Source organism: Notamacropus eugenii, chromosome 5, assembly GCF_028372415.1.
Source record: "Notamacropus eugenii isolate mMacEug1 chromosome 5, mMacEug1.pri_v2, whole genome shotgun sequence".
Lineage (NCBI taxonomy): Eukaryota > Metazoa > Chordata > Mammalia > Diprotodontia > Macropodidae > Notamacropus > Notamacropus eugenii.
In genome coordinates this window covers 91,489,211-91,609,037 of record NC_092876.1, presented here as the reverse complement: position 1 = coordinate 91,609,037, position 119,827 = coordinate 91,489,211, and the positions used below count along the sequence as shown (strand labels likewise).

Sequence of the window (119,827 nt, the reverse complement as noted above, 5' to 3'; positions counted from 1 at the left end):
CACACACATACACACACACACACACACACACACACACTTTTCTGTGATCTCACTCAATAAACTCCAGTAGCTCCTTTTCACCTCTAGAATCAAATATAACATCACCTCACTCATAACCATGCTTCCACCTTTCCACACTTCTTACACATTACATCACTTCATATACTCTTCAAACCAGGAACTTTGGTTTCTTTGATGTTCCTTGAACAAGACAATCCACCTCCAAAATCCTGGCATTTTCACTGGCTGTCCCACATGTCTGGAATTCTTTCCCACCCCATCTCTGTATCCTGACTTCCCTGACTTTCATTGAGTCCCAGTTAAAATTTCACCTTTCAAAGGAATCTTCTTCCAGTCCTACTTTATTCTAGTGCCTTTCTCTGCTAACTATTTAATATTTATCTTATATATAAATAGCATGTTGTCTTTCCCAAGCAGACTGTAAATTCCTAGTGGTCAAGGGCTGCCTTTTACCTTTCTTTGTATCCCCAACACTTAGCACAATGTCTGGCACGTAGTAGGCACTTAATAAATGCTTGTTGACTATTCCTTTTATGGTATTGCACTCAAAGATCTCTACTTTGTTTTGTCTGTATGCTCAGTTCTTAGAAATAGAGGTACGTAAATAGTAGGCATTTAACAATTGCTTAATCCCTAAATTGTTTCACTGTAGTCTTATTATCTTCTGTGATCCTTCATTTTGCTGGGGCAGCAACAGCTCTACTTGGAATCTTCAGGATTTCATTACGAAGCTCAGTACTTAAAATGTGCCAACAAAGTGCTGTTTGATGGCTACTCAACCCCCTCAATCAGACACTGACTCTCTAGTCTCCTCACATACAGAGTGATTATCCAACCTTGCCCTCCACCCATAGATCTGCTGACACTCGTTCGAATCAACTTAACTCCAAAGATACTTAATGACCCTCCCATCAATTGTCTGATTCATACACACACTAAATGACTGGTGGATTATGACCCACTGATTTATTTATAAGTAACACCTGACCCTGAATACTTGGAGAGCACTGAGGAATTATAGTTACCCTCCTCCAGAATGAAGAAAAAGAAATAACAAGATGCTCACCTAGTGTCAACAGTGTTGTTTTTTTTTCTTTCAATATTTGCATTAGGTATTATCTCCCCTCAGCACATTCTCTCTTTTCATATCCCTGAGATTCACCTGTGCATCTCTCTATAAGCACTACAGACTACAAAATAAGTATAAAATGGGCCAAAATAATTCAACCCACTTATCAGTATCTGAATTGGCCCTTTCCCCTCAAATATATCAATTAGGCTAGACCCATGGACCACCACAATGGCTGCAAAACTGTCAATTTCTTCAATGCTAATCCACCCAACTGCCTCATATTGGCAAAAATGCTGGTCATAAATATATAACTTCTCTAACTTCAACAGTGCCAACAGATAGACCTCACCTTGCCACTCATGCATCCATCCATTCAACAAACAGTTATTGAGTCCATACTCTTTGAGAGACTTTATTGGGAACTTTGAATCCAGAGGCCCAAAAATTGTTCTGGGATCTCCAGTCAAGGAGTTACCTGGTAGAGATGGAAAAATGGCAGAAGAGACCCTGAGGAAGATAAAAGAAAATAGAACTGAATTTATGAAGAAAACCTCTTTCTTCATAAAATCTTCCTGACTCTGAGTAAACAGTCTCTCATTCTGTCCCAAAGCCTTTTTCTCCTTCCTTTTTCTATAAAATTATTCATTTGCCTCTGAAAGGAGAGGAAGATGAGCTCTAAACTCAGATTCTGAATGATCTAGAGGAGAAGATTTTATACCAAGAGAGGTCTTAGATGTCAAGGTCTATATCGTTTAGTGTGTGGTAAGATGGTATGTTTGGGGGATCTCCTACATGGTCATGACTACTCAAGGAACTATTTTTCTAGGCAACTATCTCACCACACAGGATCCTCAGTTCCCTAGACATGTCATCTGCCAAAATATCTTGGAGAACAATTGCCACTGAGTCCCCCTCAATGCTTCTGTAATTCTGATACCTGAGACCACCAGAACCATAACCCAAGAATGGTGATTGATGAGTTCATAGAAACAAATTTCGAGCATTAAAGTGCCATAGAACTTACAGAACACTTTGTCCAATATATTTATTTTACAGACCAACAAACTAAGGCAAAGAAAGGAAGTGCTCTTCCAAAGGTCATATCAATAACAAAACATTTTTAAAATGAAATATTTTTAAAAGCCCTTCTTTCTTTTCTTACCTTCTTATATCTTACTTCCCTCTACATTCTCTGTGACCCCATGACACTGGTTCCTTTGCAGATCTTCACACAAAGCACTCCATTTCTTGACTACATTTTCACGAAGTGTCTTCCATGCCTGAAACTCTTTCTCTCCTCATCTCTGACTCCTGGATTCCTTTAAGTCTCAGCTAAACTTCTGCCTTCTGCAAGAAAATTTCCACTCCCCCTTCGTTTTAGTGCCTTCCTTCTAGATTGATCTCCAATTTATCATGATTTTTTTTTAATATATTTATTTGCATGTTGTCTACTCCATTAGATTATGAGCTTCTTGAGAGCAGGGACTGTTGGTGTTTTTCTTTGTATACCCAGCATTTAGTACAATGTCTGGCATATAATACTTGGTACTTAATGCTTGCTGACTTGACAAAATCATAAATCTCAAAGTTATAATTGACCTTAGTTCTATTTCCAATTGTACCTGAACAGGAACCCACTTTACAATGTTCCTATAATTTTGCTATATCCCCTATACCTTCTTGAAAAGTTCCAGTGAAGGGGAACACACTATCTCTTAGCACATCCCATTCATCTTTTGTGTATTTCTAATTTTTAAGTATTTTTCTTACATCAAGCTTAAATTGCCACCATGAAACATCTGTCCTTTTCTTCCAGTTCTGTTTTATAGCGATAAATATAACAAGTATAATTTCTCTTATGTATAATGAACCGTTCCTTAAGATAGAAAAAGTGACCAAATCCATGATAAGTCTCCTTTTCCCTAGGCTTAATATTCCCACTTCTTTAGCTGATACTCTCATAGCATGGTACTCAATGCTCTCACTGTATTATTTGTCCTTTTCTGGATCCTACCCAAAGCAATGCCTCAATTTCAAGCCAGTCCTTGTTTTGCTCTAAATCACCCTCTGTCTGCTACACTCTGCTGTCTTCTCATTCTAGTATTTCCAAGCCAGTAGTCCACAAAATGCATTTCTCTTTCTATGAAAAATTGGTACCTCAATATTTTACTGTAAAAATTTCCTTAATTCCAAAAAACCTAACTTAAAAATCTTCCTGTCCCTCTTTTTTACTTGTCCCTTTCTCCTCACAGCTGACTCAATCCTCTCTCTAGTTTCATCCTCCCTCCAGCATGGGTTCCCTCCTCTCCCTCCAAGCCAGCAACAACAACAACACTTATGATGACTAGCACATATACAGTGCATTAAAATTTGTAAAACACTTAACAGCCATTATCTTATTTGAGCTTCACAGCCGTCTCGTAAGACAAGTTCTACAGCTATTATTATCTTCATCTTATAGATGAAGAAACATGATAAGAGAAGTTAAGGAATGTGTCCATGACCATACAATTAGTTGGTGTCAAGGCAGGATTCACTACACAAAGACTAAGGAGACTAGAAGAATTATGGGAATTAATTAAATATTTTACCATTTGTGATGTTATTTGACTTGGGAATGACAGAACTACCTTCCTTCCTTTAAAATTGCAGACCTCACAGTTGGTAAAGCTGTCCAAGAATTTTTAAGTCTTTACTGAACAATTGCCTACACACATATATAAATGCGAGAAGTTGGCTTATTCATTGTATCCTCCTTATCCTCCAAGGAAAGATCTAAGTCAGTAATTTTGTGCCTAATCCTTAGGGTTTTTCAATTTTTGCCTTGGGGAGAGAATAGATCTATTTGATGTCTTGCAACTATAATAGAATCACAGAATTTGCTAGTTGGAAGGAAACTCAGCAGTGATCCAGTCCAACTCAGAGTCAAAAAGAGTCCTCACTATGCCATATATGATAAATAGCATCTGCCTAGAAACTTCCAAGGAAGGAGAACTCACAACTTCTCAAGGCAGCACATTCCTCTTTTAGATAATCTTGGTAGGAAGTTTCTGGATTAAGTTTAATTTTGCTTTTTTTTTCAATTTCCCCTCATTTTTCTTGCCTCTTCCCTCTAAGACCAAACAAAATGAGTCTCATCTTTCCTTTTTATGAATGTTCTCATGATATTTAAAGCCAGTTTTCTTGTCCGCCTCCCCCTTCCTGAATCTTCTCTTCTCCTGTCTAACTGTCCTCCATTCCTTTAAACAATTCTTATATGATGCAAACTCAAGGCCCTTCACCATTCTGGGCATGATTTTTCAGATATTGTCCACCTTGTTTAGAGAATTTCTATAGATTAGGAAGGGGACTAAAGACATAAGAGGGACTCAGTCCTCTGCTATGGAAGGGCTTGGGCATGCTTCCTGAAGTCAAATTCCAGATTCCAGATGTTCTCCATAGCCATTTCTATATATCTGGTCCCATTCTCTGAATACAACTGCTTTTGACCCAGGCAACTTCTTGGGGAAATTTATAACCCAGTATGTGAACTAGTAGTGTCTTACTAATTCAAAATTATTTTGTTCTAATTTCTAAAGGGATCTCAGACTGGTACAAGGGTGGGGAACCTAGGTCCTCTAGGCCACATGTGGCTTTCTAGGCCCTTGGCCTTTTGACTTAGTCTAAGTTTTACAGAACAAATCCTTTTATTAAGGGGATTTGTTCTGTGAAATTTGGATTCAGTCAAAGGACTGCACTTGAGGACCCTGAGGGCCACATGTGCCCTTGAGGTCACAGGTTCCCCACCCCTGGTCTGGTATTTGGAAATATATTGAATATAGGACAAATATGACTTGACCAGTTACGATACACAAGAAAATATGCAAATTGGGAGTGTTATAGAAATGTTGTAACCATTATTATCTTCTCACTCCTCACATTTGAATCTTTGACACTTTAAAATAAGAAGTTCATCTTAAGTATCTTTTGTGACCATATGTTTCCTATACTTGCTCTGACCTCGTTAATATTGCTTTCTAATAATTTTCTCTAGTCTGAATGCCTTCCTCCTCATTATTTCATCTCTTTTATAAGAAGAAAGTGATGGATACGAGAATTATATGAAATTACTGATGGTGAGACTTGTTTCATTTATAAATTGAAAATTGTGTCCTTTTTTTTCCACCAATTTTTCACCAATTTTTTTCAATATTTTGTGTGCTTAATTTCCAATGTACAAGAATAGAAATTCACTGATCCATGACCTGGTAAACTCTAAATTGAATGCCACTAGATAGAGATGTGTATCAGTATGGGATAATTTTACAGTTTACTGTGCATGGAGAACCAAGGGGAAATAAATAGCTTTCATGCATTGGAAAATATTGTGATCCCTATGAAAGTGATGAATGTGACCTGTGACATCTAGGGAAAAGGACCGCTTACATCAGCAAGTACAACTAATCATTTTGAACTTTCTTTAGAGAGTGTGCCATCAAGAGAAGTAAGTTTTGTAGTTTTCATCTTTTTCTTTTGAGAATGGAAAACTTCCACATTTAATGAAAACACAAAATTGCTGTGTTGTTGTTCAATCATTCAGTTACATCCAACTCTTCATAACCCTAGCACACCAGACCCTTCTATTCTCCACTATCTCCTGATAGTCATGTTTGTGACTTCCATGACACTATCTATCCATTTCATCCTCTGCCCTCCTCTTCTCCTTTTATTTTCAATCTTTCCCATGAATTCAATTACTGTCTCTATAATGATCACTCCAGATCTATCCTACCCCAAACTTTCTGCTGATTTGAAATCTCAAATCTCCAACTGCCTTTCTGATACATAGAATTGTAGATCCAGTGGAAACTTTAAACTTGACATGCCTAATACAGAAATTATCTTTTCCCTTAAATTCTCCTCTCCCCTCCCATGCATACCTTCCTTATTACTGTGGAGTCCAATATCATTCTCCAAGTCCCTCAAGCTCACAACCTTGAAGTCATCCTGCAGTCCTCACTATCTCTCAACCCTCCTCCTTGATTCTGTCTCCAAGTTCTGTCAGTTTTACCTTTCCCACATCTTTCAAATATACCAGTTTCCCTCCTCTGGCACTGTCACCACTCCAGTGTAAACCCTCATGTTTGAATTGTTGTAATAGCCTGCTGGTGGGTTTGTCTGCCTCAAGTGTCTCCCTACACCAATCTATGGTCTCCTACATTACATTGTAAGCTCCTTCAGGGTAGGAACTCTCATTTGCCTCTTTTTTTGCATCCCCAGAGCTTGACATAGTGTCTGCCAAATAGTAGGTGCTTAATTGTTTGTTAATCACATTTCATTGATTTTGAAAGCATCTACATCCCCTCATTACTTACAATGTAATGGAACTGAATTGTATTCATATGTTACAACTTATTCAGCCATTCCTCAATTAATGGTCATCCCTTTGGTTTTCTTTTCTCTTTTTTTTTTTTTGTTCCCCACAAAAAGAACTAATATTCTTGAATGAAAGGACCTTTTCCTCATTCTTTTATAATTTTGGATATAGGCCAGAGCACTGGGCAGTTGCTTTTTTCTGTATAATTCCCAGTTACTTTAAAGAGTGGTTATACTCATTGACAATATCAATGTGACAATTTTTCCATGGTTTCTCAAATATTTACTATTTTCTTTTTCTTTGGTCATTTTTCCTATTTTGACAGATATGAGGTAAAAACTCAAAATTCCTTTAATTTCAATTTTTCTAATTAGTACTGAATTTGAAATTTTTTGTTCATATGGCTAAATTTCTTCTTTTGAGAAATGTCTTCTCATATCCTCAGATCATTTATCAATTAGAGAATGTCATCTTTTTTTTATTTGAATGATTTCCTTATGTTGCTTAGAAATGAGACCTTTATCAGAAATTTGCTATGAAGTTGCTCCGCACTCTGATAATGTTTAATATAAAATTTTGGAATAATCTCTTTGTTCTCTCTGAAGCAAACTCAGAGAATGCCTCTTCCTATGTCAACAAAAGGCAGCCAGGGCTGACTTAACATTCCTTAAGAGACCTTTAACCTAAGACACTATCTTGAATAATGGGACGTTTTCCATATCTTAATATTTGTAGACATGTACTATGTTATGGCATGTTAATGTTAAAGAAAACACAGACATCTTAGGTCGTAATTTCTATTGAACTTTGTTTACCCTTTCCTGTGTCAGTTATCTGTTTAGGGCAGGAAGCCTGCCACTCACTAGTGGTGGGATTTCCTTCCTTGTCACGGAGACATATGTTTACCCAGCCTGGAATCGCAAGGCCTGACCAACATTACTTTGTTAATTGTCTTGTCTTACTAAATTTATGATTTGTTCAACTAGGAGAGTTCCTTTCTCACAGCAAAATGTATATAAGCCAGAAGATTTCTGCACTGGGTAGCCAGAACATTTCTGGCTCCATAATGCATTATGTTACTGTTTTCTTTAATAGGGAATTGATTAATTAATTAATTAAATCATAAAATGTATGCATTTAGCCTGTTGCCTTTTCTTTAACCAAGTTTTCAGGTCAACAACTCCCATAGGTAATTATTTCCTTCTTAATCTTAGCTTTATTAGATTTGTTTGTGCAATACATTTTTCATTTTATGTAATCAAAGTTATTTATTTTATCTTCTGTTATTCTCTCTATCCTTTGTTTGGTCATGATCTTTTCTCCTATCCACTCATCTTATAGGTAACTTTTTCCATGTTTCTCTAATTTGTTTATCATGTCATCTTTTAAAACTAGGTCATGCACCCCTTTGTAACTATTTTTTTCCTAATTATATAGGCCTCTTGTTATTTCTGTAAAGAGTCATTTGTAGCTGTAATTACATAAGTCTTGTATATATAGTGGAAGGTAAACTCCCAAGTACTTATATATTCTTTGGTCATTTAAAATGGTTTCTCTTTTTTTTTCCCTGCTGAGTTGTATGGTATTATGAAGTAATACTGATCATTTGTGTAGATTTACTTTACATCTTGAAAGTTTAAGGACTATTAATTATTTCAATCAATTTTTAATTGACTCTTTAGGATTTTTAAGGTACATAATCATAAAAATTTGTGTTTTTTTCTAAATTATTATGTCAAATAAAATTGATAACAGTTGAAATTCTTGTTTTACCTCTGAATTTATTAAGGAAGACTCTAGTTTGCATTACAAATAATAGAAGTGAAGGTGGCAGAGTAAAGTCGGGGATTTGTCTCCCAAATTCCCCTCTAAACAACTCTAAAATAATGCTTGAAAATGAATTCTGGAGCAGCAGAATCAATAAAAGGATGGGGTGAAAGAATTTTCAAGCCCAAGACAACTTAGAAGGTTGGCAGGAAAGGTCTGTCTCAGTGGCGTAAGAATGGAGTGCAGTGCAGGTTATGACCCAGCAAGGCAGCAAAAGGCCTTGGTGGTAACTAAGTCAGCAGCAGCCATTTCCAGATCTCTCAGGCCACATATGGTAAAGGCATCAGACAAACAATCAAAAGGAGATTTCAGGGGACCCTGTGCTAGCACTTAGTGCAGGACTCTGTTGTATTGTCCATACATAGTTCCAGATTACAGTCCCATGGCAAGGGCACTAGTACACTAAAATGGGCCACAGAGGTGTAAGGACCCAGTTCATAGATCCAGGATGGAAAATAGTGCTTCTAGATGATCACAGACCAGAGTACAGACCAGGAGAGAAGTGAACACACCTCTCCTTAGATCATACCACCTTGAAAAAACTGAAAACTTACAGACTCCCCACCCCCACACCAGAACTAACTCTAAAAAGAGCAACCCAAAAACCCTGAAGTTTGGGACAATATCTCCTGCACCCAAGTAGCAGAGCCCAACTTTAACATAAAGTTAAAATCAAGAAATAGACTGGAAAAAAATGAGCAAACAACAAAAAAAGAACCTGATCATAGAAAGCTACTATGGTGATAGGGAAGATCAAAACACAAACTCAGAAGAAGACAATAAAGTCAAAACTGCTATATCCAAAGCCTCAAAGTAAAATGTGAATAAATTTCAGGCCCAAAAATAATTCCTAAAAGAGTTCAAAAAGGATTGTTGGTACAAATAGAAGAATCAAATAATAGTATGCATAAATTATACACTCTATCTGCTGTACAATATGTACCTGTATGTGACCTATGTGTCCTGTGAACTGTGTAAATGTGCTATGAATCCTCATAGATCATCTGAATACAACTGAGGGTACTTTGAAAATAACTATTCTATGTCTAATTTGATCTGTCATTATAATGGACACCTAAAGATTGTACATATCTGCCCATTGCAATTTATGACTAAAAGTTTTGTGGTTTTGTGTTTTTTAATTGATGGGAGAATACAGCAGACTGAGGAAATGGCCTTCATTTGTCTAGAGAAGCATCAATAAAGAGAGGTATCAATGACTCTGTCCATCATTAGATTTATCAATAGAGGACCTGAATTACTGTAGTAAAAATCACATAGCTTTTTCTCACGTTTCTGTCAGCTCAAAACTTATATACAAAAGAAGAGAGGGGATTCCAAGGAGGAAAAGCCATGAGGAAGATGGACTTCCAAGGTAATGGTGACCATGGGAAACAGGATCCAACTGGATAAGTAAAATATTCTATTGACTAGTGAGGAGTTCCTGGACTAAAGTAGGAGTTATAAGAGCAATAGTATTATGACATCACATGTGAAATGCTATCATACTATAGCACCAGGAGCAGATAATATGATACAGACCAAGTATGTGATTGATGGAGAAAAGAGGGAGCTGAGTCTCCAGTCACTGTCAGCCTATCAATAAACATTTGTTAGGAACTTAGTAAAAGTCAGGTCCTATGTTAAGTACTGGTGGTATTTTGCTTCTGGTCAGTCATTTCCAGTCCTGTCCAGTTCTTCATGATACCTTTTTGGAATTTTCTTGGCAAAGATACTGGAGTAATTTGCCATTTCCTCCTCCATTTTATAGATGAGGAAACTGAGACAAACAGGGTTAAGTGACTTGCCTAGAGTCATACAGATAATAATTATTGGAGATTGGATTTGAAATCAGTTTTTCCTGACTTCAGGCCTGAAGATCTATCCACTGTGCCATTGGTCTTGCATCAGCTCTCTATTAGACATCTTAAACTGAATAGCCATCTTAAACCCAACATGTCCAAAACTGAACTCATTATTTTGCCACTTAAACCTACTTCTCTCCCTAATTTCTTTATTACTGTCAAGGATACCATAATCCCAGTCACCAGGCTGTAAACCTAGGGGGCATCCTTAATTCATTGCTTTCATATTCCATATTCAATATGTTGCCAAGGCCTATCCATTTTACTTTCATAATATCTCAAGTTTGTGCCTTCTCTACTCTGACACTACCACCCCCATGGCTCAGGCCTCCATCACTTCATAACTGAAATATTGAAATGGCTTACTCCTTGGTGTCCCTTCTTCAAGTCTCTCCCAGCTCTGATACATCCTCCACTCCACTGTCAAAGTGATTCTCTTCAAACACAGGTCTATATTATCCCTCTACTCAATAAACTATATATGTGTGTGTATGTGCATATACAGTGTGTATATGCACATATACATACATATATATTTATAGGGGATAGATAGAGACATTAAAAATGATTTGAACCTGAAATTAAGGAGTTTAATCTAATTGGAGAGTTAATATGCAACAAAATTGGGATAAATATAAGTGGTAAAAGGTGCTTCAAACATTATAGAAGAGTTTATAATATATAAAATATCATCTCTAGGAAGAAATATAAAATCCTATTTGGCGTTTATATCCCTTCATAACCTACCCCCTCTCTATCTTGCCAGTTTTCTTTTGCCTTGTATTTCTCACCACTATGCCACTTCAAATCCAGTGACACTAGTTTTCTTATTGTTCCTTGAATAAGACAATCCATCTCCAGATTCTGGACATTTTCGCTGGCTATTCTCCTTCATGGAATACTTCCTTTGCTCATCTCTGCCTCCTGGTTTCCCTGGCTTCCATAAAGTCCCAACTAAAATTCCATCTCTTATAGGAAGCCTTTCCAATTTCCCCTTTGTTCCCTCTGTTGATTATCTCCAGTTTATCCTATATAAAGCTTGTTTGTCCATGGTTATTTCTGTTTTCTCCTCCATTAGACTGACCTGCTTGAAAGCAGGAACTGTCCTTTGCCTTTCTTCGTATCCCTAGTGCTTAGCATATAATAAGTACTTAACAAATGTTTACCAACTGACACATTCTATCCATACTGTGCAAAACATCAGATTAATTTTCTTAAAGCAAATGTATGACCATATCACTCCTTGTTCAAATGCTGTCACTAAAAGTATTTCCTATAGGATAAAGTCCAAAAACTTTTCTCTGGAATTCTAGGATCTTCACAATCAGATTCCATCCTATCTTTCAACGTTATCAACCATTATTCCCCTTCACATACCACACATTCTAGTCAACCTATATTCTTACTATTCCTAGGATGTTTTCTCTATTTGCTCATATTTTTCCAGTGTTTGTAATTCTCTCCTCTCTCTATTTACTCTTCTGGTTACACTCTAATTGCCTTCTTCTAAAATCTATGGATTAAAATTGATTCAATAAGACTTTTATTCGGTACCTATTATGTTCAAGGTATATGTACCATTCATGTTTCAAGGGTTAGTTCCAAGAGTGTATCTGTCATGTAGAGGTGCAGAAATGTGCAGAGAAAAATACTTTGTTATTCCTCTGAACTCTTCTATAATGTTTGAAGCACCTTTTATCACTTACATTTAATTTTGTATTGAAGTTTTGTTGCATATTAACTCTCCAACTAGATTCAGTTCCTTAATTTCAGGTTCAAATCATTTTTTAATGTCTCTATCTCTCCCCAGTACTTACAAGTATGAGACCCAGACAATATGTTTCATCAAAATGTCAAATGAGAAATAAACAAAAGGATGAATGAATGAGCAAATGAATAAATGAATGATGAAGTAAGAAGTACTTTGGAGTCTTTTTCCTGTGCTCAGTTCCAACATTAACTCTTCTACCCTTCAATATTCTTTCCCTTCTTCCTTGCTCTGTCTTTCAGTTCACTCCTGTTTCCTCTCTTCTTTCTTCCATTGCAGGGAATTAAAGAAATGCTGAGTTGAAAAGAACCCCAAAGATTTTCTATTATAATGCTTACCTGACTAGAAGCCTCCTCTACAATATATATGAAAAAGAAACATATAACATCTATTCGAAGACCTCCAGCAAAAAAGAACTCGCAACTTCCATAGACAGTCCATTCCACTTTCAGTTGGTTTTGATCGTGTCCAACTCTTTGTAACGTCTTTTGAGGATTTTCTTGGTGAAAATTCTGGAGTGATTTACCATTTCTTTCTCCAACTCATTTTACAGATGAGGATACAGAGGTAAACAGGGTTAAGTGACTTACTCAGGGTCACACAACTAGTTAAGTGTCTGAGACCAAATTTAAACTCACATCTTCATAACTCCAAGTCCAGCACTCTACTGCTTCACCTAGCTGCCCTATATTCTACTTTGAAATATCTCTAAATTTTTAAGAAGATACAGCATTGTGCTATGGGAATTTAATGGATTTGGAGTCAGAAGACCTGAGTTCATATACTGATTCTGGAAAAGCTCCAAATTGCCTTGTCTGTAAAATGAGGAGTTTGGAATAAATTGTCTCTATGGATCCTTACAACTACAAACTTATTGACTTTACCCTTAAATTGAATCTAATGCCTCTAGGAACTTACATTCAGCACTTCTTTCTCTTTGTATTCATGACAAAGAATTGACCTGCACAGCCCTCTGTCACTCAAAACAAAGTCAAGTGCAAGTCATGTCATCATTTCTCTGATGGCATTGTCTTCTTCGTAAGGAAAGATGAACACAATTCTGTGAGTAGATGCAGCTAGCTGAATGGGGACCCAGTTAGCTGGGCAATTCAGCTCCTCCTCTCTTGTCTGCCTCCCCCTCCCTTTTCTTCTCCTCTCCAAAGGAAGGTAAATTTGGATGGCCAAAAGATGACCAGTTGACTTGGTTTTTATTGGCCAGATTCCTTTCTCTTCTCCTTTTTCCTTTCCTCTCCTCTCCTCTCCTCTCCTCTCCTCTCCTTTCCTTTCCTTTCCTATCTTTTCCTTTCCCAAAACCTTAAACTTACTGTACTCTAAAGCTGGGATGCCAATGGGTCCCTGCCTAAGGGTTCTTCTGGGTACTCCTAGCTTTAGAGTGATTATTCCTCCCAGTCTGATGTCTTTCTTTATCTTGGCCTCATTAAAGGGGCCATGCCCTGGCTACTGCTTAAACAGTCCTATTGAATGAATGGATGTTACCTCACCCTAAGTGAGTACCTGCAAAGACCTTGGCCTAAAGGGTCCAAGGTCTCCCAGTGCATCCTGGGTCATCTTCAGTTATCCTGATGAATATCTGCTCATTGGATTCAGATGGCTCTGGAGGAGAAGTGAGATTGGTGACCTGCACAGCCCTCCCACACTCAAAAAAAGGCAAGAACAAGTCATGTCATCATTTCTCTGATGGCATGATCTTCTTCGGCAACGAAAGATGAACACAATTCATGACAAAGGGAACAAGTTCTTTGTCCTCCTTCCTCTGTCCTCTCCATTCTCTGTTCCTTGTCATGATCTATTCATACTGAACCTTTTCCTTACCTATACTTTAACTCTCTGTTCTGGATCATCCTTTCTCCCTACTCTCTGCTACCCACCAAGAATAAAGGGTTTCTGATAAGAAAAAAACAAACAAACAAACAAACAAACTACATATATATATATATACACACATATATATATATACACATACATATATATACACACACACACACATATATATATATATATGTAAAGACGACCTAAACAGAAAACAAGGAAAGACAATTTATCTCATGAAGACATTTTTTCTTGGAGGAACACATTCTGCTTTCACACATTCTCCAAATCTCAAAGTAAGAACTATCCCTCTCTCCTCCAATCAATCATTATCTTCCAAAGCTTTTTCTCCTTTTGCTGAAAATGTTCTCTCTCTCCTCAACAGGGCTAAGTCCATTCCCTTCATAATTTAAAACCAAGACAGCCCTTTGGAGGCATGGTTATTGGTCCATTAACACAGGTCATTGGATGATATCTTAAAAGTTTCACCTTTTTTTCCCCATGACTCCTAGGAGTGCCTTTCCCCCAGATTGTGTTGCCCCAAGGTGCAGGGGTCTCAGCTCCCTGGAAAGCTACTCTCTGCTCATCTTATGTCCTCTGAATGGTGTGGGAAAACAGTAATTTCTGAAATGCCCTAAGGCTTCTTATTCATTCTTATCATCTAAGCTCACAGTCCAAAGTCATGATTAAAACATCAAAGGACTCTAATTTTTGGTTAGTACTTTTCCAAGTACCGAATCTAGATTTTTACTTTTTCATCAACTGGCATAAAATTAATACCTTTCTACCCATGGCAAAGTGTTATTAGCCCCCTTCATTTTTACTATTAATAGTCCTTACTTCTTCAGTGTCTGATGACTTTTTATCTTCTTTTCCCTGTGACCCAAATCTTTCATTCACCTTCCTGTTCCACAGTTTCAGTTTTCATCCCTCAAACCACTGATAAATACCACACTGAAACTACAAATGATCACCAATTATGGGAGAGAATTTAGATATTTTTCCATCTCTAGGACTGCTTGGTTTAGGAAATATTGGTCTAGTGGCTGTCTTTTAAGAGTCTGAACAGAGTCCTTGCCTATACCTAGACATTAATGCAGGGTGGTGGTCCCTAAGCCTCCTCCCCTAGGGTGGAGCTGGACAACACTAAACAGGATAAGAGGAGGGCTAAGCCATTGAATGAGATCACAAGAAGTCCCAAAGGAAGTGCAACCTCCAAGGTGCAAAATACTCTCAGTCTCTTCTAACTTTGTCTTTTTTTCAGTGAACTCCACCCTCTAAAACCATTGCTTGTGCCCCCTCTGAATATGTTCCATGACTTTCGTACTCCATGCAAACTGGGATTGCCATTGAGTTTCCATAAATTTATCTTGTTTAATTTAATTTTCCAAGATTTATTGGGTTCATTTGTTTTGTTTTGTTTTGTTTTATGGAACTGTCTAGCTTTCCCTGATCAAAGTTTGTATATTCTGGCTGTGACAAAAGTGCTAGGCAAGCCTTAAAAATTAAATATAAAAGTGATCATTGCCATTGTCATTAAATTAATACTGTCTGTCTCCATTCTTTACATTTTAGTCAAAATTCCATACTGGGATACCCTCATTCCTTCAGTTTCCTGGACTGTGAATGAGTTTTGACTATTTTTGTATGTTGAAATGTTTTATTTGAGATATTCTTGTTACACCTTTCTCCCCCCTCCCACCGCACTCCCCAGATTGCTAAAGGAGAAATTTTATGGAATTGGTATACTAATGTACTCAGCCCAAGGACAGCGTCCTCTTCCACTCATTCCCATTACCCTCCCTTCTCACCTCAGAAACACTTACTTTGAAAAGCATATAATTTATGAGGCATAAGAATTAAAAATGATAGTGCAACAGAAAAGCATTCATGTAATCAGTGTTTAACTCTATAAAATGAGTTGAGTTGAAAGGAATTGTACTCTTTTAACTGTGTTGGGGTGTTCAGAAACACTGTCTTCTCACAGATTACTTCCTTCTGAAGTGATTCCTAGTGAAGCCTGCCAGGGAAACACTAGACCATCCTTATCCCTCCACCAGTCCCTTGATTGAGGTTGCCCTACCCCAAGCTTCCAATACCTCTTGAGATTTATAGCTACACATAACTGTATATTCTGAGAGGATTTCACTTTGAGACCAAACCATTAAGAAATTCCAATCCTACCATACCCTCCCAGTGACTTTGAATCCTTGACTTCCATTATTTAAACTCCATTCTCTGTTGCTCCACTGCCTGCTCCCTTTTCCTCAGCCCTCTTCAATCCAATCCTCCTCCCCATTCCAGTTCCACTAAAGCTACTCACCCCTTTCACTGTATTCCTAGGGATGCCTGCTCCGTAGGTAGCACATCTGCTTTCATCTTAATTTTTTTTTCCTTTCCCACTCCTTTCCTGTTCTAGTATTGAGACTTTCTGATGACTTAGCTTCTCTGGCCATTCTTTCCAGCACTGATTATACTTTTAATCATACTCTAGAGTTACTGATTCAGATAGGAGAAGCTGGAATACTTCTTATTCTCCACCATCACATCCAGGTTCTTCCACTTCCATTACTCAGTCACCTCTATTCCTCTGAGGTTCACTCAATACTTATTCATCACCAATCTATGAATTGTTGTCTATTAATCTCCACAATATTTTCCTTCTTTCCTCAATGAGTTTAATGTCTGATTCACAGTCTTTCTTTATTCCCCAAATCTTGCCTTCATTCTGGGGGAAAGCAACATACATTTGGTACTTTCTCACAATCTTAAACTCCCATTTCATCAATTTGCTAATTTTACATAGGCTATACATCTACCCTAACTCAGCTACACAAAGATCTCCATATCCTTGATCTTGACATCACTCACAAACTTCAATGTTGATGAATTCTGAAATTCCCTAATCTTATGTCAGTCTGTTGTCATTCTACCCTGCCCTCTACCTTGAGATGTCAAATCCTGTTCTTCATCCTATGACATTTAAACCCTCATATCCTTAGATTTTCCCCAGGACATCACCTGGTTCCACTCCTCACCCTTCCATATCTTGACCCCTGGGCCAGGTTAAGTCTATACTATCTTCTTCTCTCTAGGCCTGTATTCCTTTATTCTACTATTGAACATGTCCTGCCAACCTTCAGCCTTGGATTATGATCACCATCTCCTGTCTTCACTCTTACTTCACTTGCTGCTAAATGAAGTTGGATAAATTCACCACATAGTGTTGACTGAATACACTACAGATTTATATTACATAATCTCAACTGGGCTTTTCAGGGCAAGGAAATCCTTTAACATCTCCCTACTAACAACAGGAGATTTTTCCACACTTTTTCATTCTTCTTCAAACCTTCCATGGCTCCCACTTCTTTACTTTCTCAGTAGAGCATCTTGCCTCATATTTTCCTGAAAAAAAAGAGCCCAATCAGCAAGAGTTCTTTCTGATCTTCTCCACAACATCTGACATCACTAAGATGCCCTCACTTCTATCTCTTCTTTTACCTATATCACATGAAGGTTGGACACCAAAAGTAGATGAGCAACCCTGAAAAGGCTCAGCAAACCCTCACACCAGAAGTGCTAGTTCTCCCTGATCATTAATGAAAGCTTTTTGACTAAATGACTGGCTGACCCAGACCATTCTAAGAAGTTTAGGAAACATTTTTTATTTATCTGTGTATTCATTAATTCACTCATTTATTTGTTGCTGAATCGCACAGATATTTCAATCTCAATCTTCTTTTGTTTAGAATTAATTTGATTTTTTGAAAAGTACAAATGATTTTAGAAAATCTCATTGTCTATAAGAAGTTCTATGAAAATAGGTTACCATTTCAGAACTTTCAGTCTTGGTTAGATTATATAAGCTTATCTGATTTTTTTTCTTCAAATAAAGGGGAAAAATCAGCTTCTACAAGAATATTTTTGTATGAGAACAAGAAACTTTTGTTAATTTTAATCCTAGAGCAAAATAATTAAAATTTTGATTTATTTTAAAAGTTGTAGATTTATCATCATCATCATACTAAGGTTAAATTTAATTTGCACATTGACTCATTTTATTTTTTAAATAGTATTTTGTTTTGCCCCAATTACATGTCAAGACATTTTTTAGCATTCATTTTTATAAGATTTTGAGTTCCAAATTTTTCTCCTTTCCTACCACCCTTCCTCTCTTCCAAAAATGGTAATTTGATATAAGTTATACATGTGCTATCATGTAAACTATATTGATCACAGTTGTGAAGACAAAATCAGATCAAAAGGAAAAAAATACTAAAAAGAATAAAGTAAGTGAAAATAGCATACTTTGATCTGAATCCAGAGTTCACCAGTTCTTTATGTGGATATATGGGGCAGCTTGGTGGTACAATGTATAGAGCACCAGAGCAGGAGTCAGGAGGACCTGAGTTCAAATCTCACCTCAGATACTTGACATTCACTAGCTGTGTGACCTTGGACAACTCTCTTAACCCCAATTGCCTCATCCTGGGTCATCTCTAGTCATCTGATGAATATCTGGTCACTGGATTCAGATGGCTTTGGAGGAGAAGTGAGGCTGATGACCTGCACCCTCCCTCACTCAAAACAAAGTCAAGTGCAAGTCATGTCATCATTTCTCTGATGGCATGGTCTTCTTCAGCAACAAAGGACGAACACACACACATGCGTATGTATATAGCATTTTCCTTCATGGGTCCTTTGTATTTTTCTTGGATCATTGTGTTGCGGAGAAGAGCTGAGTCATTCATAGCTGATCTTCACACAATGCTGCTGATATTGTGTACAGTGTTTGCCTGGTTCTGCTCATTTCACTTTGCATGAGTTGTATAAGCATTTGCAGGTTTTTTTCTGAAATTTACCTGTTCATTATTTCTAATTGCATTGTATCCCATTACATTCATGTATCACAACTTGTTCAGCTCTTCCTCAATTGATGGGTATCTCCTCCATTTCCAATATGGTGCCACCATAAAAGGGACTGCTATAAATATTTTTGCACACATAGGTCTTTTTCCCCTTTTTTTATGATCTCTTTGGGATACAGAGGTAGTAGTGACATTGTGGAATCAAAGAGTATGCAGTTTGAACTGCCATTTTAATTTGATCAAAATTTAAAATGCTTGCACTATTGGGTCAAAAATAGTTTTAAAAAAGATAAAATGTGAACTGCTACCTGCATGAAGTACTTCTAAGTACCTCAAAATTTTCTTCACTTTCACGTGGATATATATTGCTGGGAACATTTGCAATGGTTTTATGAAAGGAAATTCCAGGACCTTGCTGAATCAGTTTCCCCATTGTACTGCTCTCCTTTTCATTAAAAAGTTTGTTAACAGAGTGAAGATCTATGTGTAACATCCCTTGAATGATGTGGTGTTCTGGCGAATGCATTGGCCATTCTAATGAAATATTTATGAAGTTTTCCTGGGATCAAATAGAACTGAGGTAATCCCATTTTATCATATGTGTAATAGGTCAAGCCCAGGCCTGATAAAAGTTCTGATATTGTTTTAACCTTGTCCCCCTTCCTGCCTTCAGAGCAAATTCCTTTCACCAAGGGTAGGATTTTGTGGTGAATTTTAATGTTACTATCACAGTGAATCGCTGGGTCCACAGGGATAAATGGGGAGTTGAGGGTGGGGAGAACTTACTAGTTGTATTTCCACTGATTTCTACTTGTAGATACCTATACGTTGGTTGCTACAGGTCTGCCACCCTATCCTAGGAGAATGGAATTTACTAGATTCCTTTGTTCAGTGGAATAGATTGGAACCAAGAGGTAATTTTGGAGAAGAATTTATTTATATAACAACAGACTGAATGGAAAGTCTATCCTAGTTTAAGACATGTAGTGACCTGTGCTTGAATTCACATATTGGAATTCTCTTATTTGTCCCTATGTATTGTGAAGTACCCAGGACCTAAATATTTGTGTGACATCACTCGTGTAAGATTCACTTGCTGAGCTGTCTCCCAAACAAATAACTTCCCTTACCTCAGTTTCCTCATTTGTAAAATTAGGACCTTGGACTTAGTGGCCTTTCAAATCCCTTCTAGCTTTAAGTCTATAAAGCTGTGACAAAAAAGGCACTACTCCCATCTCAAGGAGGTTTCTATGCTGCTAAAAGCTATGATGCTGGGAGGTTTCCATGTCATTAGCCAATGCAGAAATATTGCTAGGGACATCTTTCTTCTGTTGAAAAGAAAGCTTCTCCTGATAATTATTTTTTCATTCCACAAAATTATATTTTACCACTACATTGAGTTTCCTATTGCCATGGATTTCCCCATAACTCAAAACTTATATAGTCCACTATTCACATTGGCTATGCCCTCCATTCTACCTTATCACCACATATTTCAAGTAGTCTGATAGCCCTCTCTCGCTAATTCCTAGTGCCCCTTCCCTCGATAAAGGAGGCGCAGAATTCCCTGGCGAATCTGCTTAGTTTTCACACTATATATGATGGGATTCATCACAGGGGGTGATAGCAAGTAGACATTGGCCATAATCACATGAACTAGTGGGGGGCATTCTGGGCAAAGCGGTGAGCCATGGACAGCCCTACCATGGGCACATACAGGATGAGTACAGCTAGAATATGAGATAGGCAATTGTTGAGAGCCTTAAATCGTTCTGCCTGGGATGCAGTGCCAAGGACGCTGTGCAGGATTAATCCATAGGAGATCAGAATGAGGACAGGGTCAAGCACAATGATGAGCAACACCAATCCAAACCCATACCAGCTGTTGATCCTAGTGTCAGCACATACCAAGTGGATCATGTCTTGGTGGAGGCAATAGGAATGGGAAAGGAGGTGGGAGTGACAAAAGGGTAGACGTTTGAGCAGGAATAGTGAGGGAAGAACTGCTAAAACACATCGAATGATGATGGCTATCCCAATTCTGCCAATGACCCTCTCTGTGAGAATATAGGCATAGTGGAGTGGGCGGCAGATGGCAACAAAGCGGTCATAAGCCATGGCCAACAGCACTGAGGACTCCATAAAGGAAAATACATGAAGGAAGAAAAGCTGGGCAAAGCAGGCCTCAAAGCTGATCTCTTGGACATTGAACCAGAATAGTTGCATGACTGTAGGCAATGTGGAGAGGGTGAGGCCCAGGTCAGTTAGTGTCAGCATGGAGAGGAACAGGTACATGGGTTGGTGGGGTGAGGGCTCTGTCTGAATAACAACCAGGATGGTAATATTTCCCAAGATTGAGATCATGTATAGGCAGAAGAAGGGGATAGAGATCCAAATGTGCACAGCCTCAAAACCTGGAATACCCGTAAGGCTGAAGTAGAAGGGCTCTTCAGAGGTATTAGTGATGACTAGCATGACAAATGGATGGACCTCCTTTTTTTCTACAATGACATAAAGTTCATCTTGATTTTTATGGGAATTATTTGCTCTATAGTTTTCCTTTTTGTAAAATAATCTATTATAGAAGTAGAATTCTAGGACTTTGGAAAGACTTTAATATCCTTCCTTCCTCTGTCCCAGATTATGCTGAAATGAATAATTAAAGGAACCCTAGAAAAATGGATAGCAATGCTAAGTTGAGCCAGAAAATACTATCCAATTATTGTGCTCAAAGTATTTCACTCACCTGTCACCTGAAATGAGTAAAAAATTGGACACATCTCTCAGACAGTACTGAAGAATGTAACTGAAGTCATACCTTTTGCCCCTTGGAGGGGATTCAAAAGATACACACAATCTTCATTGAGGTCATATGACCACTGGGAAAATTAAATTGAAACTCTCTGTTAGAATTTCAAATTAAGAAGCCAAGAATAAAACCAACTTTAATGACCAAACTAATGTATGTGTTTCATAAAGACTTACATATTCCAATAAAAATAAGTTGGGGGGAAACACAGGACTGGTCAAGAAGTAAAAAAAAATAAATAAAAGATCAATAAAGGAAGAGATGAAGCCTGATGGTGGAATGCCTAGGAGCCAGGGGAAAACCCTTGGCTCTTCCATTGAAAAAATCCATCTCCAAGCTCATCCCATTGATTAAATTTATATCCCAAATCATTAACTAATGACTGAAACTGTGGGCAGTCCAATCTCTACAGTCCTGCTTTATTCTCTGGTCACTTGTAGTGTACCTTCAGATTTCTGTCACTCTTCCTACACACACATTATTTCATCATTCAACTTGGGCTATGTAATGCCCTCAATACCTCTCAGTCTCAAGTTCAAATAACTTGTACTATTTAAAAAGTAAAAGGAAATTACAAATTATATTCATATATATGTATATATACATATACACTATATATACTATACACTGTATATACAAATATACACACATACACAGATTTCAACTAATTTAACATTATATGTCTGTACACACAAGCATTTATTAAGCACCTACTGACAGACATATCAGTGACAGAGAGAGTCATAACTCTAAGCACTAGAGTTATGAAGACAAAGGCAAAACAGTCTCTATTCTCAAGGAGTTTACATTCTAATGAGAGAGCAACATATATAGGCCTATGAAAAACACAAAGAAGATTCTAAATAAACTTAGATTAGCAATGAACAAAAGAGATTTCATGAATGCGTCATTGTATATGGGTCTATATCATGGTCTACTGCTCCATTTTCCCTTGAACAGACAATTCAGAATCAAGCTAAGTGATGATTAGTAACTGACTGACTAGATCTGGCCTAATACCCAGAGGTTCAGAATCCTTTCTTTATGTCTTTGCAAATATCCCCAAATTAATAAAAACTTCTTCTCCTCTATCCATGTTCTACCCTAGAATCACTGTGTTTACATGTGTGTGTGTTTTAGCATGTATGTGCATCTTCCTGAAGTACCCCTCTGGTGTCTCCTTGTGACATAGAGATGACCTCGTGCTATGCAGAAGGAAAACAATCATGGCCAGGCTTTCAATTCTGCAAAGGCTTCAAGTATGACCCTAAGGATAGTCTATAAAATAAGCCAAGCTAAACTCAGAGAATCTCCTCACCAGACAACTGGCCATGAGGTGATGATTTTTTTTTTTGTCCACAGAACTCATAAAAACAGAAGTAATTACTCCAATGAAATCATGGATCCTTGCTGTATTGAGGAGGACATGGTAGATTTAGATAGATGTGGCATGATATTACATGACAATACATAGCTGGATGACAGCTAAAGATTGAAAGCTAGATAAATAAATGGAAAGATGATCTAGTTGATAAATAACAGATACACTTTACCAAACTATCTGACCTATAAATGAATGAATGAAAACAAAATGTTATTAATCACTTACCAGTTGCCAGACACTGTGCTAAATGCTAGAGATACAAATTACAAATGCTTAAAAACAAAATAGCCTCTGCTTTGAAGGAGCTTACACCACATACAGAAAAGCAATGGCTTGGGAGAACGATTTGGATCTGGGAAGTAACAGGGATAATTAGTAGAGGCACAGGACAATTTCTCTCTCTCTCTCTCTCTCTCTCTCTCTCTCTCTCTCTCTCTCATGTCTGTTTCTCAGTCCCTCTCTTTCTCTCTTTGTCTCTGTGTCTCAAAATTCTTGCTGCAGCTTTAAGCTTTAGTAATTTCAAAAATTTAAACGCTACAAAATGGCAAAAACCATCATTTGAAAGACTGATTTATTACATTTCTTATGTACTTATTTACCTTTGTGGATTTTGAATAATAAATTTTTCATTTTACTTTCAACAAGATGGAGCATTCTGTAATTATATATTCTGTGTGTGAGAGAGTTTCTGGATGAGCCTTTCTCACACCAGTGAATCAGTAGAAGAGTTATTCTTGCTTGGCTACCTTGGTCACCTGATCTACCTCCATTATACTTTTTCTTGGGTAGTCACATAAAAACCGTAGTGTATACACCAAAACTTAGTTTCTAGGGTGATAATAAGTCTAAGACTACAAAAGCAATTCTTTCATTCACTGTGCTGCAACCGAGGAAATTTTTTTTTTACAGTTTGAAAATTGACTATATATATATGTAGCATAAGATAATGGTTATGTTGAATTTAAATAAGAAATATATCAATATTTTTCAACATTTTAGTAATCTTTCAAATTTTATTTCTTTATAGTTTTTATACTTCCTAAGTTGTTAAAGCTTAAAACTGCACTAAGACTTTTTGGGACTCTTGATTTAAACTACTTTTTTTATCATGCTTCTGGTGGCCTTAATTTAATTTGTAATCTGTTAGATTCTTCTGTCATACTATTATCATAACACTGCTCCAAAGATAGAGCTCACTGCTGGATGCTGAAAGAAAAATGAGCAACTGAGTTTTGTTATCTCTTCGCTCCCTAAACCCACTAACCCAGTATTCCCACAACTGCCACCTGTCATGTTAGAGCTTACTAAGTACTCCAAAGAACTAGCTTGTCTATCAGTAAGTCTAGTACAGGCAGAGAAAAAGGAAAGGGAAGGGAGGGGAAGGGAAGAGAAGGGAAGGGAATGGAAGGGAAAGGAAGGGAAGGGAAGGGAAGGGAAGAGAAGGGAAGGGAAGGGAAGGGAAGGGAAGGGAAGGGAAGGGAAGGGAAGGGAAGGGAAGGGAAGGGAAGGGAAGGGAAGGGAAGGGAAGGGAAGGGAAGGGAAGGGAAGGGAAGGGAAGGGAAGGGAAGGGAAAGCTTATTGGATGATGTAGCATGGTCTTTTATTGAATATTTTTCTCTAATTTTACTTGTTCACTTTGTCTGAAGTCCTTTTGGCCTTAACTTTCATCAAGACAAGGGGTGAGAAGATCAAACAATGATCTAGTCACTGTTTGTGACAACATATTGAGCCCATAGCTAGGATTGTGAGGAATCTCCAAACAGATTAATCCTCATTTCTTGCCTCCCATCACATTCTTTATATATAGTTGTGTCCACTTCTATTCCCCGGACCCAGCATTCCAGCACATATTATTGCTTTCTTCCTCATCTCTCTCACTTGTGTATGCTGGCCCAACATCTCCTGTCCTCACGTACCTTTTTTTCTAGGTAGATTCCCATGTTCTTTTGGGATGACAGGAAAAAGTGAGATCATTTAAATAGTCCTCCTTTGGATTATCATGAGATTCTATGAAGTCCCTGAATCCTTCAGTACATCTGTTAGAAGTGGGGCCCTGAGATCTCTAGTTAAGGGAGTAGAGCCATAGAAACTGCTAATTGGGCTGGAGTGAAGGCAAAGCTATAGCTTGAGTCTGTCCCCAGGAGAACGGGTCATATGGTCAAGGATCGAGATACTCCAGTTAAGAACAGACTCATGTTTATTAAGGAAATAGTAATATTATATATTATTATGTTTATTTATTTATATATGTTTATTATATTATAATATGGAATTACATAATTAATATATTATTATTAGAAATATATAATAAATTGTGTAGTCTACAACAGTGTACATGAGTAATTCAGAACCTATGTATTAGAGATGCATGAGATAAAAGTTGTTTGCAGGACTTGTCAAAGCAAGTAAGATTCAAGTATGGCAAAATGACTCTCTCTCTTCAATTAATGTAGAAAGGCTTCATTCCCTAACTGATAAATCACCAAAAGATAAGAACAGGCAGTTTTCATATGAAGAAATCAAAGCTATCTATAGTCATAAGAATAATGCAATTGATTAGAGAAATACAAATTAAAACAATTTGGAGATGTCACCTCACACCTACTGGACTGGCTAATATGACAGAAAAGGAAAATAATACATGTTCTTGAGATATCGGAAAATTAGGACAGTAATATACTGTTGGTGGAGTTAGTAACTGATCACCCATTCTGGAGAGTAATTTGCAACTATGCCCAAAGGGATATAAAATTGCATACTCTTGGTTCCAGCAATACCACTACTAGGTCTGTATCCCAAAGAGATTTTTTTAAAAGGGGGGAAATGACCGACTTGTGCAAAATATTTATAACAGCTCTTTTTTGGTGGCAAAGAATTGGAAATTGAGGAGATGTCCATCAGTCGGGGAGTGGTTGAACAAGTTTCAGTGTATGATTGTGATGGAATTCTATTGTGCTATAAGAAATAATAAGCAAGATATTTTCAAAAAAAATTTAAAAAGACATATGAAATGATGCAAAGTGAAGTAAGCAGAACTGGGAGAACATTACGTACAGCAACAGAACTATTGTATGACCATCAATTGTGAATAACTTAGCTATTCTCTGTAATGTAATGATCCAACACAATTCCAAAGGACTCATAATGAAAAATGCTATCCACTTCCAGAGAAAGAATTAATGGAGCTGAATGTAGATCAAAGCATTCTACTTTTCACTTTATTTTTTTCATGGTATTATTTTGGGTCTGTGTTTTTTTTTTTTTTTCCACAACATGACTGATATGGAAATATGTTTGCCTAACTGCACACATGTAATATATTTAAAATGTTTACTATCTCAGGAAGATGAAAGGAAAGGGAAAGGGAGGAAGAGAATTTGGAACTCAAAATTAAAAAAATAAATGCTAAAAATTGCTTTTTCATGTAATTTGGGGAAAATAATAAAGCATTACTTTTTAAAAAATGTAGAAAGGCTTCCTAAAGAAGAATAGTTCTCAGGATCCTTTTTGGTGAGCATTGGATGGGGATGGAGCAAATTGGTAATTTCAGACCCTTAGCATCAAATTGGTAATTTCAGACCCTTAGCACCATTTACCTAGACTGCTGTAATAATTTCACAAAATGAGTTGAAAAGGACATTGGAAGAAAACTAATCTAAACTGTACATGACCAATTCAACTGACTGTCATCCAACAACACTTGGAGAACTCTAGTAATAGTTCATTCCCATTTTTTCCAGCTCTCATTAAGAATTTACTTTTACTTCAGGTCTAAATTTGCCTCAGTGACTTCATCCATGAGCCTAATTTTCCCTCTGAAGCTAAGTAGTTCCTTACAACTAGCTTTCAAAAACTTGAAAACAACTTTTGAATTGCACCCCATATTCTATATTTTAGGCTAAACATTCCCATTTCCTTGGACTTTGGCATGAATATAAGGCTGTTCTGGTTTCCTTCTTCTGAATGTTCTCTAGTTCTTTGTTCTTCAATATTTCCAACTTAACGTTCTTTCTAAAATATAATGCCCACAAATAAACACAGTACCCCAGATGTGTTCTGACTAGGGCAGAAAACAATGGTCCTATCTCCTCCTTAGTCCTGAAAACTGTACCTCTCTCTATTCAGTCCAAGATTCCATTAGTTTTGTTGTCACTGTTTGGGGGATGCCATAATACACTGTGACTAGTCCACCAAAACCTCAAATCTTTTTCCACTGTTTAGTCTCACCTTCCCTCTCTTGGACTTTTGTAGTTGTCTTTTTTTTCTGAATCCAAGTGAAAGGCTTTTTATAAATCTTGCTCAATTTCACCATACTGTATTTGTTCCAGCATTCTCACCATCTCATCTGCTGAATTTTCTCTCTGCCAAAAACATAGGTAAAAATTTATTGAACTGCTTTTATGAAAATCTCATCATTCCAAAAGAACTAACAAGAGAAAAATCTATTCTTACTATAACTATCAATAAAAGGAAGAGACATGTTGCTTCCTCCATTAGGAAGTGAGCTTGAAAACAGGGGCTATTTTTTGCTTTCTTTGGATCCCCAGAATTTAACATAGTGCTTATCAAAAAGAAATGCTTAAAAATGTGTGTTTGTTTTCAGTCTTAGGAGAAAAGGGATCACTCCCTTAGAATTTGTGACACATAAGTATATGAGAGCCAGAAAGGATTTGACATGTGTCATAGATGTGGGGAAATGTAACAGTTAAAGTTAAGTGAACTGAAAAATAAACTTCTAAGCATGTTTAATTTATTGATAAGGCTAGCAATTACCAATGAAAGGGGTCTGTTGACTCCTTGGTCATTCAAAGGACCAGGTGGGAGGGCTTATAAGACTTTACATATTTTTGGGAAGTACAAGAGAAAAAAAAAAGGAAAGCATCACAGATGGAAAATGATATAATTGGTTCCAAAATATGAAGTACCATAGAAGATGGAAAACAATATGATTGGGTGGAAGTCAGGAATTCAGTACTATCAAGAAACCTTTCCTTTCATCTTGTTGCTAAGGAAAGTTCATTGGTGGTGTCTACCTGTATGGTTAGTTGATCAGACTTTCTTGCAGGATAGCTAGCATTACAGAGTTAAGAAGAAGTTAAGAATTTCCTGGGGCCCACGTGCATCTTGCAAGACTTGTTAGTGAGATAACAGCTCTTCCTTATTTGTACATGGGCATTAAAATGTGCAAAGACAATATGCTTCTTTAAGGTGATTTATTGGACAACTTAACTCATAGAGGATAGCTGAACTCTTGACCTTAAACACAGAGATGAATAAACATGACTTTGGCAATTTTACACCATACTGGGTGTGATATAGAATAGAATCAATAAAAAAGTATCAAAATAAATATGATTTTTATCATAAATCAGTCAGATTTCAAGTTTAGAACAATGATAGGTAAGAGCTCATTAACTAAAATTTTATAGGGAAAATCAGCTCATGAGAGACAGGAAGCTCATATATCTGTTCTTCTCCATGTCTGTTCCCAATTTGCGTTCATTTTTTTCCATTTATGGTATATATATATATATATATGTATATATATATACATATATACACACACATATATATGTATGTATATATATATATTTGTAAATAAGCAAGCATCAGGAATGTGTAGGAAATATGTTATTTTGTTACTATACAAGTTTATTAATTTTTAAGTATCTTGGATTATTATTATATATCTATGAAGCATACCTTGAAAAATGTAGGAGAGTATGATCTGGATGATCAGCAAGTTAGATGGTTTCAGACTGGTTGAATGGTCACATACAATGAGTAATCATTACTTGAAATTATCTTGGAAGGAGGTATCCAATGGAGCAGCCCACAAATCTATGTTTGACCCTGTGTTGCTAAATATTTTTGTCCATTACTTGGAAAAGGGCACAGATGACATATCCATCAAATTTGTAGATGATGCAAAATTGTAATAAGATGATGAATACCCTGTTAGAAAGAAGAACAGTTTAATGCGAAGTTAAAGGCATAAATGTTATATTTGGTTTCAAAAATAACCCTATAATTATAATATTTTGGTTGAATGAGAGTTCATCTTTGAAAAAATAAGATATAGGGATGGCAGTCCCCACACAGTTCAATCTGTCAACAAGGCAATGTCAGTTAAGAAAGGACATGTGGTTCTAATAGAAAAGCTAATATATTAATCTTCATTATGAGAGGAAGAAAATTGAGGAATAAGCAAGTGATACTCCCACCATGATCTGCCCTGATCGGACCATACTGGGAATATCTGGGCATCACAATTCAGGAAATACTTTGATTAACTGGAGAATAGATAGGACAAAGCAACCTTAAGTCTCTGCCATAAGAAGTTTCATTGAAAAAACTTGTACTGTTTATCTGTGACCAAAAAAAAGACAAGAATTAAGGGAGGGAGAGGATAATCATTATGTTAAAGTATTTGGTGGCATTTGGGTGGCATGGTGGATAGAGCACCAGCCTTGGAGTCAGGAGGACCTGAGTTCAAATCCAACACCATAAATTTGATACTTACTGGGCAAATCATGTAACGCTGATTGCCAATAAACAAATAAATAATAATCTTTTAAAAATAAATTTAAAAAATTTTAAAATAAAGCATTTAAAGGGTCACCTTTTGAGAAGAGGAATTATATTTTATCCCAAATGACACAAAACAGAAACAATGAATGGATGTTTTGAAGCAGAAAACAGGTTATCTCTCTCTTTCTGTCTCTCACTCTCTCACTCTCTCTGTCTCTCTGTCTCTGTCTGTCTCTGTCTCTGTCTCTGTCTCTGTCTCTCTCTCTCTCTCTCTCACACACACACACACACACACACACACACACACACACACACACACACACACACACACACATACTTCTTGACTACTAACGTTGTCCAGAAGGACTTCCTAGAAAGGCATTGGGCTCCTCTTCATATGGGATCTTTCAGCAAAGTAATTATTACTACTTACCAAGTATGTTGTAGATGTTTTTTTAGTTATGAATTGGAATAGCAACAACATTTGTATAGCCTTTATTGTGTGTCAGGCACTGTGCTAAGCACTTTGAAGTTATTATCTCATTTGATCCTCATAACAACCCTGGGAGGTAGGGGCTATTATTATGCTCTTTATATCGGGAATTCTTAACCTGATGTCCCTAAGACACTCTCCCCTCAAACCCTGGGTGTGAGAATTTGGATGGGAAAAAATTTGATCTTTATTTTTACTATCTTCTAAATGAAATGTGGCACTTCTTCAAATTATTAAAAAAGAAAAAAAAACAAACCACAATTCTGTGAAGGGAACCACAGGGTTTACCAGACTGCCACGTGAGTCCAAAACACAATAAAGTTTAAGAAACCCTAGACTAAATGGTGAAAAAAGTCTTCTTCAAATTTGAAATTCTGTGATTCTGTTCCTCTAGTTAGGGACCAATTATCTCATTCTTTCAGCCTACTTAATTATACTCCAACTTGTCAAAATAATTGAATGAAAGAAGTTGTCAAATGTTTTAATTATATGAAAGGTATCAAGACATGATGGATAGAATGCTGGACTTGGATACAGAAGTCCTGAGTTTCAATACCAACCTAGAATTACTACTGTGTATGTATGACCATTGGAAAATCATTTAATTTCCATTCCCTCATACATAAAAGTGAAGATAATAACCCCTGCACTATTTCCTATAGGTTTGATGTGAGAAAAGCCTTCTGTAACTATGAACATACTATATAAATAGTTACAGAACACTCCTGATCTCCTGGTATGGTATTCTTATTATAAAAAAGTAAATGAGGTTATCTGGTATGATCTTATTCAGTCGATAACTATTTACTTAGCGCTGACTATATGCTCAGGTACTCTGCTTAGCAAAATTCTCTCAGCATTTTGTGTCTTCATTGCACACTCATGTTTTGATGTTCTACACTAGAGATGTGTGTGTGTGTGTATGTGCGTATCCCTTCCCTCCATTAGACTAGGTTTCTTCTTAAGGTCAGATAATAGGTGTTTCCAATTTAGCAGCAAACTCAGAACAATATGCAGAATAATAATTAAACAAAATATTATTATTGAAATGAGATAATGGACTTGAAACTTCTTAATTTTAGACCCAAAAAGAATTTTATTGTTGTTACTACTACCTTTAATAGTTAAATTTCTATGAACTTGAAAGATTTTTTTAATGGTGGGCTTCTGAAAGGGAATTAGGAATTCATACCCCACCTCACTGCCTCCAAAGTCCCCTAACTCACCTGAACTCTTCAGTAATGTCCTAAATGTTTCACAGCCTCGGAGAAGTTTATAAGTGGTAGGAAAAAAAAACCCAATAATTGACTGCTTTCTGTATGTAAAACTCTCTACCAAGCGCTTTGGGGAGTTGGACAGAAATGGATGATAACATATAGCAATAAGCACCCTAGTATACACATGAGAGTCTGCTGCACAGGTTCTCAGATCTGCTTTTGTAAAGGGAAAGCAACTTTTGAGGGATCAAAAATCTTCTTTAATTACAGAGAAAATACAATAAAGACCAACAGACAAAATGTGTGTGTGTGAGTGTGAGAGAGAGAGAGAGACAGAGACAGAGACAATGACAGAGAGACAGAGAGAGAGAGAGAGAGAGAGAGAGAGAGAGAGAGAGAGAGAGAGAGAGAGAGAGAGAGAGAGAGAGAGATTGTCCTGTGCTTCTACTAATTATCCCTGTTACTTTCCAGATCCAAACCATTTTCCCAAGCCATTACTTTTCTGTGTATGGTGTAAGCTCCTTCAAAGTGGAGGCTATTTTGTATTTAAGTATTTGTAATTTGTATCCCTAGCATTTAGCACAGTGTCTAGCAACTGGTAAGTGATTAACAACTTTTTTTCATTCATTCATTTATAGATCATATAATTTACTAGATCATCTTTCTATTTATTTATCTAGCTTTCAATCTTTAGCTGTCATCCAGGTATGTATTATCATGTAATATCATGTAATATCTTGTAATGTTGTGTAATATCTACCATAACCTCCTCAATACAGCAAGGATCCGTGATTTCATTGGAGTAATTACTTCTGTTTTTATGAGTTGCTGTGGACAAAAAAAAAAATTCACCACCTCCTGGCCAGTTGTCTGGTGATGGAATTCTCCGAGTTTAGCTTGGCTTATGCTATAGAGTATCCTCAGGGTCATACCTGAAGCCTTTGAAGCACTGAAAGCCTGGCCATGATGTTTTCCTTGTGCATAGCACAAGGTCATCTCTATGTCACAAGAAGACACCAAAGGGGTACTTCAGGAGGATGCACATACATGCTAAAACACACACACACGTGAACACAATGATTCTAAGGTAGAGCATGGATAGAGGAGAAGAATTTTTTATTAATTTGGGGATATTTGCAAAGACACAAAGAAAGGATTCTGAACCTCTGGGTTTTAGGCCAGATCTAGTCAGTCAGTCATTATTATCTTTACTTTGCAGAAGAGTGAACTGGGACTTAGGAAATGAATTGCCCAAGGTGTCAGAGCAAGAAACATTAAAGCCATAATTCAAATCCAATTGTCTGAAATCCAAGTCCAAGACTTTGTCGTATAACAAAGTCCACAAGTGATATGTTTTATTTCATGCATTCAGAATGTGAGAATGGACTTAGTGATCCCTAAATGAAGTTCAAAATGATGCTTATAGAGTATTTTCCATGACTATGGAATCCAAGGTGAATAAATGCCTGGGTCAGGCCCAGTGCAGGTTCCATGACATTCAATTCATATGCCCAAAGAGTTGTACCACAGGACAAAGGCTAAGGCCTGAATCTGAACAGAGAGAACTTGCGGAGGATGCCATTCCTAATCTGTTTAGTCTTAACACTATAGATGATGGGGTTCATGAATGGGGGAAAGAGGAAATAGACATAGCTCATAGTGATATGGACCACATGTGGGGCATGTTTTCCAAATCGATGAATGACAGACAAACCGATCACTGTAACATAGAAAACCAAGACACAACAAATGTGTGAGATGCAGGTGTTTAGGGCCTTGGTCCTTTCCTCTCCAGAGGCGATGCTCATAACTGTTTTCAGAATTAATATATAAGAGAAAAGGATGATCAGAGAGTCCAGGAAGAAGGTAAATGAAACCAGAACCATAGGATAGATTCGATTGAAAGTGATATCTGCACAGGCCAGTTTGATTACATCTTGGTGGAGGCAGAAAGCATGAGAAAGGACATGGGAACGACAGTAAGGGAACCAATGTAGTGGCACAATTGGGGGTGCCACTAAGATGCAGCCCCTCAGTAATGCCCCAACTCCAATTTTCACCACTCTGGAGTTGGTGAGGATAGACCTGTATCTTAATGGGTTGCGGATGGCAATGAAACGGTCATAGGCCATGGCAAGCAAGACCCCTGACTCCACTATAGAGAGTGAATGGATGAAGTAGGCCTGGGAGAAGCAGACATCAAATTGTATCTCTCTCTGACCCAGCCACAGGACTCCCAGAACTGTGGGCATTGTGGTTAGGGTCACTAAAAGGTCTGTGGTTGCCAGCATGGCCAGAAAGTAGTACATGGGCTCATGGAGGCCATGGTCATCCTTGATGAGAAAGAGGAGGGTGCCATTGCCAAGAATCACAGAGAAGTACACAACAAAGAAGGGTATGGAGATCAGGTGATGAACTGCCTCCAGGCCTGGGAATCCAGTCAGTAGGAAGGGGGATAAACTGGTATTAGACCACATAGTGGTGTACAGGTCTAAGACTAAATGAGGGTTGCTTAATAAACAAGAGCCATTGAGTCCTACCTAAGAATATGCAGGATGTTAGTCTTTCCCAGGGTGAGGTTGTTCAAGCTTCTAGAAGAGAAAGAGTGAAGATTTCAAAATATATCTTGAGCTTGGACCAAGTATTAGAGGTAATGATTGCATAACTCTCCTGTACTTTGGCTCCTTAACTTTAGCAGAATTCCTCAGCTTTAGAGTACGAGAAGTACCATTTTTCCCATCATCTCATCCCTTGGCTGTCTGTTCTTTGCAGTTCTTCTATTAATCAAACTGACTTGCCTTTCTGCTTATTGTCCATGGTTCCCAATACAGGTATCCAGTAATATTTATTGTCTCAGCATCGTAGCTCTCTTCTTTTCTTTTTTCATTTTCTCCCTATAAGTCATCATATTAGCAGCATGCTCTCAGACCTGCAATGTTGAGGCAAAACATTAAATTGCTATAGTTCATACAATTTGTAGACAGACTATTTGCCATTTAAGCTAAGATGTAGGATCAATGGTTTATTGTTTGTAGCACAATTAGCCCAACCTTCTTCTCATTCTATAAATAAAGTAACTAGTCCCAGTGAGGGTAAGTGACTTGTTCAGTCACACAGATTGTAAGTGACCAAGCCAGGATCACAGATCCTCCACCTTAAATGAAATTCATTTCTGGTTTTCTGCTTTAGTCTAGATAGATTTTCCTGACCTTTTCTCTGTCTTTTTGAAGTCTGGTTATACCTGTGGACCCCATCTCAAAATATTGTCTTTAAATTCATGAAGATACATAGGGCTACAAAGGAAACCAATTGTATTGAAATATACTTATCAAAAATGTTTTTAAAGTTCACAGACCCCAAGTTAAGAACTTTTAGGCCATATAAATTTCTATAACCCTATCCTAATATCCCATGTCTTCTCATCTCTCATTCTTTCAATTGTCATCTCTCTGGCTCCTACATAGCCCTCATCTTTGGTTTCTTAACTAGAGATTCTACCCATTTCATAGTTGATTCTTTGGCTTAATCCTACTTCAGGAGCTTTACTTCTAATTTCCTGATAATGGGCAGGTTTCATCACTTCCTGGATTAAAATCTATGTCTCTGGTGGAGAGGAAGAAATGACACCTTCTTTCAGCCTTAACATCTTCTGAATGCATAGGTACAGATGCATCTGTGAATCATTACCATAATCTCACTAAAATGTAGGTCACCTACCTCTCTAGCACAGCAGATCTTAATCATATCCCTATAGATTTTTAAGGGGAATGCACCTGTTACCTATTCAAGTGAACGCAGAACGATCAAATTAAAGAATTAGAAGGTAATTCAAAAACTACTTATGTCAGGGGAAAAAGATCCTCTCTACAATATACTCCTCCAGACTTGGCTTAAAGGCATCCAATCTTGGCTTCAAGACCACTCTTTCCCAAAGGAGCTCATTCTACTTTGAGACAATTCTACTTAATAAGTCGCTTTTTATTTTTCTTGCATCAAATTTAAATATGTATCTTAGAATTAGCAACACATTGTTACTATTTATACAATCTGTAGTCAAATAGAACCAGTCTGATACCTCTTCTCTGTGAGAGCCCTCCAATAGTTTCCAGATAGTTACCTTAGCCCCTAACTTTTCTCTAGGCTCAACACCTCCTATTCTCTTTCTGATCTTCATATGACATTGACACAACACCTTTCAGCATCATGGTTGCCCGTCTCTGAGAGCTCTACAGGTAATCAAGGCCCTTCCTAAAATGGAGTGCCTAGAAGTGAAAGTTGCTCAGATGTGGTCTGATGCAAAGGTGTACGGTGGCACTATTGCCTCCTCATTCCTGGATTATCAGGCTCTCTTACGATCATATTAGCTTTCTGGATTACTAAATCGCACTGTGGACACATGTTCCATTTGCCATCCTTCAAAGGTCTTTCTTTGAGATGAACTGGCTTTTAGACAAATCATTTTTATCTTATATTGCAAAATTGATTTGGTGAGGAGCCCAGTTGTAAGATGTTACATATTACATTTCATCTCATCCAATGTTTTAGCCACCTGGCTTCCCCTGGAGTTATGGAGGGCTTGGGCACCAGACAATAGAAATGAGTCTTCATTCAGAGATGGAAACATCTAGGTGACAGTGGGGAGGGCACTAGAACTGGAGTCAGGAAGACCTGAGTTCAAAGCCAGCCTCAACACTTACTAGCTGTGTGACCCTGCGTAACTCTTTTAACCTCTATGTGCTTCAATGTCCTTATCTGTAAAGTGGAGACAACAATAGCACCTACATTCTAGGGTTAAATGAGGACAAAATGAGATCTTTGTAAAGTGCTTTGTAAACCTTTGCATTCTTCACTCTCTGAAGATAGAGTTCTGTAGGGAAACTTTTCATATTCCATTTCTATGTGCCCTTCTGCCTTCCTTTTGCCTCCCACTTCCCTCCTTCATCTCAGTCTCATTGTTCCTTTCCCCTTCTCTCCTTCTGGAACAGTAGCAGCTCCACTGAGAATCACTCAACCACTAAGCCCAAGACTGGGCACAAGGTATACAAGCTCACCAACATTGGTTCTGCAGCTTAATATTTACAAACCATGTTCTTTACAATATTCTTTTGTGATAAATGTGGTACATGTATTATGTCATCTATATATAAGAGAAACGTGATACTCAGGAGAGGTCAAATGATTTGCCTAAAGTCATGGAGGAATATTGGACTTAAAACGGGCATTCTGAACCTAAAGCTAGATCTTTTTCTGCTCCTACCTACTCTCTTACTCCTCAAGCAAAGTAAGCTTCTGAGAATCTAAGGAATATTAAAGGATTTTACATTCAACATCTTAGTTTTATAAACCGGGAAACTGATCCACAGAGCAGGAAAAGGATTTAATCGGTCATTTAGTCACAGCTTCTTGGGATTCTGCCTCCCACTATAAACCCAACCTTGGATAGTAAAGGCCTTCTCTGATCCATTCTGCCCTGCCACAGACCTAATGACTTTGCATCTACCCTAAGATACTGACTGGCTTACTCTCACATTGATCAAACTATTATCATCAAACATCACACTGGCTAGCACACAGGCAAACTGAGGCAGATTGTCACAAACTAGACATAGCTTCCATGTCTTCTCTTCTCTAATAATCCCTCCTTCCCTTCTGGCCCTATCTGTCTATTAAGGCCTTATTATGTCCAGGATCCTGAATTTAGTGATGGGAGGGAAGCTCCCTAGGGAACAATCCCCGGGGGGGAAATAGGAAGGATCAGAGGAGAATCCTAGAAATTATACTAGAAAAGAGAAATGGGGAGAGAATACCTCACCCTTCTATCTAGTCTCTCCCAGAACCCTGGTTTTTAACCACCCTTTCCACATACAAGAGGAGAAGGTGACCTTGAGATTAACCATCTCCAGCTATCCAACGCAGCATATACTTTGCCAGGAAAGTATTTGAATATGGAACTTCCAGGCATCTCTTTGTGGTTATTCAGGTCATAAACTCAGAGTTAATCCTTCCTAGTCAGAGGATTTAAAAAATTGGAAAGAACCTTAAAAATCAATACATCCAATACACTCATTACAGAGACTCAGGAAACTGAGTCTCAGAGAGGAAAAACGACACATAGATATGACCCCATAGGGCTTGTGGCCCTCCACATTGGGTACTTACTGTGCAAAGTCCTTAATTCCAGATAAAAGTCTTCTCTAATTCATGCCACCTCCCTTTTCCGACTTCATGGAATCATAGGGAATCAGCCCTGAAATTCTTTCACTTCTTCTGAACTGCCATTGCCCCCAACTCACCAAAAGCATTGCTGAAATATTGGGATGGGGGTGGGAGGACACTGCGACCTGGTCGAGCTCTCAGTTTGCAGGTTGTCACCTCTGATTCTATTGGAATCCCATCTAGCATCAGAGTATTTATGCTGCAGACAGGCTCCCCAGAGCCTTTTCCTTTTCCAAAACACTTGGCTCTTGGGCAATCTCTCCTTGGCTTCCCTCCCCAACTCCCCCTTTTTTCATCCTTTGTAAGGATCTGGGCCCCTTGAGCCATATTTTGAGGATCTCTCAGCCTCTTCCTTGTAGTGAAGGGAAAGGATTAGGTTAACTTAGTCATTCAGCCTTAAGATTAACTTCCTCAGAGCAAAGAGAGAGGCACTTTGTTATAGGACAAAGTCTTGGACTTGGATTTCAGCCAGTTGTATTTGAATTATGGCTTTAACCTTTGTAGCTGTGACACTTTGGGCAATTCATTTCCTAAGTCCCAGTTCACTCTTCTGCAAAGTGAAGACAATAATGCTTGCTTTACCTGCCTCAGGGGGCTGCTAAGAAGAAAGCACTTTGTAAACTTGAAAGTACTAAAGGAATGTGAAGTGGTTCTCCTTCTACCCAGAATCTTCAGTGTTTCCCCACTACTTATCAAATAAAACATTGACTCTATAGCCTAACTATTAAGGCTCTTCACAGTCTGTTCCTACTTTATCTCTCCAATTCTGGTTTCTTCTACTCAATTATCACAAATCTTATATTGCAGCCAGACCATTCTTCTCAATATTTCAACAGGAAGTGTATTTGTGTGTGTGTGTGTGTGTGTGATATGATTTTCCTTATGGTATTCATGAATACACAGCTGAGTGCCACAATTATCAAGACCATGATCTCATCTCAGGAAAATCTGAATTTAAATCCAATCACAGACACTAGATGTGTGACTTTGGGCACACCTTTGCATCTTTCTACCTCAGTTTCCCCAGTAAAATGGGAATAATAATAGCACCTACCTCCTCGGATTGTGTGAGGTTCAAATGAGATATGTAAAGCCTTCAAAAACCTGAAAACACTATACACATGTGAATTATCGTCATCATCATTGTTCCCAGTACCTGGAATTTCCTGCTCTGCCATTCCTTCCAGTTCATCTGCATCATGCTCAAGTCTCACCTTCTCCTAGAAGACTGCTGTAATGACTTCATCAGCTAAATACAACCAAGGAGCAAAGCAGGTCCTCAAGTTCAGGTTGTCCTGTTTCTAAGTCCCATAATGCTTTGCAGCGACCAGTCAGTAATATCCACTTCCCCAAGCACCCCCTCTTAAGGTTTCATTTTGCATCTCTCTAGGGAACTTTTCAGATATCACTATGTGTTACATCGAATGATATACATCTGCCTTAATCCTCAGATCAACTATAGGAACACAGTGATTTTGAGCATTCTCTGGAAGATAGGAGAACACTCATATTTAATAGTAACATAGATTGATTGGAAGGGTTTGCAGGGTAATTCAGACAGTCAGCAGGTACATCAAAAAAGGAGGGGAAATGCTTTAGCAACCATTTTAGCGCAGTCACTCATAGTTGCTGCCTGTTCCTTGGAGCATGATGGGCTCTTGGCCTCCGAATGAATTCTAAGGAAGGAAACAAGGATGAAAACAAACATGTATTTAGTGCCTATTATGTGCCAGACACTTTAAAAATATTATCTCATTTGATCTTCATAATAATCCTATGTTATTATTATCCACATTTTACAGTTGAGGAAACTTGCCCAAGATCACACAACTAGTGTCTTGTGGTCAGATTTGAATTCAGGTTTTCCTGTCTCCAGGCTCAGCATTCTATCACTGCAAATAAATAATTGCTACTAGTAGAACATTGCTTTCATGCCCAAACACTTCTCTTTTTCTAGTATTGAAAGGTTTTATTCCCCTCAGGAGACTTCAGCGGACAAAGTTGTGTTCTCATGGAGCACTGGGGCTTTATTTCTATCTTTTCTTCTAAGACAGCCTTAAGCTAGGCACCTCATGGGAGAGCAGTGGCTAGGAGAAACTTAAGTCATGGAGTATTATATCTGGGAGCTACAAGAGCCCAGGAACCACACATACCCACTTATCACACCATTTTGCAAGTTAGTTGCCTGACACCTAATGTAGGTAGTGCTACTAAAGCAAAGAACAGCTCAAACGTAGCCCATTTTCATGATTTCTGCCCCTATAGAAACTCCATTAATTAAACAGTTAGGAGTATTTTATAATTTGGTCACCAGGTGGCACTGTCCTTAGGTCACCAGTCAAATAGAGTAATCCCAAGGGCACTGGTTTTTCCTGAAGGCTGTAGTAGCCCTACTCATCACCAGAGGGTGCTCAGCCAAAAGTTTTTTAAACTCTCCTTTTCCCTACCCAAGGCCACTTTGGTAAGGTTCATGAATTTGTTTTATTAATACTTTGATAACAATATTTCAATATAATTGAGTTTGTTGGCAATCCAAAATATTTTATTTTATGCATTTAAAAATATTACTCTGAGCAGAGCTCAATAGGCTTCATTAGATTGTCATGTCCAACTCTTCATGACCCCATTTAGGTTTTTCTTCGCAAAGTTGCTATAGTGGTTTGCCATTTCCTTCTCTAGTTAAAGGAAGCCAAGGAGGTCAGTGGTTGGAGGAGAGGAGGAATACTATTCCAGGAATGGAGGACAGCCACAGTTTAATGGGAAAGACATCATACAAACAACTATATACAAACAAGATCTACAGGCCAGCTAGTTGGCACAGTGGATAGAGTACCAGCCCTGGAGTCAGGAGGGTCTGAGTTCAAATCCAGCCTCAGACACTTGGCACTTACTAGCTGTGTGACCCTGAGCAAGTCACATAACCCCAATTGCCTCAAAAATACACACACACACACACACACACACATACACACATACACACATACACACCCACAATAATGTCAGTGGGAATACACAAAAGTTAAGGAGAATCTAGGAAAGGCTTCTACCTGAAACTTGAAGGAGTCAAAGATGAGGAGAGAGAGAGAGAAAGAATTCCAGTTATGGGAGAAAGCCAATGAAAATGCTTGAAGTTAGTAAATGGAGTGTTCAATGTGAGAGTTGAACTCAGAGTATGTAGAGGAGATATAATGAAGCAGAGGAGATATAACGAAGTATAACAAGATTGGAAAGGCTGAAAAGAGGGTGTGTTTAAAATCCAAAAGCAGAATTTTATATTTGGTCATGGAAATAATAGGGAACCACTGGAGTTTATTGCATATGGTCAGGTCTACATTTTGGGAAGATCACTTTGACAGCTGAGTGGAGCAAGGATTGGAGTAAGGAGACAGTTGAGACAGGAAGACCAATCAGCAGGCTATTGCAATAATTGGAGTGTGAGTTGATGAGGTCCTGTACCAGAGTAGTTGCAGTGTCAGAAAAGACACTGGAGTATGTGAGAGAGATGGTACAAAAGTAGAAAGCATAGTATTTGACAAGTGATTGGATATTGGGGAATGGGACTAAAAGGATGGTGGTACTCTTGACAGTAGCAGGAAGTTAAGAAGAGGAGAGGGGTTGGAGGGAAAGATGTTAAGTTCAGTTTTGGACATGTTGGGTTTAGACATCTACAAGAAATCCAGTTCGAGATATCTGATAGGCAGCTGGAGATCCAAGGCTGGAGGTCAGTTAAGAGGTCAGAGTTGGACAAACAGATTTGAGAATTGTGCATCCAGTATACCAGAAACTTTATTCTGTTGCCCTCAGCCTCTTTGAGAACAAAAAACCCACTGGCTTTCCATTACTCATCCCTCACTGCATGAATGGCCTACCTCTTCTTTCAAGTTTGTACTTTTCTTTGATAATAGCTTTTACTTAGTTTCCTCTATGTGACTCTCAGCTGATGATAGGCTGCAGTCTATTCATGTTTATTATATGTTTCTCCATTGCCTTTAGTCAACTTCAATTCTTTGGAGGCTGAAGTATTCATGCTTCCTAAGCTCCTGAAGAATACTAGTGGTATTGTAACTAGTAGTTATCCCTTCCACATCACAGCTTTTCCCATAGAAGTCTCACTATGTTACAGGCTGGCATAAGAAATTAAATGAGAATATGTGGGAAGTTTTGCAGAAGCAGCAGATGACATGACAGGTAGCAGACAACACAGAGTCTATGACCAAATACTTAATCCAAATTTTACAACAGGGTACTATAAACAACTCATAAAAGAAAATCAGATTTCTTCTCTAGTGCAAAGAAAGGGCCAAAAAATTTTATGTGGATTTATCAGATCATGGAGTGCCATGATCTGGAAGGGATAACTGGGTTTTAGCACCCACATTCATTCATTGGGGGGAGAAAAAAGTGAAAAAAAAAGTTGCATGATAACTGTGTTATTTTTTAAAAAGAATAGTAAGTCGTACATAATTGATTTGCAGCTTCAATAATCAATTTTTCTATTCTGTTATGTTATAGAAATGCTTGTTTTATTTCTTAAGTTCAGAATAAAATAAACAAAAAAATTTAGATTTAGGGGAGGTAGAGGGAAGAAAAAAGAGTTTACATAATAACTTCATACATACCTAAAAGGAATAAGAGCAAGTTTTACATGATAAATTTGCAGCTTCATGTGCAATCACCTTTTTTTTATTATACTATGTCATAGAAATACTTATTTTATTCCAAAAATTAAATATAAAATAAATGTGAAAAAAATCTAGATTTAAATTCAGCTTGCGCCACTTACTTTCTATGTGATACTGGGAAAGTAATTTAATCTCTCTGGACCTCATTTTTATTACCTGAAAAATGGGGGAGGAGGGGTGTCAGCATTTCCCAGGCAAATTAGAACAAACCAGGTTTTTGGAGCAATAACATAGGTATGGATTACATTCCTATTCCCTCATGCACCAGTCAACCCTTCTGTGAAATTTTCCTGAACCAAGCCCTGGCTTCATTGCTCTGCCCCAATCGGAATGGCCCCACTCTTCCACATTGAGATCCTTCCAACCTTCCTGCTCATTTGCTTGTGCCTTGCTGTGGCTGGGGGTAGGGGTGGGGGGAGGCTGCTTCCCATTCCCAACCCCATACTGGCAGGAGCTGCCTATCCCAAACTGGTGACCACCTACCCCCAATACACACTTATTTAGCCATCTAAAAAAAATGGGGGGAAGGAATTGAAGAGAGACAGAGAACTAGAGATTTCTTCCTTTGATTGTATAATACTTTGAAATGTGAAATACTGGAAGCTAAGTGGAGCCTAGTTGGAAATCATATTGGAATACGTTTTTTGTTTGTTTGTTTGTTTTTTGGGGGGGGGGGGGGAATTTGAAACACAAAACTTTTTAAATGAATGTTAAAATTGTTTTTTACACGTAATTGGAAAAAAAATTAAACAATAAGGGTTTGAGAACTTTCAGTCACCCAACTCCCTGCTTATATTGTCTCTGTGCCTTTCTCTTTCACATTCTAGAAAATAACAACAAAATGTTAAACCTTCTATCTCTCTGGGTAAAAACAGAGAAACAGTATATTCTTTCTCTTACAAACAGAAAGGAACTAGCAGTATATACCAAGTCATCCCTAGTTCTAAACCTATGAGAATCTCCAGTATTTGAAGGGCTGTGATCAGGAGGAGGAATTAGGTTTGTCCTAAAACACCTCAGAGGATAAAACTAGGAACAACAGGTAGATTACAAAAAAAGAAAATTTAAGTTTATTGTAGGGATGAGATTAATAATAATGAGAGCTATCCCAAAATGAAATAGGCAGCCTCAAAAGATAATAGATTCCTCCTTTTTAGAAGTCATCCAAGGAATACTGGATGACCATTCATAGGCAATGTATAGAGGAGATTTTTCATCGGGTTTGAGTTAGAATCAATAATATGGTATTTGTCATTTAGAATTCCCCCTGGCTTTATAGCTGGAAGCTTTCACAAAGGAAGGACAACTCTAAAGAGATTAGATCTGGGAATCAGATGTCAGGAGGACTGAATCCAGCCAATCTAAAGTAATTCTGGTAATCACCTCAAAGGGTAGATGTGCCAATTTCAAAAGTCAATTTTAAATAAATAATAAAAAGTCAATTTTACAACCAAATTTAATAGAAGTTTAGTGATCTCAGACTTCAGAAGACAATACTCTGTAGAAGGAAAGATCCCAGGACACATGAGGGTATTTCTATGTGACAAAAAAAGTGTTCCCTAGATCTTAATCTGACCTATCACTTGTTTCTACCTACTAAAGGAGTACAGTTGTTCAAATTTTAATCAGAAAAGGAACCATTCCTCAACTGATAATCTAAGGGTATAAGACAGTTCTCAAGGAAGGGAACACAGACTATACTCATGAAAAATGTTCCTAGTCACTACAAATTAGAGAAATGCAAAATAAAGCAATTCTTAAATTTCGCCTTACACTCAACAGGGCAGCAAAGATCATAAGGTGGGAGGGGTAAATGTTAGCAGGGTTGTTGAAAAAAAAAATGAATACTGAGGCACTGTTGATGGACCAGTGAATGGTACAACCATTCTGGAAAGTAATTTGAAATTATACACAAAAAGTTACTAAACTTTGCCTTTTCCCCTTGACTCATCTATACCACTGCTAGACTTGTACCAAAAAGAGATCAAAGCAGGAGGAAAAAGTTCAATATGTATAAAACTACTTGTGGCAGCACTTTTTATGATGCAAAAACCTGAAAAGTAAGAGAATGTCTAGAAATTAAGGAATGGCTTAATAAGTTGTGGTATATGGAAATGATGCAAGATTATTATGGTATAAGAAATGACGAAATATATGAATTTTTTTTTAAAAGATATAAACATATGAATTGATACAAAGTGAAATAAACAGAAACAGAATGATTTATTCTATAGTATCCATATTATTAAAAAATAAACAATTAAAATTAAACTTTTCTAAAGTAATGAGAAATATAATGAATAGAACCAGAATAGTTTATACAAGATTCAGAAAGTGACCAACTTTGAAAGCTATAAACTATGATCAACATAATAGACATTCAACATTGCAGAGGACCAATGATGAAATGTGTGATCCATTATAGAGAAGTGATAGATTTAAGAGTGCAGAATCTATCTATCTATCTATCTATCTATCTATCTATCTATCTATCTATCTATATACACATATACATATTCATATATATCACAAATCAGATGGATTTTGTGTGTGTGTGTATGTGTGTGTATGTGGAGAGAGAGAGAGAGAGAGAGAGAGAGAGAGAGAGAGAGAGAGAGAGAGAGAGAGAGAGAAAGAGAGTTGTTCAGTGTGTTCAGTCATTTCCACCTCTTCAGGATCTCATGGGTTCATTTATTTATCTATTTATTCATTCATTCATTCATTTATTTATTCATTCATTCATTTGTTTGTTTGTTTGTTTATTTAATGGTTTGCCATTCCCTTCTCCATATCATTTTACAGATGATAAATCTGAGGCAAACAGGATTAAGTGACTTACTAGTAAGAGTCTGAGGTTGGATTTGAACCCACGTCTTCCTGACAACATGCCTATATTTGTGTACAACCACTGGGTGAATTTGTTTGCTTGACTGTACATATTTGTGACAAAAATTTGCCTTCCCCCTCACCCTCCACACTGTAACAGGGTTGAGAGGAAAAGAAAATAGATTTGTCTTTCTTTTCTTAATAGAGGAGTGTACTACAGATGCGAAATGCATGAACTTTTAGACAAGGTCACTGTATTATTAGTTTTACTTAGCTGTTCTACTTTATTACAAGAAACTTCTTACAATGTAGGAATAATCTGCAAATGCTTGTAATGTAAAAAAAAAAATAGCAAAATAAAAATAATATCAGGACCTTCTCAAATTTGGCATCCTGTGGTAAAGCTCTGTTTGACTTACCCTAGTTTTACCTCTGACTGGGAGTTTCCTCCCCTAGTTCCTACATTTATTTTCTTAGATGACCTCGTTAGGGCAAAAAGAGGTAATCAGTAAGGAAAAGAGGGGAAGGGGAAGGTATTTATCAGCTACTTAGGGTCAACTGGGTAAGATAAGGGTCTTATAAACTCTCACTGGGCGTACATCACCTCATTCTTGGATCTCACTATTTAGAAGTTAATATCCTCTTCCTCAGGCCTTGCTACCACTTCATGGTTTCTCATGCTTCTCTCCCCCACTTCCAATCTGAACCTGAGAATCTGAACCTGCAGCAACTGATCACCAGGACAGGGATCGCTGAGGGAGCAGAAGATTCCCAAGCAGAAATTCCCCAGGCATCTGACAGAAAAGGGAGGAGCATCCTGGGAGAAGTCATCTTGGATATTTATCTTGGATATATTATGTGCCACATCGTGGGCCTCTGAAAAGGCTCAAGTGACAATGGCAGGAATGAGACCTTGGATGAGATCAGAGATTTTCCCCCTGCTCTGTGGTTCAGGCTCTGGTGAGTGAGGGGGACTGGGAAATAGATGTAAGGAGTGAATTTGCCTTTTAAAAATCTCCTTACCACCTTCAGAAATGGGACAAACAGAGAAGCTTATTCTCAGGATTCTGGGGGTTCTGCATGGATACCTTCCAGCCCAGAGGGACAGATCAGACATACAATCAACCCTAAGTCCTCTCTTTGATATAATGGAAAGTTTATTTTTTGGAGTTAGAGGATATAGGTCAAATCCTAGCTCTTCTATGTGATTTGGGAGGGGGGTATTTAACCTCCTCAGACTCTAAATTTCTTCATCTATGAAATCAGGCAGTTAGGTTAGATAGCTTCTGAGGTCCTTCCTAACTCTAAATCTATGACCTGGATTCAAATTCTGTTGCTATCTGTGTGACTTCAGACAGATCACTTAACTTCACTGGACCTCAGTTTCCTTTTCTATAAAAACAGAGATGTGGACTAGATGTCCTCTGAGCTCACTTCAGACTCTAATTCTGAGCATTTTTCATGGCAACTTCAACTGAGACTTAGGTCAGGCCTCATTATTCCCTGTCATAAGACTCCACAGATCTCTAGAAGAAAGAAGACAGAATTTAGGAAAGAATAGATGAAAAAAAGGATTTAGAAACCTGAGGATAAAATGTCCATTTCCACATCTGTTCAATTTTTGTCTTTTCCACAATTAACATCCTCTCATCTCCCTCAGTATAAACCCCAGGGACCTCCCAAAGCATTTCTCAGATATCCAGTCAAGAAAGAGAATGCTATATTCTTTCTGTAGATTGTTGCTTTTATCATCTGAGGTGGGCTGGCAGTATGATCTGGCTTTCACTGGTTTTCTCCTCAGTCTCCCTCTTCTACGGTCCTTAAGGACCCAAGGACAGATGGCCTGAGCATCAGAATGGGGCCATGGAAATACCAAAACTGAATTTCTCTAAAGTGCCACCTTAAGCTATTCCTTGAAGAACCCTAGAGCTTGACATTTTGGAGTTCTAGTGGGACTGGTGATACCCAGAAAGGCAGGAACACTGCTTCTTGAGTTGATGGGTCATTGTTACAACAAACTATCACTACCACAGTAGCTAAGTGAAACACTATAGATCATTGAAGCCAGCCTCTTTATTAAAGAAATGATGAAACGGAGATCTAGAAAGGTTAAGTGATTGTCCAAGGTCACCCAGGAAGTAAGTGCTAAAGCTAAAACAGGTCCCTTGACCTCAACTAGATCTGTGGATTGGTAGGATGAGTCAAGCTTTATCTTAGTATGCCATTCAGTTAGCAATTACCACTTAGTCTACACCTTGTGCCTACTCATGTGCTTCTTAGCATAGCTGCTACTGTCCCAGTTATCATGTCCCAGATGGCACTGATGACATTGTAGAAAAGAACAGAATACAAGTCAAAGAGATCTAGAGTGTGAGAGATCATAGGAAAGAAAAACAGAAAAAAACAACAGTAATAACAATAGCTCGTATTCATGTTGTACCTACTCTGTTTCAAGTCTGTACTAACTGCTTTATGAATAATATCTCATTCCTTACAACTCTGTAAGGTAGGAACTGTTATTATGCCCATTTTACAGCTGAAGAAACTGAGACAAATGCAGTTTAAATTATTTACCCAGGGTCATACAGCTAGCATCTGAGGCCAAATTCGAACTTATCTTCCTGAGTCCATGCTCAGCATTCTATCCATTGTGACACCTAGACGTCTAATAAGGATAATGAACACCAGTGTAGATTCTTGCTATTTGTAGAACCAGGAGAATAGAAGGCCTGGACAGCTCTTCTCCTTGGTCTGGGATGTAAGATGGAGACCTTATGTCTCAGAACCCCAGGTGGGATAGGATCAGGAGCAGTTTGGTCTGGCCTGTGGGCAAAAATATCTAATAAGATATTTCTCAGGGAGACAAAAATAGGGAAATGGACTAGATTCTAGAGATGAACAGAAATATCCAGATCTAGGAGACTTCTGAGACAGTGAAGGCTTCCCAAGTGAAACTTCCAACCCTCTTTAGTCCTATGATATTCCCAGAGTCTGTGCTTCCTAGTCAAAGAAATAATTAACTGCTAATGCCACCGCCTAAGACATCTGACATGGTGTTGGTGCTAATGAATAATGGGAAGGAAGAGAGATGGGAAAAGTCTGGAGAAAGGGTAAAGCCAAGGCTGTGCCAAAATGTGCCACAAGGACATCAGTGGTGTCACTTACGGTCAAAGAACTAGGCTAGGTATTTCATACCACTAACAGCCCCAGTCAGGAATCCAGCTTAGTGTTAGATTTCATTTCTTTCAAATTCAAGACCTTTTGTTTGCCAGAATCTCACACTCTACCCAGGAAACTCCTAAACAGATAGGCATGCAGATGCTCATCCCTCATTCTTGTGACGTTGACACAGAAAGAATCTAGAGACTTATTCCTCACACGTTTCCTACTTTTCTTATGCTGTTTCTCCTCCTCTCCCTCCTCTGTGCTCTCCTTTCCTCACTCTACCCTCTCTTCTACCTCCTTTCATGTTCTTTCCCATCTCACTCTTTCTGTCTCCCCTACATCTGCTTCACCATCTTCACACTTCTCTCTACTCTCCTCTATCATCAATTCCTCCTTGCTCCTCTCTTCATCAACCTCTTTCAGTTTCCTTTTTTGCTTCATCAACCATTCAGTCAGCCATCCAGTCAATCAGTTACTCAGTCAATCTATATGCGGGTCAGTGAAAGTAATGAGTGTGTCCATATAATAGATTCCTTTCTGTTATTATGACACTGTCGGTAAGACATCCAACAATGTTTCTTGTTCTTTGTTACTGCTTTTCAATTTTTTCAGTCACGTTCAACTCTTTGGAACCCCATTTGGAGTTTTCTTGGTAAATATGCTGGAGTGGTTTTCCATTTCCTTTTCCAGCTCACTGGAGCAAACTGAGGCAAACAGGATTAACTGACTTGTCCAGAGTCACACAGCTAATAAGTGACTGAGATCGAATTTGAACTGGTCTTCCTGATTCCAGGCCCAGTGCTCTATCCACTGTGCTACCTAACTGCCTTCAATAACACTTACTGAGCAGTAAGTCATTTTCCTACTCTATCCTCCCAACACAGTACACTCTAAGCTTCCCCTGAGCTCTCTCCATCTTACAAGGAAACAGTATCTTTGTCTTCCATGTCCCACTCCTGCCTGGTAGAAAGATTGCTTTGATATAGTGATCCATAAAGGGATTTTCTAAAAAAAAGAAATGTGGATTTAGCACAGTCTAGAAATCAATGATCATATATACAAACTGCCGCCTATGATGCCATATACTGTACAGATCATGTAGATATCTATGACATTGTCTAGCATACCCATGTTTTGTGAATGTCTCTTCAGCTTGTGAAACTTCAGTGCTTGTAGTGACCAATTTTATGACATAAATATAGATATATATATGTATGCATGTGATATATATGGGTATATATATATATATATATATATATATATATATATATATATATGTCAGCAAGGCATAATGCATAGAGAACCAGCCTTAAAATCAACAAAACCTGGGTTTGAGTCCCACCTTTGATATATATTTACTGTGTGATTCTAGGAAAGTCACTTAGCCTCTCAGTACCCATAGGCAACTCTCTAAGACCATTGTACGACAGCTGTCATTCTCTGTAGGTGAACAAAGTTTTCTTGCTGGGAATTCCACACACCAATAAAATCACAAATCTGACCATGTGTATATGCATATGTGTGTATACATACATACACACACACACGCATATATATATATATATATATATATATATATATATGCCTGCATGAATATACTTACACACACCTCTACATATTAATTTTGATTCAGACCCATGATTTCAGCTATATAGGAAATGTCCTCCTTCTTCTAGAACTTGAATTTAAAACCTTAGAACTGCCTGGGAGCACTAAATGGTTACTTGACTTGTCCAGAATCATGCAGTAAGGTAGAACTCTAAACCCCAGGTCTTCCTCACTCTAATGCTGGCTCTCTATCCACTGTCATTCTAGAATGGGGAGGGGGAAGAGAAAGGAAGGGAAGGAGGAAAAAAGGAAGGGGAGGAGAGAGAGAGAGACAGAGAGAGCGCTTTACATTTATAATATAGACAGATGGATAGAGACAAAGAGAGAGAACAGAATAACAGAGATAATGAGGAGTGTATTTAAACACACTTGAACACATAGAATTGTACTGCTTTCTTACAGCTTATGAGTACAAAGAGGCAGGAGCTGATTCTACCCAGTTGTCACTTTCTTCAAATGGATCCTGTTACCTCCTGTTATCACTAACTTTAATCACTCTTCTTTCTTAGGTTCTCATTATCTATGAATTCTTAGCACATAGTTCAAATGAGCATTAGCAAAGAATCTTTTTCTTCTTTATTAGGTTAAGGAATAGCTTATGAGAAAGATAAGATCTCTCTCTTTACTGAGTATAAAGGTTTCTTCAAGACATATAAGAGGTGAAGTTTGCCAGAGGAAGGAGGCTAGAATTTCAAACAGAAGCGTTTTTGGTATTTGGTATTTGAACTTCACAATGTCCCAGACAGATACAGACAGGTAAGAAAGGTCAGTTTTTTCTGGACCTCTACCTCTCTGAAGGTGGGGCTGCAGAAAGGAGGAGACTTTCTCTAATTTCTATCATATTCAATATTAGCCAGTCACATCATGATACATTTAGTTCCACATCCTAGAACACAGCAATGTAATGTGGAAAGACACTATTTACATTGATAAGCATGCAAAGACATATTAGAGTATCCAGGCACCAGCTGGGTTCTTCTGGAAAGACTTGAACATTGAGCTAATGTGGTGGAAAAGTTGTATTGAGACCCAGTCACAAGCCCAGTGGGACACAGTAGTATGTGTCACAAGTGGAAATTGAACCCATTTCTCCTTTGCTCCAAGACCTACTCTATACATACAACAATGTTAGTTTTGAGGCTCAAGTGAAATAATATATGTGAAGTGCTTTGCAGATTTTAAAGTGCTACCTACACATAAGTTCTTAAATGAGGAGCAATGAGTTGAAGTCAATAGATAGAAAAAAAAAATATCCTAACCCTTAACGCTTTCAAAAAATGGAATGGAATAGCCTTCTTTGGGAGATAGGACATTCTCTATCACTAACTTATCATATGACCAAAGGGAAAAAATGACTGGCATGCATAATCTGATTACAGACCTCAAAGGGGAGGCCAGATGACCACTGGGCATAGATGTTGTCAATAGGATCCCTATTCAGGCATAAGCTGAATTCGATGACTTCTTTCCTCCCAATCAGTTCTAAGATCATATCATTCTATGTATCTATTTCCTATCCCTCAGGCTTTCTGGAGAGGAGACACATCTCTTCCTTCCTGGCTATTCCTGAATTGGTGCTGGGAAAATGGACGTCATTTAAATAGGCAACCAGATCCTTTGCTTCAGGAAACTCCAGCACTTGAGAAGCATAAGTCACAGCCTTCAGAAGGGAGTCTTTTCTGCCTGCAAAGACCCTATCCCATCATGTGGTCCAATAGCAGCAGCACGGATCCCTTCTTGCTGACTGGCTTCCCAGGCATGGAAGCAGCTCACCGCTGGATCTCCATCCCTTTCTTTGCAGTGTATGTTTCTGTTATTTTTGGCAATGGCACTCTCCTCTTCCTCATAAGGAATGACCAGAGCCTCCATGAACCCATGTACTATTTCTTGGCCATGCTGGCAGCCACAGATCTTGGAGTGACCTTAACTACAATGCCTACTGTTCTGGGGGTCCTATGGCTGGATCAGAGAGAGATTGGCCATGGCATCTGCTTCTCCCAGTCCTACTTCATCCACACACTCTCTATAGTGGAGTCAGGTGTCTTGCTGGCCATGGCCTATGACCGTTTCATTGCCATTTGCAACCCACTGAGATACACCACTATCCTCACCAATTCCCAGGTGATGAAGATTGGGATTGGAGTGCTGATGAGGGCTGCTTTGTCTATTATGCCCATAATTGTGAGGCTCCATTGGCTCCCTTATTGTCACTCTCACATCCTTTCCCATGCCTTCTGCCTCCACCAGGATGTCATCAAGTTGGCTTGTGCCAACATCACCTTCAATCGCCTCTATCCTGTTGTAGTTGTGTTTGCAATGGTACTAATGGACTTTTTGATTATTGTCTTCTCTTATGTTCTGATACTCAAGACAGTCATGGGCATTGCCTCTGGGGAGGAACGGACCAAGGCCCTCAACACCTGTGTTTCCCACATCTGCTGCATCCTTGTCTTCTATGTTACTGTGGTTGGGCTGACTTTTATCCATCGATTTGGGAAACATATACCACACGTGGTTCACATCACAATGAGCTATGTCTACTTCCTTTTTCCCCCATTAATGAACCCAGTTATTTATAGTATCAAGACTAAGCAAATACAGAGTGGTTTTCTCCACATCTTCTGTCATCGCAAACCTGAAATGTGACCCCTCTTTAGACAAAGGTTATGAAGTCCTTAGATATGGTTTACAGAGATGAGTATTCAGGGGAAAAATAATCCCAATATAATGATAATAATAGAAACTATATGGAAGTAATGGTTTTATATGATTTTATAAAGCAAATGTAAGGAAGAGTTGTCCACTCAAGCAAGTTGATCCTAAAGAAAAAGCTAATAGATATAAGATCAAAGGGAAAGGGGTCTCAGTGAACCCAAAGAAAATTGCACAGGGCTGTTTCCAAAGACACAATCAAAGGGAGGCATGAGGTCAAGGAATAAGTTCCTATGAAATAATATTTTAGATTCAGAATCAGAGAAGGTTAGGAAGAAAAAGAAAGATCAGTGCTCCAGTTGTGAGGTAAATTCTTTGAAGGGGCAGCTAGATGGTACAGCGGATAGAGCACCAGTATAGGAGTCAGGAGGACCTGAGTTCAAATCTCACCTAAGACACTTGACACTCAATAGCTATATGATCTTGGGCAAATCACTTTACCCCAATTGCCTCATCCTTGGTTATCTCCAAGGATGAATATCTGGTCACTGGATTCAGATGGCTCTGGAGGAGAAGTGAGGTGGTCTACACAGCCCTCCCTCACTCAAAACAAAGTCAAGTGCAAGTCATGTCATTATTTCTCTGATGGCATGGTCTTCTTCGGCAATGAAGGATGAACACACACACACACACACACACACATTCTTTGAACATGCAGAAGGGGTATTAAATGATCAGGTGTGGGAAATTTCCTCCAAAACATCACTGTTGGAGACCTGGAAGAACCATGTGTTATACTGAAGACTTCATGTTATTTGCAAATAGAGTAGCTGAGTGGGTGGTAAATCCTAGTATGTCATTTTAAATTCCTTTTATATTTTGTTTGTTCCAGGGGGAAAAAAGCACTGAATTTGGAATCCAAAAACCTGGGTTGAAATTTCAATAAATCACAACCTCTGACCCTGGGCAAGTCATTTAACATCTTTGGGTCTTGGTTTTCTTATGTATAAAGTGAAGTGTGATTAAATGATCATTAAGGCCTCTTCCAGCTCTATTCTATGCACTAAATATTTGAAGGGTTGTTAGATGAAAGGTAGATTAGATTTGTGTTGTTTGACCCTAGAATTTAGAACTAGGAACAATTTGGGGATGTTCAGGAAGTTGTATTTGAGGTAAAAAAAAAAAAAAGAATTTCTTAATAATTAGAATTGTAAAAGAAGAAGAAGGAGAAGAAAAACACAGTAAAACTAGATCCCTCAGAAGATATTAACTTGTCCACACGAGAATTCTTCAAACAGAAGGTAGGTGATCACTTGTCTATAATGCCATGAAAGTATATCAGTTGAATATGGTTGGATGAGATGACCTCTTTGAGCACTTATAACTTAGAAACTCATCAATTCTGTGATACATATCCATTATTTCTTTTCATCTTGATGGAAGATACTAATCAATATAGCTTCAATTTTTTTTCAGTTAAAAGTTATTATGAGAAAACCAGGAAATATTGGACTCTGCTCTAGCTCCTATATTCTTCAATATGATCAAACTTGTCTCTGTTTCTCACACATAACTCTTCATCTCCCATCCCCAAGCTTTTGCATTAGTCAGTCCCCATACCTGGAGTGCATTAATATGCAGCTTAAGTACCATTTTCATCATAAAGCCTTTCCTGATGCCTGAATTGCTAAGGCCTTCCTTCCCAAACTAATTTGCATTTAAATACTTTCTGTGTATTTGTATTTATTGATTTCATATTAATGTCATATATATTTTTATATATTATTGTTATCTCCCTTAATGGAATATAAACTCACTGTGAGCAAAGATTGCTTCCGTCTTTTGCCTTGTAGCCTCAGTGCCTGGCACAAAGAAAGTATTTCATAAATATTTGTTGGCTTTTTAATTGATTTCAATGTAAGATACATCTCAACTGGATCATCTCAGGCGTATTTGCATATGAAGCTAGCACAATAAACAGAATTGAATTGGTATATTCCTGCTAACTTTTTATTGGAATTTATTCTCATAAGTAACAGTAGTGGAAATTCCACATTTGGCCTCTACAGCATACAGACTAGATTTCCCTTCCAACTCCATATCTTCTTCACACACACTCAGTCTCCACACTACCCAGTTCTCTTAGCTATGGAACTATTACTAATATCTTCCAAAGTTTCTTTTTCTCCAGACTAAATATTCCTGGTTCCTTCAAGTGTTAAGCATATAATCTCCAGTCCTCTAAGTGTTCTACTCCCTCCTTCTCTAGTCACACTAGTGTTGTCAATGCCCTTTATGCAACTGACACCCAACATTGTATGCAGTACTTCACATGTTACCTAACCGTGGACAGGGACAATGCCATGGCTCTTGTGCCATATATACATATGTGGGTATACACATACACACATACACCCATATACACACATACATACATATGTATACGTATGTATGTGCGTGTGTGTGTGTGTATATATATATACATACATACATATATATATATACATACATAGATACCATCTCTCCAAATAAATATCGTTTCCTGTTCAAGAAATTTCCATGGTTTCCTGTTGCCTATAGGATAAAAACTAAGTTTCTTTGATGTTTAAAGCACTTCACCACTGAGATGCAGATTGATTGTATATCCTTTCCCCTCATGAACTCTACTTTCAATCAAACTGGGAGGGGAAGACCCTCAAGGTTGCATATCAAAAGAGAAACAGTTACTATAGACATTTACTCTAAATCAGGAGGACCCAAAATATAACCATTAAGTGGAGCTTTGACAGGGACCTATTACGGCCCTATCTCTTAGCTCCAGAGTGAGATGGGTTTAAGGTTTGCTCTTTAAGAAAAAAAAGACAGAAAGACAGGAAGAAAGGAAAGGAAGGAAGGAAAGGAAGGAAGGAAGGAAGGAAGGAAGGAAGGAAGGAAGGAAGGAAGGAAGGAAGGAAGGAAGGAAGGAAGAAAGGAAGGAAGGAAGGAAGAAAGGAAGGAAAGAAAGAATATAGCCAGTAAACTCCAAGTTAAGTGAGCAGCTTCCAGCCATCAAAATTAACCTCCTGGGTGAGCTGAGTTATCCAGCTGACTGGGTCCCCATTCAGGCAGCTCAGACTACTCACAGGCTGTATATCTCCTTTGTTTTTGAAGAGGACCATGACATCAGAGAAATGATGACATGACTTGCAGTTGACTTTAATTTGAGTGAGGGAGGTCTGTGCAAGGTCACTAGCCTCACTTTCTCTTCCAGAGCCATCTGGGTCTAGTAACCAGATATTCATCATGATGACTGGAGATAGCCATCCCTTGAATCACTTCTTAAAGAGGCCTATTCACTGAATGGGCAGTACTTCATTCAAAGTGAGAACCTGAAAGGGCCTTAGCCTAAAAAGGTCTCCACTGCACCCTAGACCATCTCCAATAATCTGATGAATATCTGATCACTGGACCCAGATAGCTCTGTAGGAGAAAGTGAAGCTGGTGACTTTGCACAGACCTCCCTCCCTCAAATCAAAGTCAACTGCAAGTCATGTCATCATTTCCCTGATGTCATGGTCCTTTTCAAAACAAAGGACAAACATGACTTCCAATCAAACCGACCTCCTTCATGTTCCATGTTCCTTACATTCATTCACCAATTTGTACTCCTTTGCAAAGGCAATCTCCGGACTTGAAATATTTTTCTATTTCACCTCGACCTTCTGGATTCCTGTTCCCATCAAGTTCAAGGACTCCCCTCCTACAAGAGGGCTTTCCTGATTACTCAAGGTGTCAGTAGACTCTCAAGTCACTTTGCTTTTATTTTGTACATATTTCATATTTATTTATTTCTGTTTCACAGTAGAATTTAAACTTCTTTCAGACAGACTTTCACTTTTGACTTTGTAACTCCAGACCAGGGATAGGGAACCTATAGCCTCAAGGCCACTTGTGCCTTCTAGATCATCAAGTGCAGCCAGTTTAGATTCAGTCAAAGGGCCACATTGAGGACCTAGAGGGCCACATGTGGTCTTAAGGCTGCAGGTTCCCCATCCCTACTCCAGGCCCTAGCAAAATGTCTAGCACATCCCAAGTCCTTAACAAATGCTTGCTGAATTGAATTGAATCTTACAGGACATAAAGTCTTTGAAAACAGGAACTGTTTTTCATTTTGCCTCTGTCTCCCTATGGCCTAGCATATTATGACATAGGTACAAAGTACATTTTCATCTAATGAAAATGAATTGACAAAACGCCTGAAGCCACAACTTCCTGTTTTTAAGGAGAGTTTTTCACTTCACTCACAATTTCTTTGCTTATCTTATTCTGACATATTGGTAGCAAAGACTGTCTGCTCTGCATTAACTCTTTAGATCATCTAATCTGGTGAGGAACATGGACATGGCCCAGACAATTTCAGACTTGCTGGCCTCTAAGTGTAAGTTTTATCCCAGGCTCTGCCTGTTTTCCTTTTTTCTCTCAAAACATTTTCCCTTGGTAACCTTATCCACTCACATAACTTCAATTACCATTTCTATACTGTGAAATTCCAAATACCTGTCTCTGTTCCAGACTGCTCTCTTGAGTTCTCATACCACATGTGTAACTATTTTTAAAAATGGAACAAACAACTAGGTGGTATAGAGCACTTGATCTGGAGTAAGAAAGACATGAGTTCAAATGTGGCCTCAGACAATTACTAGCTGTGTGACCCTGGACAAGTCACTGAGGTTCTGTCTGATGCAGTTTCCTCAATTGTGAAATGGGAATAATAATAATAATATACATATACATACATACCTCACAGAGTTATTGTGAAGATTAAATGAGACAAGAAAGGATAGGAGATATGATCAAACAATAATTTATGTGATATAGACCTAAGGTTGTTTTTAATAGATTGAATGTTCAGTGAATCAAAAGTTTAATATAGCAAGCCCTCCTCCAAAAAAACAGAACCTAATACAATCTTAAGTTGAATTAACTTGATTTGCATTAACTATTAACTTCAATGAATTAACAGTATAACAGCAGTCCCCATCCAAAACTAAAATGATCTTAAATTGGATTAATCAATTAATTAAGTTGTAAGTGGTCTAGAACGAGGGTAGTAATAGTCCCACCATACTCTGCTGTCATAAGACTACAAATGAAGAAACGCATTTTGTTATGGGAGTCACGTTTGATAAAGGCAATTGACAAGCTGAAATGCATATGCAAGAAAACAAGCAGGGGAATAAAGAAGCTTAAAACAGCACTCTACACAAGGATTGACTGAAGTAAGAATACTCAATCTGGGAAGAGTCTTAAGGCACATAGTTTAGCTATTTTTAAACATCTAAAGAGTTACTCTGAGGAACAGGAATTAGAGTTGGGTTCCTGTTGGCAATGTTAAAGAAATATTCAATCATACATAGATTCTTAGAACACAGTGTTATTGATCAGAAGAATAAACAACTTTGTATACTAGGAAAAATAAAAAAAATTTAAATGAGATAATATTTTCAAAGTATTTAACACAGGACCTGATACCATAGAAAGTGCTTAATAAATGTTTGGTTTTTTTTCTCCTTGTTTCTTTCTTTCCAATTCATTCAGGTGCCCAGGACACAGCACACCCTCAAGAGGAAGGAAGCAACTATGAGTAGGTGCTTAATAAATGATTACTTATTTCGTTTCTCCCTCCCTCTCTTCCTTCCTTTGTTTCCTTCTTATAAAACAAAATGAGTGTAAATAACAATTGTTTCTGTTTAGACTTTAAACCCTGAAGGTCTTCCCCTGCCAGATCTACTTTTTTTTTTTTAAAGAGGACATTCGTTGTCTCATTTCTTATTAAACCTTCATCACTAAATGGGCTGTGCCTCAGTCTAACTGAGATCTGTTAAAAGATCCTAGATTGAAAAGGCCAAGGTTCCCCACTGCATCCTGGACCATTCCCAGATGTCCTGATCCATATCTGGCCCCTGGACCCAGAGGACTCCAGAGGAGAAAGTGAGGCTGGTGACTTTGCACAGCCCTGCCTCACTTAAATTCAATTCACTTGCATGTCAGGCATCACCTCCTCTTTGAGAACAAAGGACAAACCACAAGATCTGTGAGTAGGAAAAGAGCTGCCCACTGGGGACTACACCTCCAGGTGGGTGACATGCCTTCCTTCCTTCCTTCCTTTCTTTCCCAACAATAAGTCCCAGGCCAAACACTATTTGGTAATTGTTTGGGCCCCGATTGGCTCAGAATGAATGTAAATAACAATTTTTTCTGCTCACTTCCCCTCCCAGATCTATTTTTTTTTAAAGAGGCCATTCTTTGCCTCATTTCTTATTAAGCCTTAATTACTCAATGAGTTCTGCCTCAGTCAAACTAAGACTGCTTAAAATCTTAGCTTGTAAAGGCCAAGGTCTCCCATTGCATCCTGGGACATCTCCAATTGTCCTGATCCATATCTGACCAATGGAACCAGATAGCTCTGGTGTAAAAAGTGAGGCAGGTGACTTTGCACAGCACTGAATATCAGGTATCACCTCCCTGATGTCATTCTCTTCGAGAATGAAGGACAAACAATAACCTCTCTCTCCTTAATTGCATGTATCCAAAGAGACTTCATTACCTTTTACTCCCCTTCCTAAACAAATAAGTGACTGCCATTTTTCCTAATATCTGTCTGTTGATAGCATCACTAATCTCCTAGCAACTCAGGATCTAACCCTTATAGTTCTTTTCAACTCATACCTCATATCCAATCGGTTACCCAAATCAGCCATTTCTACTGCTACAGTATTTCTTGTATACATCTTCTCTCCAGTCAGTCTGCCACCATCCTAATTCAAGCCATTGATTTCTTTAGCCTGAACTCTTGTAATAGTCTGGTAGAAATTAAATCCGTGCTCTAGATGGGTTCTCACCAAGGCAGAATATAGTAGGCCTATCAACAATTTCATTTTGAATATTTTCTTTGCATCTCAGAGTGGGTAGGGCTAAGAAAAACAATTGATGGGAGATGAGAAGTTAGGTGGAAGATAAACCAATAAAAAAATGAATGTAGTAGTTCCAGAAAGGGAGAAATATGTATTACAAGCCCGAAAAGGCGCCCCAAGGCAAGCTGGTTGGATTCAAGGTGCTTCTCTAGAAGCTATAGCTCAGCTATTGAGGAATTGCTGAGAGTTGCAGGCCTGGGCTAGGATAAGTACCTGAAAACACACCCAAAGTATTGATTCTCTCTCTTTCTCTCTCTCTCTCCAACTGCTAATAAAGGTAGGAACCTTCTCCTCAGGTTAGAGGGATTCCTACAATATTGAGAACTCAAGTGACTTGCTCAGAGTCACATAACCAGTAAGTGTCAGAGGCAGGACTGGATCTCATATCTACCTGGTTTTGAGGCTGGTTCTCTACACACTATGCCTTGATACTAGGAAAAATATAAGAAAAGACTTGAAATACAAACTAATACAAATTATAGTCTTTTATCTGACCTACTAAAAGTCAGCGTGATATAGTGGATAGAGAGATCTTATTCAGAAAGACCTGGGTTTGTTACCATATAAGGGATGATGATCAAGCCACTTTACCTCTAAGTGACCCCCAAGCAACTCTCCAAAACTATTAACTGCCATGAAGGTAACAATCTATATTATTAAGACAGAGTTCTGGACTCTAGAAGATCCCTCTTGTGATAAAATCATGACTCTGGTACTGACATATCAACTACTCAAGTGGCCTGGGACTCACCCATTATTTCATTTGTGTAGGGAATTCCCAGGTAAGGAAACTCCTTCTACCAATATAGGTCATCACCTTTGGTTTTTTGTTTTTTTTGCAATTATAGTCTTAGAGGATTGCTTTGGAGAGATTAAGGGACCTTCCCATGGTTACATGGCTAGTATATGTCAGAGATAGGACATGATCTCAGGATTATTTTGTTTTCAAGGCCACTTCTCTACATACTATACTATTCTACCTCTCTACTACTTAAACTTAATGCCTAAATGACATGAATTAGTGTAAAGACTATGCATATTATGTGAATTAGGTTAGCTCTGTTGAAAATTTTATCTGATGAAGACACTAAATTGTTCACATCTACTCAGACTTCAAAGCTTTCCAGAGAAGCCTTCGAAGTGTTGTTCATGAATCATTAGTTTTTCCTCACAACTTAGAGCTCCTTGTGGGTAGAGACCCTGTGATTATTTTTCTTTGCATGTCTAGCATTTTGAATAGTAACTGGCATACAATATATCTTTAATAAATTCTTGTTGACTGACAACTTAATATGATTAAATAAATCATTGTTTGGGGTTGGTTCATCTCTAAAGAGCCTTCAACATTTTGCCTGTTGCAGAACCCAGGCCCTTCACTGGAGATTTCCCAAAGAGACTACCTTGAGTATGGCTTGACGAATTTGCTGTGTCTTGACACTGTAGATCACAGGGTTCATCAAGGGTGGGAAAAGGACTGAAACTGTGCCCATAAGCACGTGGACAACAGGAGAAACATGACGCCCAAAGCGGTGAACAATGGACAAGCCAAGCACAGGTACATAGAAGCACAACACAGCCAGAATGTGGGACACACATGTGTTGAGGGCTTTGAGCCTCTCCCTGGCAGAGGCAATGGAGAGTACAGTGAAGAGGATAATGGTATAGGATATCAATATGAAGAGAACATCAGAGCCCATGGCCAGCATAATAATACACAGCCCATAGATGCTGTTGAAGCATGTGTCAGAGCAGGCCAGATGAATCATATCCTGATGTAAGCAGTAAGCATGAGAAAGGGCCCCAAGATGGCAGTATTGGAAAGTGAACACGTGTAGTGAGGGGGCTGCTGAGATAGCAGCACTCCTCAGACCCAGTACTGCCCCAACCAGGGCCACACGGGGGCCAGAGAAGATTGTGGCATAGCGCAATGGGAAGCGAATGGCTACCAGGCGATCCAGGGACATGGCAAAAAGCACAGCAGATTCCATGAAGGAGAAGGAGTGGAGGAAATGCTGCTGGAGAATACAGGACACCAGTCCAATAGTCCGTGCATCAAACCACAGCACCCCCACTGTGGGTAGAGTCGACATGCATAGACCCAGGTCTGTCACTGCCAGAATTGACAGGAAGTAGTACATGGGCTGGTGCAGGGAATTCTCAGTGCGCACCAGGTGAAGGATGGTAATGTTGCCTAGGACAGCCACGAGATAGCCTGCAAAGATGGGCATAGAGATCCAGCAGTGAGCCCACTCCAGACCTGGGAAACCAGTCAACAAAAAGGTGGTAAAACTGAAATTGGTCCTGGGCAGGTTAGGCATCCTCGGAAATTCTTCCTGAGATAAATTGGTATTGGGTAGTTAATAGAATAAAAACAACAAAAAAAGTCCAATCCCTCCCATTAACCCCAGATTATCACTTACCTTCTGGTTACCCTGACCCTGAGCTGAATTTCCATGATCATTCTTTTTGACACAGGATTTACCCAAAGTTTTCATGCTCCCCTATTCTACAATGTCCTTCTGTATCCCCTGTCAACTGCTAAAACTAGATTGCCTTCACTGTGAATTTCCTCTGATAACCATATTACTGCTGGAGAAAAATACAGAGCTGTGATGATTTGACCTTTATTAAATCCATTTCATTTGCCATCCAGTGGACATTCCCTGCTTCTCAGAAATCCTAATATCTTCGATTAATAAATTAATAAATTAGTAAAAAGCTCTGCCAGATAGTTCAAGTTCTTCCTTAAAACCCTAGATACACCCAGCTCTTTGCAAATAGGCGCACATGCAAAAGTCATCTACAATGAATTCTTTGATTTATTTACTACCAACTAATGTTTCCTCTTAGATAAGTAACCTCAAAACTTTTGGCCTCAGTCATATAGTTTATAAAATGAAGTAACTAAACTACATGATTTTTAAGGTCACTTCTATCTCTAAACTTCAAGGATGCCATTCATAGAGAGGTCCCTCTTCGTCCCTCCTTTTCATCTCATATTCCCCTACTATCTTTTCTATCACCCATTCTCACATGAAGACGTGGCCTTTCTCTTTGCTGAGACCAGTACCTTTATATTCATGTGTTTTCCTATCCCCTCCATTTCTACCAGCAAATTACCTTCCCTCTCTCACTCTCTTCAATCTATTCCTGTCTACTCACATCCCTTCCTGTTCCAATTCATTCTTACCTCAGTTGCTAAAATGATTTCCCTAATATGCAAGTCTGAGGAAATCAGCCCCATCTATTTCTTATTATTTCCAGGATGAAAGATAGTCTTGGGCTTGGCATATAGTGTCATTCATTTTATAACCTGACCCCAACCATTCAGGTCTTCTACTTTCATCCCCTACCCACACTCTATGATCCAGATATACTAATGTAATAGTTATTCCTCAGACACCACACTTTATGTCTGTTTCTTCACCGTCTATCCCTCACACCTCTAATGCTCCCCTTTCTTTAAGATTTAGCTCAGATATTTTCTTGAGGACTTTCCCTGTTCCCCTAGCTGCAGTACTTTCCCCTTTGAGTTTATTTTCCTCTACTCTGAAAATAACTTGTATATACCGAATTATTTACATGTTTCTCACCCATTATAATATGATCTCCTTGAAGGCAGAAACCATATTTTGTGCCTTTCTTTGTATCCCTTGTACACAGTGCCCAGCAAATAGTAACACTTCAAAAATGCTTCTTGAGTAATTGACTGCCTGTGTCCATTGTCTCCTCCACTTTCAGTTGGAAATACTCTTCCTCCCAAATGTAATAACTCCTTTAATATACTATATTCCAACCACCCCACCTCCAGATCCCTGAGAGCGTTTTCTTCAATTTTGTCTTCTCATCAATATCTTTATTCTCTCCTTCTTCCTTGATTTTTTCCCCTCACCCTTCTAACATGTATCACTCTTCTCTGAGTTGAAAAACATTTTACTTAAGTCAGATGTTCTCTATACCTGCTATCCCTTTTCTTCTTTTTTGCCCTGACAAACTAAAAATGAATCTTTCTCCACACCTACTAAAATGTTTTTTCTAAGGTCACCCATATGGAAAAGAGAGAAAGAGAAACTGACTTGTCATATTCAAAGGCTTTTCTCAATTCTAATTCTACTTGAACTCTCTAAATTAATTCACACTTTTAACTCTCCATTTCTTTTTGAAAATCTTTCCTTCCTTAGATTCCATGACATTGCAGAATCCGAATGTCCTTTATTAACAAAATGTGAGAAATGGGTATTGTTAATACTTAAAATTCTTTCTCTCATATGCCCTCCTCTTCCCCTAGATCAACAATCCAAGATTCTGTTCTGGCCATTAGAGACCATCTTCTGGCCAGACTCAACTCCTCCCCAGCCCCAATATTCTCCACCAAATATTAATTTCCATATTCACTCACCTGTTTTCTCTGCCAGCTGGGTTTCCTGCCTACATCTGCAGAGCCAGGCCTATGCTCATCCTATCTGGTACCCAATCCCCTTCCCTGTGATGGTTGAGAGCCTCTGGGTTACCCTCTGCTACTGAGATATTTATAGCAGCTCTCTTTTCACAGATACTACCCCAGGACTTGAGACTGAGGCTCAGTAGTGACTCCTAAGGGACTCCTATAGTTCCACACAGGCAGCCCCTGGGGTCCTCTGGGGTCAGTGTTCCTCCCTCCTCCGCCCCATTCCCCACCTAGTGGATCAAGATTTCTAGGTTTCACAGGTAAAAGACTTTAGGAATCAACTAGTCTAACTCCAGCATCTTAAAGAAAGGAGCCTGAGGCTAAGAGAAAGGAAAGGAGAGGCAATGCTAATTAGCATTTATATAAGGCTTTAACATTTACACAGTCTCTCAAATACATTTTCTCTTTTGAGCAGCCTAACAAGTCTTTGCATTCATGAATCAAGTCAATAAGCATTGATTAAGTGCCTACTGTGTTAAGCACTGGGAATACAAAAAAAGGTAAAAAAAACAATAGCTCCTGCTCTCTGGGAGCTCACAGTTTAATGAGGAAGACAACATGCAAACAAAAACGCACAAACAAGGTCCATACAGGATAAAAGGGAGTGGTCTCAAAGGGAAGACATTAAAGTTAAGAAGGACCCGGGAGGGGGCAGAACCAAGATGGCAGGTGATAGGAAGGAACCCAGCTGAACTCTCTAAACATTCACCTCCTGTGCACAATAACTGCAGTGTTGTAATGATAATCAACTGTGAAAAACTTGGCTACGCTGATAAATGCAGCGATCCAAAACAATTTGGTGAAAATTCCAGGAACTTAGGGACTCAGAGGGCCAATTGAAATATAATTTTCTTATTTTTTTTTTGCACTATGTGTAATATGGAAATCTATTTCACCTTATTTCACATGTATAATTGATACATTGCTTGCCTTTTCAGTGGGTGAGGGAGGGCCTAGGAGAGAGGAAAGAATCTAGATGTCAACATTTAAAGGAATGTTTAAAATTTATAAATAATATTTTTATAAAATATTATATAATAATTCATAAAATAATATATATTTTTATAAAAAATAATATTTTCTATAAAAGGGTCTCCAAAAAGACCTTTTCACAGAAGATGGGATTTTGACTGAGACTTGAAGGAAACTAGAGAAGAAAGGAGGTAGAAATGATTAGGGAGAAAGTCCCAGGCATGCTGGATAGCTGATCAAAATGCCTGGAGTTGGGAGATAGTGTCTTGTGAAAAGAACAGAAAGAAAGTCGGTGTCACTGGATTGTAGAGTATGAGAAGGGGAGTAAAAAGACTGGAAAGGTGAGAAGGGACCAGATCATGAAGGGTTTTTAACCTCCAGGAGGTTAAAAGTTTCCACTGAATATTGAATAGGTGGAGAATCCGATCATCCAATATTTTAGGGAGATCAATGTGATAACTGAGTGGAGGATGGACTGGAGTGGGGAGACACTTGAGGCAGGAAGACAGGAAGATGGGAGGGGGGGGAGAGAAAGAGAGAAGGGAGAGAAAGAGAGAGAGAGGGAGAGAAAGGGGGGGGTGATGCTTTATGTTCAGGTAGCTTCTGTGTCTTCCTACCACAATGAAAAAATTCCAAATTCTTCTGTTTGTCTTTTAAAGTCCTTCACAGTTTGGGTACAATAGACATTTCCAGACCAAATTCACATTATTTCCCTTTATAAATTCTGCTTTCAACCAAACTCACCTACTGAATCCTCTGTATTTCTAACTCCATCTCCCATCTCTGTGCCTTTGTACAGGAAGTCTCTCAATCCTGGAAAGCTGCTATGCTTCCCTACCTCCCCTGCAGGCTAAATGTTACCTCCTGTCTCTGCAAGTTGTTGCAAGCTCCGACATTATTTCATATTTATTTTGTATTATTTATGCATTTTTTTCTTGTATGAATGTTTTTCACCTGACTCAAATATAAGCTCCTTGAAGAAGTTGTTTCACCTTTGTCTGTAACTTCATTGCCTATCAGAATTCTTAACTATTGGGAGTTAGGAAGACCTGAATTCAAATCTAGCATCAGACATTTACTAGCTAGGTTATCTTGGTCAAATCATTTAATCTCTATTTCCTCAACTGTAGAATAGGAATGATGATATTCTCCTTTCCCCAGGGTTATTGTGAGGAACGAATAAGATAATATTTGTAAAGTCCTAAGCTATCCTATATGCTAAGCACATAGAAGGCAATTAATAAATGTGTGTATATTTTCTCTTTCCTTGCTATAAATAGGTGCTTGATAAATTTAATCCACCAAGAAAAAAACCCCTTGAATGTGAGGATTGCGTTTCATTTGGCATAGTGCATAGAGCACTGAACTTGGAATTGAGAAGAAAATGCAGAGTTCAGTTCTAACCTTGGACACTTACTAGATGTGTGACCTTGGACAACTCACTTAATTTCTATGTACCTTAGTTTCCTCATCTGTAAAATAAGAAAGGTGGAATCAATGACCTCTAAGATCTCTCCTAGCTCTAATTCTGTGATCCTATGATCCTTTGAATTCCCATGGCTTAGCATAGCATAAGTACCTAAATATTTGGGGCTGCGTATAATTTTATTGAATCAAGATGAATTGATAGAAATCAATTTGTACAATTCTCCATTTTTCAGAAAAGTTTTAAATATTTATTTTCAATTGTTTTTCAATCTTTTTTTTTTTTTTTTTTGCCAAAGACACAGGAGTGGTTTGCCATTTCTTCTCCAGCTCATTTTACAGATGAGGAGACTGAGGCAAGCAAGTTTAAATGACTTGCTCAAGGTGGCACAACTAATAAGTGTGTCTGAGGCCTTTTAAATCTTACCTGTCCTTCAAGTACTTATCTGTATCTATCCACTGATGATGATGATGATGACTGTATTAATGATGAAGATTGCCTCCTCTTGTAAGAAACATGGGTGGAAGTCAAGACTATTCTAGGTCGGGCAAGGCTCTTTCTTGTGCTGACTCCTAAGGGTGGATTTTACCAAAGGCTCTGCCTTTTTTCTGTTCTCTTTCATCATACTCTGTCCCCTGTTGACTTTACCCAGTTATATAACTTCAATGGTCAGTTCCATGTTGATAAATTCCAAATAAGCACCTCTGCTCCAAACTGCTCCTATTAGCTCCTGCATCATAATTCCAATGACCTAAAGGACATTGTTTTCCGCTTATCCCATGGTGATTTCAAATTCCATATTTACAAAACACAGCTCATTACCTTCCCTGACTTCCCACCCACTCATACAAAAACCAAAATAAAAGAACCCTGTCATTCTTCCTAATTGATTCATGTCTTGATGATACTATCAACCTCACAGTCCTTTGCAACTCTTCATGTCTAATCAGTGTCCTAAATCAGCACTCTTGCTGCCATCATATTTCTTTTATGAAACCCTCTCTTCTCCACTCAATCAATCCAGTGGGTACTGAATATCTTTATGACCTAGTACGAAGCAAGTACAAACTAATAATTCCTACAGGTGCGGTTTGTTACTATACCAGCGAGAGAGATAAGAGTTTTGCTGGGGCCCATTCATGAGTAATTACTAGTCATAGTGTCCTTGGGGCAGGAAGAAACTGCCAAGGATAGTGTTTTGAAGCTAGAGAGAAATATCTTGGAATTGGAGTCCAAACACAGGCACCCAAGCGCCCCATCAGAAATACAACACAGCCAAGATACGAGACACGCATGTGTGGAGGCCTTTGAGTCTCTCCCTGGCAGAGGCCATGCAGAGCACAGTGTGGAGGATAATGATATGGAGACCAAGATAAAAGGACATCAGAACTCATGGCCAGTGTGATAAGGCACAGCCCATCGACGCTGTTGAAGCGTGTGTCAGAGCAGGTCACATGGGTCATGTCCTGATGTACACAATAGGCATGAAAAAGAGTCCTAGCATGGCAGTACTGGAAAGTGGATTGAGGGGGCTGCTATGATAGCAGCACTCCTCAGACCCAGTAATGCTCCAGTTAATGCCACATGGGAACCAGAGAGAATTGAGAGCAATGGGAAGTGAATGGCCACCAGGCGGTCCAAGGACAAGGCAAAGAGCACAGTAGATTCCATGAAGGAGAAGGAGTGGAGGAAATGCTGCTGGAGAATACAGGACACCAGCCCAATAGCCCGTGCATCAAACCATCGCACACCCAACACTGTGGGCAGAGTCGACATGCATAGACCCAGGTCTGTCACTGCCAGAATAGCCAGGAAGTAGTACATGGACTGATGCAGGGAATTCTCAGTGAAGGATGGTGATGTAGCCTAGGACAGCCATGAGATAGCCTGCAAAGATGGGCAGAAATATCTAGTAGTGAGAACACTCCAGGCCTGAGAAACCGGTCAACAAAAAGGTGGTAAAGCTGAAATGGGTCCAGGTAAATTAGACATCCTGGAAATTCTTCCTGGGATAAATTGGTGTTGGGTAGTTAATAGAACAACAACAAAAAGGCTGATCCCTCTAATTAATCACAGACTATCTCTTACTTTCCCTCTGCCCTAAATCTCCATAAGCTTTGCTTTTGGCAAAGGCTTTAATAAAAGTCTCCATTCCCCACCCCCACCTTTCATTCAATTCTACTGTTTCTTTCTATATCCCTTGCCAGTCCCTAAGACTGGACCTCACATCCACAGGGCATTTTCTGTGCTATTATTCCCAAGCTGTATTTCTGCTGGAGATGAATGTAGAACTGGGATGATTTGGCCTTTACTAAATCCATGTTTATCCATCATCCAAATGGGCATTCTCTGCTTCTTAGAAATCATAGTATCTTTAACTCATTGTCCAATAAAAAGACTCCCCAAAATAGTTCTTTCTGTCCCTCCTTAAAGCCTGAGACACTCCCATACCTTTGCTGATGAGCACCTATGCAAAAGCCACCAACAATAAGCAACTTCATCCATTTATTATCAATCAATATTTCCTATTGAGCAATCTACTTTAAAGCAGTTAGTTTCAATTACCTCTAAACAATGACTTCTAATGTCCTTTCTAGCTCTAAATTTCGAAATTTCTCTCATTTACAAAAAAAAGATCTCAGAAATTAACTATACTTTTATGTACGGTTGTGGGAGGGGAAGAAATGTTTGTATCTATGGAGAAGTGTTTTGTATCCAAAAATACAACACTATTTTTTAATATTTAATTTTAAGCAGAGGCCATTTCTACCTACATGGAATACTTCGTAGAGTCCTGCAGAACAATGCTAATCTCTTGTGATTGGTGTTTGATGCTATGATCAAGGGATACTGACAACGTTAATCTCATAATCTAACAATACATATAATTATTAAGCCAAAGTACTTAAGTATAAATATATTCAACACATCATTGTCTTTACGCACCCGTCCATTTCCCATCTAGGCTAAGAACCTTGATACATAAAACCCCACCAAAAAAAGAGGGTCAAGCAGATTTCCAATTCTACTGTCCCCCTTACCTTAGATCACTCAAACTTCTCCCACTATCATATCCTTCACTCTTGTCTCAGATAAAGAGATGGCCCTTCTTCTTGTAGAGGCCAGCCCCTCTACATGTACGTTTAATACTATATTCTCATGATTCTTTTATATTCTCCAGAAAATTGTCCCCTCCAGAATCCCTGTTCTCTCTGACCTTCAGGATTTCCCTATTTTCTGGCTCTTACTCTCTTGTCAATAAACACAGCAATGTCTCCCCCAGTCTTAAAAAAAAAAAAAAAAATTCTTTGCCCTACTATTCTAACTAGCTATTGTCCTATCTATCTCTCCTCATGTCAACTAAAGAAAGCTGTCTACACTAGATATCTCAATTTCTTCTCTCACTGCTAAAGTCTTGTACAACCTAGCTTTTGACATCACAGAACTAAAATTGGTCTCTCCAAAATTACCAGTGATCTCCTAATTGTCAAATCAAGTGGCCTTTGCTCAGTCTTACTATTCATGATCTTTCACTAGCTTTGGACAAAACTGACTACATTGTGCTACTAGATACTCTCTGCTCTCTAGGTTTTCGTGAAAATTTTCACTCCTGTTTCTCTTCCTATTTTCCTCATAATTCCTCATCTCCTTTCATGGTTCCTCAGACATTACTCCCATTAAACATGGGTGTCCCCCAAAGCTCCATCTGGGACCCTCTTTTCATTTCCCTCTATACTACCTCAGTTGACCATTTCATTAGTTTCTCTATTTTCAATTACCAGTCATATGTAGGTGATTCCAAGATGAATATATATATATATATATATATATATATACATATATATATATATCCCTATTTTTCTCCTATGTTACAGTCATCATATGCAGCAGTTGCTTTGGTGACATCACATAGGAGACATTACAACCCATAGGCATACCAAACTCAAAGTGTTTTTTAAAAAACAAAAACTTTACTTGACTCTCCAATCTTCCTCAATCCCCTACCCTGTTCCTATCTTTTTTTATTATTGTCCAGGGCACTACCATATTCCCAGTCATCTCTTTATTTGACGTCTCTTGTAGAGTCTATTGGGTAAGTTCAAGTGCCTCAGAACCCTACTTTGGGACAGTAAATGGCTCTGTTTTCAACAGCCCCTGCATGCCTCATCTTTACAGGTTCTCAAGACTTAAGTTGACCTTTTCTTCTCTGAACTGTTTGAAATCTATAATAATATAGTATAAGGAGCATATCAAATTATACTTGGTATCTACTTCCCCATTGGTCAGGAACTCTTTAGATGAAATGATTACTGCCTCCCAAAATTGGCATCATTCATACTTCACTAACCAGTTTTTCCCTTTAAGTTGAAAGCAGATCCATCATAGCTGTTCTTTTCACTTCTTTCAATTTTTGAAGAGCGAAATTATCCAGAAGACAAAGGCAAGAATTTGTTGTTCAGTCGTTTCAGTCATATCTGACTCTCTGTGACCCTATTTAGAGTTTTCCTTGCAAGCACAGTGGTTTGCCATTTCTTTTACCAGTTCATTTTACAAATGATAAACTGAGGCAAAGAGCTTGAAGTGACTTGAGCAGGGCCACACAGCTAATAAATATCTGAGGTCAAATCTGAAATCAGGTCTTCCTGACTCTAGGCCCAGCACTTTGTCCACTGTACCACCTAGCTGCCCAAGAATTTATTAACTGCTTGTCTTTCAGACCAGAGAATGTGCCATAATCTTAGAAGATCATAGACCTTAGTGATATTGAGACATATCATACCATTGGGTACTGGTCTGGGAGTAAAGAAAACTAGTTTTCAAATCCTGTATCTGATACTCATTGTCTTTGTGACCCTGGGTATGTCACTGAACCTTAGTTTTCTCATTTGTAAAATGAGGAGGTTGCTTTTAGTGACCCTTCCAACTATCAATCTAACATTTCATAATTATTTAGCTCAACTTCCTTACTGTACAGATCAACAAAGTGAGACTCAGGGAAGATAAGAGGCTTATTCCTTTAGTAGATAGGAGAGCCAGGATCCAAACTCAGGTCCTCTGACACCAATCCAATGTTCTTTCTATTTTACCCTCCCTCCTTCAGCAGATCCCCAGATGGTCATTGAAGTCCCAAGGCACAAGTATATTCTATCTCCTTATAGCTTAGTAATCTGCAACAGTTCCTTCTCGTTCAATTCTTCTGGGTAGTGGGATACCAGAAGTCTAGTCTTACCCAATTACTGATGTCCTTCGTCAGTCTGTGGGTCCTCACCCAAATGCCCTCATGCATACATCTCACCTCATATTCTTATGCTTTCAGAGAGGTAAATATCTTCCTGATTTTCATGATATCTACATTTTTAAACATCTCATTTGTTCCTTCTAAAAACATTAGCACGCTAATCACAACTGGGAAAACTGCGATGTGGGTAGAGAGCTAGTTTCAAAGCCTAGTAGAGTGATGGTCAAGTGGAGCCAGTATCCTTGCTCTCCTCCCAGGAGATTCTAGCAAAGCCATATGATGTTCCTAGGATTTGAAGTTTAAAGACACTTTAGGTATCTTCTAGTTTAACTCTACCTTTTCAGAGAGGAGGAACCTGAGAACCTCAATGGAAATGTAGGGTAACAACCTTTATATAACACCTTAAGTCTTATAAAACCCTTCCAATTCATTTTCTCATTTGAGCCTCAACAATATGTCTGTAATTTATTGCTATCTTTATCCCCACTTTTCAAATGATGTATTGAGACTGTGACATCAAAAGATTTGCCTCTGGTCACATAGTTACTAAATGACTCTGGCAGAATTGGAATATAGTCCTTCCTTACTCAGATAAGCACTTAATGCACAATACAACTCAAGCCCCCAGTAGAGCTCAAAGGCAGTCTAGGATAGTGGATTGCTACCTCAACAAGAACACCAGATTTGGAGGCCAAAGATCTGTCTTCAAATCTTGACTTTACTCCTAACTAGCTGTGTGATGATGGACAAATCATTATGCATCTCTAGGGCTTGGTTTCCCACTCTGTAAAATTAGGAGTTTCATTTAATTTTGTTTTATAAGGTAGTTATTTCCCAATCTATTAATTTTCCCTCTGTGGGTATGGGGAACATTGCCAGAGAATAATAAACTTGATTGCTTGATAGACTAGTCACCATCTCCCATATAAGATCTAGACTTCTCAGTGAGGTGGGGAGGGATTGAGAGAGGGAGAAATTTGGATGTGAAAATAAAAACAACATTTACATTTTTTTTAAATGAATAAACTTCATTTCTCCCCTAGAGCTGAGCACAGTGCTCAGGACACAATAAGTGAATAGCAAATAAATGTTGAATGAATAAATGAATGAATGAATGAACCAGGAATTCAGGGAATAGAGCTATGTCCAAAAAAAGAAAGGACCTGAAGCTGGAACTGAGAATTAGAATCAGAGAGGAATATAAAAGGATAGTTTTTATTTGCAGTGAAAGTGGCTTCCTCTAGCCCACCCCACCCCTTCCAAATCTGTCTAGCTGCTTCCTTAAATTACTTTGTATTTATCTTTTTTACCCCCGTTAAGTTATCAACTTTAAATAGAAAAAGCTCCACAAAAGGATTTTTGTGGTGGCCTATTGACTTACTTTTAAAAATGTATTGTTATCTACATGCTATTTTATTTTTATTTATTTTATTAAATATTTCCCAATTATATTGTAATGTGGTTCAGGCCACAGACAGGATTGTTGTAGGCTACACTGGACCCCCAGCCCTTTTGTTTGTCACTTCTGCCATGCAGGTTGCCTGTCCCATAGAATGTAAACTCCTTGAGAGGACAGAATGTTTCATTTTTTATCTTTTTTTATCCCATGTCTAGCACTGAGCCTAATAAATAATTGTATATTGACTAAAAGTACATAGCAAAAGAGCTGAATATCTAAAGTATGGGTGCTATAGTCCCAATAGCTAGTCACCAAGAGACAGGGATTCTAGATGTTCTTTAATTGTGCTTTGGCTTCTGGAGATCTGGGACTCTGTTCCTGGTTTAGATAGATTTGTGTTTATCCTACATGTAGAATTGTATCCTAGGGGACTTTATCCTCAGTCCAATTGACTTCAGGGATTATGGGTTCCTCAAAAGAACTCTTCTCCAGAGGTACTCTGTCCACATTGTAATTTTGAGGGGCTTACTGGCTTCTCCTTACATCAAAGGGAATCTGTAGAGCTAATGGATTAGATATGTATACAGTGGGGGTGAGGCTAGTGGTCTCTTGGGGCCAACTAGATAGAACAAAGGAAATGGGTCTGGCTTCAGCTAAAAATAGAAGATTTAGAAAGAAGGAGGTTTTAGTTCTGACTTTGTGTTTCATCTTTTTGTTACCCAGCACAATGATTCATATCTAGTAGAAATTCAGTAAATAATGGTTGAATCAGATCGAATTGGAAGACAGGAACAAGAGAGATCTGAGGTTCTGAATCAACACACCTCAGCTTGTTCTTGGAAGAGAGATTGTTGTCTGGGACGCAAGGTTTGCCTATAGCAAGATTTTGCCCAACTTGGTACGTATTTTGTCACAGAAACTGGCTCCTTATTGAAGTGTTCTTCCTGTGGTCTGATTGCTTTATTTTCATTTCGGTGACCCTGGAAAGAGTTCTGGACCAAGAATCTGTTTCTGTCAGTGTTTCTCAGAACCATCTGGCCATCACACAACTTTAGGTACTCAGGCTGATTATATACATCTTGTTTCTTCCCAGATCCCACCCTACCCAATAGGAAATATTTACAAATTTATAATATCAAACATATATATTACACATTTAGTCATAAAAATAACATACAGTTTGTCATGTTGTTGCTCAGTCATATCTGACTCTTCATGACCCCATTTGGGATTTTCTTGGCAAAGATACTGGAGAGGTTTGCTATTTCCTTCTCCAGATCATTTTTACAGATGAGGAAACTGAGACAACCAGGGTTAAGTGACTAGCCACAGCTAGTAATTGTCTGAGGCTAGATTTGAATTCAGGTCTTCCTGGTTCCAGGCCTGGCACTCTATTCACTGTGCCCTAGTCATAGCTACATATAATTCCCATTCACCTCTCTTACCTAAACCTGAGTCACCCAGTTTCATGATCTACCCCTCCCCCAAATCCCCAGCGTCTCATCAGTCATATTATACCTTTAGAACTAGAAGGAACCTTTAAGGCTCTGAAATCCAGTCCCCTGATTTTACTTGTCCAAGGTCACACAGCTAGCAAATGTCTCATGTGATATTTGAATTCAGATCTTTCTGATTCAAGTCCAACACCCTCTCCACTGTGTTACACCAATAAGCCTCCTGTAGTATAAGAATTCCTAGTCTACTCTATAGCCTAGGCTCTGTACTTTGTCAAGTTCAATAACTGTACTTTCTTGTGGTCAGAACTAAAGAGATGACAAGTCCCTAGGATTCACTTACTTCATAGCTGTGGAATAGGAAATGCCTACAGCACCATGATTTAGGAGATGTGAGCCTGGGGACTGTTCTGACCATCAAGTTGGAAATGAACTGGCAGAGTGGAAGAGGCTAGTTTCTTCAATAGCCCAGGGAGCTTGGGGTGGAGTGGGGGTAAGGGGGTGTCAAGGGGAAAGACAACCAGATGAGAGGGGAGAAGAAGTCCTCTAGAGAAAATTATTAATGTCATGGGGAACTAAAGAGGGAAGAAACTTGGGCACAGAATGGACTGAACCAAAGAGGTCAGAAGGGGAAACAGGTCAGAGGGTCTCTGAGTAAATCTTATCTGTGTTGGAAAAAGCTAGTACCTGTGTCTGATAGTGTCCTGGATGGAAGCTTCTGTTTCTTTAAGTTCTGAAAGATTTTGACTAACATTATCATCAAAGACCCAATCCAGTTCAAGTGTCATCTCCTACATGAAGCCTCCAGCAATAATGATCTTCTGTTTTTGGATCTCACATAGCATTTTGTGTCAAATTCCTCACCCCCACCCCCAGCTCCAACTTCACAAGTTTTGTTTTCATTTTTTTGTAATGGGGATACATGTCTTTGCATTAATGTCAAGAATGTTGGCTTAGAGCAAGAGCTAGGACCTCTGCTTCAGAATTGAATTAAACTGAATTGAATCAAAATATTGGATACGATAAACTTATTCTGTCTTCCATGCCTTATATACCATAGTACTTACAAGGGAACTGCAGACACTTAGATCAGAGGTATAGGAGAAATGAGTCAAATTCAACATTTCTAGATATATCTCAATGAAAATATGAGCCATGATGTTTTCATTGATAACTCTGGGTTTGAAATTGGTCCATCTGTCCACAATGCACATCTTACATTTTGTCTTATCATTATGTGTGTTGATGTCTTACACACCTACTAAATGCTGAGCTCCATGAAGGCAGAGATTGTACATTTAAAATACATATTTTCTCAAGATAGAGTTCAACGTCTAGCACCCAGTAGAGGTTTAATAAATATTTGTCATTAATTGAATATAAAAGAATCGATTATTTACCCTACTCCCAGGAAAGTTTTCATTGACCCTCGTACCTAGAACTCCATTTCAGATGCACCATGAGCTTGACAATTGCCCGGCGTATCTCCTTGGTCTTGATGCTATAGATAATGGGGTTCAGCATGGGAGGCACAAATAGGTAGATGTTAGCCATGAGGAGGTGGACAACAGGTGAAGCATGCTTTCCAAAGCGGTGTACTAGAGACAGCCCCACCATAGGCACAAAGAAAATCATCACAGCACTGAGATGTGAGGTACATGTCTGAAATGCCCGTAGCCGCTCTTCTCTGGAGGCCAGACCCATCACGGAGTGGAGAATGAGTGCATAGGACAAGGCAATGAAAACCAGGTCAAGAATCACCGTAAATACCACCAGTGTCAGCCCATACAGATTGTTAAAGGTAGTGTCCGTACAGGCCAGGTGAATCACATCCTGGTGCAGGCAAAAAGAGTGAGAAAGGATTCGCCGTCCACAGTATGGAAAAGCTTGGAGGAGAAGGACAATGGGAAGGAGAGCCACAGGACCCCTGAGGATGATGGCAAGGCCAACCCAAGTCACTCTCTGGCCCATGACAATGACTGAATACCTCAAGGGGCAACAGATGGCCACAAAACGGTCAAATGACATGACAAGGAGCACAGCGGACTCCATGAAGGAAAAGGAATGGATACAAAACATCTGGAACTGGCAAGTGCCAAAATTGATGCCCTGGGAACCAAGCCAGAATGTGCCCACTGTGGTGGGCAATGTGGACACTGAGAGGCCAAGGTCATTGAGGGCCAGCAGTGAGAGAAGGTAGTACATGGGTGTGTGGAGATGAGTGTTTGTCTTAATGATGAACAGGATGAAGCAATTGCCCAAGATGGCCATCAGATACATAAGGCAGAAGGGGATAAGGATCCAATGTTGAATGGCCTCCAAACCAGGGAAACCAATGAGGTAGAAAGTAGGACGGAACCCGGTGGCATTGATGAGGGGCATAGAATGAGGACTGAAGGGAAGTGGACCTCCTTTCTGGAAAGCAGGCTGAAAAGAAAACCATCAAGTGTCTGTTATTTATTAATGAGACATGTCAGAATCAGAACTCATTTCTTGTCTTCATTAACACATCACTATCCTCCTTAACGTATACCAATCTCACCCTATTCATTGTCATCTGCAAGGAAGATGGGAATCTGACCACCTGTCTCTTTCATCTCCACCCCTATGATCTGTGAGTTTTCTAAGTGACTCTTACAATACTTCCTCATCACCAAGCCACTTTGTCCTAATAACAGTAAAATCCTGTCATTAGGCATGCTGGAGTGGATTTGAGCTGTATTATTTTTTTATAGACAGAGTTTCAAAGTCTAACCCAAAACTTCATAAATAGATTTGTTTCTTCTTGAACTTGAACAAAGAAACAGTAAGGTCATTTGGGTGATAGGTTTGTGGAAGGGAGTGGAGGTGAGAAACTTGATCAGGAAAAGAAAGCATATTTTTTTCATCCTGCTCTTTTTTTTCCTATTTCATCCTTGATCAGTCTTAAAATCCTGATTTTCTACATCTCTCAGTATGGAGTTCATTTTTGGCTCAGTAAAATGTTGATAAGACCTTATGCTACATCTGGCCTTTATCTATTGATGCAAAATCATAGTGGACTATCTAACAATAATAGTATGTACATATATATGTGTGTGTATGTGTCTGTGTGTGTGTATAAGTATGTATGTTGTGTCCCACATTCCAATGTAACCTCCTTGAGGTCAGGAACAGTTTTTACTATTCTTTTTATTCTCAGCTCTTAACATAATACTTGACACATACAATGTGCTTGCTAAATATTTGTTGATTGAGGGATTGATCATAAATAACATTCTCTGATTATTTATTGTTAATATTAACTGATGCTGCTTTAGTGCTTTGAGATTTGCACATTCCTTTTTCACACCTTTTTTATTCATTCTTGAATTTCCCACAGCAACCCCTCCTTACATCCTTTTAGCTGAGAACTTTTGCCTGATATTTCAATGAAAAAAAATTAGGCCATTCCCCAAGAGTTCCGTTTTCTCCCTTATTGTTATCTTACATCACTTGGATGCCTTCTGTCATTGGATCTCCTCTGGCATACCCATTACACATGAAGAGCCCTCCCTTCCTCTTACTAAGGCAAACCTCTCTACATGCACATGATCTCTTGCCAATCCAACTTCTCCAGCTACCTCCACTGTCCCTCCTCTCTAATTTATCTTCAATATCTGTTTCTACTGGTTACTTCCCTAGTGCTTACAAACATGCTCCTGTCTCCTTCATCTTCAAACAAACTTTATTTGATCTTTTTAATCCCTTTATCTACTGTCCCATATCCCTTTTCCCTTTTGTGCCTAAACTCCTGGAGAAGGCCATCTATAACTCCTCCTCCATTTACTTTCATTCTTAACTTTCTATAGTATGGCTTTCAACTTCAACATTCAACTAAAACTGCTTTCTTCAAAGTTACTAATGATCTCTTAATTTCCAAATCCAATGTCCTTTTCCCAATCACCATCCTTCCCAATCTCTTTACAGCCTTTGAAACTCAATTATCACTTTCTCCTTGATACTTTCTTCTATCTAGGTTTTCATGCCACTGTTCTTTCTTGATTCTCCTAAATGTCTGACTGTTCTGTCTCTTTTCCTTAGTCTTCATCCACAGCATACTAGCCTGCAGTGGAAAGAAAGTCCCAAGGATTTGGTCTGGGACTCTTCTCTTCTCCCTCTGTATTGTTTCACTTGGTGATCTTGTCAGTTTCCAGTTTTTAATCATCATTGCTATGCAGATGATTTTCAGATACTTATCCAAGTCAAACCTCTCTCCCAGCCTCCAATCTCCCATCTCCAACTGCCCACTGGACCTATTGAACTAGACAATATATAGACATTTTAAACTCAATCAAAGCAGAATGCATTATCTTTTCCCCAAAACTTCTCCCTCTTACTAACTTCCCTCTTACTGTCTAGGGTACCACCATCATCCCAGTAATCCAGGCTAGATGTCATGACTCATGTATCATGCTCCCATGTTATCCTTCTTACTCAATGAATTCCAGTGGTTCCCTAATTGACTCTAAGAAAAAAAATATAAAATATTCTATGTGGATCTCAAAGCCCTCAGTAATGTGGAGATTTCCTGCCCTTCCAGTCTTCTTACTCTTCTCCACACAATCTGCACTCCACACAACAATTCTCTTTGTTGTTCCTCTCACAAAATACTTTAAATGTTGACTCCAGCTCTTTTCACTGGCTGTTCCCCATTCCTGGAACTCTCTCCACATCTCCACCTCCTAGGTTCCCTGGCTTCCATTGGGTCTCAGATCAAATCCCACCTTCTGCAAAAAGTCTGTTCCAGTCTTCGTTAATGCTAATGCCTTACTCTAAGATTGTCACCAATTTATCCTATTTCTTGCTCGTACATAGATGTTTGTATGTTTTCTCTCCTCAGACTGGGAGATCCTTGAGAAAAGGAACTGGCTTTTGTTTTTCCTTTCTTTGTTTCCCCAGAGCTTAGCACAGGCCCTGGCACATAGTAGATGCTTCATCAATACTAATTAACTTGACATGATTGATACATATTAATAAATTATTTCATGTAAGCCTTAAAGTAACTTTGTGGAGTAATTACTATAACTATAATTCTAATTTTACACATCATAAAACTGAAGCTTTGAGTGCTTGAAGGACTTCTTAGTTTTCACATATGATGTAAGAAGGTTAAGAGATAAAAAGGGTATGTGAAAAAACAATAGACAACAAGGGTCAATGGCAAGATTTCTATCCAGGTCTTTTTGACTTCAAGTCCTAAACTCTTTCTGGTCTACCACACTGTCTCCCCCACCCAAAATAATCAAAATTCTATACCATTCCTATCAAAATCACTATCAATGTCACTGTCAACCTCATTTCCATGATCTTCCTTACCATCATTGTCAATTTATTATTGTCACTTCCTCATTCCCTAGCCTTGACTAGTTAGCTGTCCATCTGTCTTTGATGAGGACTAGCATGATAAGATCTGATTAGCCTGTTTCTAGTTCTAGGTGCTGTAATTTCAAAAAGGCATAGAACACTTAAACTAATGCTTTTCTAAGTTTATTATAATGTTTTATCTTATATTACACTTATTTATATAGTTATCTATGTATGTGTTTTATCTAAGCTCCAGAAAGGAAGGGATTATGTATTAACTAAACACTGAATCTCTGAATACTTTCCACAATGCCCTGCTTAGGTGTTTAATGAATTCTTACTGAATTTCTATAATGGATAACATAGGATTGGTTGAAGAGGAATCAGTGCATTTGAGAATGAACTAAAAATAAATAGTATAAAGAGTATTGAACATGAGATCACAAATCCCCATTACAAACAACTTGCTCCACTCTTTTAAATATATATTTAATTTGTTGTGATAAAAAATAATCAATTGGGGGTGACAAAAAGAATTGTAGTGTTAGAAGAGGAAAGAGAGAGGCAGAATAGAGTAAATGATATCAAAAGAAGAGGATCAAAGACTTATTAAAGTAGAGGGAAAGAAGGGAAGAGGGCAAGAACCTTAGGAAGAACTAACAACAGAGGAACAGTAAAGGATGGAAGATGAAGGTATGCTGTGTAGCTGTCAATGGGTTTCTGAATGTCCATGACACAAAGAATTGTGACTGAGGGTTCCTGTGCTCCAGTAAAGATCAAACAATGGGACCATTTGATTAAAAAAAAAATCACTTGTGCACAACTATGTACAGACCAGGCACAAAGAAGAACTTTATGACGGGGAAGGTTGTTTGATACTAGAATAAATAGCTGAGTCTTTGAGCTTAAGAGATAATTCAACTATGCCTCAACTGGTGAATGAAGCACATGATTTCTCAAATTCCCCCATGATTATGATAGAACACACACACACACACACACACACACACTCAAACTGAAAAAAAATGTACTTGCTAATTGTAGGATTTTAAAAATTGTTTTGTTGTTCTTTATTTGTTTTTTATTGTCTCTGAATGAAAGAATAGGAAGGGAGGGAGCGAGGGAGAAGGAGAGGGAGAACATTTCCCATATTTGATCTAAGCATGGAGAGATGCGTCTGTGACAGAAAGGAAGAAAAGATGAAGAGAAGGCAGGGAGACATATGAGTGCAGAGAGGAGGATTTGGATTTGCTAGCCTGAATGCTGAGTGACTGGGGCCCAGGTGTTCTGATTCCTAATCTGTGCCCCTGTCAACCCCTGAAAAGAGTTCAAGGATTGATAGAACGCAAAGCAGTAGACAATAGGCTTCTAGAAGATTGATAGCGGTATAGTACAATGGGAAGACTTAAAGTCAGAAAACCTGGGTATAAATCTCGTCTTTAACATCTATTTTATGTATGACGTTGGGCAAATCATTTAAATCTCCTTATACCTCATTTTCATCATATACAAAATGAAGAAGTTAGACTAGATGGCTTAGGAAATTCCTTCTAGTTCTACAGTTATGATCCTTTGGAAGGAACAAGACCTTCCCTTTGACATTCCAAGATGTGTGGGATCCCATAAGATTCCTTAGCCTGCATTGGAGTAATTATACTCCAACCTTGTCTCTTTCCTTGTTCCTGCTTTTACTGTCATATAGTAATGATAAATTGTCAGAACCTAAGTAGATCTTAGAAGTTAGAAAGTTCAATCATCTTATTTTACAAAAACAAACAAGCAAAAACAAAAATGTCAAGTAGATAAACAAATAAAAGGAAACTGAGACTCAGAGAAGGAAAGTGACTTGCCCTAGGTAACACTCAGCAAGTCAACAAATATTTATTTAGCATTCAAAGTGTCAAACCCTGTGCTAAATTCTGGGAATACAAAGAAAGGCACAAATCAATACCTGCCCTTGAGGGGTTCACAATCACAGAGTTCTGACGTGGTAGAGGAGGAGATCATTTTCAAGCCCTCTGATTCCCAATTCAGTGTATTTCCCACTATTCCTGAATGTCGTAAATCCCTGCCCCACCCTCTATCCCTCCCCAACCTTACAGCATCATAACATGGATAATTAGGACAGATCTAAACCATGAAACACTCACTGGCTGCTCTCCAACTGACCAGGTTTATGTCCTACTGACTCTGACTTCAGGAAGAAAGCAGCAGTTAGATATCTGAAAGTGGAGGCATTGAGAGTCCATATTCTAGTATCTATTCTGGCATATTTATCCTTCTCCTTTTTCTACCTCCAGGGAAAACTCAAGACTCAGGTGCTGGAAGCTGAGCACAGAGTCCCAGAGATAGCATCAATATCACCCTTCCCTCCCCCTCTTCCCATTTCATTTTCTTTCTTTCTCTCACTTTCCCCCCCCTTACTCCCCCTCCTTCTTCCTCATTGCCCTACTTTCCCCTTCTAATTTCTGACTCAATCTGTTTTCCTGTTCCTTTTTTTTCCCCACCCCCAGGTTAGCATGCAGACTCTGAGCCTCAGTCTCTGACTTTCTAAGGTGAGTCCAGGATTGTGTTCATCCTTTGTTGCCATCAGACCAAGAAGATCATGCCATCAGAGAAATAATGACATGACTTGCGCTTGACTTTGTTTTGAGTGAGGTAGGGCTGCGCAGGTCACCAGTCTCACTTCTCCTCCGGAGCCATCTGAATCCAATGACCAGATATTCCTCAGGATGACTGGAGATGGCGCAGGATATACTGGGAGACCTTGGGCCCTTTAGGCCAAGGTCTTTGCAGGTACTCACTTGACCCCTTTAATGAGGTCAAGAAAACAAAGACATGAGGCTGGAAGGGAAACAGCAAGTTAGGAGGGTCCAGAGGAGTCCTGAGACAGGGCCCCAGTGGAGTCCCATTTTCAGAGTACAGTAGGTTTAATGTTTTGGGAGAGGACAGGACAGGGGATAGGACAGGAGAAAGGAGAGGAGAAGAGGAAGAGGGGAGGGGAGGGAAAAGGAAAGGAGGGGAGAGCAGAGGAGAGGAGGAAAGGAGCCAGTAAAACCCAAGTCAACTGGGCATCTTTTGGACATCCTTTGGAGAGGAGAAGGAAGGGAAGGAGGAGGCAGACAAGAGAGGAGGAAGTAAGTTACCAAGCTAGCATTTGGCCAGCTTTCCTTTTCTTGATCTCATTAAAGGGGCCATGCCCTGGCTATTTCTTAAACAGGCCTATTCAATGAATGGGCATTGCCTCACCCTAAGTGAGTACCTGCAAAGACCTTGGCCTAGAGGGTCCAAAGTCTCCCAGTACATCCTGGGCCATCTCCAGTCATCCTGAGGAATATCTGATCACTGGATTCAGATGATTCTGGAGGAGAAGTGAGGCTGGTGACCTGCACAGCCCTCCCACACTCAAAACAAAATCAAGTGCAAGTCATGTCATTATTTCTCTGATGGCATGTTCTTCTTTGGCAACAAAGGACAAACACAAGGTGGGTCCATCAATGTTTCTCCTGTAACATTGCCTGTTGAGGATTGCAAGATCAACTTCCCCCATTCCTGATCTGTTTTCATCTCTTCTTGGTTCTTTCTCTACATCATGGGAACCTGAGTCCAAAGAGTTTCATTACTTCTGTACCTGGGGTTCAAACTACTATGTCTATCCCCATCCTCACTCAAAGACCTAGAGCAATATTAGTTGTACCTCAACCTTCAACTTCATAATTTTTAGCTCTAATAAATTAATGCTTAGGAACCCAGTAGATATCCAAGCTACCATGAGCAGCACAGGTAGACTTGTCAGAGAAAACTTCCTAATAATTAAATCCCGAGCAGTAATCAATCAATCAATAAACATTTACTGATGCTTATTCATGAATTTCTACTACATGTCAAGTACTGTCTAAGTACTAGGTATACAAAAATCAGCAAACAATAGTTTTTGCCCTCAAGTAGGTTTCAGTCTAATGGAGGAGGTTAGTTGGTTGTGTCCTTCATTCTCAAAGAGGACCAAAATGACATCACCATGATAAAGTCAAGTTTCGATGTGTCCAACTATGGCTGATCAGACCAATAAGAGCTCAGATTGCTCTACCACAGATTGGGCACAAATAGTTCATGTGAACACTTGGGGTGGATACTCCAAATTTGCTCAGCCTATGTTTCCTTTGACCTCAATTCTGCTTTGCTCATGGAGCACAGCACCTTTTCTGATGTGGGTATGCCATGCTGAGTGGTCCTGTACCAGTGTCTCCTGTGTTACACAATCAATTCCAAGGCTCTTGAGAGAGACCTTGAGAGTGTCCTTGTATCACCTCTTCTGACCACCATGTGATCTGCCCTTTGCAAGTTTTCTCTGTAAAATAGTCTTTTTGGTAAGCATACATTTTGCATTTGAATAACATGACCAGCCCATCAGAGTTGCTCTCTCTGAACCATAGTTTGAATGCTTGACAGTTTAGTTCAAGTAAAGATCTCAGTGTCTGGTACCTTATCCTACAAGGTGATCTTCAGAATCTTCCTAAGACAGTTCAAATGGAAGCAGTTCAGCGTCCTGGTATGGCACTGGTACAGTGTCCTTGTTTCACAGGCATACAACAATGAAGTCAGCACAATGGCTCTGTAGACCTTCAGTTTGGTGGTCAGTCTAATACCTCTTCTCTCTCATACTTTTCTCGAGAGCCTCCGAAACACTGAGCTAGCTCTGGCAACGCACCAGGGATATATACCTTGATAATGAGGTTGACACATCCATGCAAACAAAAATATACAAAGCATACTATATAAAAACAAATAGGAAATATTTAACATAAGAAAGGCACTAGAATTAAGAGGGTTTGGGGAAGGCTTCCAGTAAGAAATAGGATTTTAGTTGGGACTTAAAGGAAGTCAGTAGAAAGAACAGAAGATGAATAGTATTCCAGGCATGAGAGACCTATAGAGAAAATGCCCAGAGCCAAAGAAATGGAATGCCTTGTTTATGGAACAACCAGGAAGCCAGTGTCACTGGATAGAAGAGTATATGTCAGGGAGTAAGGTATAAGAAGACTGGATAAGTAGGAGGGGGATAGATTTTAAAAGACTTGGAATGCCAGAGAATTTTGTATTTGTTCCTGGAGGCTTATGGAACCACTGAAGTTTATGGAACAGGGAAGTGACATGGATTGACTTGTACTTTATAAAAATGACTTTAGTGGCTGAATGGAGGTAGAATTGGAGTGGAGAGAAACTTGAGGCAGGCATACACACCAGCAGGCTATTGCAATAGCCTAAGCATAAGGCAATGAGGGCCTGTACCAAGGCAGTGTCAGAGGATAAAGGGGAGTATTTTTAAGATATTACAAAGGTGAAATTGACTGGCCTTGGCAATAGATTGAATATTGAAGTGAGAGATAGTAGAGAGTTCACGAGGGTTCCTAGATTGTAAGCCTGAGGGACTGGGAGGAAGGATGGTATTGCCCTCTACAATAATAGGGAAGATAGAAGGAGGAGAAAGTTTAGGGAGAAAGATAATAAATTTTTTTGGACATGTTGAGTTGAAATTGTCTACCAGACATCTAGTTTGAGATGTCTGAAAGGCAGTTGGAGATGCAAGGTTGAAGGGTAGCAGAGAGACAGGAGCAGGACCATTATCACAAAATCCTTTGTCCTTCATTTTCAAAGAGAATCAGGAAGGTGATGCCATGACTTGCAAGTGAATTGGATTTGAGGGAGGGAGAGCTGTGCAAGGTCACCAGCCTCACTTTCTCCTCCAGAGTCACCAGCAAGAGTTCAGTAGCAAGATACGGATCAGGATGAATGGAGATGGCCCCAGATTCAGAGGGAGACACTGGCTATTCTAAGTTAAGTTCTTTCCCAGGTCTCAGTTGGATTGAGGCAATGTGCATTCAGTGATTAAGGCTAGTTAAGAAATCCTTCAGTTTTTTCTCCCCTGGTACAGCGTCCTTCTTACTTAGATTATTGGAACAATTTCCTAATTTGTCTCCTTGTTTTCAGTTTCTTCTTTCTCCAATCCATTTTCCAGACATGTCAAACATATTTCTAAAATACATATCTGATTGGATTACCCCTACTCCAACAAAACAAAATAAAACTTCAATTGCCCCTTACTGCCTTCTAGAATAAAGTACCATTCCTTAACTTGATATTTAAATCTCTTCAATATCACTCCCACCTACCTTTCCAGTCTCTTTTCATGTAACTTTCCTTTCAGCCCCCTCTCCATTCCAGTCAAATTTGCCTGCTGCCTAGTCTCCAAATGAGAAAGTCCACTTTCTGCTGCCATGCCCCACACCTACAACATGCTCCTTCCTCACCTCTGTCTTGTACAATTTCTAACTTCAAAGCACTCCTTCATTGAGACTTTTTGTGATCCGTCAAATTATTTTCACTCCTCCCTCTGGAAGTTACTTTCTATATGCTTTATATTCACTCACTTTCCTATGTGTTATATCCAATCTCCCTCCCTTTTCCTTGTAAGCTCCTTGAGGGAAAGGACTTTTTATAAGTTCATAAATGTATATTTATAAATATATTCGATTTATGAATTTAATTCATTCTGAGATTCTGTTTGTCATGTGATTTTTTCATATCACAAAGCAAATTTTTCCATAGGAAATAATATAAAGTCAGATTATCAGTACCATATCCCTAAAATATTCATATAAAAATAATTATTTATAATTTTAAATAAGTTTTTTGGTCTCTAATGTGCCTGAAATACAATAGCAATGTTCAGTACACAATACAAACTGAAAATAAAACAAATTAACCTGCACTTTGAGAAGAGTCGTGGCTGGCATGAGGAAGACAAGAGGAAGGAGGAGGAGGAAGGTTATTGCTTGGAAGGAGAATCTCCTTCTATGAGAACTTCGGGGGTTTCAACATCGGGAGTGTTCTCTCTTATGTTACTTTCACTAAAAGTAAGGTAAACACTACTGCCTTCACTTATTTTTGATTTTTTAGAATCACTTTCATGTTTTGACTCACTGGTTTTTTTTCTTTACATTTGCTTCTGACTAGGAATCTATCCAATGATGCTTTTTTTCAGAATGTCACGGAAATGCAGCATTGCATCATCATTAAAAATATTCGTGACTCTCATTGCTATAGTTTTATTTAGATGATGTTTTTCAACAAAATTTTCATATTTGTACTGCGAATTTTTGTTCGTCCTGCAAGACAGTTTTCCTTGTCTAATGAAGCATACTAAACCAAACCAAGGTTCTACTGTACTTGAATTTTAAATTTAGTATGGAACACAAATAGAATTCATTTAATCCACTGAATTTAGACATGAAAGGAAACTTAGATATTATCTAATGGAACACCTTTATTTTGTAGATAAAAATCAAGACCCTGAAAGGCAACTAGAATTCTCAACATCACACAGGAAGTTAGTATCAAAACTAGAACTTGGGACTCCTGAGTCCAAGGGCTCTTGCTTTTTCTTGGCTATTTCTTATAGACTAATCGCTCTCTTGTCCAATCGCAGCAGCCCCTTCCGGGATGTCATTTACCCTGGATTCATTCAGCTTTCTAGAACTAGGTGTGGTCATAAACTCTTTCTATTCTTGCCTGATTCTTTTCTGTTGGTCGTTGACATAACTCCTTTCCTTTCTCTGCAACTTTGTGGCAGAGAAAATCAGCACCTCCCATATGTGCTGGAATCAGAGGCTTTCTGACTCTCAGTCCATCTCTAAGTCTAGGAAAATCTAAGCTGCCTTTGTTCATTAGTACATCATACTATTTGTGTTCACTGGTCCCCAACTCATCACCATTTACCTCCAAGGAAATACATATCTAAGAATAAAAGCCATCCTACAACTTTTAATCTCCCTGCCAATACATTACATGGAACATTAATGAAATAGTTTCATTCTGGAGGTAGTCAAACCTGTTTTGCAACCTACAGTTTTTCTGAGCCTGAATATGTCACTTCATTACTCCTACCAGGAAGGACCACCTTGCAAAGCTATTCAGTAACTTGGTTAGTGTAAGAAAAGTCGGGCAAAGTTTGCCAGCCTCACCCAAACTCATGATTTTCATGAACGATGCTGAAGATGATTGTGCAGGCTTTAAAGAAGTGAAAGGAATTTTTCATCCCCAGTCAAATAGCAGACCAAAATCAAGGAGCAGGAAATGGCAATTCAGGCAGAAACAAAGGAGCTTAAATGACAATCTGCAAAATAATACTAATAATTGTCTTGGTACAACAACTTAAGATTTGCAAAATGCTTTGCAAATATTATCCTCATTTTATCCTCACAACAACTCTGGGTGGTAGATACTTTTATTATCCCCATTTTTTAACAGATGAGGAAGCTGAGGTGGACAGATGTTGAATGACTTGCCCAAGGTCACACAACTTGGAAGTGTCTGAGGCTGGATTTGAGCTCAGGTCTTCCTGACTCCAGGGTCAGTTCTGTATCTACTGTGCTACCTAGCAAATTAGAAGAGATGTTAGAGGTCAGCTAGTCCAATGTCCTCAATTTTTTATAGTTTTACTAAGCCATACTAAGCTACACTCAAGGAGTAAATGACATCTAAATACAGGACCTGAAATCAGGTCTTCTGACTCCAAAACCAACAATTTATTGAAGATCTTGTGTTTTTCTGACTAGTTGGCTGAGTGTGAGTCACCAAAAAAAAAAAAAAAAAAAAAGTGCTAAACCAATTCCTGAAGCTATGACATATAGTTGCTGAAAGTGAACTTTGCCTACCCAGAAGCCACTGAGTAGCTGCATTTCAAAAGAACATCAGCAGGTGGCAGCAGAAAGCAGAAGATGGCTCATTAGCGGATGATGCTTAACAAACATCTATAGGTGAGAATGTAGGAGGAAAAGCAGGTGACCATGGCAAGGACAAGAATAAAGCAGTGGATGTGACTCAGTGATATCACCAGATGAACAGATAACAGTAGCAGCTTTGTAGGGACACAAATAGCGACATCAGGCATGGAGAGGGATTCTGGTACAGATACCACCCTAGTGTCATTTGCCCTGTGCTCAGTTCTTCTAAGTGACTTATAATTTATGTGTGAGTGAATCCGTCAGTCACTTAAAATATGTTTGCTTCCATTTCCTCAACTGTAAAATAGGGGATGCATGGGCACATACCTTACAGAGCTGTTCTGAGGATCAAGTGAGATAATGATTACACAACTCAGCACAGAGCCTTGGACACAGTAAGCACTCTATAAAGGTTAGCTATTATTATTGTCAGCTGCATTAAGTATGTGTTGGATATGGACATTCAGAATCAAGAGATCCAAGGAAAGAGAAGGCCCAGATCTTGCAGACTGGAGGCTCACTACAATGTTTCCTGGATGAATGACTGGATTCACTAGGCTGGATGCAGCTGCATTCGTATCTCCCTGTGTTCAAAGACACTCTTGGATAGAGGCTCTACCTTTGTCCTGGGGTACTCAGAACTCACTTGGCCTAAGAATGTGGTTGTCAGTGGCACACCCCTAGGATAGGGTCAGGGCAGTGTTTTCAAAGCCATAGATAGCCCAAGACCAATCCTAAGGTCCCCAGATGGAGGCATCATAAGTAGCATTAGAGCCAATTAACTTCCTTCATTAGGTCCAATACCTGTCCTGTCTCCAGAAGACTTGTATTCATCAGAAAGGTTTCTACAATGTCCATGGCCAGTAGTGCCTTAAGTTGTTAGGGTGAACTTGTACCAGTCATATGAATTGACAGAGTTATAAGATCATAGATTTAGAACCAAAAACAACCATATCAGACTCCTCATTTTTTAAAAAGGGAAATGGGAGATCCAGAGAGGTTAAGAGACTTACTTAGGGTCACACATAACAGAAAACAGAGCTGGAATGTGAAGCCAGGTTTTGGGCCTCTAAATTCAATATTTTATCCACTACATAAATTCAGACATAAGCACACATATACAAATGCATCATCATCTTATTCTACTTTGGTCAAGAGCAGTTTGTTATGAGTCTTTTCTCCTTCCTCTTACCCCCTCCTTTCAATTCCCTAATCTCTGCACCCCAGTTACATCTAATCTCTGATGTTTTCAATAACTCTGTAGCATTACCTCCTTCCATAATTGGCTCATCTTGTATTCCCATTGGAGCTGTGACAGCTGATGTGGCTCTATCAGGCTGGAGGGGTGGAGAGGGAGAAGGTGAGGCAGCAATGACAGACACAAAACAGGATAAATAAACAATTTGCCACCCTTGTCAACCTCAGGACTGACCTCGTTGGAGAGGCAGGTTGGTTCTTGTAAGTCTATGAGAGTGGCAGGAAGGGGAGGGCTAAAGTAAACTTTGAGAGACTTAAGGGAAGAGTTTCTGTGACCAGTTGAAGTGGGGCCTAATAATTCAAGGTGTGTACCCCATGTCTGCAGCTACAGAGCCCTCAGGACAAGGGGATGATGGTTGGGCTCTTAACTTTTCAGGGCTTCTGGAGAAAGAATGAATTCCTAGTGAATGACTGAGGAGAAAGGTAAGTATAAGTACTAAGTAAATATGAGATTCGAGGGATTTTTGTCCCTGGACTAGAATTGAGCTGGCTGTAAGTCAATAAACTAGTATTTATTAAGAGACTACTATATGCCAGGCACCAAGCTAAGTACTGAGGATACAAAGAATAACAAAAAACAGACCTTGCTCTCAAGGAGGTCACAGTACAAGAAAGACAACACACAAAAACCTAAGTACAAACAAGGTATGTGTAGGATAAATTTTGGGAGTGGTTTTAGAGGGAAAGCACTAAGATTAAAGAGGACTAGGAAAGACTTTGCAGAAGATGGGGCTTTAGCTGGCATTTAAAGGAAACCAGGGAAGCAAGGAGTCAGAGGTAAGAATGAAGAGCATTGCAGGCATGGGGACAGCCAGTAAAAACACTGGGAATCAGGAAAGGGAATGTTATGGGAGAGGAGTGACAAGAAAGTTGGTATAAATAGAGCATAGATTATGGAGAAGAGTAAGGTGGAAGAAGACTGGAAATGTAGGAAGGGGTCAAGTTACAAAGGGCTCTAAAGGACAAGGAATTTTATATTTGATCCTGGAGGCAATGGCAGCCATTAGTTTACTGAATGGAGCAAAGGAGAGTGATGTGATATGGTCAGACTTATGTTTTGGGAAAATCAATTTTCCAGCTGAATGGAGAATGGATTGAGGCAGGAAGACCAATTGGCATAAGGTGATGAGTGCCTGTACCAAGATAATGTCAGCATCAGAGGAGAGAAAGGGCCTATATGAGTGATATCAGGAAGATAAAAATATCAGGACTTGACAACTAATTAGATTTAAGTGTGAGGGGATGTATGAGAGTGAATAAGGTCATGAGTCTAGGAAACTGGAAGAATGGTGGTACCCTGGAAAATAAAAGGGAAGTTAGAATAAGGGGAGGGTCTGGGGAAAAACAATGAGTTCTATTTTGAATATGTTGAATTTAAAATGTGTAGGAGACATTGAGTTTGGATATCCAATAAACATCTAGAAATGCAAGGCTGGAGGTCAAGGGAGAGGTTAGGGTTAGAACAGTAGATCTGATAATGTTCTGAATAGTAATAATCATTGAATCCCATGGAAATTGAGGAGCCCACTAAGTGATATAGTATAAAAGGAGAAGAGAAAAGGGCCAAGCACAGAGCCCTGGGGATCACCCACAAGTAGCAGGCATGATGTGGATAAAGATGCAGCAAAGGAGACAAAAGAGTAGTCAGATAGGAAGGAGGAGAACCAAGAGAAAGCAGTGTCACAAAAACATAAAAAGAGAAGAGATCAAAAAAAGAGGGTGATCAACAGTGTCAGATGCTCCAGAGAGGTCAAGAAGGATATGGACCCAGGCAAGGTCATTAGAGCAAAGGCATCAGACACATAACAATTAAATATAAGAAATTAAATGTGTAAACCCTCGGATAAAGAGAGCCCAGAAAGATCAGTGCTAACTCCCCAAAACATCTCTTTACTGGTGGAGTTTTGTGGACAGGTTAAGTTGGGGAGGTTTGAGATCAGAGGGTCCTTCCTAATCCTCATTATATTACATCATACATGTGGTCTGCTTAGAGGAACACCCCTATATAGGAGAGTCACTGAACCATTGTCTGAAAAATGCTTGAAAAAGCTGCAGCTGCTATTGGCTATAAAAGGAATCTCTGCTTCTGAAGCCATATTTCTCAAAAGAACTTATTTGGGAACTGCTTAGAACAAAGGTAGGGAGTGAAGTGAGTCATGTGTTCCCTCCCAGCCATTCCAATGACTTTCTTCCAACCTTGGATACTCTGCATCCTCTCTGCCAAACAGGTCTTTTCACCCTTTTCAAACCTTGTTCTACATTCACCTCTTCTAGAAAACCTTCCTCGTTATAATTAGTCTGGTTCCAAATGGCTAAGTTATCACAGCCTTCCCACAGGCACATATAGAAAACTATAAATATGTCTTTGTGTTCAAAGACACTTCTGAGGTAGTGTGATGTATTTTAATTAACTAAATATAGAAAATAAGATTGAAGAACCACATCCTATTGTGCTGCCCAGGAGGCTTCTGATTGGCTTAGCGCAGGGGTTCTTAATCTCTTTGTGTCATCGACACCCTTTAGCAACCTGGTGAAGCCTATGGACCTTTTCTCAGTGTATTATTTTTAAATGTATAAAATAGAATATAGATTACAAAGGAAACTAATTATATAGAAATATAATTATACTGCTAGCTACCTGTAGAGATATCTATATGAGAGAGCTTAGGGAAGAATTTGGGGTGGGGAGAAAAGCACTAAGAAAAAAAACTTGAAGGTGGGAAGAGAAAGCACTGAAGGTGCTCTTTGGTGGGGAAGAAAAATGAGTTTTGGTTATTTTCAGTCATGTCAGACTCCTCCTTACCCCTTTTGGGTCTCTTGGCAAAGATGCTAGGGTGGTTTTCTATTGCCCTTTCCAGTTCATTTTACAGATGAGGAAACTGAGGCAAACACGGTTAAGTGACTTGTCCATGATCATATGGCTAGTAAGTATCTGAGGATGGATTTGAACTCAAGTCTGCCTGATTCCAGGCCTTGCTCTCTATTCACTACACCACCTAGCTGCCCCTAATGAATGTGTATCTAAGCCCAAAAGTTCTTTGAGGAAGGAACTTTCATGTCTGTCTCCCTCTGTCCCTTGGAGAGTCCCTGGGAAAAGGGCTCCTGCAATGCATGGGAAGCAAGACTCTTCTGATGTTTTTCAGATGCTTGGTCTCATATTCTATTTTTCCACTTTCCAGGTTCAATCTAAGGCAACCAGGATGTTTCCTGGTGGCACAGTGGACTTCTGGTCTTCTACCCATGTAACTAACTCTCATTCCTACTCTCCACAACAGGAAAATCAAGGGAATATGAACATGATATAGAATTTGCAATATCTCACAAAGATCATAGCATCACATAGCTAGTCTAAGGTGAGATCTGAATCCAGTTCCTCCTGAATCTAGGTCCAGTGCTACTGTCCTCTGCAGATTTGATCCATTATGTCACACTGACACTCATTAAGATCAGAATTTGACGCACATGCCACCTCCAAAGTTCACAAAAGACACTCTTTTCCTTAAAACCTTAATATAAGCCCTCTTGATTCTTGTTTTTTTCCTTTTTTACCAAACAATACTCAGCTCTTAGCTGGAGTCAGTGAGCCCATCCACATAGATATCTACACTCACAAAGAATGCACAGATGTTGGTGGTGGACAAAGGAGTAGGGAATTCACCTCACAGGGAATTAAAGGAGTTTTGGTAGATGTTAGAGAGAAGGAAGGGAAACGCCTTGCCTTGCTGGACAGAAAGCCCAAGCCTCACAGGAGTTCTTCCCATTCCACATTTACACTTCCCTTTAAGAAATACTTCTCTCAGCCAACCTCCTTGTGGGTAATAATTGTCAATGCAGTTGATTCTAGCTAACCACCTCATTTTTGCTTCATCAGGAAAAGGAGAAAGACTATAAGAGTTTACCCATGAACTCCTTGAAGGGTGAAACTCAGCCTTTACTCTTGAGGAATTCTCTATCGATGGGAGGAGGAGGGCGGGGAGTGGGGGTGGGAATTGGTCCCCACACTTGATGAAATCCTAGTCCATGGAGAAATTACATATTTGTTTAAAAATGCAGTTGCATTCTGTTTAAAAGTGTTTTCAAATGTTCTTTCTGAAAAAGATTTCGTCCTTTTAAGCAAGTCTGGGAATAAGCTGGAGTTATTCAGAGTTTAGTTAGATGACTTAGTAATACAGCTCTGGGTCTGGATTTGACGTCAGTTCAAATCCAGCCTCATACACTTACTAGCTGTGTGATGCTGGTCAAGAGGTAAAGTCCCTTAACCCCTGTTTACCTTAATCCACCAGAGAAGAAATGCAAACCACTCTTGGTCAAGAAAATCCCGTGGACAGCACGGGGTCACAAAGAGTTGGACATAACAACAAAAAGGAATGAATGCTATGGAAATTTAGAATTGTCCATAAGTAAGGGGGGAAACTGAAGGCCTTCTCCTACAACAGATAAAGTCAGGTCTTTCATGGGATCTGAAAGATTCTCCTGATTGGGTTGTGAGTGTGTGTGTGTGTGTGTGTGTGTGTGTGTGTGTATGTATATGTATATATATGTATATACACACTGATAAACATATTTATATATGTATAAGCATTATGTATACATGTGTACACATACATACATACATATACATGTGTGTATTTGGATAGTATTTTTTCCCAAACTCAGGATAACCAGTCTTGCTAATGGCCATTTTAAAAGGTAACAATCTTTTTTTTTCTCTATTTAAATTAAGCTATATGGATCAGAAAGTCACTATCAGAAAACTAATTCAGTGAATATCAGAGGACTAACAGGCTAGATAGTTAGACAAAGGAAGCATTCTGAGAATTTAAGTGAATGTAGTAAGGAGGGAACAATGCCTTTTTGAGAAAAACAGAGACAAAGAGACAGAGAGATCAAAGAGTGACTTGAAGTTACCTGATTGAAGAGATTCCGACAGTAAAAAAATTTCTTCTTCAATAATTTAAAAGATGGAGGGTTTCATCAGTATGGTACTTCCTCCATTGATGAAGAACCAGACATGCCTTCATGAATTATTAAACAAAACAATTTGCCTGGTAATGAGCTTCCTTTCACTTAGCTAGGTTGGTCTTCAGAAGACAGAAATACTGTATTTTTAAGCAAATATTCTGTATCTTGTTAACTTGGTAAACCATGTTTGCATTTCACTATCACCATCTTTGTGAACTAAGGGTCATGAATTCAAATGAGTTTTTATATCTAGCCCTGATTGGGAAAAACCAAGGTCAGATTAAACATAATTCAGAAATGTTGAAATTTAGTAAGTAAAGTACTAAAATATACTCAGGAATTTATTTTTCTCTAAATCTCATACTAAATTATACTTTGACTTAAATTCATTAAATAAATAGAACTATTAAAGATTGATTCATATATATGTCTTGTAAAAATAAATGAATAGAAAAAGCATAATTAGTTTGAGAATTGCTTGGCTCTTTTATACACTTCTTGAAGAAGCTCAACTAGTTGGGTCGTGAAGTTAAGCCTTAGTACCTCTATTTAATTGACTGCTCCATGAATTACATGCATAATGCTTAAATGTGTCTGTCAGAACCTAGGTTCCTTCCTGAAGACCTTCTCTGAGACCTGGCATTGGGGATGATGTTCAACAGTAGCTATTTCACACCAGAGACTTTCTTCCTCACTGGCCTCCCTGGGCTGGAGGCTATCTACCCCTGGCTTGCCATCCCTTTTTGCTCCATGTACTTCGTGGCTCTTATCGGCAATAGCCTGATCTTAGTAGTGATCCATGGCAATTCCCCCCTCCACCAGCCCATGTACTTGTTCCTGGCTATGCTGGCTTTCTCTGAGCTTGGGGTCTCTGCCTCCACACTACCCACTATGATGAGCATCTTTCTCTTTAGCACCAATGAGATCAGCTTCAATGCCTGCTTGTTCCAGATGTTCTCCATCCACTCTTTCTCTATCATGGAGTCAGCTGTCTTGCTGGCCATGTCTGTGGATCGTTTTATAGCCATCTACAATCCACTGCGCTATACAGCCATCTTAACTGTGCCTCGAATTACCCGCACAGGAGTTATTATTGTGCTAAAGAGTGTAGTAATCATGTTCCCACTGCCATTCCTCCTGAGGCGTCTGCCTTTCTGTGGTCACAACACCCTGTCCCACTCCTACTGCCTCCATTCAGACTTGATCCAGCTGCCCTGTGGAAATACACGTCCCAACAGCATTCTGGGGCTGTGTATTGTCACCTCCACCTTTGGACTGGACTCCTTGCTCATTGTCATCTCTTATGGGCTGATCCTCCATACAGTGCTGGGTATCACTTCTGGGGAAGGTAGGAGGAAGGCTCTCAACACCTGTGTGTCACACATTTGTGCTGTGCTTGTATACTATGTGCCCATGATTGGGGTAGCTATGGTGCACCGCTTTGTGAAGCATGCTGCTCCTGCTGTCCGCCTCCTCCTGGCCAATGTCTATCTCCTAGTGCCCCCTGTGGTCAACCCAATTGTCTATAGCATTAAGACTAAGCAGATCCGGCATGGATTGGTCCAGATTCTTCTTCAGAAAAAATGTTCGTGATTTTGAAAGGTAAGACTCTCACCCAGCTGGCAAGACCCATGCCCAAGAGGTCAAGTCAAAAGTCAGAAAACTCAGTGGCTTGGGCAACTGAAGCTCCTTTTGCTTGGGAAAAGCACACAGTGAGCAGGATCTTTTCAACAGGATCGAAGAATCAACGAGGCATGTCTCTACAACACAGATTTTGAATGACTTCTCTGTGTCTGATTTTGTTAGGCATTTAGGAGAGATGTAAGAGAAGATATACAGTATTCTCCACCACTGGGAAGCCTCTTATCCAGTCAGTCAATCAATACACGTTTATTGAAAACTTATGTGCCAGGCACTGTGCTGAGTGCTGTGGATAGAAAGAAAGGTAAAAGACAGTCCCTACTCTCAAGGAATTCATAATCAAATGGGGGAAACAAGCCAAAATCCAAAAAGTCATCTTGAAGAAGTCCCAGTCGGAGGAATGTATGTGGCCCCTACCTAACCTGAGAGAATTTCTGACCTAACAAGGGAGACTTAGCTCTGCTGTGAGGAATTTCTGGTCAAAGGAGTTGCTGTCCTTTCCTCTGCTTCTTAAAAATCACTTCAAAACCCATGTGAAATGTTACCTCTCATATGTGTCCTCATCGCTTCCTCCAGTGACCATGACTTCTCACCTCCAGATTATTCTGTATTTATTTTGCATATATTTTGTATATAGTTATGTATGTAAATGTTGTGTCTCCCAATATTGTGCAAGCTCCTTTAGTTTTGTATCCTTACTGCCTAGAGTAGTCCCTAATACAAAGTAATAATTATGTGATGCTGTTGATTGGTTGATAAGATCCTAACTGAAAAGAACCTTAAGTCCAATGAGTCCCAATTAAGGGTAGTCCTTACCCTTAATAATAATTATGAGTATTTATACATCACTTTTACAAATATTATCTCATTTGATTATCACAACAATTCTGAGAAGCAGGTACCATTATTATCCTCATTCAGAGATGAGGAAATTGAAGCAGATAGAAGTTACATAATTTGCTCAGGGTCATACAACTACTGTTTGAGGCTGGATTTGAACACTGATCTTCCTAAATCCATATAGTCCTCTATCTACCTAACTTTCTCCCTTATAGAGTCTCCAGTCGGATAGGTTATCTCCTTTTAGGAGTCCCTATTTTGATTGATCCATTCTCTTCTAATTTGGTAAATGTATTTTCTCTGAGGTTTTCATGACTGATAATACGAGAATGTGTCAGCCTTCCCAAGGGTGCTTGCATTTCTATTCTTTTTTTTTTTAAAGTTTCATTATATTTAGTGATTATTCCCTTATGAGAGGTCTCTTGCAACAAAATAAAACAGTTAAGTAAAATTGATCTCATTCATAAGTTCATGTAACATTTCACATTTGTAATATCCCCAAACAATTCTCTTTTTTCAAATTATAAGAATCTATTTTCTTATTTATTTTCTCTTCCAACCTTTTTTGGAAAAAAATAAAATAAAAATAATAAAATTTATTACAACAAATATTCATAATCAAGCAAAAACAAATTTTCCCAAATGGCTGCACACACACACACACACATACACATACACACATACACAGACACATATACACACACAGAAATGCATTTGTCTCAGCATCTCTTTGTAATGGAAAATATATTTCATTATTGGCCCTATGGAATCATGAAGGGCCATGATATTGAGTATTGTTTATGACATTCAAGACTTTTTATTTTTACTGTTGTTGTTGTTATATAAATTATTCTCCTGGCTTTGCTCATTTTATTCTTTATCAATTTAAATAATGTCAGTCTTATAGTAAAAATTGTTCTGTTTTGCTCAATGTACATCACTGTACTCACATCAATTCATATTTCACATCTCCACATAGAATTTCTTTTCTATTTATGACTTCTACATCTACCTCTTGCCCTATTTTGATCATTGAAAGAGTCTTGAATTAGGATTTAGGAGGCATGATCCTCAGGGACTGATGGTGCCACTAGCTCTGTGTGTGATGTTGAACACATCATTTCTCTATGAACCTTAGTTTCCTTCTCTATTAAATGAGAGAAGAGGGGTATTGCCCTGGATCTTTGGTTCTAAAGTTCAATAATCCTATAAGTCAGAGAACAGTGAAAGAATGGAAAGTAATGCCCACAATGGCACATGTTGAATTGCTGAGGAGTGAGCTGGAAGTGTTCAAGAAAAGGCTGAATGATCCCAACAAGTATGCTACAAATAGGATTCCTACACTGGGTGGGAGGTTGGACTAGATATTTCTGATGTCTGTGCTCAGATCTTGGTGACACTTTTTCAACCTCATGTCCACAGCCTTTACCAATTATCACTTCATATGTGCCATCTCCTGTCCTTAATCATAAGCAGTACACAATCGGGCAATTTGGATGCTAAATATACATTTCTGCACCACAAGGAATCTGAGGGTACAAACTTTATAGAGATAGGCAATAAAGAGGTGTGCGACTCAGCCAACATAATTCATCTTGATTTGGCATAGCTCACAAAACTGATTTTCATATTGGATTTGCTTCAATCAGAGATCAGTAAACCAACTCTTAGTATTGGTCCATAGGGTATGTTTTCTTGGTCCTTTCTTGCTAGGTTCCAGATGTAGCCTTAGCCCAAGGTCAAAGTTACCTTTCACATTTATTTGAACTTGGATCTAGATCATAAGATCATAGGATGATAGATCTGGAACTGAAAGGGACCCTAAAGGACACAGAATAAAATTCCCTCATTTTACAGATGAAGAAGCTGAGGCCAAGAGTTAAGTCCACGTGTGGAAAGAAAGCTAAAAAAGTCAACATGATTTTAATTGAGGCACAGCATCCACACAAAGAAATTACTAGTTCTGTGGTATTCCACCTTGTTCAGGTCTAGGCACTATATTTTTGAAAGGATACTGACAAGCTGGTGAGCATACTGAAAAGGACACTTCCAATAATGAAAGTTATCCATGACAGATGAGGATATGATGAAGGAACCATGGATGTTTCAACTGGAGAAGAGAAAAATTCGTGATAGTTGTCTTCAAATACTTAAAGTGTTTTCATGTGATACATAGAAGGGACTTAATCAAAGCTTGAATTGAATTGAATATAGGAACAATATGAGACCTGTTCTTCTTAATCCCAGATTATAGAAATAGGATCAATGGTTAGGAGATGCCAAAAGGTGAAGTACAGCTTCACGTAAGGAAAAACTTTCCAATAATTTGAGCTGTTACAAAGAGGAATGGACTTCCTCAGGATATTCTAGTTTCCTATCACTTTAAGTCTTCAAATAATGTTCCTGGTCAGGCACAGGAAGGAAGGAAAGAAGAAAGGCAGGAACGAAGGAAAGAATGAAGGAAATAAGCATTTATTAATCACTTAACTATGTCCAGGGACTGTGCTAAGCACTGGACATACAAATGCAGTAAAAAAAGGCAGTCAATGCCCTCAAGAAGCTTATATTCTAATGGAGAAAGGCAACACACAAAAGGGAGCTGAAAGGGGGGAGGAAGAGGTACCCACCTCAAGAGCATCATTTTGAATCCCCAAAGCCAGGAACAAGACCAAGAGGGAAATGAAAGCCAATCTGGGCCCCTCCAGAAAATGAAGGCCCCAGAAAAAAAGTTCAACAGTAGGACAATGGGGTAGGTCTTATAAAGGGATAGTTCAGGTTAAGAAGGTTAGCCAGGTTAGTTGGATGTTCCAGGTTAAGAAGGCTAGTCAGATTGAGGAGACCCCATGTACTGATAGACGTTGCATAATGAGGCAGTCTCAGAGGCATGGCTTTGAAGTCCCCAATCTAGGAAGAAGGCACAAACCAGATAAGAATGTCGACTATCTCATTTGAGGTTCCTTTAACCCAGGCCTGCACAACCTGTGGCCCATGGGCTGCTACAGCCCATGGGTCACTTACAGCATACCACAGGATTTGGGGTAGTCATTGAAAAATGTAGAGGAAAAGATCTATATCTTTTGCAGGCTTCCTGAAATCCTTCACTGGCTGCAAGTTGTGCAGGACAGTTTTAAACTCTAAGATTAAGTGTGTGACCCAGGCTTGTCTGGGTATACCCAGGTCACCTAATGTGGAAGTACCCTTGAAGGGTCTTTGGAGCAATTCCAGAGAGCCTAACAAGGTGGCTTCCGCATGTGGTGGGGGTAGCTTCCTTTGAATGGCAGCCTGTATCTTTAGGACTGAAAAGACTAAGGCATTCACCTTCTTTCTGCTGCTCTTACCTGACTACATCCAGAGGGTGAAGATCACAGTTTACCCACAGCATGTGCACCAAAAACTGAATTGTTCCCCCTTTTACATGTGCTCTAAGAAATAGACATAAGGGTAATTGTTTCTGTTCTGGTTTTATTTGTCTTTCTCCATTTCTAGGTGCCATCTGTGATCTTCATGGGATCCAGGAGTTCGAGCCTGGTGATTCCAGGAGAAATGGTGAAGCCATCCAGGCATGGAAGCCTTGAGAAGTGAGGGTGTCTGGGCCTCAAACCCCTTCACTCTCCCAACGGAAGGGGGCCAGGGCTTGGATGAGGAACTGGGACTGTGCTCTATAGTTTTGAACTAAGTAATAAACAACCTCTTCCCCTCCCCAGTGACTGAGGTAGTGCAGAGTGGGGGAACAGAACTCTGTACAAGGTAAAAATCTCATGAATTAACATTGAAAAACTTTTTTGGAAAGTTCTATCCCCAGCTAGGAGATTGTCATTCTCATACCTGGATCCCTGATCTGAAAATCCATATCTCCTCTTCAGCAAATTCTTACTAACCAGTTGTTGGCTTCCAAAGTCTGCCTTACTCTAATGAAGTCTTTGCCCTCCCTTAGCAGCAATAATGAAGGGACCATTACTCCCATGAGGCGTTCAGTTTCTTAGCCCAAACTTCACAGTCTTAACAATACTCTCTGTATTACTTCTAGTAGTAGACTTTCTGCCAGTGAGCATGACCAAAGAGACACAGTAGTCATCTGGTTGGAAAAGTACTTTCTCTTATCCACAGTAGGTACCACAGGCAATACAACAGGTCTCTCTATTGTTGATCTTAAATCAAGAAATAGTGGTCTCAGTACCACTAAGCAGGAAGTCACAAAACACCACTACTAAACTTTTTGTTTCTTCTGACTTATAGGAAAATCTCCCACCTAGTGACACCCATAGATCTAAATCATTATTCCTTGGAGGACCAGTGGTTTCTCTCACAAGCAGAGAAGTGGTACAGTTAACTAGGGTTCCAGACCTGGAGTCAGGAAAATCTAAGTTCAAATTTAGCCTCAAATACTTACTAACTGTGTGACTGTGGGTGAAAGGGGTTTTGGGGGGCCGTTCACCCCGAGCCGACAGGTCTTATCTGAGCAGCTGGACCTGTTGACCCTGGAGGAGCACGCTGTGAGTAAAGGATGAGGCAAGAGGCAAAGATGTAAGGCAACTCCGTTTATTCAAACTAGCTCAGGCACTTATATAGTATCATGTATGCCTTAGTTATGTAAGTAGCTCAAGCAAGATTAAACTAGTTTAAGCAAGTTTTGCTACTACTTTCCAGCCACGTTTCAGGAAGTATCTGGTGGTAAAGAGGGGCGGAACCCTTCCTCCCAGCGCCATCTTGTTCATGCCTTACCAATCTCCCCTCAGTTTACCTGAGCCGTGATTGGTGTATGCCATCCAAGAGAGCTGAGGGTTGACAATTCCGTAACATGTGGGCAAGTAAGTCACTTAACCTCTGCCTGCCTCAGTTTCCTCAGTTGTAAAATGGGGATAACAATGGCACCTACATGCCAAAGCTGTTGTGAGAATCAAAAAAAATAATATTTTTAAAGCACTTAGCACAATGCTTAATAAATACTTTTCCTCTTCTCTCCAAAAGATCCATTTTCCTCTTCTTTAAGAAGAGCCCCATGTAAGTTGCTATGCTGCTAAAGTACAATAAGAATCTTTTCCCTTAATGCAAGGAAGTCACTGAAGTTTCCCAACTCCTGGGGTCTGGACCAGAAGTGAGAGGGTAGGGGGTAGCAGGGGATCAACATTGTAGTGGGAAGGAACCAAAATGGTAAGGGATGGTGGTGGGGGTAGAGAAGTAGGTAAGGCCTGATTATTTGCTTCAGGGACAAAAAAAGAGTATATGTCAAGAAAGAGAGAAAGGTTGGATATAGGCCCAGCTGCCATGCAGATAAATCAATATTGGAATTATGAAAAAGGAAAAGTGAGAAAGAAACCTACAAAGGAAAACACATCATGCATAGATATTATGTGGAGAAATAAAAGAACTTAAAAACTCCCAATGAAAAAATAAATCAAGGCAATTGAGGACCCCAGAAATAGGTTTATAAACTCATACAAGCACAGATCTAGAGTTAAAATGAAGTTTCAAGTTCATCTAGTACAAACACTTTCACACATAAGGAACCTAAGACCAAGAAAAGGGAGGAGTCACAGAGTATCATCAGTTTAGACCAGGACAACATCCAAGAGATCATCTAAGTAAAATTTCCAGCTTTATAGTTGAGGAAATTGAAATTAAGAGAAATGAAATGACTTGTCCAAGACCACACAAGTAAGTGTCAGGGACAAGATTTGAACATCAGTTGTCTGATATAAAATCCAGCTCTCTTTCCACTGAAACATGTGATTGAAGCTCTCACTTCTGTACAATATTCCTGACAAAGAGGGAGCCATTGAACCTCTGACTGAATGTTCCCAATATTTTTTTTTTCTGGCATGGGACAACCATGAACACCTTATTCTAATTCAATGATGAAAACCTCACATAAAAGAAAAAAGTCAAGCCACAGAAAAGTTAGAAGTTTTTTTTGCCTTTTATTGAGTCTCTTGCTTTATTTTCAGGAAGCCTTCCTTTGCCAGTCCAGATTTTAACTATTTTCCCAATTTCATTGTGTCTTTGTGATCAGAGGGTGTAATTACCTAGATAATTAATCCTCAGAGGAGCAGAAAACTCTGTTACGGAGGCTTTTCGGTATCTAGCCTACTCTATGCCTTGGAGACTTGGCACAAAATGGGACCTTCATAGGCTCATATAAGATGAGCCCCTCTGTCCACCTTCACATGCCCAGAAAGAAGAGGATGCCAATGTTGAAAGATTGGGACCCACTTATAGAATTTTCCAAGAGTTTCCTTGTTTTCTTTTGGTAAGTGTCTGTGTTCTAGGCTCTTGAATCAGGTCTTCTTAGAACTAGTCCTGCACCTTAGTATCCAACACAGTTCCCATTCTTGGCCTCAGTTCAAGCTGAGTTACTTCCTATACCTTGTCCTTGTTGCAAAATGGAATATGTTTCCCCCATCTCCCTCAGAGAAGATATAGAAGGACCTGATTAGGATTGAAATAGAATTTATAAGGACTCCTGTCTAAAACTGAGGAAATCCCATCTCAGTCAGGGAGCTACTAAAGAGAAGGGGGAAGAGGATAGAGAAAGAGAAATGGAACAAAAAAAATGTGAAAAGAGAAAAAAAGGTCTGGGAGGATTCTCAGCATGTTTTGTTCTTAGCGAGTTTTGTTTATTTTGTTTGGTTGGATTTGGGGTTTTTTGGGGGGCTCTGGAGGTAGGGCAGTACGAATTTCTAAAGCATTGATAGAGTGCTTCTGATCCTCTTCATTTCACCCCAAACTGCCCTTTGGTTCTACTTTGAAATTGTTCTCTCCGTTGGCACCTGAAACCTGCCTCAGTGGTACTGAATGCCATATCACTCCAGATTATTTTGAGTTCTCTCTTTCTGTCTAGATAAAGTTCAGAGAATGCCCCAGTGTTCAAGTTTTCATAATGCATTTGCCTCTAGTTGGTTAATGGATGACTTTGTGATTATCCCAATATATCTCTCCAACCAGCTTTGAATCACATCCCTGTCATCCAGTTGAATGTAATTTCTTTGAGGACATGGACTATTTTTCATTTTGTTTTTGTATCCCCAGATACTGTAGATAGACAGATAGATAGATTGGATAGATAAGTAGATAGATAGATAGACAAATAGTGCATATAAGCTTTGTACACCCTAATCATTTGGCTTTCCTAAACAAGATGCAAGGTAGTGCATATATTGTATATGCCCATTTCTCAATGGGTGAGGGAGGGGAAGAATTTGAAACTCAACATTTTAAAAAATGAATGTTAATAAATAAATATGTGCATGAGTGAGTTTTATTAACTTCATTTTACATGTGAAGACACAGCTTGAGAAAGATGAATGTCATGTAAGCTGTCAGTGGGAAAACCATTCCTCATACTCAAGTATTCTGACTTTGAGAGTTGATTTAGCACAGTACCTGACATGTAGTAAGTTACTGATAAATACCTTCTTTCTTTTTTATTCCTTTCTTTTCCTTTTTTCAGTTCTTTTTCCTTTATCTCCTTCTTTCCTCCTTCCTTCCTTTCTTCTTTTTCTTTCTCTTACACAGAGCTGTTTCTCATAAAGTAGAAAAGATACTATGTAGTGGTAACATTCTAATGCTCTGAAACTAAGTCCAGCACTACTCTCTTTTGGCTTTTGGGCCAGACTTTGAAGACCATTATGTATATCTAACTATAGGACCCCAATGGGAAAAAGGAAGTGAATAATTATATGCCAGGCATGGTACTAATCCTTACAACAATCCTATGAGGTAAACACTAGCATAATTCTCATATTACAATTGAGGAAACTGAGGCAGGTAGAGATTAAATGACTTGCCAAGGGTCACACACCTAGTAAGTGTCTGAGTCTAGATTTGAACTTAAGTCCTCTTGACTCCAGGCCCAACATTCCATCTACCATGCCATCTAGTGACTTGGGATGATGCTCTCTCTGCTCCTTTCCCTTCCTCCTGCCACCTCCAAACACCCAGTGCATAGGATTACAGATTCCTATCTAAAGGTTACTTTTGTAGGTTAGTTAATTAGAATTTCTCATTTGACCGTTACAGAACAAGAGACGTTCACTAATTTATCCAGGATCATACCAACACTTAAAGAGAAGAGGCAGGATTAGAACCCTAGTCCTCTGGTTTGAAAGTCCTAGTTCTTTATAGAGTCCATGGAAGGACTCTTTCTACAGTAGTCCCTGGCGACTAACATTTTACTTACAATCCTCTAGAAAACTCTGATCCTATAGGACTACATTCTACAATGAAAGGTCTCAACAACTCCTTGGCAGTCACTCTCCAGACTTTCATTCTGGTTGGTATCCCTGGGCTGGAAGCTGAGCACATCAGAATTTCTATTCCCTTCTGCCTGATGTATGCTATCATCTTCCTGGGTAATGGCATTATTTTCCATATAATTCGGGTTGACCCAACCCTTCATCAGCCCATGTATCTCTTCTTGGCCATGCTGGCATCAGCTGAGCTTGGTGTCACCACATGTACATTGCCTACTGTGTTGGGAATCTTCCTCTTTGGCATCAATGAAACCAGCTTTGAAGCCTGCTTGCTCCAGATGTTCTTCATGCATTCCTTTACCATGATGGAGTCAGGTGTCCTACTGGCCATGTCTGTGGATCGCTTCATAGCCATCTACAACCCACTGCGCTACATGACCATCTTGACCCTACCTCAAATCGCCTGCGTAGGGGTTGCCATTGGGCTGAAGACCTTGGGGCTCATGCTCCCATTGTCCCTACTCTTAAGGCGCTTGCCCTTCTGTGGCCACAATACTCTGTCCCACTCCTATTCCCTGCATTTGGACCTGATCAAGTTGCCTTGTGGAAACACTCGCCCTAACAGTATCCTGGGACTCTTCATTGTCATCTTCACCTTTGGAGTGGACTCAGTGCTCATTGTGTTCTCTTACATGCTGATCCTCAGAACAGTGCTGGGCATTGCCTCTAGGGAAGGTCGATGGAAGGCACTAAACACATGTGTGTCACATATCTGTGCTGTACTTGCATACTATGTACCTGTGATTAGTCTTTCTGTGTTACATCACTTCCTGCACCCTATGCCTCCCCTGTTACAGGTCATGATGGCCAATGCTTACCTCTTCTTCCCACCTGTGATCAACCCAATTGTCTACAGTATCAAGACCAAAGAAATCCGCCAGGCCATTGTACAAACACTGTCCAGGAAGAAGGCCACAGTTAGCTAAGGGTAAAGTGTGGAAAGATAACACAGGGAATTCTAAATTAGGCTCAAATAGACTGATGGCATTCTTGTGAGAATTTTTTTCTTAATTTCCTGCTGACAGTAGGAGACATTGAGAATTTGACATCAGTTTGAAGAACCTTTCAGAATATGATAGCAACTCAATTGCTCTATCCCACCTTCTTCTACGTGTATGGGAAGGAGGGAAGGGAGAGAGGTGAGGGAGTAGGATAGGAGGAAGAATGAATGAATGAATGAACGAATGAATGAATGAAAAGTCATTTATTAAGGCATACAAGACATTTATTAAGTGCATACAAAGCACTTTGCTAAAGTTTGGGGATACAAATAAACAAAAAAACACTCACTGTTCTCAAGGAGCTCACTTTCTAATGGGGTGACAACATATAAGGAAGGCTTTGGCTGCAAGTCAACTGAAAATGTCCCATCGTTCTTAGGTACCAGCAGTAAAATAGTTGGTAATACATCTTCTTTAATGTTATTTCCACCAATAAAATTATATTTATTTCCAATGTTAAACCATTTGATAGTGCAAAAGACTGGTGTTGAAAACTTTCTTTCCCAGATCTTCAGTAACTGTGGCTGCCCAGATGGTAAAAGGAGGACACAGCTACAGAAGCAGTTGTCAAGTCGCAACGCCACATGGATTTATTACCTAGATGGTTGCTATAAGTTGGTTTAGAAGCAGGGTTGATAATCTGGGGAGAGGATGGGATGGATACTTTTGTTTCTGAATGCTTAAGCTTAGATTCTTGAACTGTCTACCCTGAACTCCTTACCCATTTTCCTTTCCCTTTCTACCCTACTCATTATCAACCATTTATTCCTATGCTTTTGTCTGTTTCTTGTATGTGTGTATGTGTGTTTTTTTGGGGGGATGTCTACGAGCATCAGACCTGGGAATAAAAAGAGATTGAGAATTATTAAAGCCCATAAAAATGATTACTCCAAATCAATAAGAAAAATGCAAATCAAAATAACCCTAACATCCCATCTCAACAAAATTGGTAAAGATGAAAAAAAATGGGAATAATCAATCCTGGAGATGGAGCGTTTGTGAAATGACAGGAATGTTGATGAACTACTTCAAATCAATGAAGTGCTCTGATCATTCTGGAAAGCAATTTGGAATTATGTTAAGAAATGTAGATCAAAGTAACCTTGAATTTTCACTTTATAACAAGCAAATTGACAAAGGTAAAAATAAATATTGGAAAGATTGTGAGTAGACAGGCACATTAATACACTGTTGGTACAGTTATGAATTGATATAAAAAGTGCCTAAAATATTCACATCCTTTGACTCAAGGCTTTTACTGCTAGAGATGTAAATTAAGGAAGTCAAAGACAGAAATGAAGGTCCCATACACACCAAAATATGGATAGCAGTACTTTCCTCAAGATAAACTGCATCTACCCCTTCCTGATAACCTGACAATGTCAACTGGAAATACAATAGGTGCCTATTTACTGAGGAATAGCTATATAACTTTTCATACTTGATTGTAAAAAAAAGTCATAAGCACCATAAGATAAATGAATATAAAGAATAAAGAGGATGTGAAAATATGAACTGATGTAAAGTGAAATCAGAAGAACCAGTGAAATGACATATATAATGACTATAACATAAATGAAAAGTGTGAAAACCCCAGACACTATAATTAAATTACCAAGATGATTTTTGAAAATGTACTTCCCTCCCTCCTTTGCAGGGGTAGAGAATTACTTGTGCAGAATACTGTATATCTAGTCCGACGTTATTGCTGTGTTAGTTTTGCTGAACTGTCTTTATCCCTTTCCTTTTTATTCCTTGCTAGACAGGTAGGAGAAAGAAGAGAGGAATATTTGGAAATGAAAATGATATAACTTTAAAAAAAATAAATACAAGTTTTCAAAAGTTAAAAAAGAAAACAGGACAGTAAAAGCAAATCTTAACTATTATTATGTTGATTAACAAAATATTTTTAAAATGAAAAAATACAGGTTTTATTTTTAAATTGGACAGAGAATTTAAAGGAAGGAATAAGTAATTATTAAGAATCTACTATGTATCAGGCACTGTGCTAAACTCCTTACCAATATTATCTCATTTAATCCTCACAACAAACCTCAGAGGTAGATGCTACTGTTATTCTCAATTTATATTTGGAGAAACTGAGGCAGATAGAAGTCAAGTGACTTTCCTAGGGTCACATGGCTAGTAAGCATCTGATTCAAACTCAGTTTTTCTTGACTCTAAGACAAGCACTTTATCTACTGCACCATCTGGATGAATGAGGGGAATATTGAGTAGCCAGAATGTCAGTGCTGCTGAATGTTAGATTTTGTGAAGGGCTATGAAATGTAAGAAAATTGGAAAGGCAGAAAGGGGCCAAAGAGTAGGTCACTGCAGTTTGTCGTGAACTTACAGGCACTCTAATATACTGTTGGTGGAACTTTGAATTGGTGTAGCCCCAATTTACAATTATGCTTAGCAAAAAGTGACTAAAATGTTCATCATCTTTGATTTGGAAATCCCACTTACAAGGGAGATAAACTAAGATGGTCAAAGCTAGAAGAGAATGTCTCACCCTCATCAAAATATTAATGGTGTACATTTTTTTTAGAATATGGTCAGATGGGCACGTTAGAAAGATCACAGGGGGTACTAAGTGGAGAACTTGCTGATATAGGGAGAGACCTGAGAAAAGAGACCAGTCAGAAAGCTGTTATAATAATCTGGGCATCAAGTGCTGAGGGCTGCTCCCACCCTGAAACCCCTAACATATAGCTTCCTTTCTTATGGTACCCCTATACTTGCCTCAGGTTAAGACCTTTGCATTCCAGTCACGTGTGTGTGTGTCTATGTGTGTGTGTGTGTGTGTGTGTGTGTGTGTGTGTGTGTGTGTGTGTGTGTGTACACAGGCTTTGGGACATGAGCTATGTATGCTTCCTTGATTAGTACAATGACATCTGCAGATTACATTGACTTGATGGGAGTAGGGAAAATGTAGCAAGGCTTAAAATCATGAAGCCTTTTTTTTTTGGGATCTTGAATATGTCTCCTTGATAGTTAAAAACAATCTCACTGATTGACTGGCTATGTGAAGAAGATGAATAACTGAGTTTTGGAGAGATGTGTTCTCCCCAGACAAAGTAACCTCTGAGACAAAGGAAATAGAATTGTAAGGTTTGTACCCTCCCCATTGGCAACAACAGGATAAAAGAGAAGGAAGGAGAAGAGATTAAACATTTATACAGTACCTACTATGTGCCAGATACGGTGAGGTGTGTGCATGTGCCTGTGTGTGTGTGTGTGTGTGTTTAACAAATGTTATCTCATTGGATCTTCATAATAACTCTGCAAAGTAGCTGTTATTATTATCACCATTTTACATTGAGGAAACAGCCAAACAGGTTGTGACTTGCGCAGAGTCACACAGCTAACTCAGAGTGCCTTCATTGTTGAATGAACCTATTTTAAAAGAGGCCTCTACCATCTTGCACATTTTCTTGCAATACATGGAATTCACCTAAGACTAACCTCAGAGAAATGCATTTCCCACCTAACCTAAACCACAACGCCTGTGATTGCAAGCTTTGCACACTAGCCCCATTTCCATTCTGCCACAGAATACCACTGATTGACCACTGATTGTACTCCAAGTTGGCCTAAAAAGCCATAAAAATCCAAGTTGTATCCTAATTCTTCATTGTTCTTGTTTGTCAGTAGGATGGTTAACCCTACCCTCCCCAATCTACCTTAGAGATGCTGATCTTGGATAAGGGAGGCACATGGCCTCAAGAGTGGAAGAAGAAAGTCAGGGAGAACTGAAGTGCCTTTTACTTTCATCCCTAGACCCCTCAACAAAATAAATTATACTCTGATATTTGTAGGGGATGCCATAGTTCTGGCAAAATAATCTAAAATGAGAGATTGGGGGCCATAACTTCCAGCCAAGAATTTGAAGGTCCCAATCATAGAACTCCATTACCAGAAACTGTGCTAACCATATCAGAAAGGTGAGAATCTAGGAAGTATCAATGATTTCTCCACAAATCATGTGATATATTCAAATAGTGTGGCAAAAAGGCAATGCATTTAGTCAGAGAACTTGGGTTCACATCAAAGGTCTTCTGCTTTGTTACTTCCTGTATAACCTTGAAAGAGACACTTAACCTCATGATGTCTCAGTTAACATATTTAAAATGGGGATGAGGAGGTAAGAAGAGAGAGATTTGATGACCTCTACAATCCCTTTCAGATCGAAATTCTCTGCTGGGGTCAGAATATAGAGTTAACAAAAAGCAACATGAAAGAAGCATAGTACCTTGGTATTTAGAAGGCATGTAATAAATGTGAATGGATTAATTCAAGAGTTTGTTATTTCCCAAGCAATGGAAGGTGATCTTATCACTTTGTACTCTGCCCTCAAAACCATTTATGCTGGCAATCAGGTATTTAGAACTTCACCTTCCCTAGTAATTTCTGAAGTGCTACAAGATGGAGTTATTACTTTACAAAACCATAGACTTGTTATTCATGAAATGACCTTTCCAACTCTCTAAACTTGGAAAATAAAGGATTTCCTTCAAATAAAAAAAGGGGGGGAGAGAAATGAGAGAATTTGTAAACTCTGATCCTTTGCTTTGTTGAGAGAGAGAGAGAGAGAGAGAGAGAGAGAGAGAGAGAGAGAGAGAGAGAGAGAGAGAGAGAGAGAGAGAGAGAGACCCTGTAAGTGCTTTTGATGAGATGGGAAGCATACTTTTCAGATTTATGTTGATTCTCAAGAAAGAATAATCAATACTATTAGGTTAATATTAAGATTTTTGCCTGTCAGGCTTCTAACATACATTTTCTTTTCTGACAACACATTTACTATTGACTGGTTTTATTTGCATATTACTGAATTTTTTTTTTCCTTCTAAGCATTTTCTGTTTAGTTAAAGACTCTACATGGACATCACCTCCAGTATAAACCTTTTTTGATTCCCCAGCACTCCCACCTTCCCCTTCCAAAAAAAAAAAAACCTGGTTTTACTTATTCAAGTATGTGTTGTATTTCCTACCACTTCTCCTCCTAGAATGTAAGTTGTTCTGGAAGTAGGGACTGTTTTGTTTGTGCATTTGTATCCTGACTAGCTAGCACAGTTCATTATAAATATTCTTCAATATTCAAGTGAATATGTGATATCTTGGATATGGGATATTCCCTTCCTAGATACATATTGAGGCTCATGACTTTTCATCCTATGCTATTCCTTTCAGTATTCTTCCATAGATCTAGTGGTGTCCTGGTAAACGTTTAACAGTCTCTCCTGCGTGGAAAGGGGGAAGTGTTCAGGAGTATCCATGACACACTTTTAAGTTTAATCTGCCTTATTTACATTTTCTCCATCATATTATTAAGTCTAAACAATCAATAAAACAATAAATCATGCCCTGATTTGTAGTGCTGGCCAAAGTGCTAGGCGTAAATGCTCATATTGAAAATTTTGACTCCAGCATGTCCCTTCAAAGATCCATCTTGGAAGCCAGGTGACAGAATCTAGGATTTGGAGTCAATAACATCTGTATTTGAATCATGTCTCACAGTTACTATCTGTGCGACTTTTGCCTTCTCTGAGATTTAGATTCCTCATTTACCGAATGAGAACCTTGGGGGAGGATCAAATGAGATAATATATGGAAAAAACATTTTGCCAACTTTAAAGTACTATGTAATATTAATTATTATTGTTGTTGCTATTGTTATTATTAATTATAATTATAATTATGTAGGATCTGCCGACACACTAGAGGCCTTACGTTAAGTGGCATATGGGCCATATTGGCCCAAACATATATTATCTCTTGCTCTTGCTACATACTAAATCCATCTACTTTTCTGATCATATTTTACTGAATGATATTTCTTACGTCACTTCTTGTGTGTAAATCATTCTGGAAATATGCTGTCATCCATCTGCTGAACCCTCCTTCAAGTCTGATTCTTTGGAGACTGTGGTGCATCATCATTTGCAATCATATGGAAATACAAATAAATCTTAGTCACTTGCTTTTTTTCCTCATATTGAATGCTAAGTGCAATTTACTGTCTGTAAACAGTGTCTTTCTCAAGTACATGCGATATTGAACTGAATGGATTGACCATCCAGTTGAATAGTATTACCTGGACAATGGGCATTGTTTTATACATATAGTTGATCTTATATGGATTGTTTGCTCGCTCTCTCTCTCTCTCTCTCTCTCTCTCTCCTCTCTCTCTCTCTCTCTGTCTCTCTCTCTCTCCTTTCTCTCTCTCTCTGTCTCAGTCTCTTTCCTCTCTAGCTTTTCCTCTTTACTTTTAAAAGTCATATTTGTTAGTTATTTTACTTTTATGCTAAATGATCCCTTTTAAATATCATATTCATTTCTGAATAGCCTTCCCCATCCAAGGAACCATCGATTAGAAATGAAGAAGGAAAAAAAAATCATTCATTAAAACCAAATAATATATTGATTGTGATTGATAGTATAAGCAATATTCCACATCCATAGTCCCCCAACTCTTCACTAAGGAAAGACAGGTACATTGTTTCATCTCTCCTTTGGGTCCAATTTTGAGCGTTATAACTATGCAGCATTTAGTTTGGTCTTATTTTCTTAATTTATCTTCATTGTTATGCATATTATTTTCCTACTGTTTCTAACTTCATTTTGTATCAGTTCATGTGTATTCCCACACTATTTTCACTTCTTTGAAACAATTCATTGCAGTACAGTAATATTCCATTACTTTCATGTAACACAATTTGTTTAACCTTTATCCAATTGATGGGCATCTAATTTGCTTCCAGTTCTTTGCTATAATTTTTAAAAGTATGACTGAATAGTTTTGTTGCATTAAAGATCTTTCTTTCTACTTTTAACTTCATTGGAACACATACCTAGCAGCTGGATCTTTGAGTAATATTTTAGTCATTTTTTAGCATAATTCCAAATTACTTTCCAGAATGGCTAGAATAGTTCACAGCTCCACCAACAATGTATGAATGTGTCTTTCTTCTTCAAGAAATCCTAGAGAGAGAACGGAGAAAAGAGAGGCAGGAGAGATATAATTTTTATTTTGAACTCACTGTTAAGCATCTGCCAGTTTTCATAAACTAACAGAAAGTTTGGGGCTACAAACCACATTCATGATCTTGTAGTCCAACTCTATCATTTTACAGATTGGGAAATTGAGTCACATAAAGATTAAGTGACTTGCCTAATCACTGTTGACTGATTTCTTTCTAGGTCATTGTCCTGGTGATGACCATTGTTCTAGTTTCTTGGGGATTCCCCGAGAGCTCCTTAAATCAGTGTAGAAATAAATAGTAACTAAATGGATAAATTATTTCTCAAAGGACTTAGTCCTCTCTCCATCATACCACCTGCCTATTGCCACAGTGACTTAGACACCCAGACGGGTCTTCCCTTAGCATATTTAAGAAACTATAATGGCCCATCCCACACACCCAGAAAGAAGGAGATGTCAGATGTGAAGCAGCATGGATGTGGTATCTCAAAATAAGATGAATTTGCCTCTGATCATGGTAAGTATTTGAGTACCAGTCTTATTCACTCATGCATCCTTTAATTCAACAAAAAAATGTATTAATGCCTAATATGTGAAATGCCTTCTACTTTATTCTGGGGTGAGAAAAGTGAAAAAGGGCAAAACTCATGGTGTCAGGGAGGTTACAAGTTAAGTATCTGGTAGTAAGACATATTCACAATAACTCTAATACAAGGTAGAATTGAATGAGTCAAAAACAAAAGAGGTTCAGACAAAACACCATAAAAATATGAGAAAGGAGATTCTGTTTTAAGCTGATCAAGAATGGTTGCCAAAAGAAGGTAATACTTGACCAGAATCTGAGGAAAAAATGGTTCTCAGTAGGCAAAGTAAATCAAAAGTGATATTTAGAGTTGGAGGCCAGACTACACAAAAACAGAGAGGTGGGAGAGAGCAGGATGAGATCCAAGAACAGTGAGCCCCAGTGTGAACAGATCATATGATGCCTGAAGTGGGATAGTATCATATCAGGCTTGGGTTGGATGCACATTTGGGATGGCTTTACATTTCAGACTTCTTTTTTTTGGTGGGGGAGGGTGGAGTTGATTTGTTTTGTTTTCATGCTACGCATTGGATAAAAATAGAGGACCCCTAGGGAGTTTTGAGCTGGAAAGTTACTTAGTAAGAGCTGGGCATTTGGAAGATTATTTGGGTAATCTACTGAGTAAGAGGCAGAATTACAGAGGCCAGTTGAACAAATATAATGCTCTTAAAATAGTACAGGAAATAAATGATTTGGGCCTAAACTAGGGTTGTGCTAGTGGAAATGGAAAGGAAGAGACAAATGTGAAAGGTATTTTAGAGGTAAAATTTTTCACAATTCATGGATGAATCCAAGGTTTTCAGCCTACATGAGGGGGAGGATTGTGATACTACAATACAGTTGGAGAAGTTGGAAAGAAGGGCAGGTTTTGAGAGGGAAGACAATGTGTTCCATTTTAATCATGTTGAATATGGGGTTCTGGAAGGACAGTAGGAAACTGAAAATTCAGGGCAAAATCTCAAGGGAGAAATTAGGACTGAATGTAGAAATTTTTGAACCATCTTCATAGAGCTGATAATTAGAACCTTGAAAGAGGTTGGAATCACCAAAAAAGTAGATATAGAATGAGAGGAAGAAAAAAATCTGAGGAATGCATCTTAACCTAGGATACCCATATATAAAGGTAAGGATATAGAATATAATCTCCCTGAAATCAGGGACTGTTTTTACCCCCTCTTTGTATCCCTCCTTCCTGGTATACTTTGCAAATATTAAGCCAATATTAGATGTTTATTGAATTGAATAAGGCCCAAGAGATAGAAGATGAACTATCAAAGAAGACTGTATAGAATTTTGATAAAAGGGAGGGGAAGGAAAAAAAGAGAACAAACAGCACAAAGTGGGTAGTTAACAGCTGTAAATTCTGAGAGAGATTGGTAATGATAAGCTCTGAAAAAAGGTTATTAGATTTGATGATTATAAATTCCTTAATGATCTCACAGAGAAACAATCTCATGGAATGATGAGGATGGAAGCCAAATTACATAGGATTGAAAATGAATGGCTGATAAGGAAGTAGAGGCAAGGAATATGGTATACTCTTTCTAAAACACTGATAGTGAAGGGAGAGCTAAGATAATAGCTTGAAGGGTCAAGGGTAAGTATTGTGGGTTTTTTTTTTTAATTTATGGGAGAAAAGCCAAAGATAAAGATCAAATGGCCACAGAAAGAGTGAAGATACACGAAAGGAGATAATTGCTGGTGGGAGGCTTCAGAGAAATTTTTTTAAAAGATGTGATCTAGGATATAGGACAGGGTTTAGCATTAGGAAGGAGAGCTAACTCATCATGTGAAGTAGCAGAGAAGGGGACAATGAGGGGAGGTGAAAAAAGAGAGGTTTTGTGGTATAAGAGAAAAAGATAAAGCAGCTCACATTAGATGACTTCAGTCTTTTTGTAAGGCAGCACTGTGGCCTCCAGAACCAGCTCTATTTCATGATATAGTGGAAAGACCACTGCACTCAGAGTTGGTTGAGACCTGTCTCGAATACTACCTCTGAAATTTATTAGTTATGTGACCCTAATCAAATAATTTAAACCCTCTGAAAATCTGTTTCCTCATGTTTACAATAGGAATAATAAATAATACATACCCACCTCTACTTATCTTACAAGGTTGTTGTAAGACTCAAATAAGATAACATGTGGAAAGAATTTTGTGTAATGTAAAAGCCTATGAAAATGTCAGATAATCATGGCTTCACCCATTTCCTTGAACATGAGATCATGACCCCAACCCTATTCCCATTTCATGGTACCAGTTTTTAACACTAGCTACTTATAGCCCTCAATTTAGCTCCACTGTTAACCCCTGCTCCAGTCCTCAGTCTGATCTTGCCCCCAGTATCAAATGCAGCTCCCACTCCTGCGTCCAACTCTAGCTTCCAAACATTTGATCTTCACTTCATCCTATTAGAGGAAGAAAATTAATTTTTCTCCATTCTGTCTAGAGGCAGGTGGAGAAATATGAATCTCCAGATACAGTAGGAATCTCAGGAAAAAAGTCCGAGGCTTTTGTCATTATCCTGCAGTTAAGTTGCTATATGACCTTGTGGAAAGTCATTAATTTCCATAGTTCTCAGTTTTCTTTCGTTATATTGAAAAGAAAAACCCTTTCTCCTTCCTTCACAGTAATGATGTGAAGATCAGATGAAAGAATGAAAAAGAAATCTCCTTGGCAAGTGCTCCCCCTTATACAAATGGAAGAACTTGCTATTATTATTATCATCAGTAAGTCAATAAACATTAAATACTTACTATGTGATAGACAAGGCTGCTAAGCGGCACAGTGAATAGTGCCAGCCCTGGAGTTAGAAAGACCTCAGTTCAAAAATCCTGTTTTCCTCAGTTTGTTCATCTGTAAAACAAGCTGGAGAAGGAAATGGTAAACCACTTCAATATCTTTGCCCAAATAGGGTCACAAAGAATAGGATACAGCTGAGACAACTGAACAATCCTTAGTACTCTGCTAAGTTCTAGGAATACAAAGAAAGACAAAAAAAGAGTCCCTAACCTATAACTTGCATTATAATGGGAGAGACAATATGTAAGCTATGTTCAAACAAAATATATCCAAGATAAAATGCAGAAAGTCTCAGAGGAAAGACCCTGCAATTAAGGAGAACTGGGGAAAGTTTCTTGCTGAAGGTAGGACTTTTAGGTAAGACTTGAAGGAAGCTAGAGAAGACAGGAGGTAGAAATAGGGGGAGAGAACATTACAGGCATGGGAGAAAGCCAATGTGGGGAGACAGAGTGGACCAGTGGATAGAGCAATGGGTCTGGAGTCGGGAAGACCTGAATTCAAATCCAGCTTCAGATACCCACTAGCTGTGTGAGTCTGGAGAAAGTCACTTAACTTGTTTGCCTTAATCCACTGGAGAAGGAAAGGGCAAACCACCCCACTATCTTTACCAAGAAATCCCCATTGACACTATGGTCCATGGGGTCATGGATGAGTTGGGCAATGGAACAATTGAAAAACAACAAATGTGTCAGGTACTAAGTTAAGTGCTTTGCAAATATTGTATTCCCCTTTATGTGATGCCTTAAGTTTTAGAAAGTGCTTTCTTCAAATGAATTTTGTGAGGTAGATAGTATAAGTAATATTATTCCTATTTTGCAGATGAGGACACTAATACTCAGAGAGGTTGTCTCATATTCAGATTTTAGTTATCTAATTGGTTAGATAACAGAGTTAGTAACTGATAAAATGCAACCCAAAATCCATGTCTCCTCACAGTATCCTCCAATGCTCTTTCCCATGCTCTTGCCACCTACCAACGGAATATAGTCTTAGTGGGAGCAATCACTGTCAATTGGCCAGGTGATTGCTTTTTTAACCCATTTCTCCAATTTTGTGGCTATTTCCCTAAAGAGAACAAGACTTTTTCTTCCTTACCTTTCAGTGTATCATTCCATCTCCTTTCCATTAACATTGAGTGCCTGCTCATTCCCACTGTCAAGCTACATTCTTCTCTTTCTTTGCTTTCATATTTCCTCAAGGAAGCTTTTCCTGATGAATTCCATGGTTATATAGTCATTCAAAACACTGCAGTTCTTCTAAGTACCCATTTGCTTATGTAACTCTATGACAATTTACTATGTAAATTTACTATTTACTATTACAATTTGTTATGTAACTCTAGAGAGGTACTAGTTCAGACCATCATATCCTTGTGAATAATGCCCATTTCTCCCTCATGATACTAGATGTTCTCTGTGAACCAAGGTCACATCTTCCCCATCAAACCAAAAGGCTTCCCAAAAGCAAGGATCTTATTTCTCTAATCAGATTTGAAGTTTCCAAAGGATGAGGAATATGTCTTCTTTTTCCAGTAACTTCTCCAATGTCCAGTCCTGGGATTTGTTCCCAGGGAGCTCTCTTCATTTTCCTAAACTGACCAGCACTTTGCTTCTTATTCATTTAGACAAAACCATTCCTATAGTGTAAAGTACCATCATGCAGACTAGGAATAGCTCTGGTCTGATAGTGGGGTTCACACCTGAAACATTCATCTTGACTGGTCTCCCTGGGATGGAGGCTGAACACATCTGGATCTCCATCCCTTTTTGCCTGATGTACATCATCATATTCCTTGGAAATGGGACCATTCTCCATGTCATCCATATGAATTCCACCTTATACCAGCCCATGTACTTGTTCCTAGCCATGTTGGCCCTTGCTGAGCTTGGAATATCTGCTTCTACACTTCCCACTGTGCTGAGAATTTTCCTCTTTGATGCAACTGAGATTGACTTCAATGTCTGTCTGCTCCAGATGTTCTCTATACACTCCTTCTCCATCATGGAGTCAGGTATCCTTCTGGCAATGTCCATGGACCACTTTGTGGCCATTTATAGTCCACTGCACTATACAGTCATACTGACTTTTCCTCGAATCATTTTAATAGGTATTACAACTGGACTCAAGAGTGTGGTGCTCATGGCCCCATTGCCTGTCCTACTCCAACGCCTACCTTTCTGTGGACACAATACCCTCTCCCATTCCTACTGCCTACACCCCAACCTTGTCCACCTGCCATGTGCTGACACCTCCATCAACAATATCTATGGACTTTTCATTGTAATTTCCACATTTGGGCTGGACTTCTTACTTATTGTGATCTCTTACATACTCATTCTTCACACAGTACTGGGTATTGCCTCTGGTGGGAGCCGGTGGAAGGCCCTCAATACTTGTGGCTCACATGTCTGTGCTGTACTTGTATACTATGTACCCATGATTGGTCTGTCCATGGTGCATCGCTTTGGGCAACACCTCCCTGCTTTGCTACAACCTACCATGGCCAATATTTACCTCTTCTTCCCCCCTGTAGTAAACCCAATTGTTTATAGCATCAAGACCAAGGAGATCCGCCGAGGCATTGTCCATATATTCTCTAGAAAGAGGGTGAGAAGAGATATCTCTCAGAAACATGGGAGATAAATAGACTTGTCAGAGCCAGTGCTCAAGGAGGCCTAGCCTACTGCCATTTGGTGGCAAAATTTAAGTAGCAGTGGATCTTGACTTATTTCTTTAAGACAGGAAACAGCCATTCTCTAGGCTGCTATACTATCAGTCTTATGACCTGGTATCATGAGGATGGGCACAGCTGGCTCAGGAGAGGATGTCTAATGTGGACTATAAATGAGGTAGCCCAGCATTTTGGATTTTGAGTTTTCCCATTTGAATCATAATTCTAAAGTGTTTTTTGAGGGTTGTGAAAGCATGCAAGTTTGACCACTGTGCAATATACGTTCTTCTAGTGATATTGTTTGAAATTTGTGTATCACTGAGGAAACCCTATCCTTCGACATTGCTTTTGTGATGTTTCACATTGCTTTTGTGTCAAGTCAGTTTGCTAGTCTTCTTGACTTCAGTTCTAGCACTCTATACATTGTGCCACCTAGCTGCCTCCAGGTAGAATGAAGGGAGTCTCCTCAACTCAACTCAATCCCACAGGGCAAGCGATATGAGATCACAGCCATTAGCAGTCAAACTACTTTATTAAATCTTAAAATACATTGCTAAGATCAGAGTAACCACAATGCAGAAGAAGTTCACTGCTGTGGGAGGACTAATTCTGGACCACTGCATACTTGGCGCCACATTCTAGGGG

The 119,827-nt window shown here is 38.9% G+C and overlaps 8 protein-coding genes, 1 long non-coding RNA gene and 1 pseudogene across 9 annotated transcripts; 4 read left to right on the top strand and 6 right to left on the bottom strand.

Moving 5' to 3' along the window:
- Positions 1-13,947: 13,947 nt before the first annotated feature.
- Positions 13,948-37,471, bottom strand: LOC140504833 (uncharacterized). Its single transcript, XR_011967253.1, has 5 exons — positions 37,204-37,471; positions 33,585-33,973; positions 28,507-28,758; positions 27,031-27,164; positions 13,948-17,147 (listed from the first exon to the last, which is right to left on the bottom strand). It is a non-coding gene; the product is annotated as an uncharacterized lncRNA (long non-coding RNA).
- On the bottom strand, positions 20,139-21,085 carry LOC140508732 (olfactory receptor 51Q1-like). The gene is given in 2 exon segments (XM_072616614.1): positions 20,139-20,275; positions 20,278-21,085. Coding segments are annotated over 2 exon segments (945 nt in total).
- Positions 32,019-33,574, bottom strand: LOC140504832 (olfactory receptor 51B6-like). Its single transcript, XM_072610183.1, has one exon. It carries the CDS (start codon positions 33,519-33,521, stop codon positions 32,583-32,585), a length of 939 nt encoding a protein of 312 aa, XP_072466284.1. The 5' UTR covers positions 33,522-33,574; the 3' UTR covers positions 32,019-32,582.
- Positions 37,472-51,245: 13,774 nt separating the features above from the next.
- On the top strand, positions 51,246-53,237 carry LOC140508731 (olfactory receptor 51B6-like). The gene has a single exon (XM_072616613.1). The coding sequence runs from the start codon at positions 51,246-51,248 to the stop codon at positions 52,185-52,187; it is 942 nt and encodes a 313-aa protein (XP_072472714.1). The 3' UTR covers positions 52,188-53,237.
- Positions 53,238-60,519: 7,282 nt separating this feature from the next.
- Positions 60,520-61,464, bottom strand: LOC140508730 (olfactory receptor 51L1-like). The gene has a single exon (XM_072616612.1). It carries the CDS (start codon positions 61,462-61,464, stop codon positions 60,520-60,522), a length of 945 nt encoding a protein of 314 aa, XP_072472713.1.
- Positions 61,465-67,249: 5,785 nt separating this feature from the next.
- LOC140507581 (olfactory receptor 51L1-like) lies at positions 67,250-67,960 on the bottom strand (annotated as a pseudogene).
- A 7,542-nt stretch (positions 67,961-75,502) lies between these two features.
- Positions 75,503-76,465, bottom strand: LOC140507580 (olfactory receptor 51M1-like). Its single transcript, XM_072615612.1, has one exon. It carries the CDS (start codon positions 76,463-76,465, stop codon positions 75,503-75,505), a length of 963 nt encoding a protein of 320 aa, XP_072471713.1.
- Positions 76,466-95,058: 18,593 nt separating this feature from the next.
- On the top strand, positions 95,059-100,466 carry LOC140507579 (olfactory receptor 51A4-like). Its single transcript, XM_072615611.1, has 2 exons — positions 95,059-95,995; positions 100,378-100,466. The coding sequence occupies exons 1-2, from the start codon at positions 95,059-95,061 to the stop codon at positions 100,464-100,466; spliced, it is 1,026 nt and encodes a 341-aa protein (XP_072471712.1).
- A 4,643-nt stretch (positions 100,467-105,109) lies between these two features.
- LOC140507578 (olfactory receptor 51G2-like) lies at positions 105,110-106,066 on the top strand. Its single transcript, XM_072615610.1, has one exon. The coding sequence runs from the start codon at positions 105,110-105,112 to the stop codon at positions 106,064-106,066; it is 957 nt and encodes a 318-aa protein (XP_072471711.1).
- Positions 106,067-118,167: 12,101 nt separating this feature from the next.
- Positions 118,168-119,154, top strand: LOC140507576 (olfactory receptor 51I2-like). Its single transcript, XM_072615609.1, has one exon. The coding sequence runs from the start codon at positions 118,168-118,170 to the stop codon at positions 119,152-119,154; it is 987 nt and encodes a 328-aa protein (XP_072471710.1).
- The last annotated feature ends 673 nt before the right edge of the window (positions 119,155-119,827 follow it).

Coding starts and splice junctions, on each gene's coding strand:
- LOC140504832 (XM_072610183.1), bottom strand. CDS start 33,521: ATGTGGTCTAATACCAGTTTATCCCCCTTCCTACTGACTGGATTCCCA.
- LOC140508731 (XM_072616613.1), top strand. CDS start 51,246: ATGTGGTCCAATAGCAGCAGCACGGATCCCTTCTTGCTGACTGGCTTC.
- LOC140508730 (XM_072616612.1), bottom strand. CDS start 61,464: ATGCCTAACCTGCCCAGGACCAATTTCAGTTTTACCACCTTTTTGTTG.
- LOC140507580 (XM_072615612.1), bottom strand. CDS start 76,465: ATGCCCCTCATCAATGCCACCGGGTTCCGTCCTACTTTCTACCTCATT.
- LOC140507579 (XM_072615611.1), top strand. CDS start 95,059: ATGATGTTCAACAGTAGCTATTTCACACCAGAGACTTTCTTCCTCACT. Junction 95,996..100,377: donor GATTCTTCTTCAGAAAAAAT/GTTCGTGATTTT, acceptor CTCCATTTCTAG/GTGCCATCTGTGATCTTCAT.
- LOC140507578 (XM_072615610.1), top strand. CDS start 105,110: ATGAAAGGTCTCAACAACTCCTTGGCAGTCACTCTCCAGACTTTCATT.
- LOC140507576 (XM_072615609.1), top strand. CDS start 118,168: ATGCAGACTAGGAATAGCTCTGGTCTGATAGTGGGGTTCACACCTGAA.